Here is a 121896-nt window from a genome sequence, read left to right on the forward strand (position 1 = left end):
TATATATATATATATATATATATATATATATGAAATCTGAAGTTTTCACGGATAGGAATATGCTGAACTGGTTTTTCCGGGTATTTGATCCGTGTATGTGATATTATCTCTAATTTCACCGACGTTTCGACAAAATCTCATTTGTCATTATCAAGGTGTGCTGTTACGTGTTCAGAAATTTGTTGACCTTGCTCAACTCACTTCTTACTATAATGGTAAAATGGTATTCGTTATGTGTTCAAAAATAGATTAGTCCATAAACCCTCTACTACCTACTATTTAAACGTTGTTGAGTTTTACCTGCGTTCTTCTTCTTCTTAGTTGACCTCATCTCCCCGTTAAGGTATTGAATATGAAATCTGAAGTTTTCACGGATAGGAATATGCTGAACACGTAACAGCACACCTTGATAATGACAAATGAGATTTTGTCGAAACGTCGGTGAAATTAGAGATAATATCACATACACGGATCAAATACCCGGAAAAACCAGTTCAGCATATATATATATATATATATATATATATATATATATATATATATATATATATATATATATATATATATATATATATATATATATATATATATATATTACAATGTAGGTTTTCACGGATGATATAATATGATGTGTTGTTCTTCCGGGTGTTCATCCGGAAGAACATCATGATCAAGACAAGTTACTGCTTCGCTTCGAGAAGTTACACCTCTCGAAGCGAAGCAGTAACTCGTCTTGATAATGCCATCTGAGATGATGGCGAAACGTCGACTATCGAATAGTACACAACGGATGAACACCCGGAAGAACAACACATCATATATATATATATATATATATATATATATATATATATATATATATATATATATATATATATATATATATTTCTCCCTTTATTGGTTTTTCTGTTTCTAACAGCTGTAGGATAAGATCTTAAGACCTCTGGTGTTATGGGAAGATAAGAACTCGGTACTGATTGTGTCTCGGCGGCAGATGTGGAAGATTTATCAGTTCCGGTAACAATGTCTTGAGGATTATACGACAACCTTCCTTGTATTACATCATCAATTGCTAGATTCATGGACTTTTCATCCACTTCTTGAATACGCGTACCTTTTTTTTATATTTTCGCACCATGATTCTGCAATAAAATATTAATTATAACGTTGACTCATCAAAAATATTTCATTTTTATTTAGAAGTAGAATACTTCATGAAAGAAAACATATGTTATTGTGTTATCTGCACGATAATTTTAAAAGCTGATACTATATTTCATTTCATAAAAATTAAGTTTTATATACTAGTGGTTGATACAATCTAAAGGGGAGCATTCGTACGCGTACGAATGTGCCCCCTGTCTGGCTGTCTGAATGCACCCCATGCCTTTGCACCAAATTAAAATACAACTTCATACAAATTCTAATTCGGTTTAAGAAATATAACAATTGAAGCTCAAACTAAACAATGTTAACATTGATCATTCATCACCATTTTGTCGAAAACATAACAATTCTACTTACAATTACGAACTGAACTTAGGTAAAAAATTTACTCACCACCCTCAAAAACACGTTATGTCTTATCAGCTCTAACTCCGTGGTGCCACTGGCGCGACACTCCGCTAGCAACATGGTGGTCGATATGTCTATGCACATAAGCAAAGATGTGTTTGTGTGCCGTTTAGTTTTTCTGTTATACCAAGTGTACGAATGTGCCCCGCGTACGAATGGTGACCACTTTCCCCTATCAGAAGAAATGACACTCAGGTTAGTTGAAACTCTTGTTTACCCTCATATTGAGTATTGTTGTTCGGTATTTTACAATTTTTGCCGCAATATAACAAGCAGACCGTACACAAAATGCTTGCATGCGATTTGTATGCTGTATACCATATGGTGAACATGTCACATCATTTTTGTTCAAAATGAAGGAGCTGAATGTGAGGTACAGAATCCAATATTTGATAAAAATTTGTTTATTAAAGTTACTTCAAACTAAAACACCTAGTTATTTATATAGTTTATTGAGCAGGCATTCTGACATATATATGGTTAATTTGAGAATTAACTCATTCAACGATGTTTTTTTATATAGCCTCTTCTTATCTGAATGAAAATTTACCCCTTTTGATTCATAATATTCATCAATTTAAGAAAGAAATAACAGCTCTTCACTGCTCGGTGCTAATTAAAAATTCAATGTATGGTAGTGCAATGAAATTGTTAAATTGACCAAAATAATGTTAAGAATATTAAGAGATATTGGGAATTATATGCTCTGTTTTATTTCTCTGTATCATTGTTATGATAGTAAATAAGTATTTTTATAATTATTTTCTTACACTCGCTGTATAATTTTTGGGAGGGGTGGAAGATAGCCTTAGGCTAATCTTCTTCCTTTTATGTATAAATGTATTTTTTATGCATAATAAACGATATTATTATTATTTCATTTCACCGTAGTGTGCGCTGGTGAGGCCCTATCCCCCGAAGCCCCGATACATTCGGGAGGGTGCACCAGCTTTATCAACTAATAACCACTACCCACACCGTGGGGTAAATGATCATTGGGTCCGAGAATCATATGCCCTGAGCAAGCGCAGTCACTCAAGAATGACAGCCTTCTGCATTTCCGGCTAAGATTTCTGCCTTAGTGCGGCAAGCCGGTATGATTTTAAGATTCGAGAGTAGAGAGGGCATCATTCCATCAAGGACATCTTGACAGAGTAGTCTGGATAGAGTCTGTGGAGGTCAAAGAGAAAATCTCGATATTTCGGACGATATTCGTCTCGCCAGCAGCTGAAAACTCCATGACAAATATCGTCTTGCTCTGGTGGTCGAGAGGGACTACATCAGGCTTGGTAGCTTTATCAGCTTGTATGACCCTGAGGGTGGGTAACGAATATCTCCAATAAATTCGGCCCTTCTCATTCCACACAACGGATTTAATATTCCCCGGAGCCTAGGGCAACACCGGTGTCTTGTCAATATCGTAAGAGTGCCGTAGATGGTATAGCACTCTTAGGGCCGCGTTATGTCGATGGATATAGGCCGAGATCACATATTCTGGACATGCTGATAGCAAGTGCATTAGGATCTCGGGCGCCTTGCGGCAGGCCCTGCCTTGTGACAGGAACCTCTATACCCATCACGCGATTATTATAATTTTTATCATCATTATTATTATTAAATATTGTCCACCCAGAAAGATTGCACTGGAAACATTTGCGTGATTCGCAGTTTTCTGATTGTTTCTGTTCCATTTTAATCAGAACAATGACTTTTGTAATGTTCAACTTGTTTACAACGCATTTCTTTTTTGATAATCGACATGATTGACGACTGACCGTGACATTTGTCACCACTGTTACCAATCTTGGAATATTTGTGAGCATTTTGGTTACCATCAAACTTTCTGCTTTTCGTAGCTTCGCCGATAGAAGCGAACCTGCATAATAATACAACATCTTAGCAACTTATATTTTATTCATCGGTAATTTATATACCGCTGTGTTCTATATCCATTATCATGGGTGAAAATCTTTTTGGTAGTCCTGCAAAGAGTAAAGATCCTACCCATTCTACATCTATTTTGAATCCGGTGCCCCTCAGCCTTTGTGCCGTGTCGACAATATGATTTACATACGACGCCATGTTGTCTTTGTTTTCTAGGCTAGCCGAAATCAGGAATCATAACAACGTGGTTTTACTGGTGAAACCGGCATCATCTTACACGTTTTTAATTTCAGTCCAGTTATTCTGCTGTCTTGGTATCTTCGATATGAATATACAACGAAGAATCAACCGTGAGGAATAACCTTGCTCTCGCTTGAGTGTTCTTCTCTTAATCTGTTTTAGTTCCCTCGATGCACTTTTTCAATTGATCGAGCATAAGGAAATTCTCTGCTGCAAACGCCCATTCTGTATAGCTCTCGCAAACTTTTAGTTTAGGCACACTCGCGATATAACTATTTGCCATTGTTGAAAAAACTCAACATTCTGGGCCCATAACCTGTTACGCAGAGTGGAAATAAAACTACGTGCGATCTATTCAGCATTCAGCCTATGAATAATTTATTTCAGATGAAACACTTAACATGTATTACAAGTATCAAACCATAAAATGCGTTGGGTGTACATAATTTAATTTGCTGACACAACTTAATATCAACATATAGGAATCTCAACATACAGGACAGTTTCCAAGTCAGAATTTTCTTCTTTTTCTTTCGGAGGAACGATTTAAACATCGGAAATTATATTGATTTCTTGTGAATTTTTGGGAGTTCAAAAATTTGGAGAACGGTTTCGTCCAATTTGGGGATTTTTTAGGGGTTTGTCAATGTGTCCCTGATTATTTCGTCGACGTCACCTAGATTATTTTGAATGGATAAAATGTCTTTTGAAAATACTCCCCACCGTATATTCCTGTATGTTGATCGAATCACCTGTTACAAATGCAGAAAAAAAGGTCATGTCGCAGCTTCCTGCCCAGAAACTACTGAAGTGCAACCAACCTCAAGTATACCACTTAGAGAAGAAGGAATTACCCCTAAGAGTGAATAACCACCACTTGTACTGAACACAACCGCCCAGAAACGACCCTTGTCTGAGGCATCTAGCCCTACAATAGAAAATATCACATTGAAAAACATTTCTCCTACCGAATTTCCTAAACCTTCGGCACAAATATCCAAGAAACATATAAAACAACAACTTGAAAATTCCGTAGAAAATCTCATTTATCCAGGGAAAGAGCTTTTTCGAATCCTCAAGGAACATCCCTTAGTGTTACACTGTTTCTTGTAGCTATAAACAACGTTCTCAAAAACATCAAAATACCAGTGAAAGCTAACCTTTATACTTTATGCTAGTGGAAAAAATACCAAAACAATATGCGACCTTCTACAGCAAGCAATAAACAGGTTACAAACATGGTCTCGACACTCAGGACTCTGCTTTTCTTCGAGCAAATCTAAAGGTATGATCGTTTCAAAACAAACTGATGACAGCATTCCAGTCCTCACTCTGAACGAGGAGCAGTTGACCTTCACTGATAGGATTAAATTTCATGGCCTGATTTTTGATAACAAAATGAAGTGGCATCATCATCATCCTCAGAAGGCCTTGCACGAATGGTTTCAACTTAATTAGATTATCAGTGAAATCCATATCAATTTGAGAGATTCAATATATGTACTCTTTCTTCGGAAATCGATGTTTTCAAAGTAGTCATAGCTTTAAATAGATCATCTGATTCAAAACCATATTTTTATGAACGGCTGATCTAAAATGCCGGCCCAAGTGTCCCAAAGAGGCGAACTCTCTCTTACAAATAACACAAAAACCAGGTTCATCTTTCTTCGATTTATATTCGCAAATAGCTTGTTGCGATGTCATTTCTGCTGTTGATGAAGTTTGATTGTTGGAAGCATATACGGCTACTGAACCAGGTATTCGTAATGGCGGTTGCATCATATGGAAACCAACACTTGGAAGTTTGTTCACACTAGTCACTTCCTGATTCACACTTGTGAACATTTCCCTTTGTGCAGATGTTTTTGGAATCACTGCCGTGTAACCACCAGACCGTTGTGCTCTGAAAATATTCACTTGAAGGTCTTCAGACTTCAAATGCTGTCTTGGTTCCTCTTCCGAAATATCATCATCTACTGGTTCTAAATACAAATCTTGATTTGTTTGATTTGAGCCATTAAAATCCAAAGGGTCAAAAAAATGAATATCGTTCAAATATGATACTGCTTCCGAACTCGTTGCAAATTCGTTTTCAACAAAGCCGAGTTGTTCCAAGTAATTTGTAATGTTAACATTATGGTTCTCCATTGGACACCTTCTTCAGAATGAAAAATATACCGTAGAGTAGAAACTAGTTCACTTGCAATCTGGAAACTAAACTGTTACTCAAACTAATTTCAGTGGATTCATAAAGTCGTTTACGGAAACAGTTGTCCGTCCGCATATTATGAGTACCTGATTTACCTAATTTAACACAGGTACCCATGTCCGTAAGAAATTCCAGTAGTTTAGGTAGAGATGTCACAAAATTCCTATTACTTAATTCAGGTACCCGTGTCAGTAGTTCAGGTAGCGATGAATATGACGACTGACAATTGTGATTGATGATCGTATCGGCTAGTTTATTAGATATTCTTGTATGTCATAAGTCACCTCACTCAAAATTATTGTACCCCAACCTCTACATTTTCGTAGTGAACAATTGATGATTTCTTCTATTCTGTTTCAACAGTATTCTGTTTGAACAATCTATGTTGTTACAACAGAAAAGTACCGAGAACAACTTGCAACTTTCGTGACTTTGGAATTCGGCAGTTCGTTATCAATTGGACAACTACTGGATAGATTTTCAATAAAGTTCATAAGGAATTGATTTAATTATCAATTTTATTATTCACCTACCACTTGTAGTGGAATTTACTATTTCCCATTTTCTTAGGAGAATACTGGCTTTTCTAGTTTCATTTTTTCTTATTTTATTTTGTTTCAATTTTTCATTAACCTTCACTTGGTTTCGAAAGTAAAATTTTGTTGAGAAAAAATCAGAATATACCCTAAGGTTCTAAGGATATCCTTCGTTTCCTGAAATATTGTTTTAATCAATTCTGATTCATTACGTTTGTTTCGCATAACATTATGGAAGCCAAATACTGGGTAGAGGATTGGTATTACCAGGAGGTCCCATCGCTGACGAATTCTGATCGAAGAGGCTCAATTTCACTAGTTCGGACTTCCATTGTCTACTATATAAAATGATTTGAAATCCCTGAAACAAGTAAAAAAGAATAATTAAAAAAGAATAGTTGAAAATAACAATTGTATTAAGCAACAATAAACCTGAAATGAAATGATAGTGAAATAACCTACAAGTAAAAATATAATAATTGAATAAATAAATATTAAAGGAATGAAAAAATAAAATAATAAAAAAATAAAAAAGTGTAGAGATTCCAAGTCACGTTAGTTCACGACGTTTCGATTGTTGGTATCTACAATCGTCTTCGGGTGATGACTGGACTGATTCCTCCGAGAGATGACTATTTTATAGGTCGTTGAAATACTTTCACTTTCTCTACTTTCCATTTTCCGCTTCACTGATTCCGTCAGAGATGACCGTTTTGGCGGAAGTTGGTCATTTTTCGTTTGATGATGGGTTTCCATATGTTTCGTATATCTACGCTGGCCTGGCTGAATACGTATTCAGCCAGTATTCAGGTTATTTCACTATCATTTCATTTCAGGTTTATTGTTGCTTAATATAATTGTTATTTTCAACTATTCTTTTTTAATTATTCTTTTTTACTTGTTTCAGGGATTTCAAATCATTTTATATAGTAGACAATGGAAGTCCGAACTAGTGAAATTCATCACGAAACATTGTCAATCACCTTCAAACGAAGAGGCTCAGTTAACCACTACAAACAATCGTCCTGCTTCATAGAGACCATTGAGTCGTCATCGTTGTCAAGTTAGGAACGATAACAAGTAACTGTTAGCCCAGTAGATTCCATCCCAACAGCACTTCGCTAGAACCAGCTTCGTTCAAACCACCCACCCAGGTATTATCCAACCAGGACCATCTTCGTTTGAATCAGATTGACAGATTTGTAAATGTCCTGAATTTTAGAAACCTTCAGCTGATATTTTTTTGTTGTTTACATAATTTTGTTAGTTAATATAGCCTTCAGCTTTTGATCATTGATGAATATAGCCTTCAGCTTGAAATTTGTTATAGCCTTAAGCTTATTGTTAATTTTTTATTAATTAAAGTTGTTAATTGTTCCTGCTGGTTTATTCTGTCTCCTCCCCCAAGATAGAAAATTTCTTTGGTAGTAATTATCTGTTATTCAATTTTCATTTGCTACCTGGCGCCCACTTACTGAGCCAGTCAAGTCAATTTTGTTAAATTGATAGTAGTCAGTTTCAATTTGCCTTCGACTGTTACCAATCATTTGTTGAATTACTCACACTCTCACCGTAACAATCTGAGCAGCCTATAAGCACATAACTTCCATATTTTGAACTTTGAGTTTTCACCTTTGCACGTTAAAAATTAGGAGGGTTACAGAGTTACTTATTTTCAAATTACTTCCTTCCTTTCTTTGGAAGATTCCACATTTCTTTGTATCAGGATGGAGTAGTAGAAAGCCAAAAACTTTCTCCTCCCAAAAAAAATTAAATGAAATGTGTTTAATAAACCTCAATATCTACAAAAATAGATTTTCATATCATTTTTGTAATTTTAGATATTCAGAAAAATTTCATGTCGCCAACATCATCACTAGTTGTTTGTAATTTAAGATTATTCAGACGTCAAAATTTTAATGATATGTTATACTCTTTGTAATATTGACACATTTCAACTGTTCAATTTTTCAATTCATTTGGCTTATTTTCATTTTATTGTTATTTCATTTCAAGTTTTATTGCTGAATATGATTGTTAATTTCAGCTATTTGTTTTTTTTAATTTTCATTTGTTTCCTTCAGAAATTTCTAATCATAATATATTATAGACAATGGAAGTCCGAACTAGTAAAATTCACCATGAAATATTATAAACCACTTTCAAAAAAAACGAAAAAGCAATATAATAAAACACGCTTCAAAAGCTTCATGAACTGAACGTTTCTATCCTTCACAAATAGGGTTGAAACAATGTCAACCACCTTCATACAAACGTTAAAAAAATTGTCTATTCACTGAAGATTCACGATAAGAATTTTGAATTAGAATTTTATTTAAATTACACATACTTTTGTTTTGTTAACTGGAATAAGTAATTCTGATAATTCTATTTTTGAATGATTTCATTAAATTGATATTCATTTTTTTGGATTGATAAGAATTAATATTGACAAATCTTTTACTAGACATAAGTTTTCTAAAGATGAAAATATTTTTATTAAAATGTAAGCAGAAGAATTTGTTTCCCAAATATATATCTAATGGAATTCATAACGTCACTAATCTTATGAATCATTAAGTACGAACGGGACATCAAATCAATAATTTCAATTCAAAATTGAGAAAGACATTTCTGAGTCGAGATATTCAAATAACGCTCAACTCACCCGAGAACAAATACAACTAGAAAATAAATTATCGTCAGTGCAAAAAGAACATCCAGGGGGGGAGGGAATTCAAATTTTCCCAACCACACCAGCAAGATTTACCAACTTTTGAAAAAATTAAAGCCGATGGATTAGTTACTACTATAATATAATAATTTTCTTACTTAGCTATCCAAAGATTGACTGAATGCTTATGCCCGTTAGGGTATGCACAAACAAAAATTAATTTTGGTAATTGTAAAAATAATAATAGGATTTATTCCACTTTGGACCAAGACCCTTTGTCTTCCACCATGTCCACCATGTATAGGAATATTCAATACAAATGAAAGAAAACAACACTCAAATGATATTGTGCTTATTGTTTTGTACTATTATTTCTTTCTATCTTCACGGCCCGAAATTTCCTAATAAGTCGAAAAAACAAAAGTTGGGAATTTTGTAAAATTGTCACTTCAAAATTTGTGGACTGTTCAGGACTGTTCTCTTGAGAGAAATTTAACTTTTTTGAAGTTTTCAAACCTAGAAGTTTAAAGTATGGGATCTCCAAGTTATGCATGTCGGGAAATTCCAACCTTCTTCTGGTTTTTTCCCTATCCTTATTACGTCTCCCTTTTTTTCTCTCATTTTTATTTTTTCATCTTCATTCATTTTTTTACTGTTATTTTTTTTCTATCTTTCACAACTTTTTCCCAAGTAGAAAAAGCAGGGGGGGTGGCTCCCCCTCATGGCGACGGCCCTGATTATCGTCCATAATACATAATCATATCTTGCTTTAATTTTAACGTTGATGGTCATTATGATCGTCACCTAACTGATGTCAATTTTTCCAGTGATATCTAAAATTTCTTATGACTTGGTCTAAAATTCAGTGTTTCTCCGAATGAACGTAACATCGACTTATCGTGTCTGTTAGCAGGTCTTGTCATGAGTTCTCTCTAAGGTCTCAATCTGCCTTCTGCTTAGATTGAATTGAAGTATCGATGGGTGTTCGGTGACCGTCATCAAGTTTGTTCAGAGGTCGCTTTTCGATTTCGATGGCTGGCGAATCATCCGAGCTTGTATTGTTTTCGCTGTGGCGATGGTCTTAGTGTTTGATAAGTCTATGTTGTGTCCTGTCTCTTGATGATATTTGGACAGGGCTGAGGATGGGTCTGACTTTCGGACAGCAAGTTGATGTTCGTATACTCTACTTGTCACACGTCTGTTGGTCTAGCCTACATATGTTATATCGCAACCGGAGCATGGAATTTCACATATACCTTGGGATTCATTTATTTTGTCCTTGAGGGAATGAAGGAATGTGGGGCACTTGTTTATAGAAGGTACCTTAAGAGGAAATATGTGCTGGACATACAGTGACTGATGAGGCTGAAGGTGTCTTCGAAAATATTGTGTTTCTTTTCGAGAATGTTCAACGTGTCTGATACGGGGATATTTGTGAATGGATACACTACGTCAAAACTCACAAGAATGCCAGTCTGTTGAATATTGAGGTTTTTGAGGATTTCAATGAAGTGAAATGAATTCATTTCACTCCATTATTTATAATTTTTATTTATCGCGAAAAACACCTGTGTCTCGTCAATATTATTATTATCATTATTATTTTTCAACTTAAGTTTGCGCTGGTCAGGCCTTATCCCCCGATACATTCAGGAGGCCGTGCCAGCATTATCAACCAACGATAACTCCCTACACCGTGGGGTAAATGATCATGGAGTTCGAAAATCATGCGCTCTGAGTAAGCGGAGTGAGCCAAGAATAATAGCTTTTCACATTTGTCTGGCTAAGATTTCTGCGGTAACCTGATATTTTAACAGTTTTTCTTCCTCTTTTCGGGTGATATTCATATTGACAGGAGCTGAAAACTCCACGACAAATATCGTCTTGCTTTGGTGGTCAGAAAAGGCTACATCAGGCTTATTAGCTTGTACGAGCCTCAGGTTGGGAAACGAATAGTTCCAAAATATTCAGCATTTCTCGTTTGCCACAAGGGATTCAATATCCCCCCGAGCGTAGGGCAACACCGGTGTCTCGTCAATAACGTTATGACGATGGATACAGGCTGAGGCCGAATATGCTGATAGCAAGTGCATTAGGGTCTCAGTCGCCTCGCCGCAGGCCCTACAACTTGTGTCGGGAACTTCTATACCCATTACGCAACTGCGATAGACTTATCTGTTCAAAATCTGTCGCACCCCTATGAGTGACAACCCTCAGAAGTCGAAACGTGTGCGAGCTAATAATTAATGAGGTCTTACCTTGTAACGTGTGATTCCTAACACGGGTTGGACGATAGCAAGTGAAAATCGATCGTTCAGACTGAGGCTTGAACTACCGACCAACACGGCAGTCAATTCGACTGTTGAATACATCATCCTAACAGGCCATGATGAACACTTCAGTTTCCGACTTCAGCCTACTGAACTTGGCGAAGATCAGATCCTTTAATAAGTCAAGATTTTCAATGTTGTTGAAGAAAACTCCTGACGACTTTATAGGCTACATTCAATACCATTCTGTCAGATAGACACTCCAAACCCAAAAGTCCACGGCTTTCCTGTTGCTCGATATGAACCTCAAGCATATTCGTAGCAGAAACTTCGTTGTTCCTCGATATCATTCATTAATTTTTTTCTACCGAAGTTTGTGCCGGTCAGGCCCCGTCCTCCTAAAAATAAAATCTGTTTAAAACATGTTTTTCCGTTAACCAGCTGTCGCACCGGATAACTTCACCCACGGGATTAGTGTCTATAGTTTCATCGGCGGGGTTCGTAACACAGAGCTGCATCAGTCATTGAGAATGACACGTCATAAAAAATTGAATGAAGCCATCATTTATCCCCTAGAATCCTAGAATATGAAGCTGCTACAAATGCTTCACGACAACAACGAAAAGTTCTAGTGAGAAGGAAGACGAAGGAGCAGATCGACTCATGGTAGGTCTCGAAGAACTCTCAAAGAAATATTTAATGAATGGAACTGCATCCAAGGCAAAATGACGGCCTTAAAGTTATAACTGCCACAGAGAAGAACATTAAAGGCGGGATTGTTGATCTCGATCAACATCCAACGATAGAAGAGACTGGCGTTCGGGATCACTCGAAATGGATCGTCGGAGTTCGTAAAACTAAATCCAGCCAGTGTAAGGGGGATAGGAGGGGACATTGGGACGCTACAAATATAATTAGCTATGTAGAGCTTGGCTTTCGATATATTGATCAAATAACAAGTCGTTGAGATATTTATATCTCATACGAACTTCAGTTTGTTACGTTTCAATTTAGCACTAGATCAAACTGCTCTTATGTGACCTTTCAAAACACTACCTTACCTTTTAAGATCTTTATTCAAAGGATATTAACAATGCAATTAAGTTACAAGTAGATTTTATTCATTCAACATCATAGTAATGGGAATCTTCCGTTCCATAGAAAACCATACCTGAAATGTATAAGAATAAATGTATGCTCCCTGACTAACTGCTTTGACCAGTACTTACACATTCTCCTATTGCCAATCGACGTTGGAGATTCGAAATTCCTCGCTAGGTTGAAATAGTTGTTATTGTTTGTTTCTCAGTTTACTTCGCCTATCATTTTTCAGCCGTTGCCTGCCTTATTCTCTATACCTTTCCGAGAATATTTCTTGCATAGATTGTTATTCATCACTTCCAGAAGGATTACTACATATCAGAGCCATATCGCCTGAAAAACAATATTAGTTAGCTCTGGTTTCTGAATACTGTTTGATATTTTCGGTAAATAATCTGAATAATACGAATGCTCTAATATTTGTACTGAAAGGGAAGGATGTGGCGACTTACCTTGTATGTTTCTATTCCATCGCATGAATAAGGATTGGTAAATAGTTGAAAATAGGTTGGAACAATATATTTTGTAAATATTCGTAAACAAGGTTAAGAGACAGCTGTTGGTTGACATCTGCCGAACTTTCGTAGTGTCGTTCCGTCGATTTACACCGAACTAGTTCTACAGTTGTTCACGGGTGAGGGATTGATCGGTTACTCAAGTTGTCAAGGGTTGTTTAAGGGTTGCATTGCTTTGAGAAGGAGTTTTGATGGGTCATGGACTTGTTGATGATGTATCAAGTGGCTGTGGAGGAATTGATAGATGTATGATGTTGTGCACAGCGCCCCCTTGGTGCTTGTAGTGTAGATTGGATGCACTGTGGCAACAACTGGTTAGCTGTCAGATGTGGCAGTCGCTTAGTATTTGGAAGTTAGCCTTCGGTGAGCTTGGTTCGGAGTTCAAAGGGTACCATCAGACTGATTGTAGGATATATTTGGTTGTATTTGTGCCATCCTTCACGGGGATTATTTCTACAAGTCAGTTTTGTATAGTGGAAGACTGATTGGTCATTTTGGCGTGGATATTTGCAGTCTGAAACTTAAGCTCTTTTGAGGATTTGTGGTGGTTACCGAACTCGTGCCAGGTGGAAGGATTTCCGAAATTAGGTATGTCTGAATCACTGTCGCATCTTTCATGTGATCTTAGCTATGATATCACTTCTTCAATTCTACAACCTTCGTTTCTCGTCTCTAGATTCATAAGAAACAGAAGGCCCTCAGTCACTCATCAAGTCCCAGCAGGACTTCCGTGCAGAACACCGCACACGAAGAATCGTATAGAAAACCCCTTGGCCAGGGTAAGAATTTTACCATTAAATGTGTTTTAAATGATTTTAGTAATTTCTAATTCCATCGTTATATCTCAAACGAGTATTAGTATTGAAGAGAGGTTTCAACACTCATTCAATTGTCTTGATTTTTACGGGTCATATGGTTATACAGGGCACCCAAAAATATACTCTTGTTATCTTGCTACTTTGCTTAATGAAAATATACCAGGGGTATTGATTAGTCAAATAGTCCTATTGAATGGGGGTTGAATCTCACCTTGTTTTTATCTGATTCTGATTGAGAATTTTCTTCCGTAGGGTTTTTCTTCCTGCTTTTTCTTCCTGCTTTTCTTCCTGCTTTTTTTTGTCTTCGTCAAGGGTTCCTGTTTTCCTTTATTTTCTTTCTGGATCTTATTTGGTGATCCATTACTGGTCCAGCTTGTCGTGCCCCACAGGGTGATCTATCTTGGTGGTGCTACAGGGTGATCCATCTCCGGTGCTACAGGGTGATCCATCTCCGCCATACTACAGGGTAGCCTAACACCATATACCGGGTGGCCCAAAAGGAGCACGCAAGTTATAATTGATTTATTTGAAAATTTGTGCTATACTGAGATATTTAAATAATTGTTTGCCCTTCTGTTTATTGATACCTGTTTGATATAGTGTTTGTTTATCGTTTATTGATTAAGAGTTTGTTTATTGATACCTGATTGACATAGATATTTGTGAAACGGAAATTGAGGTATATTCTTCCTTTCACGATTGCTGATTGACACCGATGCGCCTACGCCTGAGCTCACGCGACGCAAACGAGTTTGTCTTACCATCCGATACTAGTATTTACGATTTCACCTACTCAATTTTCGTGGTAGTTTTACTCGACGTATTGTAGTTTTTTTTGAGCGTCGTTACTACCGTAATTTATGGCTGATTGAATTCGTGGTTAGATACACCGCGCTCTTGTATGGACATTTGAACATCGCGTAGTAGTGTGAATATTGCATTGTTGTCTTAGAAGCGTTGTTGGTTAATCCATGTAAGTTAGGATTACTGAATAAATCATATTGGGGATCTTTATCTTTTATTTCCAATATTAATTGGTAAGTTATTGATATTGTGAGTTACTTAGGGTATCTGGAGGATTAAATTTACCTGGCGCCCATTAAGATCTATTTGAAATTTGCTAAGTTGTTTAACTCACTCCCGTCTCCACTGTTTAGCTTAGCCGCGGATACCCATCTGTCTTATTTGTTACCGACAGATGATTTAGTCTCCTCTTGTGGTTTGTGAGGTGACAAGTTATGAACATGATCTTGCGTGTGTCATGACCTTGTGTTATCAAATGTCATATACCCTCTGACATGGAGTTTTGACTCTGACGATTGACTTTGTGTTCGACACATAACTTTTGAATGTAATGAATGTTAATCTCATTCTTTTCTTTGAAAAATATCCATTGATTGGACTTCATTTGAGTCGTCAATCTCAATATAGGATTTGGAATTTTTTGAACTGTGCCATTGACGGCATTTAATAATCAATGCTTCAATTATTTTATTTTTCAGAGATTGAAAATAAATACCTAATTGTTACTTTCATTTTTTAGTTATGACTAAAAAATAACATACATAACTCTATTTTGTTTTTTGAAATAAAAAATGATTACTTGTTACTTTTCTCATTTATTTTTCAAATACAAATATATATTTTTACATATAGGGGAGAGGGGGGGACATTGGGACGCTACAAATATAATTAGCTATGTAGAGCTTGGCTTTCGATATATTGATCAAATAATTTTATGTTGTTTACATTTATAAGTGTACTATCTATCACCATAGGCTTAGAGCTTATCCACTAATAGATAAATCAGATTTTGAGATTTTACCAAGTATTCAAAATGTCCCGATGTGCCCCTTGGCTGGGGTAGATTTGGACAGTGTAGGGGCAGATGTGGACAAAAACAAATTTCTTTATTAAAAAAGTTTTGAGTCATACTCACTTGGTGAATAAAGGTGGTACGATCTAACATAAATCGTATAAACAGTAAAATAAGAATAAAAAAATACATTAAACAACATTTTCATTTGATTTAGTTGACATTATAGGCGCGGAAGTCAACTTGAAACCGTTTTATTGAACTAGACCTTGCAGTTGTTTCAGACGTTCTTGGCTTAGGTAGTTTTAGTTCCACTTGTTCCAATTCTATTAGGTCCTTATCAGGTACTTGGGGTAAGGTAAATCCAGTTCCTGTCTTCCTGAGAAAATTCATGAAATATTTTCCGTCGACAATTTCTTTCACTTCTCCTACATAATATTTTTGGGTTTTCTTCGTGCAATACTTAACCAGCAAAAAGTCACCGACTTTGATATTTGGCATCCCAGATTCAGGATCTATGATAGCTTCTACATCTTGCATGAATTCTTCGTCAGAATTTTCACGGTCCATTTCACTCAAACAGTCAGATTCATCATCAGCATAGCTCACTTTCTCTCCGGAATCATCTGAATCATTCGCTTGTTGCTCAACATTATCAAATAGGTTATGTTTAACTTGCTTCTTCTTTTGCTTAGCTATTTTTTTTTTCTTCCAGTCTATCTTTTTCTGGCGTCTCTGTTAGAATTCGTGATTTTCCGGGCTGTCTTTCTTTTGAATTTGATATCTTTCTCTCTGCTTTGGGATAGGGCCGTATTATGTCTGGAGATATGACATCCGACTGTAATGAAGTTGATGAAGTGCTACTGACCAACACAGATGTTGATGGTGCGTCTGTTGCTACTGGATCCCGTGTATCTGTTACAGATGCAGCAACGAAATCATCTTCCTTAAAAATACCTCTATCAAATGGCACAATCCCGGTTTTTCTAAACCCGGAACATATGTTGGCCAGAGTGAAAGCTTTCTGATACGGCTTTTTCTGTCAATTCTGCGATTTCATATATAGATACCCTTTTGCCAGGATGGTTTACTAACCAATCATTGAAAGCTTGCTTCAAATATGTTTTAAATGGGCCATATAACGCAACGTCAAGAGGCTGAAGGCAATGTGGGGGAAACGTAACGAAAATGATTCCGTTCTCCCTACAATATAAAATAGTTTCAAGACTGGTGTGAGACTCATGGTTGTCCAAAACAATCAATATTGGTTCATTTTTCGTACATTTTGTATGCTTTTGTATGTGATTAATCAGATCCAAGAATAATATAGACGTCATCCATCCTGACCCTGACTTGTTAGCTATTCCAAGACTTCCTGTAGGCGCTGCTTTCATAAAAACATCCTTGAATTTGGCTCTTGGGAACACATAAACAGGAGGAATTGTATTTCCAACTCCACTTATTATAGCGCAAAATGTAACAAGCTCTCCCCATTCGGCGGATACTGCCTGACCAACTTGTTTTGTGCCAGTTTTGGTAATAACTTTTGGTGCATCTAAAACAGTGGCAACACCTGTTTCATCCAAATTGTAGATTCGTTCTGGTGTAATCTTATACTTTTCTAAAGCTCTCTGTAAATTATCGAAAAATTCCTTCACATTTGTTTCATTAAATGCCGAGACTCTTGCCATACTGGTATTTTCTGCCTTCCTCAATTGCCGGGTTTACACGCACGCTCTTTACCGCGTGATTAGGAGTGCGCGGGATTGAACGCGGAAAAGCGGGCGCGCAATCGCGAGGGATTGTTTTGTCACGTTTTTTTATGCACTTATTCTTTCGCGCGCGATTATTCGTGCGTTTTTAAGGGAAGAGGAAAGATTGTGCGTGTAAACGATAATCGCGCGCGATTGAACGAAGGAAAGCGTGGCGCGTTGGAGTGTGTGAAAATTACGGAGGATTGTAGTCGCGCCGTAGTGAAGTCGTACCTCGCTTGCGAAATGGACGATCGTAGAAGAAAATTTAATCAAGCTATTATGTTCGCCGGTCTTTGTATGATAAATAATACAAGAAAAAGAAGATCGGTATGGGTAAAAAAATACAGAGAACGATTAAGTCATTTGCCGCTGATGAGAGAGTTACGAGACAATTATCCTGATGATTTTAAAAATTATTTACGAATGGACAACGAAGTGTTTAATATATTATTAAATAAAATAAAAGACAAGATAACCAAACAAGATACAATTATGAGACAAAGTATAACTGCAGAGGCAAGATTGGCAGCCACTCTGCGATATCTGGCTACAGGACGCTCATTAAAAGATTTACAATACAGTACTGGTATATCAGCACCATCGCTTTCTAAAATAATACCCGAGACGTGTCGAGCTATTTATACAAGCCTTCAACCTGAATATTTCAAGGTATGTAAGTTCATCTTTTATTCCAAGTGAAAGGGTTGCTTGCTGGGAGGAAAAAAATATCACACGAACTTTATGTCAGTTTAATTAAAAAATTAGAGTTTTCATTCTAAATTAAGGTTAAATCCGATTGCTTCTCATAATAAGAACGGAGAGAGCTAGTGTTATCTGAATTTTGATACTGTGTTTCTAACAAACTTTGACTAATGTCTTCCAATTGTTGTTCTGAATTTAGATCCTGTGTTTCTAAGTTTGATCGCTGTGTTTCTAAGTTTAATCGCTCTGTTCCTGAGAAACTTTGATATGTATTTGGCATATTGGTATTATAATAATTTGACATATATGAATGAACAAAAGATGGAGTCGCATGCCTATCACATCCGTAGCACATTATTTATCAGCGATTCTGTGTAAATTGCTTGAATCCGATCCATTTTGGCCAACTTTTTGGCCACATTAATTCCGGCGGCGTCGAATTCTGTCAGTTCTTTAGAATTAGCCTTCATTGTGTCAGCACAAACTTTGACGAATTCCGCATGAGAACTAGCTAACGGTGCCGCTTTTCTTTTCCGTGGTGTAGGACCAGTCTGAAAAGAAAGAAAATTAATGAGTAATTAATGTATTAAATTTTCAGATGCCATCTACAAAAAAAGACTGGAAAAAAGTGGCCGAAGGATTTCAAACAAAATGGCAATTTATCAACTGTGGAGGAGCGTTCGACGGCAAGCACATTCGCATCGTACCACCACCTGATTCCGGGGCTACCTTCTATAACTATAAACATTTTTATACTATTATTTTAATGGCTTTAGTTGGCCCTAACTACGAATTCCTTTATGTCGACGTCGGAAATAATGGAAGGATATCAGACGGAGGTGTATTTGAATATACTGGATTTAGTCGTAAGCTAAAAATGAAACAAGTGAATTTGCCTGAGAATGATGAAACCGTTAATAATTATAATTTTGTGTTCTTGGGTGATGAGGCCTTTGCGCTGGCAGAAAATTTTCTAAAACCATACGCACAAAGAGAATTAGATTATGAAAAGAGAATATATAACTATAGATTATCAAGGGCTAGAAATGTTGTCGAAAATGCATTCGGAATAATTTCTGTAAGGTTTAGAATATTGCAGACTACTATAAACAGTAAACACGAAAACATTTGTTACATGGTACTGGCAATCTGTGCATTGCACAATTTCTTATGTGCTCAAAATATATCGTACTTTAGTAGTAACATAGATAAAGAAGATGTGAGTACAGGAAATGTTCAATTTGGTGATTGGCGAGAAAATCCTCTACAATTAACTAATCTACAAAGGCGTCATCACGTTCATATAACATCTGAAGCTAAACAAAAAAGAGAAAATTACAAAAACTATTTTAACGCAGAAGGAAAAGTGGAGTGGCAAGATCGTATGATTGCGAATGGACGAGCATAGTTATAATCTTTTCAACAATTATTTCTATAATTATGTAAACATGTGCACTTTAATTAAATTGACTTTAATAAAAAAACTTACTTCTTTCTTTTGTATCTCAACCCGGGCTTCTTCAACAACTGTCGGTGTATTTTGCTCAACTTGCTTTTCTTGCTCTTCTACAACTGTGGACGTATTTTGCTGATATCAGTTGTGGAAGTGCTTGGACCCTCTTCTTCGATTGAGTCTTCAGTTCATTCGTCTTCATTATGATAACTTTCTGTAGGTGTTTCTTGATCTTTAGTAAATAGTAATAGGTCGTAATACCACAAGTTGGGCTTGTATATATCATCAGTGCCACTTCCACTGCGATGACTATTCATCACCTTTTTCAACTCTTTTCTAAATGAACCTTTAAGACTTTGAATTTTTTTAACAACAGTAGTATAGCTAACGTGGTTCTAGATACAATGGTAACCATGCCATCGAGCTGTCCATCGAGAGCGTAAGGGGTGCGGTTGTTTGGGGTGAAGAAGCGTGTCAAAAAGACTTTGTTGGCGAAGAACAATGGTTTGACAAAGAGTTCTTGAGCAACCCTTGTGTAGATCGTCAATGACCAGAGGGTTGTGATGGTCAATGACCAGAGGGTGTTGTAAGAAGAGGCCTCGGTTAGCCGTGTCGTAGAGCCGTTTTGGCTCAGTGAATGCTCTTCGGCCAACCCTTTTCGGCCAACCGTTTTCGGGCAACCCCTGTTCGGACTCCCTCAACAGGCGACACCTTTTCGTGAAACCAGGCGTACGCCAATGTGTTCGATGAGTTTGTCGGCGCGCCAGTTGACCTTGAGACAACTTTGTTGCAGTTAATTAGGATATTTTCGTTGCATTTCATTGGAATACTTGTTGTTTGCCTGATAAATAAAGCAGATTAGCTGACCTTAAGGTCATATGTACAAGTAAACATGAATACTTTGTTGCACTTAATTAGGATATTTTCGTTGCATTTTGTTGAAATATTTGTTATTTTACTGATAGAAAAGCAGATTAACTGACATTAAGGTCACATGTATAATTAAACGTGAATACTTTGTTGCATTTCGTTGGAATATTTGGTGTTTCACTGATAATAAACCAGATTAGTTGACCTTAAGGGTCATATGTATGATTGAACATGAATATTGTGAAAAAGGAAATACGTAATTTATTAACGTTTATTAATTAGTAGGTATTCACAATGTATGAGTTATTTTCAAAAATTCATCTTTTTTAGATGACAATAAGTATACATAACAAATTTCTGGTAAAGCTAAATATTTTTTGAGATTAATATTTGCATATTCATAAAAATCTTCTACAGTTGTCCACCAGAAACCTCTGTAAGTTATGAATGGTTTATGGAATTGTTCAATGCTGTGATGTCCGCACATTAATCGGCTTTTGAATGGAACAATGGGATGAAAGTTTTCGTGTGATCCAATAACGTATCCGCACCTATACTTTTTTCCTTTGTCCTTACATGTTACCGTAGAATCTGAAAAAATGAAAGAATAATTACAAAAATGTTTGAGGAATATTGTTGGTTTATCTTACATAACGGTATTGATTTTCCAGAGTAGAAAGCTGGATATTCATTCAAAATAATCATATCTGGATGTACCTCCATTAATAAAAAGTTACCATTTTCCAACTTGTATGGTGTATTGATATAAATAACTTTTGAAGTTAGGATATTGCAAATTTGTGAAAGTAGAAGAATAATGTACAATAAATACATATTTTTATGGTTGTGTGTGTGTTTCTTTGAAAGCAACTCGATTACTACTACACGTAACAGTTGTATTAGGGATGTGAAGTTAGGATATTGCAAATTTGTGAAAGTAGAAGAATAATGTACAATAAATACATATTTTTATGGTTGTGTGTGTGTTTCTTTGAAAGCAACTCGATTACTACTACACGTAACAGTTGTATTAGGGATGTTTTATACCATATACGTCACGTGAAATCTGTTCAACTATACATTCTAAACATGATATATATGGATAATTTGTTTCTCTTCCACATTTAGTACACTTATATTTCACTGGTACAGGCATAATGATGTGAATGATGCTATTGGTTACTTACGAATGACTCCACGATTGTCTGCATAACGTTTATCAATTCTCAGATGCTTCGGTGATTATAATTCAAAAACGGTTTTCTTTTTGCAATTTTTACAATACTGTCTTGTACTTCTTTTTGATACTTCCTTATTGTCTTTTGGAGTATTACACAGTTTGCAAAATAATACGTTTTTTATGGATTCTTTCGTTTTAAGGTTTATATTTTTTTCTTTTTTCTCTTTACAGAGTTGTAGTAAAGTTTTTTCCATATCTTCACATGCTTTCAATAAAGTGTCCTCGAATAAATCGCTAAAATCCATTTTTTGATTTTCACTGAAACAGAAAGTGTGTTGGAGGTCGAAAAATTAAATTCCTCATGTGGTTGTTGAATGAATAATGAACAGTTGAAGCGGTTATGATGGTTATGCTGTCAGTTGTTATCTCCTCAACTGACTTCTTGAATCCCTCTCGTTCCTTATTCTTTGTCTATAGGACCCAGAATCCCGACGTTGATGACAGGGTGGACAAAAGTTATATTCTGTTGAAAAACTTTCATAAACTCTCAAACATCTCCTGCCATTACACCGATACTTTGAAGGACCATTGACTTGAGGGAGTTCGTTTTCATTAGTGCTACTAATAATATTTTCCTGGATTGCTTTGTTCATATTGCTCTGTAAAATCACAAATCAGTCGGAAAAAGAATTCAAGATAGAAACGTTTTTTCCATTGTGTTAAAATATAAGTTGTAAGTTAATTAATTGTAAAAATGAATATTACAAGTGTGGATTAAATTTTGAAACCCCAAGGCAATGTATCACTTGATAAATAATTTACAATTCGTTTGTCATCGAAAGGAGTAAATGCAACTTTTCTTTTATTTATTGTATATACCTCATGTTTTTTACTACGAATCAGATTTTCCGTTACTTCAAAATGTTCATTTCCGAATAGACAATCGTAGTAATTTTGAAAATTTATTGTTTTGAGAGAGGCTCTGGTGACACCTTTATCTTTTTTAATTATCAAATTTTCCCCGTCATTCTCTCCATGTTCTACTTTTATCGCATACATTTTCGACTTTAAGCCAATGAACTCTTTCATAATTCTTCCATTGTTTTCGTCTTTCATCAAACCTAAAACTTTTTTATTTACCAATGGAATTCCGAATTGGTTATCTACAGCATAGTCTGATGTATCAAATTTATATATGTCCTCTTTGATATGTGCATAAATGTCATCGGTGAAAAAGTGGTATATCAATGAATCAGTATCTGTATACAACAATTTCGCATTTTCATTGAATTTAGGTTTGATATAATTATAATGAAAGTCATATAAAATAGTTTTTGAAATTTCCAAAACACTGAAACCCACATAAAGGGGTTTATTCAGTTTTATATTGACTCTTTTCATCTCAATGATTACCATATCATCATCAAAAATGGTCAAACTATGAAAATTCGGTTTAGATATGTAACTTTTTGCTCCGTATCTACCCTCCCACTTAGTACATAATTTAATATCTTTATATTTATGACAGTTTTCTATTGTTTTCCCAAAGACACTATTGTTCTTAGCTTATAAAAATTTTTCTCAAATTCATTTTCACTGTTTTGTCTTAACATCGTATTCAAATCAATATAAGTTTTTAACCATGGTATTTGTTTAAATTTCAAAATTTTATGAACTCTGCTGATTTTGAGACCTAAACTGACTGCCTGTTTCAAATTTCTATAATGGATAACATATTTTTTTTATCGAAAAGTGTTGTTAACAATTTTGGATTTTTTGATGATGATATGGGTGGAATCATTTTTTGAGGACATAATGGAAGATCTTTATGAACATTTTGAAGTTCTACAGGATAATCTAAGTCAACTTCTAATATGTAACCATATTCAGAATCATTAGGTGTATTAAATATATCTTCAGAATAGAAATCAGTATTATTTTTCCATTCAAAATCACCTACAGGTAAATATTCTGATAATGCTGTACCATACAAGTTATTAACATCGTAGTACATGAGATATGATGAGGGTTGATCAGGGTTATACTCGTTTTTCATGTAAATATTATTAGCTTTACCATATCTATTGCTACTTTGAGATATTCCTCCTCTTATACCCCTTTCAATAAACATTAGCTTATCTACATCATCTAATAATTCCAAAGTAACCTTTGAAATTTTTAAACAACTTGCATAAGCTAGAACTGGTGCACTGTAATATTTCAAACATTCCAAATCGTATGTTTTCATACATACTTTTCGAAAGTATTCGAAAACGTTAGCCAAAAGTAATACATCTATTTTCAAATATAACTCCATATATTGTTGTAAATTTTGAATTTCAAAAGTATCCCATACTTTAACAGCGTGTGAATACTCATCTTCTGTTACACCACACTTTCTCAATTTATTGAAAAAGCATTCGATCGGTGGTAATTTGTCAATGTTCATTTTATCCCAACTATCAAAATAATCATATGGAAATATACCTTTCTTAGATAAAAGTTTAAATTCCTCTTGATTTTTACAGAAACTTTTTGTGATTAACTTTTCTGAATGATTTAAATATGAACTCAATTTATCTAGACTACTTGCCATGAAACGAAAAGAGTCTAGGAATCGGTATGTTATACTTGTATTGTCAATTTGTTTACTAAATGATATATATTTTTCTTTATTTACTGGTAACAATCTGACAGCACCAGAAATCTCTTTCGCTAAAGCTCTAATAATGAAATGGCTATCGTAACCAGATAAATTATGAAAAACAACAGGTATCATATTATCATTCTGATAGGTAGTGTTGCAAGGCGTGGAATGGGCTGCACCACGAAATTTTCCAGATATATGACAGTGGTCCTTAACCTTGATCTGATCCTCTGTGAATGGTTTTAGACAAATATGACAGTTAGTGGCTGAATCGAAATCGTGTTTTTGTTGAGGTGATAGCGGAATCATTGGAACCACATTGGAAAATACTGGATTTAATTCGAAAGCTAGCTGTTGTAAACGTTTAACGAACCAGCTGATACAATCGTTACCAGAATATAATTCGAATTTTGATTTTGAATTGTCGAAAGTACACAATAAGTAAAATGCTACACTACATGGAATATGTTTTTGAAATTTAGTAGCTATACTACTAACAACAAAGTCTCTGTTTGCATGAGGCATCCCATTGTTGTGGCAAAATTTAATCAATTTATTATAAGATATGTCTTTCAAATTTTTATTTTTATATTCATCGGACTTTACCTTCCATAAGCTAGGATTGGCTTTATAAATATCCAGAAACTCTGAGGTTAGATCTTTACTCCATAAGCGTATATTAGCCATCACCAGCAAGTTTTCGAACACGGACTTGAACGCATGAAAGAATGAGCGTGTAAAACACGTACAACGCGCGCAGACTTGAACGAGAGACTGAGAGGCGCGTTCGCGCGGAGTGGACGCGCAATCTCGTTCTCTTTGTCATCGTTTACATGCTCGCTCTTTCCCGCGTGAAAGCCGAATCGTGCGCGAAAGAGCGTGCGTGTAAACACGGCTAATGTCTATGATCCACTTCGTTCGAAATAAAATCAAAGTTCAACTCCTACCTTGTATTTCCTCAGTCTGTCACCGTTTTCTTTCCTCTCTCACCTTGCTGATCGTTTGTCCTTGATCTGGTTTATTTAACCCAGACAGCCGACTTTGCCTTCTGGAGATCTGTTATCTTCCTCACTCATGTGTCTTTGGTCTCACTCCCTGCGCCGTTCCGGCGTTGACTTCTGCTACGCTCCTTAAACTCAACCAACCTCACTTTGTCGTATTGGCGGGATCCAGGAATATTTTCCCAAATAGTTTCCTTGCTTCACAAAAATTTTTTTCAATATTTGTCTAACATCAAATTCCACCTTTTACCGCCTCTATGCTGCCTTACGTTAGGGTGCCAAATGCAACGTTCACTCTTATCTCGTGATTCGGTGGGCCAGCACATTGATGAAAGAATGAAACACTTGAATATGGAGGTTTCTATTGAAACATAAATGCAATACATACACCACTGATACGACTTTATAAAAATGATAGATTTCACAATAATAAAACTACTAGCAACAAACACATCAATCGCGGTCGCAGACTAGCGAACAACTGCCACTTTCAGTGCTGCCGCAACGTCAATTCAAAAAGTACCGAAATTTGTAAGAAAATAGTACCCAAAATGTACCGCGCAAGGGTGGGAATGGCACATGCGCATAATTCATTTCAGATCAAATGCCAGTATTGCCAAACGTGTATTAATGTTGAATTAATAAATTCGAATAATATATGGAGTAAAAAATTCGCTGGAAACTAGGAAATGTGCCTTAAGAGAAAGATCATAAAAAGAACTTTTGATGAAAAGTGACCTTTTTTCTTCTTTCACGATTGCAAATGTGTTTTTTTAATTAGGTTTCTGTCACAATAGAATGAACAATACTAGAAACGTTTTTAAGTAGCTAGATTCGAGAATTCCTATGGATATTATGGTTTTCAAATTGGAAGAAATATATTTGATAATTTTCCTCTTCTGAATATTTGAAATTTCTGACACAGGACACTATAGGGTTCAACAAAGTTCTGTGTGATATTGAATATGAAAGGCATAAAAAAATATTCTGGAACTAAAAATCTTTTATTTGTACCTACATTACAAAAATAAATAAAAAACAATCATAAAATCTTCCAAATGAACAATAGCAAATAATATCATATTGGTGTCTCATCTGCTCATATGTATATTTTTCTCATTAACTTTGTCATGTATGTCGTATAAATGTAAACATTCAGCACCAACGCTTCCACAACACAGGTGTGTGTCTAGGTTTTTTATGTATTCTAAGAAATCGAAAATTAAGCAGTCTTCTCGCAATTGTGGTATTATTAACATCGAAACAAACTTATTTCATCACAATGAAAATGTCAACATAATATGTTACATAATCATTGAAATATTTTTGTAGATATTTTAGTGGATTTTGTCTGGTTGTATCTGAATAGCAATAAACTAAATAAATAAATAATTTTCAAAGTTCCCAGGAGGTTCCAATTATATATTGAATGGTGTAGATGGTGAAAATAAAAATATTTCCCACAATTTTTCATTATAATTTGAAAATAGCACATGTCCATATGTGGTTGTCTAGTTGGAATCGAATAAATGAATAAAATAAGACCTCCTTTATATATTCAATTGTTAGACTGAAAAGGAAGAAATCTCACAAAAACTTCCAGTTCGATTTTAATTCATCCATTTCATGCTTATTTGTTTTATTGTTGCAATCATTAGTTGTTGCATATCCTGGAACTCTGGAGGGCACATTCCAAATATTAAAAATTGCATTTTTTCACCAAACTTTTATTAAAAAACTCTTGCAAAAAATAAAATGAAACTTTCTTTCAAAACAAATTACAATTCAATTGGAACAGAGTATCAGGAAGTATCAGGTGAGCCTGTAGAAAATTCTCAGCTTGAAAAAGATATTTTTTTTTGTTTTTTTTCAGTTGGTTGTGGATCCAAGTTTTAATTTGTGGGGAAGTTCGTTTTTGAAGGGCTGACGTTTCTTTGATAACAAACTGGATAGTTTTCAGTGACGGTAACACCTCATTTTGTAAGTTTTCGCCAAATATCCGGAAAATTGCTTCCTTTTTCTCTTCCGTCCACCTTACTTTTTTGTGAATCCATATCTTTCTGTAGCTGAAATGATAAAAATATAATCAAATCACTCGTTACTAGTTTTTCCAATAACTCACACATTTGAAGGGCTTCCAATATCTGAATTTCATTTCTTTCCAATTGGGTGGCTACGGAAGATACGGAAGTAATTATCTACCGAATATCTCAGTTGCACCGCGTTATGCATGACTCGACCAAGCGACAAAACGCTTTTTTCCAGGAGAGTAAAATAACTTTACTGGTCCACCAAAAATCAGTGCGTCAGTGTTTAGATCTGCATTTTTTTGTGTTAACAGAAACGAATGCTACATATTCATGGCCACAATTATTTTTTTAAAAGCACCTATAGCCGAGCGCTGAAAAAATATAATGGCGCTTAGTCAAGTTATGCTTTAAGGGATAATCTCCTTTTTACTTCTACCCAAATGACCATATGACAGAAATGTTATTTGGTGGTGTTATGCAAAATTTCGAAATACATGAAAAATAACGGTTTAGGTTTTGGAAATTTACCTCGTATTCACCCACTAAAAATAAAAAATATAGCCGGTTTACAAATTATATTTGAAAACAACTTTGGTCATTTACTACAAATAAAGAGAAAATAAATTTTTCTATGCATCATCCTCTAGATCAAAATCAGGGTTACTATTGTACCCGTCAATGTCTTCCTCAATACTGGGGTCACCCACCAAGTTCTTGTAGAACTTCTTGGCATCTTTTGGTATGAAGCTCAGTAAGAATTTTAAATCTTCAATTTTTTTTTCTGCAATAGGTTTTCCATTGGGCCAGAGACTTTCAAGGAGTTTATTGAATTTCAGGTTGGAATTATTTGAAGGCCTACCTCGTTTTTTTTCGATGTTTATTTCTCGGGCAACAGTTTCAAAATGAGTTTTAATAAAAATGCTAAAAGGCTTTTCCTTCAGAACCTCAATCTCTCTAAATTTCAGCCAGTTCACCTTATTATTTTCTACGTCAACTTTTCTGTTCACTATAGATTTTTCTATGGCAGTAGTACCATAAAAGTTTTCACTTTTCATTCTGTGAACAATAAGGGGATTCTTTCGTCTGCAAGATCTCATAACATTTATATAGTCGTCCGGAGAGTACATTCGTTGTTGCAGCTTTAAGGCACATTCTATGTCGCCAAAATCAGTGTCGTTAGGGAGGAAGCTATGCCCAGATATCAGAAAGCGGAGAGTAATTTTTTGAATAGTTGGATGAACCTCTAGTATCGCTTTCAACATCAAAACTATTTTGATGTTTCGGTTTTGACCCCCACAGCTGTCAGACCAAAGTATCAGATGTTTACATGATATCATGGTATCGTCTTCCATTATATGTTTATACAGGCAAGATCCGACTTCCTGTGCACCACGACCAGCTTCACCTTCTAACCATAAGTAACAATGACCTTTGTTTTTTTTTGCTGTATGAATTCCTGCATTGTACAGCCACAGTTGACGCTTATAGAAGACCACATTGGTAGGTATACGTGGAAGAGGAAGAGTCTTTTCCAAATCAAAACAAAGAACTTCCAAATCTTTGTTATCTACTGCGTTTTTCCTGTCGTCTTTCAGTAAATTTCTTGCATCCTCTGCTGATTTTAAATGTGTTGCCTTCTGTTCCGCATACATATTTTGTTCCTCAAGTGTTCCAGAACATTTCAGTATCTCTAATTTATCACATGTGTTGCACGTATCTTTTTTCAATGACTTCCTTCTCAAGTTGAAATGAGTAAGGAAAATTTGCTTATATTTTGAGAATGATACGGGCATTCTCGATTCTGTTTTGTATATCTGATACATAACAGGCAAGGTGGTGTCAGTACGCAAATAATAGGCATTTGTTTGTTCTCGAGCATAATGGGATTTATATTTCGGAAACAAATCAATATGATTTAACACTTCTTTTTCACGTTCATCTGAAATCTTGTTTTTTCCTCCTCCGATTCCCCTACAGTCTTTTATTCCTTCTGGTCTCTTTCTAGATTTTAGTGCCAAGTCGACTTTGCCACTAGGTATCCGAAAAGTTTGCAAAAAAAATTGTTTGCATACTATAATATCATTCACTTTGTAATGTCTAGAGAACGTTCTTTTTTGCGAATTGTTATTTCTTTTCCTCTTAATAGGCACTTCATGTACCATTGCGCAAATTAAAGCTCTTTGGGCATCATGCGAACTTACTGTGTAAAACTTATCGAATTCTTCTTTTACTTTTTGTTCTCCAATTTTCGAAAAACATTGGCATTTGCACAAAAACTGGTGAAGTTCTCTTGGTAATTTCATTTTTCCTTTTTGAGTGAAGTACTTTTTATTCTGGACACAATTTAGCTTTCTCATATTTCTATTTTGAGATGGAAATTTTCTCTTCCTTCCTTTGTTCGGGCGACCTTTATGATTATTTTCTTCCAAAACTGCATCCTCATCCTCAACTTCAACAGATATTGTTGCTTCAGGTTCCAGTTCAAAACTGTTAGGTTCTACTGAGACGATATTCTTTTTCAATTCATTCAGCTCCGTATCAGTGTTTGCATTTTCATCATTTTCTAGAGTCACTGGTGTCAAGTCTGTATATACCTTTTCCTGTAAAGAAACTCAACTTTAAAAAGCATATTAATATATTGTGTGTACCATTATTTAGTTTGGTGAATTGGGATGTTATAGATTTATGGTTTTCACTTTTTTTGAAATGTATTAAAAATTCTAAACTCGAAAGTTTTAAATACTCAAAAGTAAATATGGATTTTAGGAAATCATTTGATTCCGCAACCTTCATACATGATAAAAAATGGGACCACTGTATAGCAAGAAATATTTTCTGGAGATCTCAATTATGTTGAAAGTTTTTACTTACCGAAATTGGTTCGCCACCAGAAATCAAATAATTATCATCTTCCAAAAGACCTGGAACAGTTACTAATATTTTTTGACTATTAAATGCCGTTTCCTGAATAACATGTTCTTGTTCCTAAAGTTTTAAAGAAAATTATTGTCATGCTTTATATCTACTATAATACAAGGAATCCGTACCTCAAATATCAATTCACGAGCACGTTGCAATATTAAAAAGTTCTTTTCATCATTTTAAAGCTGTTTTATTTTTGTCGAAACAGCGGTTACTCTGCACTTAACCACACTATATTATTTTTTCTTCTTCACACTTTTCCTGGAGATATGGACATTTTGCATTAGGTGACCAACGATCAACTTTTTGGTGGTTGGTCACATTATGCAAATCAGTCAAGGCACGTTTCTGAACTTCAATGAAAATGTATCGTTTGGTCAAGTGTTGCCAAATAAGAAAGTGCAGATTCAATCTTTGGCGCTTAGCTCTGTACGTTATAACTTCAAAATTGCAGGTTCCTGTATCTGCTTAAATTTGTTATAGGTAAATTACACTATTGTGCTTTAGATGGCACCAAAATCTCGAAATTTACGAAATGGCGCTTGGTCGAGTTATGCATAACGCGGTCCAGTTAATGTATGAGGTAGGCTTGTGAAATTTGTAGCATCGATTGAATGACATAAGAGCTAGTATTTAAGCATATTGACACGGCAAAGTTTACTTCCGGTCTGACCGAAAGTAACATCAACTTTCTTATTTTAAACGTGGTAGAAAATCATTAAGAAAAAATAATCATTGAATTTCACTGAGCGGGCCGTGGAAGCAAAATGAACACCAAAAATTGATTAGTTGGCCACGGAAACCGTACATCACTTAAAAACACTTGCTTCTACTGTTATATTTAATTTGAAGCCGTCAAAAATGAAGATTGGAAGAATTGGAAAAAAATTCGATACTCTGTAAGTCCAAAACTGAAATAGGAACATACTACTACTCTTTCTTGCATGTACTATTCAGTAAAATCATTCTAATGATATAATAAAAAGTAATTTTTTGAAATGGAATATCAAAAACTCCAATTATTATTCTTCGAATAACAAGAAACAGATTCATCGCCATACGTAAAATAAGATTAAAAATAATGTGGAATAATAAATAAGACGTACTTGTTATGCACTGTTTGGAATCTTTCGTGTAGTAATGAATATTATACTGGAGTCCTATCCCAACACCAAACCGTTATTTTTAACACTCAACACCTGGACACGTGTTTCAATCACCAAGTGATCATCTTTTAGAGGAATATTAAACTAAGCTTAATCTTCCTCTTGAAGATGGTCACTTGGTGATTGAAACACGTGTCGAGGTGTTAAAAACAACGGTTTGGTGTTGAGAGAGAACTCCAGTTATATTCAAATAACACGTAGGTCAGTCAATATGCTTCAATTCTCATGTCATTATATAGATGTTCCAAATTTCGGAAGCCTACCTCATACATTAACTGAGATATTCAGTAGCCAATACTTCCGAAGCCGGGTGTATATTTTCATAGTTCTCCAATCACAAGATCCGTCAACTATCCAGAACTCATTCGTGTAGAGCTTTTAGTAATTCGAAAACAAGTTTTAATTATTTTTTCCGTCAGAAACTTTTTGTATAAAATACTTCAAACCAGAATGGGACAGGCTCATGAAACGTTATCTAGGAAATTAAAATTCTTACTGAATAATAAGGAATTTTTAAAGAATTAACGGAAAATTTTCGTTAAGTAAAATTTATATCAGTTCAACCGTTTTTTTCCTAAAAAAATCAGCTATTCAAAACATCATAACCACGCACTTCTAATTAGTACAATTTGCCGCTAAAGTGCCTGCATTGAAAAACATAACAAAACCACGGGTCTTGCCGCGAGGTGCCTGAGGCATTATGCATTTGCTCTCACCACAAATACGCCCAACTGATACGATATCCTGATAAAAAAATTCAAAATGAAGGTCGGAATTAGATGAAAGACCTGAGCAGAACAAACGTACTTATTTTGTTTTTGGTGCTAGTCAAATAATCAGATGGATCTTGAGGCGTTCTACTGAAACTGCATTTTGCGGGCTTTTTATATTCGTACTCCTCTCTACATTCTTCTTCATCACTGGAATTACTGTCATCGCTATCATCTGCTGCTTCAATTCCCTGAGTTCCCTGAGCTACCTCCAATAGTTTTGAAATGCCTAAAATTTATCAGCTAACAATCGGCTGCCTATAAATTATTTTATGGATATTTTGTGAGTGTCTCATAAAGTTAGACAGGTCAGAGATATCTTGAGCTTCTAAATTTGGTAGTGGCAATATGTTTCCGTAAATGAATTCCTCGTAGCCTTTCTGGATATTCAGCCCCACAACATTCGGAAAATTTGCGCATTAAATGGCAAGCTTGAAGATAAGGGTATTGTTTTTTATCACCTCCTGGTTTCACAAAAATGTAAGGATTATATTTCGAAACTCCAATTTCAGTTCTATGTTTAATCACTAATTCCACACATTCCAACAAATTTATGTCCAAAAGTAGTGGAACCGTACGATTTAACTTCCCTCTTATTGTAAATTTTATACATTTTCTAGCTATTTGCTTAGATATGTTTGATAGCGACTCAAATATATCAGAGTTACTTTTTTCAATTGTTTGATATGTTCCAAAATCTTGAATTGTTATCCTTTCAACTTCGCCCGCTCTACGCCTGTTGAATAATTGGATGGGTGTTGGTGTAAGTTCTGCCAGTTTCAACCAGGTTGCTGGAGAGATTATCTGTTTGACACGATCCATTGCGAGATTCTTTTCAGTGGTCAAATAATCTCGCAACTTTCTGATATCTTCCATGGAATGCAGAATTATATTTTTCCTTCTCTGCATCTGCAGTTACGTTTCTGCAACGGTTCTATTAACGTTTATATTCACCTCCTGGGAGAATACTGTCAAGAAGTCTTCAGCATTCTTCTTAGCGGAATCATTATGATCCTTTATGCTCTGAGTAATCAAAATATTTCCAATTTGTTTCAATAATGTGCCCAAACTGAAGGCTACTGACGATGCCTGATAACTATTCTCACTTTCGGTGTATTTAGCATCCACATATTTCGGATCATAAATAGACGTGAGATCTCATTATTCGTCTCTTTTATCGTGATTAACAATTTACCAAGTAATCGTAACCTCTGACGAATCATCTGAAAATGTCTTGATTCTCGATACTTCTGAACCATTTTGTTCGCATAAATAATCATGAGTTCGTCATATCTGATAGCCCTTGATAAATCATTATCACGCAGTTGAGGAAATAAATAATTTTTAACAACTTTGGAAGCTTTCGGGTGAATTCTATCAGCGACATTTCTGCTCAGTAAAGTGGCCATCCTATGGTGTTGGCTATTTATTCCTGTACAAGATTTGAAATGAACTCTCAATATTAGTTTTGAAAAAAACCTCTACAATTTGCGCATGCCCTATGATCTTTAGCAGTTTTATTTTCAGCATTTTTTTGGCGTCGTGAAACGATTAATTCTCCGTCGCTCGAGTAACTTTAATTTAAATAGAATGCAATATGTGTATCGGTGCAATTCAAGAAGCATATTTCTAATCCTCTATTATAATTAACTATCTCCCAAGCACTTGAAAGCAACATTTGTTGTTGAAATGATGCCACCAGTTGAATTTATGACTGGTTTCGGCTCTTCAAACTATACAGCTATGTAAAATGTCTTTATTGAACGCTTCAACTGCTAGAACTTTTCAGCTACTACATTTTTTCTGAATAATAATTCAATTTACGGGACTTTCTGTGTTTGGAGTCCACATAAAGTATTCAAGCAATCTTAGATGACCCTTTTTCACTTTGAATAAATGACCAAAACTCTGAGGGATCAGATTTGACAGCTTTCTCGGATTTGTCTATATATTGTGCGTAGGATTTTTTGCGTACGCTCAGTTAGTTGGTTTTTCAGATCTTTATACTGCTTCATTTGAAGGGACGTTTCATCAGTTGTCACAACAATGTCATTGAAACTGGCCTGTTGCTTTAATATTTTCGTGTTTCGGATAATTTGGTTGGCTTCTTCCTGTGTATTGAATATTATCTTTATCGGTCTGAGTCTCCGAGACCCTTCTGTGAGACGCCTGGTTCGATAAAGTCTAAAATTATTTTGAGTGACATTTTGGTATATTGTTTTCATGATTTTTGGTGAATGTTTATTATCCTCATTTTCATTTCCTTCAGATTCTGTGTTACGTTTCAATTTAGCACTAGATCAAAACTGCTCCTATGTGACCTTTCAAAACACTACCTTACCCTTTCAAGATCTTAATTCAGAGGATGTCAATGTAATTCAGTTACAAGTGGATTTTATTCATTCAACATCACAGTGATGGGAATCTTCCGTTTCATAGAAAACCATACCTGAAATGTACAAAAATATATGTATGCTCCCTGACTAACTGCCGTGACCAGTACTTACCATTAAAGGCTGATTCTCACTACACGTGCCAGGCACGATCCAGTCACGGTCAAGTCACGATCGCAATTTTTATAATGCATTCACACTGTCCGGTCAATAGTACGGTCGAAATCTCCAGACAGTCATGTTTTCGCGAAATACATTAATGAAAATAGCCATTGTTTTGGATGAGGAAGAACAAATCTCACTTCCCAAAGCTCGACGATATTGGGTGCATCCTATCCTAAGGCAGCGCAAGAGAAAAGGAGAGTTTTCTACTCTATATAAAGAGTTGATTGATGATGAAACAAAATTCCACAGATATTTTAGGATGTCCCCTAACGAATTTCACCAATTACATGAAATTTTAAAAAGTGATTTGACCAAGCAGAACACCACGTTTCGGGAGTCTATTTCCTCTTTGGAGAAACTTGCTGTTTGTCTAAGAAAATTTTCGTTCACTTTATTACCGGAGTATTTTTAAATTAAATAAATTCGGGGTTGTGTCAATTGAATAATGAAGTATTAAAAGTGGTTGTGTAATTGAAAATAAATTTATTTTGGTATATTAATGTTCAACACCAGAAAACATATAGTGTTTGTCAAACTCAACACTCATCTTAACTTAAAAGTAATACCTAATACATGGAAATATGAAATATAATATTAAGGGGAAAAAGTTTCCAATAATGAGGCGGCAGACGAAGCAACACTATCTGGTGGCGTTTCTTGTACTGATGATGCAGTAGAAGATGGTCGGGTTGAAATACTGGGGGATGTTGCAAAATATGATTGGTGTTGAATGGATGTAGTAGGTGGAATTGCAATACTATGTGTGAATTGTTGTTGAGTGAGCTGATTGTAGTTAGGTACTGATGACACCACAGAAGATGGTCGGGTTGTACTGTGGGAAATACCATCTGTAAATTGTTGTTGTGGAGTGATCTGGTAGTTTGTAGGTTGATTCCAATATTGATCCATGTATTTGGCTTCAATTTCCGTGATACTTTGGAAAATTTTTTGTTTGACCAAAAATTTATCATAGGGATTGAATTTATTCACAGTCATTCTGATGGAATCAAAAAACACGTCCATTTCAGATTTGGGTTCTTCCTTTTTCAATTTCTTCTCCTCCTCTAGGATGTGCTTCATTAGAGTACTGGAAGCAGTTTCTGTAGCAGCAACAGGGATTTTCCTTTTTCGTAACACCGAACTGGATGCTTTTGCTATTTGTGGCGTAGGTGGCTCTGAGATTTGTCTAAGCGTATCATTCTCATCTTCTTCATCCGCAATAAATGAAGGATCTTCATTTTCGCCCGTTACTGAGGTTATTCTCACTTTGTCTTTCATGTAAGCTCTGAGAAACTCCATATGATCTTCGTATTTCCACTTCGTTTGGAAAGAGGCGGCCTGTCCGGTCTTTGTTTTTTGACCTCTGATGTGTTTTCGAAATTGCGCACGAAGCGATTCCCATCTTTGTTTGCATTTTCGGGGATCTAAAAAAAAATGTACATTGTTGAGACAAATCTTATGCATGTCGTACCTATGAGATAATAGCAAATGCAAAATCGTACAATAATAACCTAAATATGGAGAAATAGTAATGAGTAGTACAAAATTTTTATTGTTCAGCTACTATTCGATTGCAACTTTTAATAGTATATGTCAGGTTGTTCTATTCACTCTTTTCTCTTTTTTTTTTTACTTAAACATAAGTGTTTGTACTGATTCATTATTGATATATGGTAAAATTATATTTGTTTTAGATTTCTTGCAACCGGTGATTCATTCCAGACCATCTCATTTATTTACCGCCTTGGTCATTCCACTGTTCATGCAATTGTACAAGAAGTGTGCAATGCAGTAATCCGTAAATTATTGGCTGTATGCATACCAACACCGCGTAGAAAAGACTGGGAGAAGATTGCTGAACAGTTTTGGACTACATGGAATTTCCCCAATTGTCTTGGGGCACTGAATGGCAAACATATAGAAATAACAGCTCCTTCTAACAGCGGATCGAACTATTTCAATTATAAGAAAACCTTTTCGGTAGTACTACTAGCATTGGTCGATGCCGATTATAAATAGATATTGGCTCTTATGGGAAAAACAGTGATGGTGGTATTTTTTCTACATCGAGATTGGGGAAATCATTGAATAATGGCACTTTGGACATTCCGGACTGTAAAAACTTACCTGGAACGAATATTGAAGCACCGTACGTTATTGTAGGCGATTCAGCATTTCCCTTGAAAGCAAATTTATTGAGACCGTATCCAGAGTTACAAGTTCAAGGAGATGTGGAAAAACGAATTTTCAATTACCGTCTTTGTCGTGCTAGGCGTGTTGTAGAAAATGCCTTTGGTATTTTAGCACAAAGATTTAGACTGTATTTTAGAAAAATTAACTCGAAACCCAATTATATAGAAAATATTATCCTAACCACATGTATTTTGCATAATTTTTTGCGCAACGGTACTTCAGTTTTGTCAGAAAGCTCTTCTTCAAGTGAACAGAATCAACCTATTTTTATGGCATTGCCTGGTATTGGTAACAATGCCCGACTAGAGGCATTTCAAGACAGAGAAAAATTTACTGCCTTCTTCAACTCTGAAGTGGGTTCGGTGTCATGGCAAAATGATAAAATATAACATATAATGTGTAATATTGTACGTAGCTATTTAATAATAAATTCAAAAATTTGTTTATATGCTTACCTGTTTTTAATGTTTGCCCTATTTCATCCCACAATTTGTTTTTGTGGGGTGTATCCATATATTTTCTGTGGGACATATCGTATAATTCCTCATGTTCTCGAACCAATTCAATCATTTGTTCGTCCATTTTGCATGCGACTTGACCGGCGATCGCCGTTTCGTCATTCACACTGAACAGGCATGGTCAAGTCCGCCACGTGCGCGACGGTCTTTGATCGCCCCAGAAATGATCGTCACGATACTAGACCGCGGCTTGTCTTGACCGTCCCGTCCAATGTGAATTAAAGCATTGTTTTACATTGAATGTGATTCCAACGGTTTTGACTTAACCGTGACTGGATCGTGCCTGGCACGTGTAGTGAGAATCAGCCTTAACTTTGCATTCGACGTTGGAAATCCGAAATTCCTCGCTAGGTTGAAATATGTAGTTGTTATTGCTTGTTTCTCAGTTTACTTCGCCTATCATTTTTCAGCCGTTGTCTGCCTTATTCTCTATACCTTTCCAAGAATATTTTATTGCATAGATTGTTATTCATCACTTCCAGAAGGTTTACTTACATATTAGAGCCATATCGCCTGAATAACAATATTAATTAGCGCTGGGTTTCTGAATACTGTTGTTTATGTGAAGTTATCCACGCTTTTCTAGTCACGCTTTTTGACGTGTAGACCATCGATATCGGGATAGAGGAGAATATCCGTCCACTGTAGCCAAGTTTCACATAATTCCTAGCCACGCTTTTGTATGCCCGAAATTGTAATATATTATGAAAATAATAGTTTGAGGAGATTTTAAGGATGCCCTGAATGTATTAGAAACGAAAGATTCCTAATTTATCAATGTCTTATCTTTTAATTTCTTGAAAAAAATTTGCAGAGTATAGTGGATGATCGTTGATGAATTTTTCACTGTAATATAGCACATTATACATAGATATCACGTACAAGATCAAATCAATTTGCATTGCCGTCGAGAGGGTGTAAAAAATTTAAACTTACATTTTTTGACATATTTTTGCTTTTATCTCCGTTACTAGTAGATGATCGTTAATGAATTTCTCACTATAATGTAGCACATCATTCATAGATACCACGTACAGTATCAAATTAATTTTCAGTGTCGTCGGAGAGGGTGTAAAAAATTAAAACTTACATTTTTTGACATATTTTTGCTTATATCTCCGTTAATAGTGGATGATTGTTGATGAATTTTCCACTGTAATGTAGCACATTATTCATAGATGTCATGTAAAAATTTAAATCAATTTGCAGTGCCGTCGGAGGGGGTGTAAAAAATCAAAAATTATTTTTTTTACATATTTTTGCTTATATCTCCGTTAATAGTGGATGATCGTTAATGAATTTCTCACAGTAATGTAGCACATTATTCATTGATGTCATGTACAAGATCAAATGAATTCGCAGTGCCGTCGGAGAGGATGTAAAAATAATTTTTTTTACATATTTTTGCTTATATCTTCGTTAATAGTGGATGATCGTTAATGAATTTCTCACTGTAATGTAGCACATTATTCATAGATATCACGTACAAGATCAAATCAATTTGCAGTGCCGTCGGAGGAGGTGTAAAAAATTAAAAATGAGTTTTTTTTTACATATTTTTGCTTATATCTCCGTTAATAGTGGATGATCGTTGATGAATTTCTCACTGTAATGTAGCACATTATTCATAGATATCACGTACAAGATCAAATCAATTTGCAGTGCCGTCGGAGGGGGTGTAAAAAATTAAAAATGAATTTTTTTTGACATATTTTTGCTTATATCTCCGTTAATAGTGGATGATCGTTGATGAATTTCTCACTGTAATGTAGCACATTATTCATAGATATCACGTACAAGATCAAATCAATTTGCAGTGCTGTCGGAGAGGGTGTAAAAAATAAAAACTTACAGTTTTTGACATATTTTTGCTTATATCTCCGTTAATAGTGGATGAATGTTAATGAATTTTTCACTGTAATGTAGTACATTATTCCTAGATCTCATGTACAAGATCAAATCAATTTGCAGTGCCGTCGGAGAGGGTGTAAAAAATTGAAAATGAAATTTTTTGACATATTTTTGCTATTATAATAACGATAAAAATAAAATAAAAACAACAATAAAAATCAATTGGCGCTGCGGGGAGACTTCATCGATTCCAGTGGCGCATTTGCTTTTTCAGCAACAGGAAAACCCGGAAAAACCTGCAGCACCACATCATCTGAAGATCTTGATCTTATATGAAAATTTTCGACATATTTTTGCTTATACAGGATCCTGCAACAGTGGCGCGGTGTTCCATATCTCTATATAGGAAGCAGATAGGAATCTAATTTTCTATAATATTACCTTATTGCTCGAGCTCGACAAAATAAAAATATTGGCGGTCACATAGGGTGTTCGATTTTTTCTGGGCGGATCCCAACTGTGTCTTTTTAAATGGCAACCTATATTTTTTATCGCTTTTTCGGTTTCTTCATAGAAAATAAAATAAACTTTATGTATATCTGCACTTCGAAAATATTGACGGTTTTCGAGATATCTACCATGATAGGTTTTTTTTTCCAATATTCGTCACTCAGAATATTTGAAATTATAAAGTGGTGCCAAGTCCAGTTGAAATTTTTTTTTGGTCGAATATTCTACATTGGTAACTCTCTCAAACGATATATCTGAAATCGACCTGTGATATACAGGGTATGAAAAACCGCTTGCCGAATATTGTAAATGAAAATTTGCAAAATCTTTCTTATATTAAATGGAACACCCTGTATATTATTGATACATAAGAAGCGCCAACGAAACCTCTACAAATTTCATTAAGTATTCCCTATGGCTAAGTTCAATAGTTTTTCTTAAATGAGCATTTCTTTCGAAAAATGGTCATTTTTTCAAAGCGAAATCCATTTGACGACTGATAAAAATATACGAAAGATATCTTGTTTCAATTTTGTACATTAGAAGGTGTCCAAACAAATATTTTTTAACGAAATAAATGTATGTACCTATCACTTTTTGCTAAATGGAAAATTATTTTTTCATTGGATGCAGAATTTCACTCATAAATCGTGCAATATCAAACCAAACAAGTTAAAAGAAAGAAACATTATAAATAACTATTTTTTTCATGTTATTATATTCATTCAGAGCTTGAGTTCTAGATATTCAAATTTGTCAACTGGCAAATTACAAAACTACAAAAGGGAGAGTTTAATTAAGGTTGATAATGAAACTTTTATAAAATATGTTCAACATGTCTTCCATTTTCTTGAATGCAGAGCTGAAGTCAATGTTTGAAAGACTGTTCTACCCTGCGCAAGACAGCTGGTGTAATGCTGCGAAAAGCATTCGTTATTCTAAGTCGCATATTTTCGGGAAAAGTTGGTGGCTCAACGTAAACCATATTTTTCATGTATCCCCATAAGAAAAAATCTAGTTTCGTCAAATCTGGTGATCTAGCGGGCCACCGTACAGGCCCATTCCGTCCTATCCATTTATTGGGAAATACTTCATTTAGATGATCTCTCACTTCTGCCGAATAGTGAGCAGGTGCACCATCATGTTGTAACCACATTCTATTGCGGAGGTCAAGAGGAATATCATCTAACAAACCTGGTAAATCATTTCGTAAGAAATTGAGATACATTGCACCATTCATATGTCCCTCAAAAAAGTATGGACCAATTACATATTCTCCAATGATGCCTCCCCAGACATTTATCGACCACCTATGTTGATAATCCACCTGTCTCAATAAGTGAGGATTTTCTGTCGCATAATAATGGTAATTATGTCGATTTACAAATCCATTTTTATGGAATGTCGATTCATCCGACCATAAAATATTATTGAAAAAATATTCGTTTCGACGAATTTTGTTCATGGCCCAATTGCAAAATCTCACTCTTTTCTCGAAATCAGCATACAGTAGTTCTTGATGTAACTGAACGTGGTATGGATGCAAGCGATGTTTCTTCAATACTCGTTGCACTGATCTCTCACTTATATCCACTATTTCCCCAATTTGTCGTTGACTCCTACTAGGATCTTCTTCAACAGCAAGAAGAACTTGCAATTCATTATCTTCATTAGTAGCTGGCTTGATGCGCTCATGTTTGGAATAATTAATAGATCCAGTTTCAACGAATCGTCCCAAGACCTTTCGGAAAGATCTTTCATCTGGATGCCTTCTATCTGGATACCGTTGAGAATAAATTCTACTTGCCAATAAACAATTCCTGTCTGATTCACCTAATATGAAAATCATTTCAATCAAATCACTTTTTGATAACAACATTCTGATGAAATTATACCGACAGTTCAACTTCACGATTGACTAAAAATTTCAATATTCATTTGCAGCCAAATATTTTGTTCTGTCATTTGCCAGACTACTTGATTTCCAATAAATATTTCATTCGCTGAAAGGTTGTTTTAGACCGAAAGAATATGGCACAAATTCCGAGATTTTTTCAATTATTGTAACTATTCAAGAACGTCCATTTTGTGGTGTAATTCGCAACTTGTTTATCTAGCAACAGGTAATTTTAGGAATGGGCGATATTTTAAGGAAAGGGTATTTTTTGTATATTCTTATCAGTCGTTAAATGGATTTCGCTTTGAAAAAATGACCATTTTTCGAAAGAAATGCTCATTTAAGAAAAACTATTGAACTTAGCCATAGGGAATACTTGATGAAATTTGTAGAGGTTTCGTTGGCGCTTCTTATGGATCAATAATATACAGGGTGTTCCATTTAATATAAGGAAGATTTTGCAAATTTTCATTTACAATATTTGGCAAGCGGTTTTTCATACCCTGTATATCACAGGTCGATTTCAGATATATCGTTTGAGAGAGTTACCAATGTAGAATATTCGACCAAAAAAAAAATTTCAACTGGACTTGGCACCACTTTATAATTTCAAATATTCTGAGTGACGAATATTGGAAAAAAAAACCTATCATGGTAGATATCTCGAAAACCGTCAATATTTTCGAAGTGCAGATATACATAAAGTTTATTTTATTTTCTATGAAGAAACCGAAAAAGCGATAAAAAATATAGGTTGCCATTTAAAAAGACACAGTTGGGATCCGCCCAGAAAAAATCGAACACCCTGTGTGACCGCCAATATTTTTATTTTGTCGAGCTCGAGCAATAAGGTAATATTATAGAAAATTAGATTCCTATCTGCTTCCTATATAGAGATATGGAACACCGCGCCACTGTTGCAGGACCCTGCATCAAATCAATTCGCAGTGCCGTCGGAGAGGGTGTAAAAAATAAAAAATGATTTTTTTTTACATATTTTTGCTTATATCTCCGTTAATAGTGGATGATCGTTAATGAATTTCTCACAGTAATGTAGCACATTATTCATAGATGTCATGTAAAAATCTAAATCAATTTGCAGTGCCGTCGGAGGGGGTGTAAAAAATAAAAACTTACAGTTTTTGACATATTTTTGCTTATATCTCCGTTAATAGTGGATGATCGTTAATGAATTTCCCACAGTAATGTGGCACATTATTCATAGATGTCACGTACAAGATCAAATCAATTTGCAGTGCCGTCGGAGAGGGTGTAAAAAATTAAAAATTAAATTTTTTTGACATATTTTTGCTTATATCTCAGTTAATAGTGGATGATCATTGATGAATTTTCCACTGTGATGTAGCACATTATTCATAAATGTCATGTACAAGATCGAATCAATTTGCAGTGCCGTCGGATGGGGTGTAAAAAATTAAAAATGAAATTTTTGGACATATTTTTGCTATTAAAACAACGATAAAAATAAAATAAAAACAACAATATTAATTAATTGGCGCTCCGGGGCGACTTCATTGATTCCAGTGGCGCATTTGCTTTTTCAGCTGCAGGAAAACCCGGAAAACCTGCAGCACCACATCATCTGAAGATCTTGATCTTATATGAAAATTTTTGACATATTTTTGCTTATATCTCCGTTGATAGTGGATGATCGTTAATGGATTTTTCACTGTAATATAACACATTATACATAGATATCACGTACAAGATCAAATCAATTTGCAGTGCTGTCGGAGAGGGTGTAAAAAATTTAAACTTACATTTTTTGACATATTTTTGCTTTTATCTCCGTTACTAGTGAATGATCGTTGATGAATTTTCCACTGTGATGTAGCACATTATTCATAGATGTCATGTAAAAATTTAAATCAATTTGCAGTGCCGTCGGAGGGGGTGTAAAAAATCAAAAATTATTTTTTTTTACATATTTTTGCTTATATCTCCGTTAATAGTGGATGATCATTAATGAATTTCTCACAATAATGTAGCACATTATTCATAGATGTCATGTACAAGATCAAATGAATTCGCAGTGCCGTTGGAGAGGATGTAAAAATGAAATTTTTTACATATTTTTGCTTATATCTTCGTTAATAGTGGATGCTCGTTAATGAATTTCTCACTGTAATGTAGCACATTATTCATAGATATCACGTACAAGATCACATCAATTTGCAGTGCCGTCGGAGGGGGTGTAAAAAATTAAAATTGAAATTTTTTTTACATATTTTTGCTCATATCTCCGTTAATAGTGGATGATCGTTGATGAATTTCTCACTGTAATGTGGCACATTATTCATAGATATCACGTACAAGATCAAATCAATTTGCAGTGCCGTCGGAGGGGATGTAAAAAATTAAAAATGAATTTTTTTTGACATATTTTTGCTTATATCTCCGTTAATAGTGGATGATCGTTGATGAATTTCTCACTGTAATGTAGCACATTATTCATAGATATCACGTACAAGATCAAATCAATTTGCAGTGCTGTCGGAGAGGGTGTAAAAAATAAAAACTTACAGTTTTTGACATATTTTTGCTTATATCTCCGTTAATAGTGGATGATCGTTAATGAATTTTTCACTGTAATGTAGCACATTATTCCTAGATCTCATGTACAAGATCAAATCAATTTGCAGTGCCGTCGGAGAGGGTGTAAAAAATTGAAAATAAAATTTTTTGACATATTTTTGCTATTAAAACAACGATAAAAATAAAATAAAAACAACGATAAAAATCAATTGGCGCTGCGGGGAGACTTCATCGATTCCAGTGGCGCATTTGCTTTTTCAGCAGCAGGAAAACCCGGAAAAACCTGCAGCACCACATCATCTGAAGATCTTGATCTTATATGAAATTTTTCGACATATTTTCGCTTATATCTCCGTTAATAGTTGATGATCGTCAATGAATTTCTCACTGTAATGCAGCACATTATTCATAGATATCACGTACAAGATCAAATCAATTTGCAGTGCTGTCGGAGAGGGTGTAAAAAATTTAAACTTACATTTTTTGACATATTTTTGCTTTTATCTCCGTTACTAGTGAATGATCGTTGATGAATTTTCCACTGTGATGTAGCACATTATTCATAGATGTCATGTAAAAATTTAAATCAATTTGCAGTGCCGTCGGAGGGGGTGTAAAAAATCAAAAATTATTTTTTTTACATATTTTTGCTTATATCTCCGTTAATAGTGGATGATCATTAATGAATTTCTCACAATAATGTAGCACATTATTCATAGATGTCATGTACAAGATCAAATGAATTTGCAGTGCCGTCGGAGAGGATGTAAAAATGAATTTTTTTACATATTTTTGCTTATATCTTCGTTAATAGTGGATGCTCGTTAATGAATTTCTCACTGTAATGTAGCACATTATTCATAGATATCACGTACAAGATCACATCAATTTGCAGTGCCGTCGGAGGGGGTGTAAAAAATTAAAATTGAAATTTTTTTTACATATTTTTGCTCATATCTCCGTTAATAGTGGATGATCGTTGATGAATTTCTCACTGTAATGTGGCACATTATTCATAGATATCACGTACAAGATCAAATCAATTTGCAGTGCCGTCGGAGGGGATGTAAAAAATTAAAAATGAATTTTTTTTGACATATTTTTGCTTATATCTCCGTTAATAGTGGATGATCGTTGATGAATTTCTCACTGTAATGTAGCACATTATTCATAGATATCACGTACAAGATCAAATCAATTTGCAGTGCTGTCGGAGAGGGTGTAAAAAATAAAAACTTACAGTTTTTGACATATTTTTGCTTATATCTCCGTTAATAGTGGATGAATGTTAATGAATTTTTCACTGTAATGTAGCACATTATTCCTAGATCTCATGTACAAGATCAAATCAATTTGCAGTGCCGTCGGAGAGGGTGTAAAAAATTGAAAATAAAATTTTTTGACATATTTTTGATATTAAAACAACGATAAAAATAAAATAAAAACAACGATAAAAATCAATTGGCGCTGCGGGGAGACTTCATCGATTCCAGTGGCGCATTTGCTTTTTCAGCAGCAGGAAAACCCGGAAAAACCTGCAGCACCACATCATCTGAAGATCTTGATCTTATATGAAATTTTTCGACATATTTTCGCTTATATCTCCGTTAATAGTTGATGATCGTCAATGAATTTCTCACTGTAATGTAGCACATTATTCATAGATATCACGTACAAGATCAAATCAATTTGCAGTGCTGTCGGAGAGGGTGTAAAAAATTTAAACTTACATTTTTTGACATATTTTTGCTTTTATCTCCGTTACTAGTGAATGATCGTTGATGAATTTTCCACTGTGATGTAGCACATTATTCATAGATGTCATGTAAAAATTTAAATCAATTTGCAGTGCCGTCGGAGGGGGTGTAAAAAATCAAAAATGATTTTTTTTTACATATTTTTGCTTATATCTCCGTTAATAGTGGATGATCATTAATGAATTTCTCACAATAATGTAGCACATTATTCATAGATGTCATGTACAAGATCAAATGAATTTGCAGTGCCGTCGGAGAGGATGTAAAAATGAATTTTTTTACATATTTTTGCTTATATCTTCGTTAATAGTGGATGCTCGTTAATGAATTTCTCACTGTAATGTAGCACATTATTCATAGATATCACGTACAAGATCACATCAATTTGCAGTGCCGTCGGAGGGGGTGTAAAAAATTAAAATTGAAATTTTTTTTACATATTTTTGCTCATATCTCCGTTAATAGTGGATGATCGTTGATGAATTTCTCACTGTAATGTGGCACATTATTCATAGATATCACGTACAAGATCAAATCAATTTGCAGTGCCGTCGGAGGGGATGTAAAAAATTAAAAATGAATTTTTTTTGACATATTTTTGCTTATATCTCCTTTAATAGTGGATGATCGTTGATGAATTTCTCACTGTAATGTAGCACATTATTCATAGATATCACGTACAAGATCAAATCAATTTGCAGTGCTGTCGGAGAGGGTGTAAAAAATAAAAACTTACAGTTTTTGACATATTTTTGCTTATATCTCCGTTAATAGTGGATGAATGTTAATGAATTTTTCACTGTAATGTAGCACATTATTCCTAGATCTCATGTACAAGATCAAATCAATTTGCAGTGCCGTCGGAGAGGGTGTAAAAAATTGAAAATAAAATTTTTTGACATATTTTTGATATTAAAACAACGATAAAAATAAAATAAAAACAACGATAAAAATCAATTGGCGCTGCGGGGAGACTTCATCGATTCCAGCACCACATCATCTGAAGATCTTGATCTTATATGAAATTTTTCGACATATTTTCGCTTATATCTCCGTTAATAGTTGATGATCGTCAATGAATTTCTCACTGTAATGTAGCACATTATTCATAGATATCACGTACAAGATCAAATCAATTTGCAGTGCTGTCGGAGAGGGTGTAAAAAATTAAAAATGAAATTTTTTGACATATTTTTGCTTATATCTCCGTTAATAGTGGATGATTGTTGATGAATTTTCCACTGTAATGTAGCACATTATTCATAGATGTCATGTAAAAATTTTAATCAATTTGCAGTGCCGTCGGAGAGGGTGTGAAAAATAAAAAATTCAATTTCTATATTAAAAAGTAACAGCTTATTTATGTAGCTTATTTAGTTCTCTGAGAGAGAGAGAGATATGAAAAAATGGAGGTGTCGGTTCAAAGGATGACAATAAAATTTGCAGAGGCCTAGTTCCATGGCCCTAAAAAAAATTAAAATACATGTTGAAAAATCACCCATAATAACAATCATGACACAGGAATTATGCTAGAGCAGTGGTTCCTAACCTTTTCAATGTCACTACCCCTGTGAACAAGTATGGGAATTGAGTTTACCCCTAGCCAATTTAAAATAATTAAAACCACACAAATTCGAACGAAAATATGTTTATTATCTAACTAAATTCTAAGAAATTGCACGTTTAGGTAACTAGTAAAGTAAAGTAATATGTAAATCTTGGAGTGAACTAGTGTGAAGGTTGAAATTGCTTTGCATTCGCAAGTTTGACAATATTAGGTTCGGTTTCACTCAACGCGCATCTCATGTCATGCTCAACATTCAGACGGTTTCTGGCTTTTGTTTTTAATGTAACAAGAGTTGAGAAACCAGTTTCACATCTGTAAGTTGTAGCAAATGGAATCAACATTTTTAAAGCTCTGTCAGCTATAATGGGATATTCTGCAGCTGCTTTTCGCCAAAATGTGCTTAATTTATCATTTTGAAAATCAACTTTCAATGAGTTATTCTCACGCAGCCCGAGAAACTCTACTTTCGCTGACACATCTTCGTCCTTGAAAATATCGACGCAAGTAGAAAATGGTCTTAAAATCCAGGAGTAGGACTCACGACTGTCCATGTTCGGAAAATATTGCTGCAGTGAGTCTATCACGGCAGTTAAATGTTGAACCACGGAATTTTCAAACGTGATTTTCTCTTGTTTATTATTTACTAATTGCTCACTTAGTTGTGTAAACATTGACACATCACCAGCTTGAACTCTGTGTTGGTAAAGTTCCAATTTGCGCAAAAAACTTGCGATTTTATCCTGCAACGTCAAAATATTCGTTTCATTTCCTTGCAGTGAAATATTCAGACTATTAATTTCAGTGAAAAAATCAGCAAGGTACGCCATTTTTAGAATAAATGTTTGGTCTTTAATTTTTGCATAATATTCTTTTTTTTTTTTGTGTTCTCTGATTTTCAAAAAACAATCCAATTTCTTCTCGTAATTCGTAAACCCTACTTAGAACTTTGCCTCTTGATAACCAACGTACCTCTGTATGGTACAAAAGAGCATTAAATGTAGCACCAACTTCATCGCACAAAACTTTGAATAATCTTGAGTTAGTAGCGCTGCCTCGAATATGATTAACAATTTTTACTATGTCACTCAACGTGTTTAGCAAATCTGGTGGAAGCGTTTTCACAGCCAAAGCGTAACGGTGTATCAAGCAATGATAGCCGAAAACTTGAGGAGCAACTTGTTTCACGAGTGCCTGAAAACCAGAACGGATGCCCATCATGGAAGGCGCCCCGTCTGTACAAGTACCAATCAGCTTTAACCAGTCTAGGCCATTTTCCTCAATAAACTCTTTTAGCGTTTGAAATACGTCTTCGCCGCGAGTAGTAGTGGGCAAAGACTTGCAGAACAAATATTCCTCTTTACATCATCATCTTTAATGTATCGTGTAAACACCAATAATTGTGAACACGAAGCAACATCTGTGGACTCGTCCAACTGCAGCGCAAACATAGGACTTTCCTTTATTTCAGAAATAACGGTTGCTAGAATATCGGCACTCATTTCACATATGCGACTTTGAATAGTAGTGTTTGAGAGTGAGATTTGTTTAATCTTAGCTACATGTTGCTCACCAATAACAAGTGCTACTGCATCTAACAAGCAAGGTTTGATGAGGTCCTCTCCTATAGTGTGTGGTTTTTTATTACGTGCGATGCGATAAGCAATTTTGTATGAAGCTTGAAGGCATGATTCATTTGCTTTCTGTATATTGCCTGTAGAATCCATGCGGGAAGACTTCAGAATCCTCTCCTTTTTCTTAAAAAAATCTATATTTTTATCTGCGAACTCCTTGTGAACTTTAGCAAAATGTTCTTTTAATTTGCTCGGTTTCATGCTTTCTGGATTAAGCACTTTATTACATAAAACACACTGAGGCTTTTCTATATTTTTGTCTACGATGCTTGTGAAACCCCATTGTAGAAATGCTTCTTTATAAGTGCGCTTTTTGCCAGATGAAGTAGAAGCCATGTCAAAAACACCTGTAGGTACCTAAAACAAAAATCAACTAATACATACCTACGTAAACAAATCACTCGTGACAATATTAACGTGACGATATTAACAAACACTGCTTACCTTTGAATTTAAACAATTCAAAAATACGATTTCTGCAATGCGCGGCGGAACAAATAAAATGCGTGTTCTTCCTAAGCGTAGGTAAACAAAATGAACATCGCCGCCTGTCCGGCCCGCCGCTAGTCATGCTTCACCCCTCTCACACCGCAGCTCACCCGCCGCCGTCGCCGTCAGCCGCGAGCATGAGAGCGCCGTGCTACCGTTTACCGTACTATTATTTTGTTTATTGCTATTTTAATACTATTTCGTGCCATCCCGTGTTACCCCCTTAGAATCTCCGTTTTACCCCTGCGGGGGTAATTACCCCCAGGTTAGGAACCACTGTGCTAGAGTATATGGAATTCAAGATTTTGGTTAATGTAAATTTCAATGTGAAGCATTATAATGACAATTTTGATAGATCATATAAAATAATTATTGAATGTCAGTTTTTGATAAATTTGATAAATCGTCTGCAAATCTTTAGCACAATTCCTGTGTCAAGTGAAAAGTCAAGAAATAACTGAGATCTGGCATCACTTGTATTGTTTGAGCTTTAGGAAAAAATAACCTACAGCACTACCCAAAACTTCAAAAATAAACAAAATAAATATGAAAAACTCAACAAACATAAACTCTAATAAAAAATAAACGTATTTAAAAATGAATATAACTTAATATTCTCAAAATCTCAAATAAAATCAACATTCTTCGAAATGAACATATCTAAATAAGTTCAAACTCGATAATAAATAAAATAAACATTATAAATGAATATATCTCATTTTTCTTAAAATCTCAAATAATATCAACATTCTTCGAAATGAACATAGCTTAATATTTTCAAACTCGATAATAAATGAAATAAACATTTTTCAAAAATAAACATAATTCACAAAAAGAAAATAAATAATGACAACTCAATATGCTAAACATAAAGAACAAATACCAAGTTTGTATCGAAAACTGTCTTTCCTTGAATCATATTCAGAAATATCGATACATTTCGTATGACTTATCCTCTGACAACTACTGCATGTTACTTCAAAAGATAATTGTGACACTTCATTTCCGCAAAACAAACATTTGTCACTCATATCATGGGAAGACCTAATTATAATTTTTTTTAAACTATTCCTATAATGTGTTATATTAACATTATTATTTAAATTTTCCCCTTTCACAAACTTTTTGAAAAAATATATAATAAAAACCCCACCGTTATATGAATCTACTTGTTTATCGTGTTCTTCAATTTCGATCAGTATCCAAATATGTAAAGTTACAGAACTGTAACTTTACGAAGAGAAAGCAGAGCTGATTGTTCAGTACTATATATAAAAACATGAAACGGAATACCTGTAGACTGAATATAATTGGGGTGATCTCTTTGCATTTCAAACATATCAATGAGATAATCATCATGCCTCTCATTTTTGGCAGAAGCTTCACAACGTGCTTTCCTATAAGGGCATCTGATTTGACTTCATCCAAGTTACATTTTTTTAAAGATTTATAATTTAAACTAAATACATCATTTTGACGCTGTTCCAAAGCCTTAACATACAACAAGTCTCTTTTTATTAATTTTCGGTTGATTCCTCTTAATTGAGTTGATAAATTTGTTAAATGGTTGAAATCTCTATCTGAACTGAATATCTCAACCCTATGTGTTGGATAGTTCATTTTTGAAACGTTTCTGATATATAAATAATTTTTTTACAGAAATTATGTGCACAATATGCATATATTTTAATTGAATCAATTTATTTTAAATACCGGTTGTGTTTGAAATACCATTTACAAGTGTTATTAACTGAAACAATATGTTTATTGATAACTAATGGATATTTTTCCTGAATTAATTTTTTATCTTTACATATTACAGAAAATTCTGTCTGGGTTAAAATAAAAACACCCTCTTTGAAAGTACAGTTTTTGTAAGTTAAAGTTTTATAATTAATATTTTTCACATTTTCAGAACCTTTTGGCATTAATCCATAAGTTTTAATCACCTTTTCGCGGATACTTTTAATAAGGGGAGATACTTCACAGAAATCAGAACTAATTTCCTGTTTATTTTCGAAAAAAGTACTTATTGAAGTTTCACATGGACGAGAAACAGAATAAGATTCGTTATTTGATTTTGTTGAATTTTGAAATGAAATATTTGTATTCAATGGTTGAGGAGAAGAAATGTTTTCTTTGATATTATCCGACGTGGAATGCAATTTATTTTTAGATAAAGTATTACAGAAAGTTTCATTATCACTAAAAGATTTTCTATAGGAATCCCGTTCTTCAGAAGTATACTGTTGAAAATAGATAATTTTATTCTTTTATTACTCTTAGTAAATTTTCTTCCAATATGCTTATCATCCTCATCAAGTTTTTCTTATTTTAGATGCCCTTTTAACAGTTCACTGATTTTACCTGTATCGCGACGAGAAACATTATAAATATCTGTACGACTTTTCGCAGTGTCGACAGAAAAAACGAGCAAAGATGAATTTCTGATGATTAAGTCGTTACTTTTAACCCTTAATTACTCGCGCTAATTTATTCGAACTTTTTCCCGCGTGGTGTATTTTGTACACCACCATTAATTTGACTTGTTTTTAGGTGAATTGAAAACGCAATTTTTTTGTTGGCGGTAATTTAGATTAAACAATGCAAATAAAGTATTTACGAACATTTCAATCATGTTGAAAACCTGACAAAAAAAACAAAATCTATTTCAAAAAGCCTTTAATCTTCTTCTGCTTTCTCATCGTGGCCTAAATTATGACAAGTTTGACATTTTATTACAGCTGTAGTATGTTCTTTGCATACAAAATTTCGACACAATGTACACCTCATTGTAGTCACTCTGTTTTTAGAGCGTCCGCATAATACACAACGGCTCCTTATTTTTTGAGGTGGTTCTGCAGGAGTTACGTCTTCATTGGCTTGGTTATACTTGGACAATAAAAGTTTGATCCTCACCGGTAAGTTTTTCAATGTTGATCTTTCGGCAAGATGTTTTTCCATTAGAAGCAAAGCCATTGATTTCAAAAACGTTCTTCGATTTTTTGCCGGGTTATCAGGATGTGTTCCATTATATAGAATCTGTGCGTTCACTCCAGCTATGTTCAGCAAATGAAAGAAAATGCACAACGGCCATCTATTGGTTCTACGCGAAACTGAGTAATTTCCACAAAGCTGATCAACTGTGTCAACACCGCCTTTGGTGTCATTGTAGAAATGGATAACTTCTGGCTTATGTGTATTTGGGTTCACCGCATCATCATCGTGCATGGTTGAAATCAATATAACTGCCTTATTTTTCTTAGGAGCAAAAGAAACCATCATCAAATTTTTTTGAAAGCCAAAAAGAGCTGATTTTATAGCTCTATTTTTATGCGGCTGGAATTCAGATGGAATATCAGCCTTGTTTTTCCGGAGAGTGCCCACAAGTGTGATTTTTTTTTTGCAACAGTTCCATTGCAAGTGGACAACTGGTGTACCAGTTATCACAAGTCAAATTACGGTTCTTTCCTCCTACATGCTCTAGAAGTCTCATTACAATATCTCGTGGGGAATTGGATACTTTGTATTGTCCATCTGGTTGCTGCCCACAATATATTTCTAGGTTGGAAGTATAATACGTTTTGGCATCGCATAGTGCGAACAGTTTCAATCCATACTTTGCCGGTTTACTGGGTGTGTATTGTATGAAATTGCAGCGGCCCCGAAATGGAACTAGCATTTCATCAATAGTCAAGTACTCGCTATGACAATAATTTTGTTTGCAATTTGTTAAAAATTCAGTAAATATATTCCGAACAGCTGCCAATTTATCTGATTTTTTTCTTTCATCTCTCGTTTTTTTATCATCAAATCTAATTTTAGATAAAATAAAGAGAAAACGATTGTAGCTCATGCACGCTGCAAAGAGATCAAGGCCTGTCCCATCTTGCATCCAGAGTTCGTGAAAATTCGTATGATTGACTTTTTTCAATCCGGATAAGAACAATAGACCAAAAAAAGCCAACAGTTCATTGTTTGTAATCAATTTGGCATCTCGTTCTCTGGAATAATTTGTGTGTTGGCTCTCAACAAATTTATTCGTATTCAATACAATATCATCAATCATTTCATTTGTGAATAATTTTTGGAACGCGTCAAGTTCATTTGTTATATTTATTGCACAACGGTTAGGACGTGGCAATATTTTTACAATGTTTTTGTGAGAGGTTTTGGCAAACTTGCGCACAACAGGTGTCTTTTGCCATTTTATAGCTCTATTTTTCCCAAAGAAAAAGTCCCCATCGGCACTTTCATCTCCATCAGTCTCACTAGAAATCTCATCTTCACGGTCACTACCTTCTAGTTCTGACGTACTGTCATGGTCACTTTGAGTAAACACCATCTCTTCATCTTCGTCATCTTCCTCATAGCCCAGAAATTCTTCATCTGAATTTCCAGCCTCTAAGTAGGCCCTCATTTCCTTCTCCGTTAGGCATTTGGGATTTTTTATGGGAATAGAAGACCTGAAATCATGAAAAATGAATGAATGAATAAATCAACTTAGCGTAAAAATAAGCGAGAAAACTTTCAGATGTCGAAAAATACCCATACATAACACCATCGCACAATAAAACTAACGTGTTTGTAAACATTATTGAATACTTACATAATTTATCCTATTTCCCGCGCGGTTTATTCTAGGCACCAACGTGACAACGCGTCAAAATTTACGTATAAACACACAGCTCAGTCGGGCGTTCGGCGTATAACTGATCGATCACATTCCAGACATGTTAGACATAGGTTAGATGGGGGTCTAGAGCCACAAAAAAAATTCTACGTTCGATGGTAGCAAGAAATTTGGCGCTGGTGTACAAAATACACCAGCGCGAGTAATTAAGGGATATATATGGAGGATGAGACAGATATGAAGACGATACATTTATACTTTTTTATTCTCCAATACCTATCTACCTAGGTGGGTACCTATTGGTATCTAAATTTTTAGCTCTGTAGAAAGTTGAAAATCCAATACAAAAAACAAACATTGACAAATATTGTGTTAGAACTGATACCTACAGCGCTAGCCGTAGGTATCAGTTCTAACTGATGTAGTCGGAGCCTCTGATGCGAATAGTTTTTCTGCTTCTTCCTGATTTTTCGAAGTCTTAATACACCATCAACCAGTACTTGATGTGCTCTAAACTCAAGTACTACTGTTTTTCTGTCAGTGTCACAAAATTCATTGAATCATATTTTTTAATTCGAACACAGAGAGTAGTGATCGATGGGAGTGTATCAACCTCCAGAAATATTATGTACGGTGTACCGCAACGGTCTATCTTAGAGTCATTTCTCTTCATAATGTACGCTGTCGATTTACTGAATAGAATAGAACATGCTTCTGTATGAATCTTTGCTGATGATACTCAACTGATGCATTGTTTTCCACCATACGAATACAAGATTGATTCATATCTGAAAACAATATGATCATTGTCTGACAAAAAGAATCTGGTGTTGAATGCTACGAAGTCTATATTTACACTTCTTCGTTATAAAAAGTCTAGACAACTTCACGGTCAATTCTTGTACATTCTTTCTTCATTTACATCTATATTTAGAAAGGGTTTTTCGTTTCGCGTGGTAGATTTATATGGTTCTTCATAAGCTAAACATTTATTGAATTTCACTAGTTCGGACTTCCATTGTCTACCATATAAAATGATTTGAAATCCCTGAAACAACTAAAAAAGAAGAATTGAAAATGATTAGCTGAAAATAACAATTATATTAACCAAAATAAACCTGAAATGAAATAATAGTGGAAAAAAATACAAGTAAAAATGGAACAATTGAATAAATAAAAATAAAGAAATAAAAAAAGAAAATAAAAATAAAAAGTGGAGAGATTCCAAGTCACGTTAGTTCACGACGTTTCGATTGTTAGTATCTACAATCGTATCGAGTCATCACCCGAAGACGATTGTAGATACTAACAATCGAAACGTCGTGAACTAACGTGACTTGGAATCTCTCCACTTTTTATTTTTATTTTCTTTTTTCATTTCTTTATTTTTATTTGTTCAATTGTTCTATTTTTACTTGTATTTTGTTTCACTATTATTTCATTTCAGGTTTATTTTGGTTAATATAATTGTTATTTTCAGCTAATCATTTTCAATTCTTCTTTTTTAGTTGTTTCAGGGATTTCAAATCATTTTATATAGTAGACAATGGAAGTCCGAACTAGTGAAATTCATCATGAAACATTGTCAATCACCTTCAAACAAACTAAACATTTATTGATTGAACTAGGGTATGATCGTGATGCACTCTTCGGTCAACAGCAGCCAAGAATGCTCAGGGCTTTCTTTACCCGGGAGTTCAAGGAGTGCAGCAGTACCCGGGCGTGGTGTCCTAGGGGGCGCGGCGTCGAGAACGAGAAATTGGAAATTTTATTCAGGTACCTTTAATCTCATTCAATGCCAACGTCATTGCATGCACATAAACAAAATGTGTTCCATCAATCTTTCTCTTGAAAATGATCACTTGGTGATCGTTGGGATAAAACTCTAGTAATATTCATTACTACACCAAAGGCTCCAAACAATGCATCACAAATAGCAAATATGCTGAACTTCACCTCCATCTACTTATATTCGTCATATCATTTCATATAGATGCATAAAGACGAATATTATTATAAATTCAATGTGCCTGAGGTGAAGTAGTTATTTTCTAACCGATATTTGACTCATTGAACAAAAAAATGCTTATCTCTGAATAACAAATATTTTCAAACTATCATTCAATTTCAATAAACACCTACAGTTTTGTTGTCGAAAGGACGTCTTGGTATTCAATTAATACATCGAGAAAGTAAGCTGGCAACAGCGCTCAAAACTCTTCATAGTTTCGGTAGCGATGGTGAAACGGTTTATATTATTGCAGGGGGGGAGGTGGAGGGCATTGTTAGGTTTTGTCGTGAAGAGTGAAGATGTTCATTTGACTTCGAAAGACGGTTGGAGTGTTACTTTTGTGAGTCTGTTATATGTAGTAGATTTTCCGATTTAGTTTTTGAGGTGTGCGTTGTAATCCAATTAGAAAACGATATCACATCAAGTGCTTGTTTGGGAATAGGTAAGATTTGTTATATCTCCATGTTGAGAAATCATTGATCAAACGAAAACCGTATCATTCAAAATAGCAACCTACAATAAGATGGGAATTTATTTCTAATGTTTAAATAATGATGCATTATCAATTTTCAAAATAGCTGGAATATTTTACTGCATTGGTCATGGATTTATCAAATAATTTCTATCGATGAATCGATTGTGAGTGAATCGTTACACAAATTGGCGGTGCCATCCTACATAACCTCATTCATTGTCACAGCAAAACAAGTTGTTAAATTCGGTAGTGTGTTCATAACAAATATTGAAAAGATGAAATATGATTTGAGTATTCAAAAAATTCAGTAGTATATTTTGAATAATTCAAATATCGATTATTATCTTGTATACTAAATAGAATCACCAATGTTAAATTGTCTGCCAAAATTTTCGACATTCCTGATCAACAAGTGGCGTGGATGTTTCTCCCCCTTTTTGGGTTATTGGATTGAAGGAAGCAGTCAGCTGCCACGGCGACGCGATACGCAATGATATTATATCATGAAGACGAAATATTCGACAAAAATTTTCCTCGAATCCTGGAAAAACAATATTTTTCCCTCTATTAGGATCGAATGGATATCTTTCGTTGATATGATGATTTCTTCTGCTATCGCGTAGCCGTGGCTACTTGCCACGCTTACTTCAATCCAATAACCCGAAAAGGAGGAAACATGCCCGCCAATGGTCAGGAATGTTCAAAAATTTTGGCAGCCAGCTCTGGACGGCCAGCAATCTTGTGTTTTTTTGTGAAGATTCGATCTTTTTTTTAGAACACAACATTGAAAGTATGGCAAGGTCAGATGATAATAAAGGCGAGATTTGGAAAGAAGGAGACCTCGATGCTGAAGATTGGTATTGTACAGCATAATGCAAAAAATTGCAATGTTTTGATTTAATTTTCTTTAACCCTAATGCTCAATTTTCTGAATTTATATGAAAAAAATAGGGGATTGCTCAGAAAATTCTCAAGAATTCCCTAAAAATACTCAAAAAAAAAATACCTATATACAGTGTGGTACCTTTAACCGGAATAAATTCAGTAGAATTGTAGCAGAATGTTTCTTGCAAAATTTCTGAGACAGGTCGATTTTGTTTTCAAGAGAGATACATTTCTACATTCTAATGAACCAAATTACATGCATCCTTTACATAGGGTAGCTACCCCCTAAATTTTTTCAAATAGCAATAAGGGTTGATTTGTATTAAATTTTAAAGACATATTATTCCTCTAAACAGCAGTGCTCGATTTTAAAAATTTCGTCGATTAGTTTCCGAGATAGGGTGATTTCGCTGGTTTTCGGCCACTTAACGATTTTTCATCATAGATATATTCATAACATGAATGGTTTTGTGCACATCATATTCAGCCTACGTTATTGCTGAATCATAGATTATCACTGACTAGTTTCATGAGGTATTATAAATATATTTTTAACCAATATTTCACAAAATGATAAAAAATGTCAAAATTTACAATATACCCCGTTTTGTGTAATCTACGCTCTCGGGATTGAGAGGAAAAAGGAACCGTTTATAATATGACTAATCATATTAACATTCGCTAGACATTCCTGGAAAATCTGACAGAAATTTGTTTTCGTGACGGAGCAGTTGACGTTTTCTGGGCGGTTTTGCCAATTCCTCACAGTGCTTTTCCATTGAGTTTTGAGTGGTTTGAATACACTGACATCTGCAGGTTGGAGTATGTGAGTTGTGTTGGGAGAAAGGGCATAGAGACTTATACCGTTTTCTTCACAAAACTCACTCAGTGGCAGAGTCATATGTGACTTATGGCCGTCGATAAAGAGAAGAACTGGCTTTTTGATCTCATTTTCTAGTAACCATTTGTGAAAATCATTGGCAATGTATTCGTAGAAAATATTTGATTTCATCCAGCCCGATTCTGATTTTCCGAGTACCCAATTTGCTGGCATATTTTCTACAATCGCTCTAGGTGGCCTTACGTACGGAAAAACCACCAATGGTGGACATATTTTTCCGCTGGCAGTAAAAACTATCAAGACGGTGATCAAGGATTTTTCTTGACCAACTTTAATTTGGTAAAGATTTTTTCACCCTTTGGGAGCTAGAACTCTTCCCGTTTTGGGGCACATGGAAAATCCCGACTCGTCCCCATTTAGCATGCGGTTGGGGTCTTCCAAAATATCCATCCATCCATTGTTGGTGAGGAAAGTTTTCAGTTCTCTGAACCATGACCTAATACTTTCCTCGGTAACTATGGCTCTCGCTTTATTTATACCCTCTGCTTCACGGAGCGATATCTCAGGATGGCGTTTCAAAAAATTTCCATACCACCTTTGCCCTGGTTTACCATTTTTGAATAAATGTTGTTTATTTGTTGCTTTGACTATTCCTTCAACAGTGGCAATCAGGTCGCATTTTTTAATCGGAAAACCACATTTCGCCAAATTTATGGTCCAATTACAAATTTTTTCCTCGCCTTCAATTGTCAACAATGGCTCCGGTCCAGTTTTTCTGATTTTCCTGGATATTTTTGGTATTTTTCCCAACAGGTAGTCCTGAATGGTGGTTTTAGGTACTCCAAATTCCCTGCTCGCTTGGCGAATTTTCATTTTATGTTCTCTTATTTCATACAGTGCCTGTTTCAATTGATCTTCTCTCGTTTTTGTTTAGCCTTCTGCATATTTTTTCCTTTTTTTGTTTGATTGTCCATCTGCAACAATAAGGATAATGTTTAAGGTGACCGAGAAGTCTTTCCTCTTCATCTCATGGAAAACATATGTAGTTATCAATTTGTGCTGGTTTTCGGCCACTTAGGTTGTCTTCAAATTAGTGTTGATATTCCATACGAAAACAATGGCCGAAAACTGGATACTGAATTCATATCAATCTTTGAAGTAAAGTGCTGAATGCAGAACGATGAAGGTAGGTGCGTGTGAATGAGAAAGAGAAAGAAATTTTTCTGAGATATGACCAGTTTTCGACCGGCATGGCCGAAAACTGGATAGACTGAAATTTCATTGTCCGGTTTTCGACCACCATGCCTTTTACAGAAATGAGATTGAATATTAACTTTTATCTAATTTAAAATATGAACTCAATTATATGTTATGATGGAATGATATTTAACTCATTCAAAAGATACGAAATTTCATTAATACTCACTTTTTACTGGCAGCACTTCCACTACACAATCCACAGAACTTTAACGGATCATACGGCGAACAAAAACCCGGCCATCTTGAATTATCTAATACCTAGTTCGAAAAATTACCTGAAGGCGGCTGAAGCTGATAATAGAGCAAAAATAGGTGGCCGAAAATGGGAATGCCCATAATACGAAGCAGGGTCAGGATTGCATACTATTTTCTGTGTTTTAATGTTGATGTGGTCGAAAACTGGCACTGGCCGGCTAATCCACCCTACATAGATAATTTTGGGGTGAAGTTCATTTGTCCCTACTGAATGACATCAAACATTACCTCTCCTGTTCCACCTCCAAACTATGTATAAATACAGAAATTTTGGTGGTTATAGCAAAACTAAATCTTATACTTACTAAATTCCACAAATAACAGCGTTTTCTTTAGTCAAACAACGGTAAAACATAGATTTGTTATATAAAAGCAACTTCACGACACGTCCTTCGCCTGAGTCAGCTGATTTATGTCGACCGGCAATTATTCCAACAATCTCCATAGGAGTGCGGCAGCTTTTAATCGCTAAACAAAGGTAGTCCCTTACACAGGACAATATGCATTCAGCACTAAAAGAGCAAACTCCTATCATTTAGACCTGCAGAAAAAAATGTTCCTGGTGAGGGACAGATATACTACGGGTGACCTTTTTTTTCTTGATAGTGGAACTGAAAGGATTAATATTGATTCTAGTTGATTTATTCTAAATTCTAAAAACAACAAAGAAAAATGTATAATTATTTGAATTCAATCGTCACTTTCGTTGCAATTGTTATCTTCACATTTATAACAAGTGAAAGTTGTTCTGGTGGTGTGTTCTTCACAGATTGGAGTTTGGTATTGGTGGCATTTATGTTGGGTAAATCTATTCTTCCTAACTGCGCAGAAACCACATCTTGGTTTACTTTCAGAATTTTGAGATGTTGAAGGTTTCGGGTTATTATGTGGTTCTATATTTGCAATAGATTTAATTCTTTGGCGAAGATTGAATGATAAAGTTGTAATTGAAGCTCGCCGAACAAGAAGAGGTCGTGTAAGTTGCTTTGATAATAAGTTGATGAATTGTCTTCGTGTTGATATGACACCAGTGTTACTTTTGTAAATAATTTGTGAATTGATAGTGGCAATATTCAACAAGCTGCAGAATAGGGTCAATGGCCAACGCTTGCTAACTCGGGTTACAGAATATTCGGCTTTCATTCTGTCAACGACGTCAACTCCCCCTTTCATCAGGTTGTAAAATGTAATTACTTCTGGTTTATTTTCCGCGGATTCGGCGTCAATTGAGTCATCATAATGTAGAGTGAAAATCATTAGCACATTTTTGTTTTTCTTCGGAATAAATGAAGCTAGCTTACAACGGTTGGGAGAAACTCCAAAAGCAAACATACTACTCTGTATAGGACGATATTTTACTTCAATAAGCCGGGGTGGAATTTGTCTCTTGTTTATCCGTAATGTGCCCACAAGTGTTAACTTGTGATCAGTAAATAGATCATTAGCAAGTTGAACAGATGTGAAATAGTTATCTGCTGTAACGTTTCGTCCCGATTTGTCAATGGTTTTGATGAGACGTTTGACTACACTTGCAGCATCATTAGGTACTTGGTAAGCACCGACTGGTTGTTTCCCAGCATAAATTTCCATGTTATTGACATAGAAAGTTCTGGAGTCGACAAGGGCGTATATTTTGATCCCATATTTTGCGGGCTTGTTGGCAATATACTGTCGGAAACAGCAACGTCCCCTAAAACCCTCTAGCATTTCGTCAATGGTGACATTCTCCCCTACCGTGTAATAGGAAGAACAAAGTTGAACAAATTGGTCAAACACTGATCTTATTGGTGCCAGATTATCTGTCTTTGATCTTTCATACCTTGTATCCATATTATCGAATCTTACAGCTTGCACCAACAAGTGAAAACGTCTTTTAGACATTACAGCGGCAAAGAAATCCGGTGCTGTTCCATCTTTGGACCATAGCTCATCTGTGTTCAAGTGCTGAGCCTTTTTTATGCCGGCCATGTACAACAATCCAATAAACGCAGATATTTCTTCAAAATCTGTTGATAAACAATCCCTTGGCCGTTTATAAGATGATAGTATTTTATCTAATTTTTTGTTGGTATGGATTACAATTTCTGCATCAAGGCCATCGGGGAAAAATAGTTTCCAACAATCCACAACTTCTTGAGCGTTTTTTCCTGCAGCCTTCACACCGGGAAGTTTAGATATGATGTTTTGTGCACGTATTTTTGTGGGAGGAATCTCTGGTTTATGGTTTAGCCATGTAGTGCCATCTTTCCCTATCCACTAAGGTGAAATTATCACTTGCTTATCTCTGGGGGATAATGTCGTTTCTTCATCATCGTCAGATTGCTCAATGTTAGTTGCATGAACGCTATCCTCAGAAGAGGCCTCTTCAATGTCAGATTGCTCAGTGTCAGTTGCATGAACACTATGCTCAAAAGGGGCATCTTCAATGTCAGAATCTGAATCAATAGCTCCTTCACATTCATGATCTAAAATCTCTTCAAACCATTTTAACAACTGCTGTTCAGTTTTAGAATCCATTTTTTTTCTGTAGAAAAGCTCAAATAAATAAAAGAAAAAGCAAAAAAAAATTGAAAAAGGTACCTGCTAATTTGATGAAATAAAAAATTACCAACAATTTGGAGAAAAGCACATATGTAATCACTCGCGTCGTTAGATTCTTCCTAACACAAGCCACCGACTTGATCGCTCGCGCGTTAGATTATTACTAACTTTAATTTATTTGTAGCCAACACAATCCCCCACTCACGCCCCAACAAGCATGAACTGGTAAAGGAATTCTACAGAAGGCATTCCTAAAATATGAAATCAATTTGACGAGAGATAAAAAAAAAGTCTGTAGTGCAACTGAAAATGTTAGATTTTATCTAACAGTGCGAGTCCTGCCGGGTTAAATATATCCTAAAACTAACATGCACTATATAATATTTATTTCCTAATGGGTAAATGCGCAATCATATCACTCCATCGCCGCACCCGAGGCTCGAACTTGGCAATATAAGCAACTCGCTCGCTATGAAGCTCATCTGCCTTCCTATGATCTGCTTCAACGCGAGCCAATTGCTCAGCTAATTCCCGCTTCTGAGCAATCAGATCTCTGCGGTGGAAACTATACTCACGTTCGAGTTGCTGTTTATGGTTTAAATCATCCATCACAGAATGCATGTAGGACAAAGAATCCCTAACATTCTTGTCCTCACATGTATTCTGTGAAAGAGGAACTTCCACAACAACCTCTCGAGTGGGTGATGGAATGGCTGGTGGGCTCGACATCCTGTCCTGAAGTGTTGTGGGTTTATCTTCTCGATGAACATCTACCCGCATCACCTGGTGTACCGGTGCTGCAGAGGAGGATGATCCGGCAATCACATGAGGATGGGATGCTTCCGGTCAGGCTCTGATGTCTGTGTTCTTTTCGCATTTTTTCCGGAACACATTGAGCTTACCCACTTTCCTTCTGGATGATGACTTCGACGACTTTCGGGAACGTTTCTCTACCTTTTTGTCCGCTCGTACCCTTTTCTTCGAATTATCGAACACGTCCTCTGAGTCGATCTGAGACAGCACCACAGGAAGATCTGTCAACATCACCTCCTCCAAATCCGATAATCCAAGCAGTGAGTGATTGGACAATGAAGGATTTGGCAGCGGCTCCTCTGAGTCCGGATTCCATGTCTCCAACAGCCCTTCCAAACTCTGAGACGTCGGCACCGCCTCGGTGGAGAGGTCCAGCACTGCTTCCGCCTTGAAGTCACGGAAGAGAGACGTGATGTTGGGAGCCATCGTCAAAGTCATAGCTGGCTGGATCACAACGTCCTAATGGACAACCACCTTCCTGCGCATGGCTTCCTCTAGATGGGTTTCAGTTAGCGGGGTTCCAGCCATAAACCTCTTCTTGCGCATGACCTCCCTCTCTTGGGATTCAGTAAGAAGGGTTCCATCCATCAGAGCAGCTCGTAATGAAGACATGATTCTGAAAAAAATAAATATTATTCAAACTCATTAGTCTTACCATACAAAGTTTATTTCTCCTAGATAAAATCACCTTTATTATTATTTTTTTATTGTTTTGACATTTTGATCTTATTTTGAACTAACTCATATTGCAATTAAATACTTACATAGATTGTACTATTTTTGTGATTAATTTCTACATGCTAAATATGGCTAGAACATGACTAGAATAAAGAAATAAGTACTGCCCCAACCTCGCAGTATTCTGTGTGCAACAACCAAAGTATGTACGCACTCCTTTCAATTCCTTGTTCATTTTTTATTTAATTTTATCAAGCCGGTAATCATGTCCTTCCATCGCCGCACCCGAGGCTCGTACTTCTCAATGTAAGCCACTAGCTCACCTTCAAGTTGATCTAGTTTGCGAAGATCCGCTTCAATGCGAGAAAGCTGCTTATCTAATTCCCGCTTCTGAGCCTGAATGCCTTCAATTTTTGCACTCATGGTTCTGCGGCGGGAATCGCACTCACCTCGGCGCCGTCGCTTCTTGCTCAATTCATCCATCACAGATCGCATGTATGAGAAAGAATCAACAACTTTCCGGTCCTCACATGTGCTCTGTGACAGAGGAACTTCCGCAGCGACCTCTCGAGTGGGCGAAGGAATGTTTTCCTCAGGAAGGGCTGGTGAGGTTGATCTCCCATCCTGATGTGGTAAAGGAGACGGACTAGCTTTCCGGTGGACATCTACAACCACTTGCACCTGGTGGACGGGTACTGCAGGGGAGGATGGTCCAGCTTTTGATACTTCCGAAGAACGGGTTCCTTCCGGCCAAGCTCTAATGGCCGTGTTCCTTTCACATCTTTTTCTGAAGACGCTCAGTTTATCGTCCTTCCTCCTGATTAATGACTTCGACTTCGCGGATGGTGGTTTCGTCTTCTTGGAACTCCGCTTTTCAGACTTGGCCCGTATCCGCTTCTTCGGGTTTTCAAACTCATCCGAGGATGAGTTTGATTGATTGGGATAACACACCAGGTAGCTGTGCCAACATTACACATCCGATAATTCCAGAAGATCTGGCAGTGGTTTCTCCAAGTTTGGATTCAACGTCTCCAACAACCCTTTCAAACACTGAGACGTCGGCACCGCCTCGGTGGAGAGGTCCAGCACTGCTTCCGCCTCCTGGTCGGGGTTGAAGTCACGGAAGAGAGATGTGACGTTGGGAGCCGTCGTCGAAGTCATAGCTGGCTGGATCACAACGTCCTAATGGACAACCACCCTTCTGCGCATGGCTTCCTCTAGATGGGTTTCAGTTAGCGGGGTTCCAGCCATTAACCCCTTCCTGCGCATGACCTCCTTCTGTTGGGTTTCAGTAAGAGGGGTTCCATTCATCAGGGCAGCTCGTAAGAAAGACATGATTCTGAAAAAAATTAAATATAAGTCAATACAATGTATATATATATATATATATATATATATATATATATATATATATATATATATATATAACAGAATAATTAGTGACTGGATTACCTATAAATCGATTTAATTCGTGAGGTTGCAGTCAATAGCTGGGCTGTTACAAAGAAAACTCTTTGTAACAGTTTGAAATATACCGAAAGCTTGACATATAACAAAGAGTTTTCTTTGTAACAGCCCAGCTATTGACTGCAACCTCACGAATTAAATCGTGAGGTTGTTATATATATATATATATATATATATATATATATATATATATATACATTGTGTGTATACATTAGTGTGTATTTCAGATTTTTTCAGTCAATATCGATGAGGTAGAGTTCTGCTTTGAATTTTATGCAGGATCTCATCTGAAGAATTTTTCTGCAATTTTATACACCAGCAGTTCTCGACTGTTGAGGGTAGGGGGCGCTTACGAGCGGAGTATGTAAGTGGAGATATTTTAACTAAAGCGAGATCCGAGAATCCGGCAACGTCGTGGAGCTCATGATATCTGAATTTATCATATTGTATACTCTACCATAGCATAGAAAAAGATACATTTTGTTTCACTATCCCTTTGATGATTTTTTTTTCTGATTTATCTACACTATGGAAATATGAAGGTGGGATCTCGTGGAGAACACAATATTGAATATATTTGATTCTATTGAAAATTTGAGATCGGTGGTATTGATTTTTTAATCAAAATTTAAGATTTCGAAGTGACGGCTGCAAAATATCAGACGATTTTCGTTATAATTGGCATAACAGACATTTTGAGGTAGATGATTATGAATTTTACGTCAAAATATTTATTCTAAATTGGTATCAGGGTTTTTTGGATATGATTTTTGCCAAAATTTAAGAATTCAAGATGGTAAACGAATTTTGTGATTTATGGTAAGATTTTATACTAACTTTGTATATGGGGTTATTGGTGTCTTGAGAATATGATTTTTTGTCATAATTACGGAATTCACGATGGCGGACAAATTTGTGATTATTAGATTCTTGAATAAATTGTATTAAGTGATTTTTGGGGAGGGAGATATTTTAAAGAATAGAGTTAAACTTCACTATATGAAACTTAGGGTCAACTGGACCACGACACGTGTTTCGCTTCATCAGGTGGAGTTAAACAATTATGGACTTTCATCAAGTATCAGCAGTCTATTTTTCAAAAAAATATTTTTTGTCAAAATTCAGGAATCTTAAGGGGATTTTATGATTTTTGTTCTTGAAGGTGCTGACTGAATGACTAAAAAGAATCGAATAGATATGAAAAATAAGGACAAACTTTTATTCAAAGAAATAAAATAAAATTTCTTCAGATGTGCGATTACGTGTTTTATTCTTTTTAGTGCAATTGAATAAAAGCTAAGAGTCCTTAATTTATATTTCATAATCGAAAGTTCCCAAAACCTTTTCTGAAACATAAGAGAGATAAAAAAAATATATTTTTGGATTTTCGGTAGGTATTCAAATGATCTTTTTCGAAAGTTGGCTGATAAAAAATATGTTTTGCTCGTTCGTAAGGATATGTAATCTGAACTAGTTCATAGAATCACTCACACATCCGTCTGTGACATCTCGCTTCTTTCAAAGAACGTCCGAAGTAAATAGTTGCAATTTGATCCATCAATGGTTAAATATTGAGAATTCCAGACTTAAAAAGGCTTGAAGAGGGAAAGTTTGGTAACCGATTTTCTTTTCTCATAGTAGTCGTGTGATGTGAGGTGAAACATTTTCTCAAGAATTTTCTGGGGGAGTTCTAGAGAAATTATAGACAATCATAAAATACCAAACCTCAAACCATGTGTATTGAGTTATTATATTTTTGTTGGTAAATCAGAAATTACACAAAATCTGGGTACCACAAGATGACAAGAAGAAGACACGTGAATACTTATTGACAATTTATTAATAGGAACTCATTTTTTTTCCTTTCTGAAGGTGTTATAAATGAAAACTTTTATTTGCACCCAAGTTTTGTCTTCGAACATATCTGTGTATTCATTTCTTAACTGTAGGCACTCTTCCTTCTTAGGAGTAATCTTTTCACAAATATGTTTTTTGAAAAACTTCTCCATTAAAGATTTTTGTTTGCTGCTCCACGATCCACGTAGCTTTGTTTTTTTACCCATTATCTTCCTCTTAAAATCATTTCCTATAAAAAAAATAATCAATCTGAAACTTTTAAGTAAATGTGTAATCTACCTTCGTTAGATTTAGAGCTGAAATGGTGATCCTCATCTACAGGTGTTTGAGTTTTCTCTGCTTCATTATCAGAATCTAAAAAAAATTTGAAGAAAAAAAATTAAGTTATTAAGTTCAGAATTTAGTTCAGTGAAAAACATATACCAGATATGCCATTCAAAACGCAACACCCTTGATAACTTCGATCTTTAAGTTATTCAAGGTGTTGTCGGGTTAGCTGTTTGAAAAACAATGGAGTACTTTGATGAAACAACCTGCAGCCTTAACCAGATTTGGAACACTATTCAAATGAAGGATGACTTTACTGAAAATTTCATTTTAAAGTATTGTGTTATGGGCCCTGGAGTGCACAGAAGTAGAAGAAAATCGGTTTTTTAAATTGAAACATGCCTCCTAATAATAGAAATCGACTTTTCTGTTTGTACCCTTCAAGACTTAGTAATTGGAATATACTTGGGATGATTTACCTATATCGCTCTCTATTTTTGGACAGTTCTCTTCCTCTAAATTGTCCAGATGAATATCGATTTCTTCAAGAGTTTTTCCTTTGAAATCTGCCCCCTCTCCTTTATCCATCATCAATAACAATTTGGCTATTTTCGCTGTTTGGAATACATCTTGTGGAAGCCTATACATGCATAATTATATAAATATGCAGTTAATTAGTTAATTGTATGGTTTTTGGGAATGGGAGTCAATTTGGAAATGGAAGTGTAATGGCACAGTACTGTCAAACAACTTTCAAACTACGAGATTTACTTGTAATGAATTTTCCTTATAGTTTTAGAGAAAGTTCTTTGACACTTAACTTCTCATTTTCAAATTCAATATAGTATATGGAATATGGTTGAATTGGTAAAACCACTTATCACATGAGGAAGCAATGAAATATGAAACATCAAACATATAAGTAACTTCACCTGTATAACTCTTCATGGGTCTTTTTTGTGTGTCCCATGAAAGACGCCACCTGCTCTTTCTCCGTTTCATTCAAATTTATGACTTGTAGAACTGTAGCTATTTGTTTCTTTAGACGTGAGGACGTTAATGTTTTTGGATTTTCAGCGCCACATAATGCTGCATATTCACGAAGAACTGATGATCCATCCATCCATTTGTCTTTACTTCCGATCAAAGCGAATATAAATGGATTTTCATTTGGGACCAATTGATTTTTCTCTCTGCTAGATAGAAGAATTCCAATATATGTCTGAATATTTTTGGGGAAGAGAATTGGAATAGATTTGCTGCCCTTTCCAATGGAAACAATTCTTTTAAAATGCACAGATAACTGCTTTTCTGACTCAGATAATACATTAATGCATTCTTCTTGATTTCTGCTGGTTGTACTCTCCTTATAAGAATCGAGTTGCTAACAATAGGATTGTTCTTAGGTGCATTGCTAAAGAAGGTCATTGAAATGTTTTCGACGTGACATCATAACCAGAAATTATTTGGGCTGCATGAACAACTTTATCATAGTGTTTCGTGTTCATTGCCTCCAGCAATGTATTGAAACCATAGATATCCCGAAGGGGAATAAGAAGTCCACCGAGTTCTCGTATTTCATTAGAAACTGCGTTTCTAATATGAGGTCTTTTGTGTTTACGTAAATAGTCTTCAGCATACTGACAAATAACGGGGTCATTTTTACCATTGAACGAAGCTCTGTCTGCATGCATCTTCGGAAATACCTCATTCTTCAATCTCAGTTTATCCAAAAAGGATTTTCGAGAAGCTTTGAAAACCAAGAGATTTTGTCCTAGACTAGCAACGTTACATTTTTCGCCATTACGCGGATTGCATGAACATATTTTCGAGTGCTTTCGCAGAGTTCTCAAACGATATATACCCTTGCAATAAGGACATGGCATAAACTCAATAGCTTCTTTAGTGTTTTCTTGGCCTCCCTCCATATTTTCGTGTTGCTCTTTGAACGGGTCCGATTTCCCAGACAGCACTAGATATTCCCTGAATATTCCCAGGACATTCTTTTAGAGATATTGCAATAGCCCATGAATATGCCGGCAATATATACGTCTTTTGTGGAATATTTCACGAATGTGCAAAGGGGGAAAAACGTAGAAAAACTCAGAATATTCCTCAGAAATATTCCAGGAATATTCATTGAATATTCTATATATTCCACGGATATACTTGGATTATGAAAGGGGAAATATTCATAGAATATTTTAATGTAATATTTCAGGAATATTCATAGAATAATCAAAATATTCCAGGGATATTCTTGAAATGTGAATGAATAATTATCTTAGCAAATATTCATGGAATATTCACAGAATATTCCAGAAACGTACTGGGGATATGAATGGAGAATATTCAATGAATATTCTTCCAAGTATATTTTTTGAATGATCCCCGTATAATCTCTATTCTGGTATCTTCATACCTACTTTACCTGTTTGTTTAACTGATACTGATAATAATACAGATTCAATGATTATTGTGTTTTCATAAATGTGTTGATGAAGAGCTAATAAACATTAAAAATGTCAAAAATATCATAGCCATCATTCTCATCAATTCAGTAAATAGTTCTATTTGATGTTTTCTCTTCAACTCTTAGGCCCATTTTGCTCATTTCTAACTATATGAACTGACGATGACTTATCACTGTCGAATATAGTTGAAATAGCCTAAAGCTTTTGAATATTTACTTGGATAATATAAAAATTTTAATTAACTACCACCTCTCTCGACCATAAATCAATACACAAATTGCATTCAAATGTATATATTTAAAAAAAAAACAACTGTGAACTTTATCAACTAAAACACAATAGAATTTCTCATTCTACCGGGATATCTTCACTCACAGGGGCAGCCCTAGAAAGAAAAAATATGTTTGAAGATAATTGTTCAAATAATGAAGGGGAGTAAAATCTACTTAAAACAATGTACTGATTGTATTGTCAATCAACAACTGAGTCATCGACTTGAAACTGGTTGTGAAAAAACAAAAGTGAAACTTGATAATTTTCAAATCAAACATTTATCTTGAAATTTAACAATGACTGGTACTGAAAGTTCAAAAAAATAAATGTAATCATTTGGTAAAACATTGCGGTTGAGAAATTTTATATAAAAGAAGTATTTTAATTCTCTATCTAACAAAGGTTCACTTTTGCTAATTGTTTTCTACAAATGGTGATTAGTAGATGTGAATTATCTTTTTAGTTTTCAAGATATTTTCAGTTACTTTTGTCAATAATTATTACTAAAAATAACTCACTGTTGCCTTTTCAGTCTTTCTGTGGATTTTGCCAAGAACGCAGAAACAACCACCTCAATGTCCTTTAAAGTTGTATTTTTATGGCACCTTTGTATAGCAACTACAAATGTAAAGAATATATTACTTTATTTACTGATAAATGTTTTTATAGACACCAATGAATCATATATAAATTATATATCTTTAATCGTAATAATAAGTGATAAAAATTGTGAAATGTTTATATTGCAATTGTCAATTTCATAGAAAATCAACTGAGGAGTTAATTTACTTGACTTCGTTAAAAGTACACTTGAGCTTATTGTTTACTATTATAGCGATAAATCTTACCCAAAACGCAAGCACAAATTGTGTTTTTGAAAAAATTTTTATGTTTGTGTCCATGTAAACTATACTCTGCGGCAAATTTATCATCCAATATTTTTTTGAGAAATCGACGCGAACATTCTTTAAAATCTTTGCCCCCGATTCGACAGAGAATATTAACCTGAAAAATGATAATGAAGTTATTCAGAAATGATTCATGAAAAACAAACTTTCCTTAAAAGACATTTTAGATAATATATTGTTAACAATTTCAGCTGATATACTTACTAGATTTTTATATGCTGCCTCACTTATCAATATCTTTTCTATGTGGTTTAACATATTTTCATTTTTAATCGGGAAATCTGTAAAGATATCTATAATTTCATTTTCCTCTTGATTTTTCTCCAATGATTGTGATTTTTCTTTAATATATATTGAAATATTATCCACTTTTCTGGATATTTCTTCTAATTTTGCCTCTAAATCTCGCAACATTTTATTTGTTTTCACCAACATTCCTATGCAAGTTTTCTTAAATTTATTGTCATCTAGAAAAGAATGATGAGAGAATAGTGATATGTGAATAGTAGAATATGAAATAAAGGTACCTGTTGAAATTGTACTTTCTCCAAGATCATTGTCTGAATCTGAAAAAAAAATTAATTTTATATTTTGCAATATTGAGACATTTAAATCATACTGAGCAGGAAAGATATGATTAAAAACGAATATATACAACTAACTCACTTTTACTAAAGTCATCATTTCCAAGTTGTTCAGGTAAACAAGTTGACGATTCATAATTTTTCACCGGCATCACATTTGAGACTGAAAAAAAATTAGTTTGTGAAAACTCGATGGTACCTAGTCCCGAAGACTGCATCTAAGAAACACATTGCATGTCTTGCAATATTTGATGAGTTTGTTTATAAATTTCTATAAAATTTATCTATTGAGGTTATTCTAATTGGTATTCTTGACATCACAAATATGTATGAAACAAGAGATATCGTTAAAATTGCTCACTTACCTGATTCAACCTGGCTTTCTCGGCAAGCATTTTTTTCAGACTGATTGGTGCCTGAAAAAAAATGTGTTGTCTATATACATAAAGCACTCTCTGAGAAAATTATTATGTATAGAAAATTTTAGGAAAAGTACCTAACATATTCAAATGGATAATATGCTGTAATATTTTAAAACAAAATTTATAGAAATCACAACTCACCCTTTCTGATAGGTCTACGTATTTGTGGAATCTCTAAATCTGATTCTGTTTCACTGTCAGAGGAGTAGCTTTTCTTCTTTGGTTGTCTTTTCTCTGATACCACATCGACCTCAGATAGTTCTGAGATGACACAACATTTGGAGGCTTTCGCACAAGCGATTCGGAAAGTGTCATACTTCTTTTCTCTCATTAGTACCACACTGTACTCCCGCCAATCGTCTCCAGGCTCTGTTTCATGTCTAATTGCCTTTTCCATTCGACTTATTGGAAATGGAGGGTAAAAAAAATGTTTTTTTAGTTTTATTGTACCAACATTCAGGTACAGCCTCAATTTCATCTGATTCTGTGAATTTCACTATCAGCCAAGGCATCCTAGAAACATGAAATTCAAGAAAAATTATATAATAAATGAACATTGAATTATGAATGACACAATTATTTGTGTGTGATCTTCAGTCACACACACACACACACACACACACACACACACACACACACACACACACACACACACACACACACACACACACACACACACACACACACACACACACACACACACACACACACACACACACACACACACACACACACACACACACACACACACACACACACACACCACACACACACACACACACACACACACACACACACACACACACACACACACACACACACACACACACACACACACACACACACACACACACACACACACACACACACACACACACACAACACACACACACACACACACACACACACACACACACACACACACACACACACACACACACACACACACACACACACACACACACACACACACACACCACACACACACACACACACACACACACACACACACACACACACACACACACACACACACACACACACACACACACACACACACACACACAACACACACACACACACACACACACACACACACACACACACACACACACACACACACACACACACACACACACACACACACACACACACACACACACACACACACACACACACACACACACACACACACACACACACACACACACACACACACACACACACACACACACACACACACACACACACACACACACACACACACACACACACACACACACACACACACACACACACACACACACACACACACACACACACACACACACACACACACACACACACACACATATTCTGTCTTGATCAACTCACAGATTTTGATGATTTGATAGTAATACCCCCATTCACTAACCATTTCAAGTTAAAAATGAATAACTTATCATGTAAGTCTTAGTTTCTAAATAGCAAAACCATTTATTTTGGCCAATGCTCAACAAATAAAGTTAGAAAGCTTTAACAAGTACTAATAGAACTCTTGGTGTGTAAAATTTTGTTTATTTATATCATTAGATAAATACTGAAAGTACAAATGGACAATTTAACTGCTAGTAAAACACAAAAATTTAAAAAAACCTAATGTCCACCGTCAGTTCCCCCCAAACTATGAACAGTAATTAAGGTCCAAATTCACCGCCAATGGGAACTAAGATCAACATCTCCCCGCTTTCCTTCTTTGGGTAGTCAGGAAAATTAACTGTATTCTATGACGTTGATCTTAGTTTGTGTTTTTGATGAATTCGGGTCTTGTTCTGCTATTACAACCGAAATTGTTAAAGCAACCAAACCCCTCAGAAGCATCTTCACTCTTGTCGGGCATGAATTAAAGGAAAAACTACAAAAATATCATCATAAGGTACACGTACAAGTTTATGGGATATATCATTTATCAACCAATATTTCATTTCACTTAAACTGTGAACCCTAAAATGTTTAGTAATGACGAGGCTAGTGGTAAATCAAAGAAATCTGATTTATTTATGTATGCTTGGCCAATCATAACATAATTATTCAATACTGTGGAGAAGGCAAAATTTTTTATTTCTATCACTGTCCCATCTTTCAAAGCACAGCACGAATCTCTGAGAGTGCAAGAAAGCCTAAAATCTGAAAAAGCAACTGATTTGAATTCTGGGGCAGAACATCCTTCTATCAATGGACCATCACAATGAGATTTTATCAAATTGAAACCTGATATTTTCTGAGAGATATTTATTTTTCTCCCACAGTTAAATGATTCAAAGTAACGACGAATCACCTGCTGTAAAGGTTTATCATGCTTTCTAATCAATGTTCCCAAATACTGAAGAAAGTTTTCACTTTCAAAGTTACTAAAATTATCGAGTATTCCAAATTTTCTAGCATCATCTACTAAATGTAATAAGTTATGGAAATTGTGAGTTAATAAATGGGCTCCATAAATTTGTTTAATACTCTTTACAAAACATACAAGTAATTTCTCTGCATAATCGATATACATTGTTAAGTATTTTTCACTCAAAAGAATTCTAATTGACACTGATAATATCAGGAAAGTCTGATATTTCTTTTTTGATAGTATATTTTTCAAAGCAACTGGCCCTGTATATAGTAAAAATTGGGGGAACTCTGTAGCTTTCCACCTCTTTACCTCCCTCAAAGATCTAGGCTTTCTAGCAAAATCAGAAGGTACAAAAGGAATCATATTAATTAAAAATTCTGAAACTCTAGTGAACTCATTACTTGAAAATTTATGAGGAGGTGATCCATAGCACCAGACTGCACAAAGTAGTTTTTTCATCACTCCTAAGAGAACTAAATGCATATAATCCAGAGGAACATCTTCTATTATATTGATATTTGGAATATCTAATAAAATGGATCGACCTGAATGATGGTCAGAATCTGACTGTAGCATAATACTTTCATGTGTTCTTTTCTCAAAAGATAGAAGAGGAAAACATATACGGTTTTGAATACTTTCTCCGTGTTGATAACATTTAGTACAAGAACTATATCCTGAATGCCCTTTTATTGCTAATATTGGTGCCTTTGCTACGGCATCAAACAAAAATTTTGTAATTTTGAATTTGTATTTTTTACCAAATAAAACTAAACCATTATTAGTCAGCCTTATAGCGTCTTCAACTAAATCTGAAAGGAAGTCATTGAAATTTTTGGGTTTTTCATAACCATGATATAATCCAATCAAAAAAATATGTTTTGATTCTAAGCCCAATATTGGATAAAATTGACTATTCGAACTCTTTGCTATGGGTAAACCATCTATATTGATACCAATCTCAATAGCATTTGGTGGATCCCTATCAATCCTTTTATAAAGATCTTCAATGGCCTGTTGCAATCCAAAGTGATAATATTCCCCTGGATCTATTTTTCGAGTGATGGTTTTTTTGGGAGTGACTAAAAATGTTCTTGCATCTTTGGGCAATCCCTGGAAATCATTAGGTACGGCATTTGATAAAATGCCCAAAAGTTCATTCAAAGCTTTAAGAGTTATTTTATTATTGACTGACCAGTTCTGAAGCTTTTCTACAGTATTTAACGAATTATAAAATGTATTAAAAGTACTAGCTTCTGAAAAATCCTCATGTTTATTAACACCAACCGATTCTCTATATGTAAAATTATCATCCGACAAACTTTGGTCATCCATATCACTATCAATATCGCAAATGCCTTCACCACTACTACATTCACTACTACTTTTACTAGTACTTGCTAGAATCATATTTTTTTCTACAGTAAAACTGATACTCTCGTTATCACAATGTTGATCCTCTGTCTCAACCAAATTATCATTATTCGCCGTCATCATTGGTTCACATAATCCACTAAAGATATTTTCCGTCTCTTTGCAGACATTTCTGTACCAAGCACCATTTCTTTTCCTTTTTGGCATTTTGAAAAATAATGTCTTGAAAACAAATAAAAATTGGGTTACTATAAATCTACAAAAATACAATCTTATCATTATTAACTTATCCACTTACATGAAAGCATATTTTTTTATAATCAAAATGTTTGATATACACCTGAACCTGAACCAAATTCACTTCCTCTTTCGAAGCAATCTCAAACATCATTATTCAAGGGGCACAGCTGTGTGAAATAATTTTAAACATGGAATGTATGTGTCTGCACACCTCTAAGACAAAGTGAAATTGGCCAAGCTGTGAAGCTATATAATTATCGAGTTTTTGGAAGGTAGGTGTATAGTAGGTATTTATGACTCATCCATTTATGTAAAAGTTAGATATATCTACAGAACCTTTTTAAAAACTGTTTACTTTAAAACTAATGTACTGTTGATGCAAAAAACACGAATTTAATTTGGCATTTGTCTGAAATAAGTTATGGACCCTCCCTTAAAGATCGAAAAAGGGGCTTATTTGGGCCTTATCTTTTGCATAGCACGATCTGTATACATACTTATATTTTAAGTACTTGTCAGGTACCTTCAAAATCGAATTCACGCTTTTGCAATTCAGTAAAACTGACTATTTTCTGGAAAAAACTCAAATAACCTAAATTTCCTAACCTTACTTAATAATAGCTCGGGATTTCGAGTTATTTCATAGAAATAGATATAATTTTATAAATTATTCAAATAATGTTTCAAAAGGTTCAGGTATAAAAATGATCTGGTTTTATTTCTATTCTAGTCATACATACAGTCATATTATGTCATATTGGTAAAAACCGGTTGGAAATTAAAACATGTATAATCATGAATTTTTACTTACGCGTGTCTATGTATATGTGGAAACTACACAGTAGTTTACACTCAGAGACAACCAACGAGACGAGTAACTTAATGATAAAATTTTGATCGGTGAAAACTGCACTGGCGAACTGTAAAGAAAGCCATTTGTAGAGGGCGTGCAGTATAGAACTAACAACCCCAGACTTTAGTTCTATGACACGCAGTCAAGTTGCATAGCTTCGGCATTATTCGTGTCCTCTTCGGAAAGTTGAAAGTGTGGCGGGAAAATTCAAATATTATGCCAGGTATTCTAGACCCCCGTTTAAACTTCAGTTAGTTGTTACTTGTTAGCAAAACTCAACAATTCCACAATTAACAGGAATTGAGTGAGAACTCAGTTCTAGTATCAATAATAGAATAACATTGATTGGATATAAGTATTTTAACTTATATCCATTCGATGTTATTCTATTTGCAATATTAGAATAGAGTCCCAACTCAATTTCAGATAATTGAGATTTGTTGTGTTTCGCAGACAAGCTACTGATTTATGTTTCCCATTATAATGAAATATCTTTAGTTATGTGTAGAATTATATCCGTTACTAAGAAATTGAGTATAAATGTTGCTGCTATTTGATACATTTATCTTGATTTTTAGGACTATAATTAATGTTTATTATTTGAATAAAACATACTTTTTTGGTTAAACATAATAAATAATATATAAAAAAGACAACAAATTAGAAGACAACAAAATATTTTATTTACAAAAAATTTATTCATGGTAATATAATAATGTAAATACATGTTCTTTCATTTTATTGTTTTACGAGTGCTCGAACTTTTGTAATTTTTTAGCATGTGCATACTGTTTTTGTTCTCTATGTTCACGCATTTTTCTCTTGCACCACCATGGAATGCCTATTTTCCAAATTCCTTTAATGATAGAATTTATTTTTGATTAAATTTGCATGCTCAACACAGCTAATCCAACTAAAATTAACATTTAAGTTGAGGTGGTTCTCAATTGCCTGGCTTAAATTGGAATTTGTGCAGTTTTTTTCTAAAAATTCTTCCAACAAAGTGATTCCACACCCAACAGCTACTACTGGATGTTCAGCTGGATATATGAGTTTTTCTGTTGCATCAGACCACTCTTTAAAACCTATGAATAAATTGTGAGGTGCATCTGATGAACCTAACAAATGTTTTGAACATTCTGCACAATTAGTTTGTTCTAAAATTTTTTTAATGATGAATCCCCCAACATATGCAACAGAGAGTGTCTGTGTTTGTCCTATATTGACAGCATCTGCAATCTGTTGAGAAATGTCCTGGTTCTCTAACTGATTACCGGTTATTCTTTCCATGTTATCTCTATCTGCAGTGTCACCTGCAATAAAAAAATTTATTAAATAATTTATTTTATCAATCATTACTGAAAATCTTTATACATACTTCAAACAAATCATAAACATTTATATACTTAACACATATAGTCAAAATGTATGGAAGTGTCAATAAATTACCTTCAGGAACTTTCTTCACATTTAAGAAAGTGTGTAAATTTGAAAGAAGGATGCTTTCATCTTTTTCACAATTACCTCCCACGCCTAAATGCATCAATTCATTTAAAATTTGGGTTTTTAGACTGCCAATAAATTGTGTTGTTGTAGGATTATCATTTCATCCTAGCCCTCCTCTAATAGACCCAAATAAATTTTCCAGGCAATCTTGATTTAAATTTCTAGACTTCAGGGAGACAAAATGTTTATCTGATGATAAAAAATTCCATAACATCTCAATAGATTTTAAAGTGGTCATCCACGCAATTTGGGATGGTGGTTTGCTTGTTCTAAGAGCTCCAGTTTTTGTCCTTCTCAAGTATTTCCAGGTTTTAACCATTTGATAGGCTTTTTTCCAATATATTGTATGGCCTGATTCACTTGTAATGGCACATTTCAAAGCTTTACCATCAGGAGCGGACTTTGCAGTGCCATTAAAGCTATCAAATAGCTCATCAACTTGATGGACAAAAGTTGCTGTTGCTATTGCCCTCTGATCCAGTTCACCTGAAAATATATTTTTTAGAAAGAAATTAGTAAAATTATAATTTTTTAATGTTTTTACCCTTCATATCCATATTACATAAAAATGGAACATAAAGTAAGAGAAAAATTCCAAAATAACAAATATTAACAGTTAAAAATTACAAACATCTAAAATTGTCCCATAACATAGATTGCATTGCTTTGTTATGAAACTATAATTGTAGACATTTATAAACTGCTAATTGTTTATATTTAAAAGTTTTCTGTTACCATTAGGTTTCATTTTTACAAAAAAAAAACATATGAGTAACAATTAATATATACAAGTACAAATATTAATTTTTGAAAAAATCTTAAAGATTCAAAAATAAGTATAAATACTTGTTCTTACTTCAATCTTTTTAATGCATTTTGAATCATTTATTAGCATATATTGTAATGGAAACATTATTAAGGTGGTTTCCTTGGAAATAACAATTATTCATACACTCTATAAAAACTATTCCTGCAACAGTAGGAAAATCAAGTGTGAAATTTCTATTAAATATTTTTATTATTATTGTGGCACAAGTTCACACAGTAAGGGCGAAAGCAATAAATAGTTTTAATTAAAAATTGATTTTAACTTACCTCTACTGAGTAGTGTGTATAAAAAGGATGATACAGTCCTGCTCATTATTTGTGCAGCCAAGTTAACTTTCATAGCAAATTAAGTTTTTACTTTCTACGCAATAACTATAAATATTTATTTTTTTACACAGTTGAATGATGGCATTGGCATTTGTAGAGATAAATAGTGAACTTCGTCAACGTTGCTACACTCCATGTCGCGATAGTAGCGCCATCACCCTGTGGCTTTTAATTATTGAAGGGAAATAGTTTAATTACAAATCTAATGAACAAGAGAAAGAAGAAATATATATTTAAAGAGAGCTACTCTCCTTAAGAGATAACGTGCCAGAAAAGGATCGATGAATAGTTGACCTGATTGAAGCGATCGCTTCACAACAGAACCATTTTTCCTATTAACTTAACAGTCTCGTTGGTTGTCTCTGTTACACTTCACCACAATATTAACGTAAATTCAAAATGATGCTGATATCTCAAAAAGTAACACAAACAAAAGAACAAGACAGCTCAAAACAGAAGTACACTGTTTTACCGACTGAATTTGATAAGCAAAGATGCCAAGCCAATAAAGTTATTTTGCACGAGGTTGCTATTAATAATTCGCAAAATACGATCTAAAAGCGCAAAACTTAAATTTTTGTTCCAAAAATAGACCTACACTTGAATTTGAAGATTTCTGTGTACTCGAAATTTCAGGAAAAATTGTTTGATTTTACCATAAAAACTGTTTTTTGTCCCGCTTGAAAGACTTTCGATTTTGGGACAACAAGCTTACTTGTACCTATTTGTCATATGCATGCATGCATATTTATTAAATGAAAATTAAATCAGAATATTTGAAAAAAATACATAAAATTAATTATACAAAAATGAAATATGTATGATCGAATTGTCTAACTAATATGACTGGTACACCCATCCCGGTTAATCTGTTTCAACCATATTTTTATACCAAAAGTTCAACATAATGATAACGGAAAAACTACTTATTCACTAAGAAATTTAACCGGTGTGTTAAAGGAAAAAGCGTATATTTCGCGTATTTTGTGTTTTATTGACAACACTGTTGGTAATGGACCTGCTTCTCTCACTTCCCGAAACTTAAGGTACTCTTGCGCAGGAGGGTCGGTGGGTATAAAAACACAGAGTTTTTTTTAAGCCCAAGAAGTCTGAGACGTATCTTATTTTACTTACTGAAAATTGAAATGATTTATTTCTTTACTCTATCTGAGCATTTGAGGAATATCCTGTGGATATTGCATGAATATGCTGTAACAAATATACAGTCGAGAATATTCCACGAATATTAATATGGGAATATTCATTGAATAATATCCTTAGCATATTCTTTTCGTAATATTCTGAGAATATTCTCATTTGAATATTCTGTGTATATGCTCCAGGCATGTATATATTCATGGAATATTAGAGGAATATTCGGAATATATATGTCCTTTTTCGCATATTTAGGGAATATTCTGGATATATCCAGTGCTGTCTGGGTATGTGTTTAAAGTATATTAGTGGGAGATAAATATATGTATTTTTTTACCTTTAAAAATGCCAACCAGGTCATGTAATCCTAAATCATTCAGAAATTCCTCCATTTCTAAAAATAAAAGAGATTATACTGAATGTTTTGAGTTCGTGCAGTTTTGTTATCATTTCTGTAAATATGTTACAAATAACTTTCCTTTTTCGGTCCTACCGATTTTAATAAAGTATTACGAGTGAAAACTAATAATTTCACAATATTCTTTAAAAGAAAAATCTTCATATTTTCAAAATAAACTATTATACGGGATGAAAATGAAATCATTGTTTATGGCGCCATTCAATTATTTATTGAGTAAGAAATTTGCAATTGGAAATTGCATTGTATAGGTTACCTACACCTATTTCTGTGGCAAACACCCTAATTGTATTTGCTCTGAAAATCTCCAATCCCTCCGTATCCAAAGATCGAAGGCCAACTAGGTACCCAGTGTATTCATACCTGCTTAACCTACCTCTCAATGATAATCATTTCACTCACCAACTTCCACTTTCTTAGGCCCAGTTGTACAATCGTGGTTCAAAGGAAGTTCAAGTCTAAACCAAGTTTATATAATTTTATTTGTTGTACAATTGCAGTTCAAGTTTGAACCTAGTTCCGGATTACCAAAATATGTAGGTTCACTTGAGCTATCATATTTCTAGGCTTAAACTCGGTTCTAGCATTTTATAACCTCACAATTTTCATTGAATAAAATATTTTGTGCACTGTACTGAAAATACTATTGATTAATGGCAGGAATTGATCATTTTCTTAACTTGGAAGAGTTAACAGATGACGAGGATTTTGTGGATGTGGTGGAAATGTTAGGAAATGTGAGAAGGAAACATCCTCACTTCCAGGAGAGAAAAAACTACTTTGATATTCTAACTGATGATGAATTTATTCAAAGGTTTAGGTTATCGAAACAAGTATCAAGATTCGTGATTGAAAGAATTCGAGAACAAATTATGTCACCAACTGATAGGTATAGTTAACTTTTTTTTACTATTATTGGTTTGTTATTTCATACCAATACACATATTTAAGCTTAGCAATATATATTGAAATTTTCTTTTTTCTTTTTCAGAAACCTTGCTGTAACACCAGAGCAAATGGTATTAGTTACACTGAGATATTTTGCTACAGGTAACTTCTTGCAAACAGTTGGGGACTTTATTGGTTTGGATAAAGGAACTGCAAGTAGAATAGTTTCGAAAGTTTCCAGATCTATTGCACATATGTATGGAGAATATATAAAAATGCCAGTTACTGAGGCAGAATGTAGAAATATTTCCCAAAAATTCTACAATATAGCCAAATTTCCTAAATGTATTGGTGCAGTAGATTGCACTCACATAAAAATATTATCTCCAGGTGGTGATAACGCGGAAGTCTATAGAAATAGAAAAGGATTTTTTTCTTTCAATGTCCAGGCAATATGTGATGCAGACTGCAAGTTCCAAGATGTAATATGTCGTTGGCCAGGTTCCAGTCATGACTCTCATATATTTGCCAGCTCAAATATTAGGGCAAAGTTTGAAAACAATGAGTTTCATGATTATGTTCTGGTTGGAGATAGTGGGTATGGAATAAAACAGTATATGATAACACCTCTTGGAAATCCACAAATCAGAGCCGAAGAACTTTTCAATGAATCTCAAATCAGAACCAGAAATTGCATAGAAAGGAAATTTGGGCAGTGGAAAAGGAGGTTTCCGATACTAGCTTTTGGTATACGATTGTCATTGAGAAAGGTTGAAGCAGTTGTTATTGCTACAGCAGTTGTTATTGCTACAGCAGTTTTGGAAAACATTTGCAAGCTTTTTGATGAACCTGTACCACCTATTAATGAGGAAGAAGAAGCTGCCATAGATTTTGTCAATGATTTGGATAACTATATCAATATCAATGATATGAATAATCTTAACAATGTAGTGAGGCATCAATTGATTAATGACTATTTCAGTAATTTGTAAAATAAATCCAAATATAAGGCCTATATCGTTTTCTATTTCCTCCTTCTTAGTACATTGTTAAGCAACAAATAAAACACTGGATAGGATTAATTCACAAACATTTATTTTACCATTTTTCCAAATAAATACAAAGAATGAACATAGAAAACTATCCTGTTGCTTTGAAAAATTATAATTTTTTAGGCATCTCATAATTTTGCGACTTTTTCAAAAGAAGAAAATGTTTTTCTAATAACAAAATCTCCTTTTTTAAATTGTTTTGCTTCCTAATACCCTCCAGAGTTACCTCCAGTTCTTTTCTGGAGTTGTCAATCCTGGCTTCTGTCTCCTTTCTCATCATTTCAATTTCAGCTTCTGATTTTTCTTTCATTATTTTCAATTTCAAATTGTGTTCTTTCTCCATCTGAGAAATTTGATTTCTGGATAAACTGGATTTGGCTTCTGCCCAGTGACTTACTTTACTACAAAGTGTTTCATGCTCATTCCTTTTTCGCTTATTCCCAGACTCGCCTGAAAGTAAAATTGAAACGTTATTTTTCGGTCAGTAGGTTTTATTTTACTAAATATTATCTAACCAAAATGTTAAAGTAGTCGACAAAAATTGATTATTGCAAGAATCGAATAATCATTTTCCATTCGAATTATCCCGTCACTAAATTCTATATGTACCATTGTACAAAACATTGATGGTAGTTCAAAACAATACCATCGAGATATACCAACAACATGGAACATTTGGATGGCAAAAAAACATCGACATCGTACTTGAAACATCGGCTATTGATGCTCATCTCAAAAAAGTACATGTTTACCTACCTGAAATAAGAACCTTAGATTTTGGGGTCCTTAAGTTGTCGGGAGTAGATTTGGACCAGTCCATTTTAGCCTTTGTTTCTTCTTTCATCTGATCCATTCTCTTTGTTTCATGTTGTGTATTCTCCAATTGTCCTTGAAAAAAAGTAATTTTCTGGTAAACGATATTTCTAAATGTGGCATTAAGTAAACCTTATTCATTTCATTAAAATAATTGTGTAGTATCTTACCTTGAATGGCATATTCTTCTTCCGTAAAATCATTATTTGGTATCACCTCAGGTATTCCAAAAGAGATATCATTATCCTCACATTCAATTGTTATAAATTCTAAAAACAAAGGAAATCAAAGTTATCCTAGCGACATATTGCTATTTCAGTAAGAAAGTCTTGAATGAAATTTGAATGAATGAATAAAACACAATTCTCTGTTAAAGATGGTAATAACTAACCTGTTCCTGAAATAGATGCATCACCTCCAAACTCAGATTGCAGTCCTTCAACTCTACTGCCCAAAATATCCCTTACAAGTATGTCAACATCATTGACTTCAATTGTTTATTCGGTGGGCCTCCTCCAGTAGACATTACATGACATTTTGCATCTGCTATTTTTCTTTTACTCCTTTTTTTAATGTTTTCATATTTTTTCCTTAACGTGTTCCAATCTCTGAAGACCTCACCACTGTGACTGTTGAACTGTACTTCAATTTTTTCCCAACATTCACGCTTTTGTTTATTATTGTTACTGTCTGTTTTTTTATTTTCAATAATTCCCTTATATTTTGTAACAATACTAAGCGAAACTGCTTCTTCTTTTGAATTGAAGTTTGTTGCTCTTTGGTGTTTGCTTTCTGAAGATGTTTCCATTGTCTACTATAAAAATTCATATAAGTAAGAATATGACCCAAGAAAATATAAAATATTTTTCATCTGACACTGATTGCTTACCTCGGAAGTCAGGAGTCTAACAATATTGTAAAATTTCTGATAAGAAATTCTTCCAAATAGTTTATCACCGTTCACTCCACAGAATAATGAAAAACTTGTTATTTGCTAAAAGTATTAGTCAAAAATTACACAACTGTTTTGTGTCAAAAACGTGGTTATGAGAAAATTTCAACGCATGAATTGAAAATACGCATGCGCCAATAATACCAACCTATGGTTTTATTCCGTGAACTTGGTTTCGAAGAACTTAGCTCAAATATTGTATGAACAACAAAATACGTTTTTGAGCCGAGTTCATTTTTGAACCTGGTTCATGTGAACCTCGGCTTAAACCACGATTGTACAACTGGGCCTGAACAGTTTTTATACTGTACGCATGTCTCCGATCGATTTTGAAGAACTCATGACGTTAATTGGACCAAGTGTACATAAAAAGGATACCAATTATAGAAAAGCAATCAGTGTCACGGAACGATTAGCACTAACACTTCGTTTTTATGCAACAGGAGATTCCTACACTAGTATGCAATATCTTTTCAAGATATCAAAGCAACGAATAGGATTTATAGTAAAAGAGGTCAGCGAAGCCCTTATTGGAGCATTAAAAGGATATGTAAAGGTATGTACTGTTTTAATTAAATCAGAAAAAGTAGTCAGTACATATCAAATTATTTAATAAATTAAATCACCAAATTCTGATACAAATTGTTCACTCGTATCTGGGGACCCACAGTCATTTTGATGGGACGTACAGTGTTGCCAACCCTAATTTTAGAAAATTAGTAGAATATGTGCCGAAAATCGGTAGAAGTTGGTAGAATCCAAGATTAAAAATAGGTAGATCTACCACCTTAATTTAATAGGTTTTTTTAATTAAAAATACATAAATAATAATAAATTTATTTATTGTTTGTGTTTATACATATTCTTATTAAAAAGTTTTAAATGATTACTACTAGGCTGCCCGTTATTCTTTGTGATAAACCTTTTAGTATGTAACAAACCCTCCAGAGTGTCTGTGCAAAGTTTATTTCTTTGGCAGGTTTTCATATTATTAATAGAGGAAAACAGTCTCTCAACATTGGCACTACTATGAGGAAGTGCCAGTAATTTTCTTATGAATTGACATAGCAGAGGGAACATTGGAGACTGGTCTCCTTTTTTGATTAATAAAACATGCTTCCAGAACTCTTCAGGTGTAGGATCCGCATTTTTTCCTGTAAAGGGGAGTGCCATGTTTCTCAATAATCTCCACTCTCTGTCTAATTCGGTCAGGTTATCTGTCTCTGGGAATAGTCCTGAAAAAAGAAGTTATATTTACATAAATAATTAAATTAAAATGAAAAAAAAAACTTAAGTAGATAAAATTAATAACTAAAACTTGCCTGGAAACAGAACTCCTATATGAGCAATAGATGGGACTGCATGTTTTTCAATTAAATGCTGAGGGTTCATAAATGCAAGAGATTTTAATCTTTGCTTCTCTTCAAAACAAAAACGTTGCTTTATTTGTCTTAAACTTTCCATATAAAAGAGAATGCATTTTTCTTTAAACTGTATTATTTCCATTTCATGGATTCTGGCCATAAAACCTGGTTTCAGTAATAGGAATTGAACTTTACCACCAAGGTACACTTCTTCAATCGGTAGATGATTTATTTTATTTTCATAATCTAAACTCAAAATTTTGTTCTCTAAGTCCAGGCTTTTATCCCTGCTACTGTTTTTTTCACCTTCAGTCAACTGCAGTATATCAGGTTTAATAAAACATTCCATGATAGTTTTGTATATTGTGAAAATCCTCTCATACAATAAATAAAGTTTGGGACTTTCTGATTGCATTTCTTTGTTAATATCATGGAAATAGGGCGAAACAAAATCCAAAAAATTTAAGTATAGCTCTGTTGAAGGATCCATAGATTTTATATGTATTGTTTGAGCTGCAAGTAGCCTGTCATTCAAAACAGCATTCTGAAAGTATAACTGTAAGGCTGGAAGCTGTTCTAAAAGTCTTTTTACTACAGGAAGTAGAGAAAGCCATCTTGTTTGAGCTGGGTGTAGTAGTTTATGGGGTTTCACAGCCACAAAACACTGAAATTCTTCATAGTCACCCATACGTTTTGGGCTATTCTGGATGTAATTATAAACATCTCTTGCAAAATCCTCTACACCTCTAGGAAGAGTTTTGCAGGCATATGAAGCACATAGGTGGAAGGAATGGCAAATGCACTTCATTAGGAATAAATGTGGAATTTCTGTTGCAAACAGGGTAGATAATGAATGGTGTTGACCAAACATGGTGTTAGCTCCGTCAGCTGCGAATCCAATCATGTTTTATTTGTAGGGAATATTTTGATTATCAAAATATTGTTTGCATTTTTCATGTAATGCAGAAGCACTACCATCCACAATTGGTATTAAGCACAAAAAAATTGTCTTCCACTTTAAAATCTACTGCTGTCCTGGCAATGAGCGCCAAGTGTTTTGTGGTTGATTTGTCAGTGCTCTCATCAACAATTAAAAAAAATCGTTCAGTTTTCAAAGTCTCAACTAACTCACTATGAGACAATTTTCCAGTTACATTTGTAATAATAGCTTGTGCCTTTGTTTTTTCGAAAGTTATCTGTTTTGCTATTTCGGAATCTGTGCACACATCTTGGATAAGTATCTTTAGGTCACCTGAAAAATAATAATTATGATTTGAATACATATAGTAAAAAAATAGTTGTGGAGAAAATATGATACAATATAACCTATAGATTATTAAATTACTAATCCTAGCTAGTCACCATATATGAACTTACCAGCAATGTTAAAAGGTAGATTATTTTTTGCCAAAAAACATGCCATTCTTATTTCACCGGTTTTGATTTTATCCTCAAATGCCTTTTTTGACTGACCTTGACCAAATTGGGTTATAGTTTGTTGGTTTGCTGAGCCTAAAAATAAGTGTTATAATGTGTATAACGTATAACTTACTTCAGTAATTACTGACTTTTATTTAAAAAATAATAATACCCAAAGATCAAAGATTATATCACATAATAATTATAAAAGTAAAACAATAAGCATGAAACTTCACCTTTCACATTAGAAACATGCTTCAATCTATTCGCATGTTTATTTAGAATAAATCTTCCACCAGAGCATTTAAGATCACACGTGCATGCTTTACAATAAAAATATTCATCCCCCTTCGTACTACCTTGTAGCCAACCTGCATATTCCTTTTCTTTTTCCCATGACTTGATATATTTCTGATCATAGTGCCTTTTTCTGACCTTTCGTGGCGGAGTATTTGACCTTTGACTCCGTGCACCTTCTCCGCCACTATCATGGGCATCGCTGCTATCAGAATCCATTACTCTTTAAGATAGACTCTAGGTTGCTAGAGGCAGAAGTAGGTCATAACAACTCACTCACAACTCTGTAGTAACTAACAAAATTAGACAAAAACAAATAATATCACAATTATTACATCAAATTCAACTCAATATTTTGATGTAATGCTAACAAACAGCTCGAATGCTTCAAACTCGATTTACGCGGTACTGAAGTGTCAATGTCAACTGTCAATCGTAAGTGTTTTTATTCGCCGTTGAGCTAAGTCACAAAGCCATACCACCTCATCCTTCAGTAAGAAAGAAAATGTTTTCTATAATGGCGTTGAAACTTTTTTTTTACTTGTAATTCATTTATTCATAAATACAATTATTTACATTTACGTGTCATAAAATTATGAAAATAAGAAAATAAAAAAACACATTAGAAAATTTTGAAAAATAGGTAGATTTGAGGCTTAGGTTGGTAGACAGATAGACTGAGGGCAAAGTTGGTAGATCTACCTAAAAGTTGGTAGATGTGGCAACACTGCGCTACCGTCTCCCTTCCCGCTGACACCTAACCCTCAGTATCGTAACCAAGACAAGTCAGGGTCGGCGCGCGCCTGTCTCGATCAGCATTTGTAAGTGAAACAATTATCAAACTATTGAATCCTGCATATATATATAGGTATGTATATGTATATATATATTTAGGTATATACTTTTCGGAATACTCTTCAGTGATATGATTTTATTAATAGGCCCATCAGAGGGGTAGATTTTTTCTGAAAATAAAAATTTTACATATCCTTTAAACCTTTGTCAGCCCCATGCTGTTGGTCAGCCCATAGTTATACAAATCGCTCTATGAAGAGCATCTTGGTCAGCCCGACAATGCTGCCACATCGAAGGGCTGACCAGGATCGCGATCCATTTCAGTGTATCATTGGATTTCATCGTGAGGGTATCAAGTGTTTTTAAATTCCTGGCAAATCCAGTTTTTCAAAGGTAAACAATGTGTTAGTTTACCGGAAAAATATATTATGAAAAGAAAAAGATGCCGTTACTATTGACTATTTATGTTTCATATAGTTTCTGTATTATGTATGATTGATTACTTGTTTATTTTGTGGTAATTCATGATCACTTTAATGAAATGAATGAAAACACTTTTGTCTAAGTACCACTAGTTGATTTTATTTATACGACCAGTTTCGGGTTTGACCCAGTATTTTTTCAATACTTCAAATCAAATCAAAAATCTTTATTTCCGTAGACCTAGGGACGGCATGGAAAAAGTCACATAACTCAGTACAATTACAATGAGGTCACAATCATAAAACAACATAATTATATTATATTACATAACATTCAGACCATAAAAGGGGTACAAAAATTAAAATTTAAAATTCCAAATCAGACTGAAAAAATTTATCAAGCGAATAAAATACCTTTTCACATAATACTTTTCGAACTTTTTGTTTAGAGAGCTTTACACTAGTTATTTTTTAATGGATATTGGGAGCTTGTTGTACAGTTTTTTTGACATGATATGAGGTCCATTAGTCACCTTGGCTAACTTATGACTAGGAATTAAAATGTTATAGTTTTTTCTCAGGGTGAAGCCCGAAAGAAGACATGTACCATCTCTGTTCTGAAACTTGGTGCAATTTGATTTAACGTAGATTACGCAATTAAAAATATTCATGCAAGTAACAGTTAATATATTCAACTTTGCAAATAGTGGTTTACAGGAATCGAGTTTTTTTTAAAACAAATTGTTCTAATTTTTTTTTTCTGGAAAATTAATGAGTCACTGATTCTATTGCAGTTGCCAAAACAAATAATACAGTAATTGAGGGCAGAGTAAATATATGCATAATAGTAACTTTTAAGAATTTCAATAGACACAAAATTACGCAGATTCCATATAACGAAATAATGTGTCGCTAATTTCTTCAGTATGAAATCAACATGATGATTCCAATTGAGTTGGGAATCAGTAAAAACTTCTAAAAATTTTTTATAGTTTACCTGTTCAATACTTTCAATCTCAGACCTAACCAATACACTACAATCAGTTTCCTGAATTGTAAAGAAAATGGTGTTGGTTTTAAGATTATTTAGAATCAAGCCATTCTTAGAACAATAATTTTGCATGTTGGATACAGCATCATTTGCTCTCACTGACAATGTTTCACATTCCGAACCACTGACAGTAAAATATGTGTCATCAGCAAATTGTATAGAGCACTGTGGATGATTAATTTTTGAAAGGTCATTTACAAATAAAATAAATAGTGTAGGCCCCAAAACAGTACCTACCTTGGGGCATACCTGTAACAACGTTTCGAAATTCAGAGAAAAATGACCCAGTCTGAAGCCTAACTTTAACAACCTGTGTACGACCAGTTGAATAGGTTTCAATCCATTTCAGACTTGGACCACGAACGTCCATGTCAAAAAGTTTATCAAGAAGAAGACCATGATGACTGGTATCAAAAGCTCGTGTCAAGTCGAAAAGAACACTAAGTGATTTTTCATCGTTGTCGAAGTTTGATAATACATGATTATGTAGAGAAAGGATGGCATCCTGGGTTGACAAGCCCACTTGAAACCCATATTGGTTGTCAGATACGATATTGTATTTATTTAAAAAGGACACAAGTTTTGATATGATTCTTCAAATATTTTCGAAAATGGAGATAGTAAAGCAATACCTTTGTAGTTCGACATTACATGCTTATCGCTTTTTTTATAGACTGGGACGACCATTGCTTGCTTAAGTCGGAAAAGAAAAATACCTTCAGAGAAAGATAAATTGATTAGATAAATCAGAGGTTCCATTATTTTCAAAGCAGCCTTCAATAAAACATTGCCTGGCAATTCATCAACCCCACTGGAATTTTTCGAACATGCGAATTTAATTATTTCCACGAGTTCAGTTTCATCTATTGGATAGAGGAAAATACTCTCAGTTTTTACACAACGATTTTCAATGCCACCAGGTGCAGTATTTTTTACTAATGACTCCACTGAATCGACAAAATAACTACTAAATGCTTGAGATATACCGGGACCATCGTCAACAAGTACACCATCGCCAATGTCTTAGATGAATCGTTTATAATAGTATCATCATAAAAATGGGAAAATTTAGTATCGAAGTCAAATTCAGTGAAGTATAGAAAATTCCACTTTTCATCCGATAATGAATTTATGAAATGGAGGATATTATGATCATCGAAATTTCTCTTCAAAAAATAATGATATATATATCAGCGGCGACGAAATTTATAGGTAAGGTAATACTTGATAATGGGGTCAAACCCGAAAACGGTCATATAAATAAAATCAAATATAGGTAATTAGACAAAAATGTTTTTATTCATTTCGTTAAAGTTTCAGTATTCCTACGAAATCTGCAATTGTTTGACACGCGTTAAGTATTTTGGCGCGAAACTCTTTGAGAACCGTTACGATCTTTGCAATGGTCCTAATGCTATTTTGTTAATTGGCTTGCCAATATTTTGGTATACTTAGAGAATAATTAGAGAATATATGGGTATATGACGATTACAAATAAATATCATAGAATCTACTTAATTTTAAGTAATTCACTGTTATCCAATTCCTAACTCAAATGAAATATTATTTTCCTGAGTTTTTATTTTTATTTCGAATGGATGTTCCAAATTTGGTATATCGATTTGATGTGAATGTGTGTAGAAAGTAGCAAGTATTAGAATAAATATGATACTTCACGGAAGCTCATCAAATTTTTTTTATTCAAATAGACGTTACAGTTTGTTCAGGACTGTTGTATCAAATATTCATTATGCATGTATTTCTTCAAGCATTACGATATCCATTTATCACTAGTGAAATCATTACAGAAAAGCAAGTAGGCAAGTTCGTTGAATATGTCAATTCCATCCACCCGTCAATAAAATTTACCACTGAGAGGAAGGTGAATAATTCATTGAATTACCTTGACTCAACCATTACAAAAAAAAACAATGAACATGAATTTGCAATTTTCCACAAACCATCTTACACAGACATTATCATACATAATTCCTCTACACACTCTTACCAGCATAAAGTTGCTGCATTCAATAATATTCTTCATAGACTATTGAATAATTTCCAGAGAGAGCTGAGTTTGATCAAACAAATCAAACAAAAACTACAAAAGCAAGCCATGGACCACATCTACCCAAATTTAAGATGCGATAACGTCAGTTATAAGACATTGTCATTTTTGGCTGAACCAACCAATAATATTTTTTTGAAGAAAGACTGTGTAAACTTAGCTCACAGAAATAGTAATAGTCCGAATAATAGTGTAAGTGCATTTATTGAAAACAATAAAGACAAAACTTCGGTATCGGATAGATCAGGAGTATATCAGCTGACTTGTGGCTCTTGCCCAAAACTGTATAATGGCCAAACAGGGAGATTATTTTCCTAAGAATTAAAAGCTTAGATGTAATCTTGTGAATAGAAAGACCAATTTCACATTTGCAAACCACCTTTTAGCAGAAGTACATGAGTTCAGTCATGAATATGACATGTTATATTTAGAAGAGAAGAGTTTGAAATTCAATCTTCTAAAATGTCAAGCAATCAATAGATTCAAGAATTCCGGTAACTAACTAAATGATCAATTAGAATTGAATAACCGTTACTGAATATTTTTCAAATGTGGGGACTGGGACATAAGTTCAGGTCATTTAATCCATTACAAACACAGGTACTTGAAATGTAGGTACTTTAAATTTTAAAATTAGGTATACCAAGCATTAAATTTGTGAAATATTATAGATAAAGATACGCCCGAAGAAACCATTGTATGGCGAAACACGTGTCGTGTTTTTATAAAACTGTTTAGTGGAAAATTTTTGGCTGTGAGTTTTAGAAAGTATTTTGAAGTGTTTTGTGTGAGAAACTTTGCCAAAAATCCAACAGATATAATTCAACGCGACAAAAGTTGTTTTCTGTTAGAAACTTGACAATAGAAATAATTGTTGTATACGTTTTTGTGAGAGATTGTATCAATTAATCTAAAAAGTCGTTCACTTATACTTCAAGGTCTTTCTTTACAGTAAATTAGAAATCAACCCTGAAAAATCATCGTTGAATTCCTGATAAAATCACTTATCCAATAGATGGCATATATGGGGTTATTTTGTTTGATATTTTGAAGGGAGTGTGTACGCATCTTAGCGATACCTTATATTATTTCACAAAAATTAAGTGTTTCGGGAAATTTACATTACTGTCTTATTTATGGAGATATTGAACGTGGCTCCTTTCGAAAAATATTCCCTATATGCAATCAATTATGTATATTTTGAGCTGTTTTGGAATCATCCGTATCTCTGAGTATAGGTTGGAAATGAGTCCATTCTTCTGAATTTTCCTGAATCCTTCTTCTTCCATTTTTTATTTTTATCATTCATTTTTGGATCCATTTTCAACCCGTTTGATATCTTGATAGAGTTTTTCAACACACTGATCTCATTTCAGATCATCAGACACGAGTTACAGTTCGATAACCTCTTACATCAGCAGGATATTGTTCGATGACCCGAAGACGACATCAATTATTTTGCTGATATCTGCAAAGTCGGCAATAATTTATGTATAAATAGGTTCAATTGATTTGTAATAGTCAGTACTTATATTTTATAGTTATTAGTTGTTACTCTGTTCAAATAAAAAGTTTTTAAAAACCCTTTTGTGTGAACGAGAAATATAATTGGCGCAGTCAGTAGGATAGTGGAAGAGTCCTTAGAAGATCCTCGTCGTTCTCAAACGTTTATCCACTATTCTCCCGAACCAAGTTCCACCGAGAAGCAAGTACTCCAGGAAGAATTCCGGCCGTAGACAAGAATACCTCTTCACTATCGTCCGTCAAGGAATATCTACATAGAAATAAGTTTTTGGTGACAGAATATGCAACGAGCCATCATCGTCATCCTGTAAGCATAAATGAACTCAACTTCATCAATTGCAAATACTATTTTACGTCCCCCTACCTTAGTTTTACCAAATTCACCTTCAAGTATCAATTCTCGCCCATCCATTATTCCTCAAACAATTGACCAACCTTTAAATCCCATCAACATGGCAAAACAATTCGACCTGAAGAATTTTTGGATTGTACCCGAATACGATGGAAGCCCAAATGAATTATACCAGTTCATCAACGTATCAACAATGATTCTGAACGAATATTGGAATACTGAAGACCCCGGTTGTTTTCAGAACCATATATTGATACAAGGACTACTCAACAAGCTACGAGCAGAGCCAAAGACGTCATCTCAGTTTATGGATGTAGTGACTGGAACAGCATCAAAGGAATTCTAATCCAAAACTTCGCCGACCAACGGAATGAAAATTCCTTAACAAGAGATTTGGTAAACCTGCGACAAGACCAGAACGAAACACCACAACGTTTCTACGAAAAAGTCATGGGGCTTTTAAACACAGTATCAAACTATATCGAATTACACACCGCCGATGAAACAATAAAGATCAGCAAGAAAAGCTTTTTCCAACAACAAGCTCTAACAACATTCCTAGCCGGACTACGAGAGCCCATGGGATCCACCATAAGAGCAATGAAACCAATAGACTTGGCAACAGCAATGCAGTACATCCAAGAAGAAAACAATATCCGTTATCTACAAAGGACGTTTGGACCCCCACAAGTCCCCAAGAAACCACTCCAGACCCAGCAAAAAACTGCAAATCACCAATATGCCCAACAATCAATACCACAGCGGATGTACCAACCCATGCAACACTTTCAACGACCCGGACAACAACAACCTCATCAGGCAATGGGACTCCAACCACAATTTCAACAACCGACCTTCAGACCACATTGGCAACCAAATACTCAACAGAAACAGATGTGGCCTTCAGTCCAACCACAACGTTTTGGACAGAATCAACCAAACAGGCAGAACGGACAAGAACCAACACCAATGAGCATCAGTACCAGAAATACTTATGGAGCACCAACGAGGAGCATGAGAACCCAACCTCAGGCAAGACCAAATTTCAATCCAGCTCCCATGTTCAACATTGAGCAACATGACGAAGACTTTGGATACGAAGCAAACCCCTATTACATTGAAGAAACCTGCTCTTATCCCAATCAAGAACCGACTGAAGAATTCCAGGTTCAAGAAGACCAACAGGAACCAGATGTAAATTTTCCATTGGATCCAGGACAAAACCAAGAAACATAGTGGAACTGCATACATTCGACGATAAGAGAGAACTTCCTTATATAACCATTGCAAATCCTCCCCTCAAACTCCTCATTGACACCGGATCAACAAAATCCTTTCTCAATCCTGAATTAGCTTTCCAATATTACAAGGATTGCATCAAAAAAGATCCCTTCGTCGTCACTTCCATTTTCCAAAACTATTCTCAAGATTACAGTGCAGAAATTCCCATATTTCCTGAGTTTAACTCAACCGGCATTCTGAAATTCTACCTCTTCAAATTCCACAAAACTTTTGATGGCCTCATTGGACTCGACAACCTGAAATTTCTCAAAGCTGAACTGAATTTTCCTGAATCCTCCCTTTTAACCGAATACTCCTCTCTCCCAATCCAGTACTACGAAACCAATAAGACCCAGTTCTACTCTATTCAATTGGAGCCAGACAGCGTGACCCAAGTACGACTACCGGTGAAGGAGAAGAATGGAACTATCATGATACCAAGACAGAAACTGCAAGGCGCTTACATCCGTGAAGCTCTCACTGATGCCCGTGATCATCTAGCCTGGACGGAAATTGTCAACTTCAGTCCAGATAAACTCCAAATCGTTCTAGCCGAACCAGTATGCAGCAGCCCAATAAATCTTCAAGAGCATCATATCTATTCTGCTGACATAATCCCATCAGGAAACAGAGACCCAATCAACAACATAGATGATCTAATCAGAACAGACCACCTGAATCCAGAAGAGGAGATGCATATCAGAAAATTATGCAGAAGATATGCTGATATTTTTCACCATCCAGATTCCTCACTCACATTCACCAATCAGGTCAAACACCATATAAAAACCAGAGACGAAATCCCAGTCTACACAAAATCATACCGATATCCGTATGTACACAAGGAAGAAGTCAAGAAGCAAATAACTTCGTTATTGGACCAAGGAATCATCAGACCTAGCCAATCTCCCTGGTCCTCACCAATTTGGGTCGTTCCAAAAAAACTGGACGCCTCTGGAAAAGCAAAATGGCGTATCGTTGTGGATTTCCGCAAAGTCAACGAGAAGACAATCGACGACCGCTACCCTATTCCGAACATTTCTGACATCCTCGACAAACTGGGAAGGTGTCAATATTTCACTACCCTGGATTTGGCAAGCGGATTTCACCAAATAGAGATGGCAGAGGAGGACATCCCTAAGACCGCATTCAACGTCGAAAACGGAGACTATGAGTACCTGCGTATGCCGTTTGGACTGAAAAATGCTCCAGCGACCTTTCAAAGGGTTATGGACAATGTCCTAAAGGGTCTACAAGGGTTTATATGGATTTATATGGATGACATAATCATCTTCTCTACATCTCTGCAGGAGCATATGGTCAACCTCACAAAAGTTTTCTAACGTTTACGAGAAACTGGTTTCAAAATACAAGTAGACAAGTGCGAATTCCTGAAAAAAGAAGTCAGCTTTCTAGGATACATCGTCACTCCAAATGGGATAAAACCAAACCCAGCAAAAGTCAAAGCAATCATGGATTATCCTGTACCTCGAACTGTCAAAGAAATCAGAGGATTCCTAGGACTTCTAGGGTACTACAGGAAGTTCATCAAGGACTTCGCCAAGACTACCAAACCGTTAACCTCCTGTCTCAAGAAAGATGCCCATATAGAGCATACGCCAGAATTCCTAAAATGTGTTCAAACTTGTAAAAACCTGCTTACCAATGAACCACTACTACAGTATCCGGACTTCACAAAGCCCTTTAATCTGACCACAGATGCCAGCAATTTCGCCATAGGAGCCGTTCTGTCCCAAGGACCCATAGGAAAAGACAAGCCAATAGCTTATGCATCCAGGACCCTGAACGAAACTGAAATGAAGTACTCTACCATCGAAAAGGAAATGCTAGCAATAGTTTGGGCCACCAAATATTTCCGACCATATCTTTTCGGCAGAAAATTCAAAATTCTGTCAGATCACCGTCCCCTCCAGTGGCTCTTCTCCTTGAAGGATCCAAACTCAAAACTGGTCCGATGGCGCCTGAAGCTAGAAGAGTATGACTACGAAGTGGTCTACAAAAAAGGCACAAGCAATACCAACGCCGATGCGCTCTCCAGAATAGAGATACATACAAAGGAGCTCCATGAAGCAAACTACGACGACGACAAGGCATTCAACCATCCTCCATCAGAAGTTCCTGAGTCTGCAGATGACATCATCAACGATCTGTTTAAAGATTGCTTTCATCAACATTTTCCTGAAGATAAGGACCCCATACCGCAAGAACAAGAAATTCAGAATGAACCCCCAACCGAAGGAGACAAGGAATGCGTGAACCTGAACCCGGAAATTACCCCAGACGAAGATACTAGTGGCATCACCAACCATACATCCAGAGAAAGTCCAATATTAGAAATACCAATATCAGAGAAACCTCTCAATATCTTCAATAACCAAGTCATCTTCAAACAAGTAAGCTATAACCCAGCAAGAACGGTGATAGAAGAAATATTCCCGAATAAAAGAAGATACCATGCTCAATTGGGAAACGACAATATGGACGAAAATGTTTTTAACTTTTTCAAAGAATATATCAGCCCGGGAAAGAAATACGCTTTGATGTTCGAAGATGAAGAACTCTACCCCAGCATGTGCAGAATCTTGAGAGAGACATTCAAGAATTCCTCTTTCGATCTCATAAAATGCAACCGCCTTTTGGAAGATGTCAGTTGCTCAGCTAGTCAAAAAGAAATAATCAAGCAGCATCATGAAGGAAAAACAAACCATAGAGGAATCACCGAAACGGAAACTCGGATCAAAAGATTGTATTATTGGCCCAATATAAAAAAGGATATCGAAGAAGCTATCAACTTATGCGAAACTTGTCAAATCAACAAGTATGATCGAAGACCAGAGAAGCCAAAGTTCATGCTGACACCTACCCCAACGAAGCCTCTTGAAATAATTCACATGGATACCTTTCAGGCTGCTGGACAAAAATTCCTGACGATTGTGGATGCATTTTCAAAATATGGCCAGGCGTATCCAATAGAGGGATGTAATGCTATCAACACTCTCAATGCTCTCTTAGTATTCATCAACCATCATGGAATACCACATATGATCGTCACTGATAATGGAACGGAATTCAAAAATGGACTGATCCAAGAATTTGTTGATACACATAAAGTCAATATTCACTATACCACTCCAGAAAACCCTCAGTCAAACGGGATAGTGGAAAGATTCCATTCCACATTGATCGAGCACCTGAGAATATTGAGAGATACGCATAAGAAAAGAGACATCAAAGAACAGATGCTCTATGCCATCTTAGGATACAACAACTCTATCCATTCAGCAACAAGACAGAAACCTATGGATATTCTGAACGGACATCTCAATAGTCAAGACCCATTCGATATCGACATAAGACGAGCCTTGATTAACAACTACGTCCAACAACACAGGGAAAAAACGAAGGAAATATATAGGAAAATCAACGAAGATTTACAGAAACAGAAAACAAATATCATAGAGAAGAGAAACAAGAAAAGAGAAACTCCTATTACCTACAAACCCTGCACCAAGGTGTACACAAGAAAAACAGTGAAAAGAAACAAACTGACCAAACAAAAAGACCAAACAGTAACTGTCGAGACAGAAAATGCAAACGTCCATAAGAAAAATATAAGACATTTGCCTAATAAGATTACTAAATTCTTCGTCCCTTTACAGTCTTCATCTGACGAGAGGACACGAGATCGAAATCCAGAACCTCAAGACAAATCCAGGACTACTTCCCCTCAAGATGGGACAAGCAAAGATCAAGACTAGTACCCACGACTTCATCCACTACTATGATCTTCAACCCATCCACGAAGAGATATTCGCTATAGAATCCCAATATGATGCCGTCTCCACAGCAATTCGTAACGGACTAAGTGACCCTTATTTCTTCAACTTGCAAAATTTCGATCAAGGACTGAAGTACCAACTGAAAACTGCCAAGGAAAAGCTACAGACTCTTTATCCTCTCAGTAGACCCAAAAGAGGACTCATAGATGGCTTAGGAAGTGTGATCAAAGCAATTTCTGGAAACTTGGACCAAGAAGATGCAAGGAAATATGAGAATGCTATTGCTTCCCTAGAAAACAACCAAAGGAACATAATAAGTCATGTGAACCAACACATCAGTTTAAACACAAGAATAATGGAAAGCTACAATGAAACCATCTCTCTATTAACACATAATCAAGATACCATCTCAATAGACTCGTTTTTGACTTCAATCACTATCTGGAAACCAGAAACGTATTGGATCAAATCAACCTGATACTTCAAGTTATTTTACAAACACTGAATGACTTAGAAATGGCAGTATCCCTGGCAAGGATCAATACAGTCCATAACAGCGTCCTCAAAAGCGAAGATTTAAGTTGGATCGTAAGGACACTGCTCACCTACCACTCAGAAAACCAGTTACTCTATAACCAGGAGGACGATATCCATAAATACTACGACGTCATCAAAATAGACGCCTACCACACGGATCATAAAATCGTATTCATCCTTCATGTTCCCTTAATATTCCCTGATACATTCACCTACTTCCACTTATTTCCCATTCCTACACAAAATTCGACAATAATTATTCCACCAACTCCTTACCTAACAGTCAGTCCCTACCTCTACCAATACCTAAATTCACCTTGTGAACGAATTGGCCTGGATTACCTTTGCGAAGAAAATTTCCTCCAAGATACTGGCAGATCCCCTGACTGTGTTACCCAGATGTTGGAAATAACAGATGAAGAAGCAAAATGTGAACACGTTCCAGTTTCGATGAATGCAACACTGATTCTGGAAATGTCAGAAGCCCATTACATAGGAATATTTCCACAGGCCATGAAGATATCTACACATTGTTCCAGTACGAAAGTTATGGTTCTGGAAGGAGTGCATCTGATAAAACTTCCACCAGGTTGTGAATTCAAAACCAACAATGAAGCCTTCATAAACTCCAAAAGTGTCATATTAGACGAGCCCCTCACTTTACCAAATATCAAGACAGCTCACATCAATTCCTCGCTGAAATTCAAACCATTGAAATTAGATAAGATTCCCCTGGATAAACTACAACATCTGACCCTAGAAGAAGAGAAGTTACAACTCATCCCAGAAGAAACCAGACAATCTGATAATAGCCATTTCTGGATGACTCCCATTTACATTTCAATCACCATCTTCATTCTATACGTAATTTACAGATTGAAAAGGCAAACGAAGAAAGAACCATCCAATGATGATCCACCAGTTCCCGAACACGAAGCATCATCTTCAGTCTTGTTCGTCCCTTACAAGACTTCCCCAGGGGATGGAGAAGTTACAGTTCGATAACCTCTTACATCAGCAGGATATTGTTCGATGACCCGAAGACGACATCAATTATTTTGCTGATATCTGCGAAGTCGGCAATAATTTATGTATAAATAGGTTCAATTGATTTGTAATAGTCAGTACTTATATTTTATAGTTATTAGTTGTTACTCTGTTCAAATAAAAAGTTTTTAAAAACCCTTTTGTGTGAACGAGAAATATAATTCACGCACAGTTTTGAAAACAATAAAACCTTCTCAAAAACAAACTTGGTCTAAGGAGCAAAACGAAATATATTCAAATTGTAGACATTCTGGATAGTCACTATTCATTTCTCAATAAATTCATTACCAGATCATTCATCACATTTTAGATTTTTCGTTTGTGAAAAAAATGTCATTTCTCATCTACTCATTTCTACTCAGTCACACTTCGATTATTTTTGTGCAGTCAGGTTTTCAAATCTACAATTTCAAAGTCAAATCCGAAGTTTCCTGCTTAATGTCTAAAATTGATTTACACAACGCGATTTCTGTTGAGGCGTCCATGTCAAATAATTAGAATTTGAAAATCTACATTTGAAAATACAAACAGGAAACGGTTTAAAATATGTCTGTCGCACCCCTACGAACAACAACCCTCAGAAGTAGAAACTTGTACTAGCTATAGATTAACGAGGTCTTACATTTTAACGTGTGATTCCGAACACTATATTGATATTTTCAACTTATAACATATTCAAATTTTTGTATCTAAGATAGAGCAGAAGTTGAAATTGCTTCGACAAGCTAAATGGAATAACGCACTGTTAGTAATTATATTATTATTATCCTAACTAGAACGGAAACAGTACATTTCCGTACTCGACACCGTTATCCGAAAAAGCTGATTTCAGGTAAGTAGTCGAATGTGGGAAAGTATGAGTTCAGATCGAGCATTTTTCTACAAGTGAATATGTTACGAAGCTCTGATAAAACTTTTATATGCGAAACAATTCCTGATCTAAATTGCTTGTAGATATAGGGTGATGCACGCACACGCACGCTTGTACAAAAAACATACAAAACAGGAACTTTTTCATAAAATTCTACATCTCTCAAAAAATTTTTCATCTCTATTAGCGAATTTCTGCACCGCGACAATCTAGTTAGAATCATGAAATGCAAGTGCAGCGTTGCCCGATTGTGGGCTGACCAACATGCTATCCATTGAAAGTGTTCGTATAAACCTGGGCTCACGAAGACACTATTCACATCAGGTGTATACAATTACACAGCCACGCCTCCTGGCGAAGTTTTGTGAAAGTAGGTGGTGTATCAGCTATGTGTATATGGTGTAATGGTCGGCCCAACCGAAAATTTGCTAAACGTCATTTCACATGATAACATGTCCTAAAAACACTATATACAGTGGGAAACGTTGGTGAGCCCGAAACCGGGACGACCGACGTTTCCAAGGGCTGACCAGAGTTCACATCGTATATTCTACGGGCTGACAAATGACCGTTTACATATATATATATATATATATATATATATATATATATATATATATATATGATGTTGTTTTTTTCCGGGTGTTCATCCGTTGTGTACTATTCGATAGTCGATGTTTCGACATCATCTCAGATGGCATTATCAAGACGAGTTACTGCTTCGCTTCGAGAGGTGTAAAAACCTACATTGTATAATTATATAAAGTGAAATATCTATGTAATAGAACGATTATTCTTCAAATGTATTATTACCTTGCCATGCATCAATATACTATCCAGTACCTCCGCAGATGAAAACTTTCAATGTTCCTTTGTCTTCAACAATGCTCTATCTTTAGGAGGCACCAGAACTGGAAGCAAACTTAACTGCAGTGCAACTTTGGTATCTGCAACAAAAGTTAAATAGAAAAATGGATGGGATACTTTTGATTGGGAAAAACGCATTTTCATCCATACCCTGCAATTTTTTGCAGGGTATGGGTAATACAAATTAAATTTTTTGAAGGAAGAATTTAGGGACGATACATATATAAACCACAAATTGGCCTACCATCTGAAATGTCTTCTTTCTTATGAGTTCTATTAAATGAAGGCTCTCTTGTTCCTAATGGAACCACCCTTCAAAGTTAATATTTTTTTCATGAATTGGAACCAATTGATTTGTAAATCTACCGTAGGAGCATCTGGAAATATCAGGTCGTAATTTATGTTTATCTGAAAAAAAAAACAGAAATCAGGATTGAATCAATGAATAAAATCGTTTTTTTTTAAACTAGAATATGTTTGGAAATTATGACAGACATACCAACAATACTGCTCGAGGGTCTCTCAAAATCGGCCACTGAGAAAAAAAATCATCTACAGTGCCAGCCACTGCTATTCTCCTCATATTAAAAGTGCATTTCCATTTTTCTATCACTTCCTACCAGGGTTCAATCCTAGTGTCGAGCCAAGATTTATATTCTTTAATATCTTCACCTATATTAATTTGACTAACCTTGGGTATTGAAACACTTTTTTCTTTCTGAATGTCTCTACTCAACCTCAGAAGGTTTCGGATTTTTTATCAACCAAACGTCCTTTGGCTACCTGTGGCTTATTTGTGATAGAGTTCCTTTTTGAGACGGTTGGTACGTAGTATGTACCAGCATCTGTTGGAAAAAGTGTTATAATTTTTGCTGTAAGAACATTATAATCACTATATATGAGTCTGTGTTTTACAACATAATTATAAATTTTTTTGCACACAATATCTAACAAGAGTGTCCTCTTTGAATTATCAATATATGAGTCTGTGTTTTACAACATAATTATAAATTTTTTTGCACACAATATCTAACAAGAGTGTCCTCTTTGAATTATCAAGAAAGTTGTGTTTCTCATGATAGTTTATGACTAGTAATCTTAAAGGAGAGGACTCCAATAATGTTTTGAGATCAAAGTATGGAAATAATATGGGTTTGAAGGCATTTTCAAATCCACAAAAAGTGGTTTTCAACAATAGCTTCTTGGTATTCAATCGATTTGGTGGAAGTTCCTGATGTTGAAGGCGAGTTCGATACAAGAAGTGAAAACTTGTTATTATTATCACTATTGGTGACATCTACCAAAAAACAATTGGAGTTGATTTCGAAACCTGAATTAATGTTCTAAAATGAAAGAGAACAGAAATTAGTAATTGTCTACATTTCCGCAATAATACTTTTGGATCAATTTCTACTAACTAGCTTGAATATTATCTCATAGAAATAGAAAAATATAATTATTATTTTTGTGTACAAATCCAATTCAACAAACCGAGGTATCCTTATTTTTTGATAATAGGAAAAAAACAATGACGTATTTCATCACATAATAATTTGAGTAAAAATATGACTGTGATGACAAAATTCACTAAGCTCTCCAACCATAACTTTCAGGCTTTCAAATCTAGTAAATTTGAGAATTCTAGCATTTAATTACTTAGATACAGATCTGAATAATAATAAGTATCTACAGCAAATCAGAAAAATAGGTATATAGTTATTTGAGAAAACTGAATGTTTTTAATTGTAATGGTATACATATTCATAATTAAAGTTACGAATGAAAGACATACCTCTGTTATATACGATTCTTTATTTATTTTATGAATTGCTTCCTTAAATATTTTTCGTTTGCCAATTGAGGCAATCATGTCTTTCATTTCTTCATCAGTCAGTCTTTTGGCAATGTCTAAGGTTACATCATTTTCTGTTTGGAAAGTAGGGTAAATGCGCCGGTAGTCGGCCAGTTAAGCCAAATATTTGAAACGTCGCACAATTAACACACTCGCTGCCGGGTGTATTACTTATGATACACCATGTAGTGCTTTCCACAGGCCGGGGGTATCCTAAATGATACACGCACTATTATTCTGTCTGAACAGCGGTGTATTCCCTAGAGTACATCGGCAATAAGAAATACATTAGCTTATGGTCTCTGCGGCCTGGCAGCATAAAGAGAAAGTTAAAGTTTTGGCCTGGGGGGTTTTGGTGGGGACTATTGTGTGGGTATAAAACAAATATTAATGGCAGTAAAGTAATTTGATTTATTCATGTGAATACAAAGAAAAAGTAATTATATCAACGTAAAAATAAGTTTGAAGGCGTTAAAAAAATACATTTAAAAATAATAATCAATGACAATGGTTGAAACATTCTCTGCAAAAAAATGGATTTCCCTCACACTGAATCGCAGACAGTTTTCACCTGTGCAGCCATCTTTTTTTTGCCATCTACCACTTTACCATGCTTACCAAATGTTTTATAGCATTCGTTGCACCGACCCCTTTTATTTTGATGATGTTGAACCAAATGATGGATTCTTCTCTTGGCTTCTACGCTTTGTTGTTGTTCAGAAGAAAGAAGCGATTGTATAACACTCTCCCTAAATTGCGTGATTGTCAATTTTGTAGAGTGTACCGAATTTTCGCAATACAAAAAGTAAGCATTCACGAGACTGGTTCCCCACAAAATTTCGATGATTACTTTTTGATACCATTTTACCGACCTACGTGTTATATGATGATAATTGGTCGCTTACATCCACCGACGATTTTCCGGCATCATAGTCTAAAACGCATACAGGTTTCACAGTTTCTCTCCCAATATTTGAAGTAACAGTATGTGTATCTGTACCCTTGTGAGTGGTGGTCAGCGTCATGACGTCCCTTTTATTCCTTTTTCCATTTCAGTATGGTTATTCCATCAGCGGATTCTTTAGCGATGATTTCACCTTTTTGCAATCGTGCAGATTTTATTTCTCAGGGAATGTATTTTCGGTTCTTGCGTGCCCACAACGTGGGTATTATGAGAAAGCAATTTACAAGCCAAAGGTACACTGGTATAAAAATTGTCGATGAACAATATTCTACCATTATTTAGAAGATCTTCAATTAATTTCATCACCACGTGTTGAGAAGCAGACACATGTGGGTCTTCCGCTTTATCATTGCCAACATAAACCGACAAGTTCCAAGTGTAGTGTATCGGTACATAACTTGTAAATTTTCACCCCATAACGATGTCTTTTAGAGGGTATGTATTGGCGAAAACTCAACCCCTCTCCAAGGTATCATAGTTTCATCAATACATATTTTTTGCGCTGGTGTGTATGTACTTTTGAAACTGTTTATAAACATCTGAAGAATATCATCTATTTTACTTAGACGATTGGTCCGTTCAGCCTCCTCATTATTGGCGAAGTGCCAGAATCTGAGCAATACCTCAAATCTATTTCGCGACATGGTCTTTTTTGGAAGTGAGAATGCATATAACTCGCTTCGGCGCCAATAATCAACCAATTTGGGCACTTTGACCAGACCCATCCATCCTAATAAACCGATGAATTTGATCATTTCCTTTCTATCTGTAGGAGTCCAGTCATGTAAACGGGAACTGGGAGTAGCGTCACTTTTTTCTAAAACCTGTGTTGCACCATTTTATCTGAAACTTGCGAAGAAAGAAAGAGCTCAAAGTAGTCTATTGGGTCTGCCAACGCCATAATACCACTAATGTTGGGATCCATTCCACTGGATCCAGAAAACTGAAATACCTCTGGTTTCCTACTGGATCGGTTCATACAATATTGTCGCATACATTATTATCTGATTGAGACTGACTGGTTATATTTGTATTTTGTTGGGGTGATGGAGACCTGTTGGAACCTCTCGATTGGGGTGATGGAGATCGATTTATTCCTCTACTTGTACTTGGTTGGGGCGATGGAGATCGGCTAGTTATCCTATTTCTCTCCGGCTGGGGTTTTGAAATCGAAGCACTAGCTCGTAGCATTAAAATCATCACTGTCACTATTATATGATTCCGATTCTGCCTGGTAATTGGGATCAGCATCGGAATCATCCAAATCTTCGTCACTCATGTCCGTGTCAGGGTATTCCCCTGTTTCATGCATTTTTTCAATTTCACTGTCTGAATAAAACCTTTTTGCCATTTTTATGTTTGTCACTGTAGTCTCTATAGTCACTTTTTCACCAACACTTGGAAGCTTCTATCTCTGTAACAAAAGTACATCGATTTAGGTGCACTTTTGCGTAATAAAATAGAGCAAAAGCTATTTTTTTTTTTTTGAAAAGATAGATTAGGCTCTAAGCCAGTGCAAGAGTGCACGTAAATCGTGAAGTGAAGTGAAGTAGAAGACATTGTGTCGCTCGTCAATCTGAAACAATAAAAAAGCATAAAATACTGGTGTATCATAAATGACACACTCGGCCTAGAGCAACAAAATTGTTATTGTTTGGCGAGTGTATCAAATATGATACACTATAAAAATAATCAAAATCAAAAATATATCAAAAATCATGAAGTATTGAATAAAACCAAATATGGGGAATGCTTGCAAAATGTAATACTAATTTGTGAAAATTAACTTGGCCCCTGGTGTCCGATTTTAAAATTTTATCTCGGCTGCGAACGTGTTAAAAATCATGTTTGAAATGATACGACCTCACATTTTTTATGTAGCAATCCTAGGTTATTGTATTTTCGATTTCTATAATTATCACTCATTTCTGAATGCAGAGAATAATAAAAAAAAAATCAAATCAATTCGATTTCCCAGTAGTCGACCACCAGAAATCTATTGTCGGCCGAGTTCAAACCAGTAGTCGTCCGGATGACGATTTCTCATATTTGAATACTTAATGGCAGTTCAACTCTATTTTTCCTTGTAGCTCATTGGCGTTGAATAAATAACTATCGAATCAATACATTTCTGAAATTTAAAACCTTTCAGGACTAGAACGTTTATTTCAAATTAAAGTATATCTTTGGTACGAAGAACACAAAATGAGTAAAATAAAGGTAAAAAAAATAAATAAAATAACATAAAAACATTTTCATTTTCAAGAGCAGAAGGAGCAAGTGAAATCTCTCTCAGCCACTTCATTATACGGCAAACCAACGAACTCGGTGCACATAAGGTGAAACCATCTAATGCATCGATCACAGCCCACATTTTTCAAGTCGTCATCTTCGATGTCGCTGATGAGTTCTTCCTCACAGGCAGAACATAAAATTCTAGACATATCGTCATTTTCTTTCTCATCCTCTTCTTCCTCACAGGCAGAACATAAAATTCTAGACATATCGTCATTTTCTTTCTCATCCTCTTCTTCTTCTTCATCATTTTCCCTTCCATCGTCGATTTTCTGTTGTTCGCCTTTATTCTTACTCTTTTCAATTTTTTTGTTATTTTCCCTCGGATTCTTCTTCTTACTTTGTTTTTTAACTAGAGTTTTCTCTTCAATTTTTTGTTTCCTAATCAATTTTCGTTTCTCCTTTCTTTCCTGTTCGATTTCCTTTAGGTTTTCCTTGTCTTATAAAAATTTCCTGTAGAGAGCTGAAGATATAGCAGAGGGCAATTTTTCTTTGGCCATTTTCCTCTGAGTTTCTAAAGGACCAGGCCACCATAAATGATCACCAAAAGACTTTTGTCCACCGATGCCGCTGCTGTTAGGAGTACATCTTTCATTCGTCGAGAGACGATCATCATTATTATCAAGATTTTCTTTTCTTTCCGAAGTATTTTCCGTATTTTTTTGCTGTTTTTCGATGGGAATATTTTGAGTTACATCGGGGTGAATAACATCTGTTGATTCTTCTATTTCTTTAGCATTCCTGCCTTCATTTTTATTTTCTTCTATATTTCTTAATGGAGATATTCCATGGTCTGCATCAGAAACTTCATGGTCTATGTTGATGCTTTCTTTCCCATTTTCACTTTGCTTTTCGATCTTTGATGTTTCGTAAGTTTCACTATCTAAAATATCGATACTCAAATTCTCAATGTCGAATTCTAATTCTATCCCTATACCAAACTCGGTTAACTCGTAATCAGTTTCATTTGCAGGTAGAATATTATTATTTGATTCAATGAGGATAACATTTTCATTGCCTTCAATTTCATATATACGGGCTGATTCACGGTGGATGGCACATTAGACGTTTCTGGTGAACCAGACAACGGATCACTTTGAAAATTTAATGGAGGGCATATTCGGACATTCTCTAGCCAACTAAAATATTTTCGACAATGCGGTGTTGCCGCTTCTATTAGAAAGCAGTAGCAACTTTGATTTTTCAAATGGAACACTCTGTATATAATATTATTTTTGGAATCTCCAACAATTGCCCGACAACTTTTCTTGATATTTCCCTATACCTATCTGTTACCGTTTTCAAAATAAAAATTAATTTCAATTTTTTTCTTCGAAAATCATGACTTCTAAAAATGCCGATATCTTTCAGTTAAGAAGTACTATGATATCGAAATTTGGTTTGGAGTTAGGTGATACTTGGACACTTCCCACTAGTGTCCGACCGAAACTGGTTTTTACGACCGAAACCGAAACCGAATTTCGGCAACGGTCTCAGTTTCGGCCGAAACCGAAACCGAAACTTTCTTACAAGGATTATGTTTTGAGGGAAAATAAAGGAAATGTCATTATAATCAGTTAGTCTTTATATATTTTATCTTCAAATCACAACGTTATGCCGTCTTCGACATTTTCACCTATTGATCATCAACAAATCACTCAAATCAGTATAACAACCCCTTATTTGAGAAAAAAATTAATTGCACCTCAAAAAATCAAAAATACTTAAAATAGGTGAAGTGTTTATTTGAGTAGGTGTAGATTCTTCTTTTGGATGTAATATCACAAGTACTTAAAATGTATGTAATAAAAATAAACGAAATAAAATAAATCACTTTTATCTTAAGAACAAATTAACTTCTTTTAAACTTAATTCGTCATTTTGTATGACACTTCAGTAATAAAAAAACAAAAATGTAAAAAAAAACAAAAGTTGAACGACTGAATTCGACGACTAGATGCCTATAATTTCAAGTAGGTATCTCTAATCGCTATTTCTTATTAGTACTCATAATTGAACAATCTTATATTATAGGTAAGAAACAATAGTTTATCAACATTTTCGCCTCGCAGATTGCTACTTCTGTCTGAATAAATTTGTCCAGCAGCACTAAATAATTGTTCACTGGAAACACTCGTCGGAGGAGCTGATAAAAATTTCAGTGCCACCTTTCTCAAAGACAGAAATGGACTTGAATCCCAGTAAGAATAAATATCTGCACTTCTCTGTAGCCTAGACTCTGACAAGTATGCTTGAATAGTTTGCTTAATTTCAATTTCCGATAAACTATCACTGTTCTTCACACCAGTTAAGTGACAAGTAGATTTATCATGGGCGTCCCAAAGCCCTTCTCCTTCTTCTGAAGGTGCTATTCTAGATGAACAAGATGACTGTGGATCTTCAGAATGACAGTTTTCACTTAATGTATCGCTAGCGTCGTGCGTGCACATCTTTAAATGGTTTTCTATTTCCATAGTGGCAATGTCAACTTCATCAGAATTCAGATATGTACTTTTAAATCTAGGATCCAGTAATGTTGAAGTTACTAGAGCAGGATGTCCTTTGACGTATGCAAATCGCCGATTCATTGATTCATACAACCGTGCTTTTATGTTTCTCATCATTTCGCTTTCATTTTCGTTTCTAGTTCGCAGCTTTCTATTCAACAGTGATACCAAAGGAATTGTAAGGGATATGCATGCGTTATCATATGACAGATCAAGTGTAGCTTCATGAAAAAACTTCAGTACCTCAGTAAGATTCTTTATAATTTCCCAATCCGAAGGCGAAAGAATGTCAATACGCCCATGTTCCAAGCTATATAAATTTATGGCAGTTTTTTGTTCAAACAATCTTGCTAACATATTGTAAGTACTGTTCCATCTAATTTCAATATCCTGAATTAAAGAATGTACTGGTAATCCGCATTGATATTGGCATTCAGTCAATTTTCGAGAAGCCTGCTCGCTTCGTTTGAAGTGCCCTACTATATGTCTGCAAGTTTTAATGACTTGTTCATGTTCTTGCTCCGAAAACAACCCAGATAGCACATGGATGTCCCGTGGACGTTAACAGGACGGCCGTCACTGGATATTTAGACGTTCGCAGGACGTTCATTTTAAATCCGTCGACATCCACAGGACGTCCGTGGGACGCCCATGCGTTACAAAAAACTGCATCCCCAAGACGTCCCAATTATATATGCAAGGGACATCCTCAGGACGTAAAAAAGAACATATATTGTACTTAAAATGGACATATATATATAGGATTTAAATAGGATATTTATAGGACTTAAAAAGGACATGTCACACCTCGGCGACAATAGCGTCAAAAAACTGCTTTTTGGTAAAGCAAAAATAAAGTTTACTTGTATTGATAAATCAAAGTAAGAATACTTTGGAAACGGCTATGGTTTTAATAAAAGAGTATATATGTTGTACTTTCAAACTTATATTTCTCAATATAAGCAAACTTTATTTTTGCTTTATCAAAATGCAGTTTTTTGAGCTGTAATGCTATATTAAATTAAGAAGATGCAAATTATGTTGTTCTATCATCAACCATCTTAACAGCAATAACCCTCCAAAGTTTAAAAAAAACTAGTTTGAAGTAGAGCCAGATGATGACGGAACTACTAGCCGTCGAAAGCGCTCGCATATAAATAAATAGAAGTTGTAAAACTTCAAATCCTTTTTGTAACCTTTATTCATATTAAAATATATATATATTATATATATATATATATATATAAACCGCACATTTGTGGTTTCAGATGATAGATCTTGTGTTTACAAGAAAACTATCAAAATCACCACTCAATAACTTTCCTATTTGTATATATATATATGTTATATTGATTTGTTCATCCTTTTATTAGTTTGCTTTTATTTATTGAAAATACGACCCTGTAGATAAAAAACAAAATGTTTTATATAGTTACTGATAATTTGTCAAAGGAAAAGTCATTAAAAGTTTATCCCGACTAAAAGTAGGATTTATTGGGCATTTCCGAGTTTGATAGTTATCAAGGAAACAACATTTGGTGACCCCGACGTCACGACGTCACGATATGGAGAAACGTACGTCCAAGCGAGAAGGTGCAGGTCTGAATCAAAGTCTGTCATCGGACTACGTATGGCCAAACGGATTTGGAAGTCGTGAGAAACCAGAATCCAGTCTAGACAAACTACCTGAAAAAGTCGTTGAAGATAAATCCGGTGAGTCAACTTCCTTGATACATGAGGTTCACTCAAAGCAGTCTGTTCATTCGAGAGCCTCAAGGGATACCGGATTATCTCGACGAAGTAGTTTGGATTTGAAAAAGAAAAGAATAGCTCTTAAAATAGAAAGACAAAGACGGGAGCTACAAAGAAAATCCAGAGAGCTAGAACTGGAAGAACAACAACTAGAAGAAAAGAACCGTAGAGAGTTGAAGAAGAAGGAAATAGCTGATAGTTTACACCTTCTTCAACTCGAAGAAGAATTGCATGAAGCCGAGATAGATGCCCAAGAAGAAGGCAGCAGTTACGTTCAATCAGAAGCAAGAAGCGAAAATATCAGGAGAGAATTAGTTGAAGAACAAGAACAAAGAAACAGAGTGTCTCAATGGGTAGATTACACATCTGAACAATTTCATTATGATAGACAAGAAAATCTATCACGTATTCCTGAAAAAACTGAGAAACCCAATGATGACATACCCAAGGTCGAAGGACAATTTTCCGAAGAGAAACCAGGAAATATCACATCACAAGACATACAACAGCTTTGCGGAACTGTTGCAAACGTTCTCAGAACGTTTTCTCTCCCAGCTTCAACAACTCAAAACCCAACGTCACTTGAAGTAATGAATCCAGATAAATTTCACATGCGAAAAATGTTAGAGAAGGATTTTCCACAGTTTGATGGCAGTCCCCAAGATTGGCCCCTGTTCCATAAGTCTTTCAAGAATCTTCGCAAGTTTTGTGACTACAGCAATGAAGAGATCATGCTAAAGCTGCAGAGATTTCTAAAAGGGGAAGCAAAGACAACAGTTGCAGGAATGATGTTAACTGCCGATAACGTAGATCTTGTGATTGAAACTTTAGAGAAACGATTCGGAAGACCCGAATACATCATAGATATTTTGATGAACAGAATCAGCATCCTTCCTTCCATAAGAGAAAATAACTTTGAAAAGCTGATTCATTATTCTGCAGAGGTGAGCAACATGGTTTCGATCATGAAGAGTCTAGGAAGTAAACGTTATCTCGAAAATCCTCAATTTATTCGTGAATTACTGACGAAAATTCCGGATTCAATGAAATTATCCTGGGGTGGAAAGTTGGAAATGAAAAAGGGTGATATCAATTTGGAAGATTTCTCTTTGTGGTTGAACGAGAAAGCAAGCTTTGCGTGTAATGTTAGTACCCCACGCAATGAAACATTCTCACAGAAATTCACAAATCAAATGAAGAGAAATGAAAGAGTATACAATATTCACACCCAAAACACTCACAAGACATGTGGTTACTGTGACAAAATACATCAAGAAAGCATTTGTCCGCAGATGAATCACGATGACCTGAATAAGAGATGGGAAATGGTAACCGGAAAAAAACTATGTTTCAGTTGCCTTCAAAAGAATCATCAAAAATTCAAATGTAAAAAGAGGAAGATTTGTGGAACAAACGGCTGTAAACTTCATCATCATCCTCTATTACACAAAGAATTAGAAGTCAATAGCAATCAGGCAGCGATAGGAAGAGATACTAATGATGATAATCGAGGAAGAGTATGCTCTGTCAACAAACCTTTCACTACGATTCTTCTGAGAGTGATTCGTATAAAATTATACGGTCCACGAGGTGTTGTCCCTATTCTTGCTCTTTGTGATGAGGCGTCTACGGTGACATTATTAGATGCAGAAGTAGCAGAGACACTTGGGCTAACTGGAACGAAGGAATCACTTTGTCTACAATGGACAAACGAAAATGTCATGGTTGAGGAAAATTCCGTTCGTTTAGACGTGACTGTTTCCAAAATTGATGACAGCAGAATGTTCACTATGAAAAGAGTCCGAACTGTCACTCATATGTCGTTACCAGAACAACACATCAACATATCCGATTGGAAAAAGTTTTCACATCTAAAAGGTGTTCCAATAAAAGATATCGATCACGAAAAACCTTCACTGCTTATTGGACAAGATAACATACATCTGATACTTGCGAGACAGATAAGAACCGGCCCAGAAAATCTTCCTGTAGCCAGTAAATGTAAGTTAGGTTGGGCTGTACACGGACCAAGTCCAAATAGCGGGGAAAACTCTTTCAAAGTCCATACTTTACACATTTGTGAAAAAGAGACGACTGATGAAGAACTGAAGAAGATGGTAGAGAAATCTTATCTGACCGAAACATTTGGTACTTTGATCGCAGCCGACCAACCATCTTGTGAAAGTTCACGAGCATTAGAACTGATGAGAGACACCTTAAAGTATACCGGAGAAAACTACGAAATCGGTTTATTGTGAAAAACCGATAACATACAGCTACCTGAAAGTAAATTCATGGCACTCCAAAGACTAAAATGTGTCGAAAGAAAATGTCGTCTGAACGAAAAATTTGGAAAGGATTATTGCAAGAAAATTATGAAATATGAAGAGAAAGGATATATAAAGAAGTTGTCCTTAGAGGAAGAGAAAATTGACAATCCTCATCTTTGGTATCTCCCTCATTTCGCTGTAGAAAATCCCAACAAACCGAGTAAAATCAGGCTAGTCTTTGATGCTGCAGCAAAATCAAGAGGTATGAGCTTGAATGATGCTCTACTCTCTGGTCCAGATTTGTTGCAGTCATTGGTTGCAATTTTATGGAAATTTCGACAAAGGCGATTCGGTTTTTGTGGAGATATTCGAGAGATGTTCCATAGAGTAGGAATACAAGAACGAGATAGATGTGCTCAACGATTCCTTTGGCGAAATTTGGAAAGCGACAGACCTCCTGATATTTATGAAATGTTGGTCATGACTTTTGGAGCAACCTGTTCGCCCGTATGTGCTCAATTCGTAAAAAACTCGAATGTTGAAGAATTTTCTACGAATCCAGACATCGGAACAGCTATTATCAAAAAATCCTATGTAGATGACTATTTGGATTCAAAAGACACTGAAGAAGAAGCGCTAGAAACGATAATAGAAGTATGCAAAGTCCAGAAGGTTGCGGGATTTGAAGTAGTCAACTGGATGACAAACTCCCAACTGATTCGAGATAAGCTATCTGATGATATGTTACTGGCGGCTACAAAAAATATCGATGACACTTCCTTACATCGAATATTAGGCTTATGGTGGGATCCCAGAAACGACGAGTTTTCCTTCAGACTGACTTCAGAAAACTTAGTGGCGGAACAACCTACGAAGAGGAAGGTTTTGCAAGCTTTGATGTCGGTATACGACCCGCTAGGTTTGATCTCTACTTTCACGGTGAGAGGTAAAATACTGATGCAAGATATTTGGCGAGTAGGAATCGATTGGGATGATTTGTTACCTGAAGAACTTCTCATCGCTTGGAAAGATTGGTTGAGTGACATGGAGAAAATTGTACTAATCAAAATTCCAAGATGCTATAGTCTATTGATTCCATCAGCATTACGAATCGAAATTCACACATTTTGTGATAGTAGTGAGAAAGCATTCTCAGCAGTTAGCTTTCTTCGCGTCATTGGAGAAAACAGAACTGATGTTTGTCTTATCTCAGCGAAAACGAGAGTTTCTCCTCTGAAACCTCTTTCCATCCCTAGGCTTGAACTCCAGGCGGCAGTGATGGCCAGTCGGCTGGCTCAAGTGATAAGGAATGAACTCGAGTTCCCCATAGATGAAATGTTTTATTGGTCCGACTCATCATGTGTCTTGAATTGGATACGAGGAGACGGAAGAAACTACAAACCGTTCGTATCATATCGAATCGGTGAAATTCAAGAATTGACACGTATAGCGAAATGGCGATGGGTCCCAACTGAACTTAATATCGCGGATGAAGCTACACGCAGGAAAAAAATCAACGGAGTAATTTCAAATGAATGGTTTTCTGGTCCTTATTTTCTCAAAAAATCAGAAGAATCATGGCCAATCGAAAATAAAAGACCTTCCTATTTGAATGAAATGAAATCAGAAAATTAAAACATGTTTTGTCATTTTTCAAAAATATAAAGAATGCCTCCCAGACATACGACGATTTTCGAAGTGGAATAGACTGATCAGGACTACCGGATGGTGTTTGAGATTTTTTGAAATTGTAAGGAACAAAGAAAAATTTCCTCCAAACCTAACAGTAGAGGAAATCCTGAAAGTGAGAAGATATGGCTGAAACATGTTCAACAGGAGTGTTTTCCAGAAGAAATACAAAAACTCAAAACTGGGAAATCTCTGAGTGGTCAACGCAAACTAGCCTGTTTATTCCCAGAAATGAAAGATGGAATTATGGTACCGAGTGGACGAACGAATTTTACAGAATTTATGGCGGAGAGTACACGACAACCCATCATTCTGAGTCCAAAACATGAATTCACCAAATTGTTGATACAAAATTATCATGAAAAATTTCATCATAGAGGAGTAGAATTAGTCATAAATGAAATCAGACAGAAATACTGGATGATAAACTGTCGAGCTGCAGTCAAATCAGCATTCTCAAGCTGTTTGAAATGTAGGATTGAGAAAAGCAAACCTTCACCACCTCTAATGGGTCAACTACCTGAAGCACGATTAAAGAGAGGTGTTAGAGCTTTTATTAACACTGGAATGGACTATTTCGGCCCAATTATGGTGAAGATTGGTAGGAGATGCGAAAAAAGATGGGGTGTGCTATTCACATGCTTGGCAGTTAGAGCTATCCATCTAGAAATTGCACATAGTCTGAGTAGCGATTCCACGATTCAAGCCATACTGAGAATGTCGGCTAGAAGAGGACAACCTCAGGTCATATTTTGCGACAATGGAACAAATCTGAGAGGTGCTGCACACGAAATTCGCCAAGCCATGGAAGAAATAGATCGAACAGCGATTATTGATTCTTTGTCGTCAAGAGGTATTAGCTTCCAATTCATTCCACCGTCTGCTCCCCACATGGGAGGAATATGGGAGAGGTTAATAGGTTCAGTGAAAAGTGTCATCGGCAAAGTACTCTACGACTCATCCCTGAAAGAAGAAACTTTACAAACCTTTTTTGCGGAAGCGGAGAAAATCGTTAATTCTCGACCATTGACAAACGTTTCAATGGATTCAGCTGACGCAGAAGCACTCACTCCTAATCATTTTTTGATTGGCTCTTCCAACGGAGAAGGTGATTTGGTACCAATCAATCCAGATGCGAATACTCTGAGAAGAGATTGGAAAATTTCTCGAATGCTAATTAATTCGTTTTGGACTCGCTGGACAAGAGAATATCTGCCAACTTTGTCGAATCGAAGTAAATGGACTAATGACTGCAAACCCATAGCAATGACATGGTCATTCTGGTCGACGATCAAGCACCACGTTATAAGTGGAAATTAGGTAAAATAACGGCTGTTCATCCAGGAGTTGATGGCAGAATTCGAGTCGTCGACGTAAAAACCTCAACTTCGGAATATAGGCGCCCAGTCACGAAAATTTGCAGATTGGAGCTAAAGGAAAAGTAATTCCTCCAGCGGGGGGATATTGATTTGTTCATCCTTTTATTAATTTGCTTTTATTTATTGAAAATACGACCCTGTAGATAAAAAAGAAAATGTTTTATATAGTTACTGATAATTTGTCAAAGGAAAAGTCATTAAAAGTTTATCCCGACTAAAAGTAGGATTTATTGGGCATATATATATATATATATATATATATATATATATATATATATATATATATATATATATATATATATATTGAATGATGCAACTAATTTTCCTTTATTTTCAGTATTTTAATATTGAAAAAATATTTTTACAATAAGGAATTTGAAGCTTTTACACTTCTGTTTAATTAAATGCGAGCGCTTTTGATAGCTGTCAATTAAATTGAAACTCTATAACAAATTAGCCTATATAAAATTAACAAGTGTAAATCAAAAACACATTTTAATTGGAAAAAAACACTACATTATATTGTATTGTTGAGGCTTTTTGCACATTTTTCTGGACAACGTCGTAACCAACTTTGGATACATTTTTCTGTTTCACATGATGAACCACCTAAGGCTGCTTGTTCTGCGGCATCTACAAAAAATTTATAATGTATATTTACTTATACGTAACATCATATATATGTTCATATTAACATTGTAAATTTAAACAAAAAGTAACAAGATTAATAACTTACCGATTAATACTTCTGTAATCTTTAAAGTATGAAATGGCTTTTTCCCTCTTCTTCCATAAAAACTGAACCCTTGCGCAAATTCAACTGTCAAAAGAATTGAGCAAACCCTTCTTATGAAATGAGAAGTGTCTTTTCCTCCCAGTTTGGACAGTTCATTCACCTAAAATTCATTATTTGTCAAAAATTAAAATGAGACAACTAGTGGAATGCATAGTATGTCAGTAATTTTGATATTTATTTTTTTATCCTTTTTCAATTCTACATTTTTGAAAAAACCTTATTATTTATAAAAATTTGAAATTTCAGTTTTAGTAGTTTAGAATTAATCAAAGGCAATGTTTTAGTCCACAAATAATTCTTCAATAACTTTAAATTTGGAAAGGAACCCTTATTTCAAAATAAGTAAATAAATAATAAATGAAATAAAAATTTAGTTATGAAGTACTAGTTTACTCCTTATTATAAGATAAAAGATTCTAATGAAAACAGAAAGGAAGCTAGGACAAACAGCATGACACCACTGCTTCAGAAAAACTATTTCGAAATGAAAAAGTACTTACGAAATACTAACTTAATTGAATACTTATAAGATTATCTACATTTGAGTAACTGTAAAATTTTAAATATTGGTCACAGTAGAAATACTTACAGCAAGTGTGTACACTGATGATGAATTTAAGTGGTTATTAAACCTGTCCAAGGTTTCTTGATCATTAATAGGAAATTTAACATCCACCAGTTTGTCATACAAAGATTCAGATTGCTCTGGAACAGCACGAAAGTTTCTTTTTAATTGTTGCATCTCCAACAGCACATCACTGGTCATGTGTTTAATAACATTTGTTTGTGTTAATATTGTTTGTAGTATAGGCCTGTCATCTGAAAGGGTTTTTAAATTTTATTTAAGATACTGATTACCCAATGAATTTTATATTATTACTTGAATTTTGAATACCACACCAAAACATTTGATTATACTGGTCTTTATTTAGCCCACTAATCTTCATAATGATATAATACATATGCATTACCTTTCCTCGTACAACATTTATTGCAGGTTTGGTTACACACTGCTTCAGCTCTGCTTTGGCTTCCACCAACACTTGAAATTGGTGTTGTGAATACCACTGTTTCTAAAAAAGAATATAAGGTACTTTAAGTGATATATATCTCTTTATATTAGTTTAAAATAGTTCTATAAAAAAATTTATAAAATAAAAACAGATACCTACAAAAAAAAAATTAAAAATATATTTTAAGTGACATAATAATATTTTAAGGGCAATTTAAATTTGCAACAAGTTCTACTACATAGTAGCTTACTTGTATTATAAAATTTTGTCGATGTGATATTATAGCAATTTTTAAAAATATTTATGAATGAGATTATGATTAAAAGTTAGTACATATACCTGCTCTTTTCTTAGGCGTCTTCAAAATCTTTTTGTAGGATGGAGCAGGGCTTACATTGAATAGAGTTTGCGAATGTTGTGGTTCATCATCCGAAGACTTTTGCTGATAAAGAGGTGTCTTCGACATCTTTTTCTTTTTATAGCGTGGTGGTGGACTCAGATTTATCCTAGTTTCTGATAACTGGGGGGTTTCGTCATCATCTGAAGATGAACATATTTTATTGATACGCTTTCTCTTGTTTTCTTTTTCTGACTGAAGGTCACTAGTTTCTTCGGCTAATTTGGTTTTGGCCCGTGCACTTAAGTAGTTGTCTGCAAAAAACCCAAAAATGTACACTTATATAAATTTATATTTTTGTTTTCAATATGACTCAATCTATACAATCTACATCATCACATACAATCTATATTAAAAATCTATACCCACCACATGTTGCATTTCGAAATACTTTTATTTTGTGTAGTGGCTAACATGTGTTAACATTTTCGTTATTAATAATCATATTCTTCACTGAAGAATATTTTTGTGTTGGCCAGTAGCACTGGTCACCAATAATCCAGGAAGTGGGTACGGCTTCCACCGACTCATCTTCAAAGCCCACTACTGTCCACGTTTTTTCCATAACTATATATGCACTCAAAAGAAAGACAAAACATTAGAAATATTTTTTGATTATACAGATATGCTATTATTTGAACAAGATACCTTCCAATTTTCAAAAAACAAGTAAGTATCAAACTATCTGTAAATTATATATAGTGTGCTGTTACAAAATTAACTGTATAATTAGCCAGTAGAACAATGCAAAAATATGTTAAATAAAATTATACTTATAGCAGAATTTAAGACACTTGAGTTTTGTTTAGTCGAAAAATATGTCTTATAACCACAAAGAACTATTGATTATAACATTAGCAAAATAAATATTTCTTGCTTATTGTCCATCTATTAAATTATTTGATTTACACCGATACAAAAAAAGGCTAGTTTAATGTTTAATGAGTTAAAAACTAAGTTTTACATGTTTATTTTAAAAAAAAACATTGAAAAAATATATAAGGGCTTCTGATGCTGTATTAATTTTTAGAATGTAATAAAGGAAAGATAATGAATATATCTTCAAATTTCAATTTCAAACATTTGCAGGTAACATCATTAATGCTGTATGAATCGAGAGTACCAAACTCTTTACTCACAGAATAAATACTTATATTAGAAGAAGGAAATGGCTCTTCATAAAAATTTGTTACATTAAGAAATTTATTACCAATAATTACAGTGCCACTTTCAGTTAATAATATATTTTTGATAATTATTATAGTTCCATTCGTCAGTTGACAACAATTATTTGGTTCAGAAATTTGTAAAGAAAAGTTTTCAAATAAAATTTTTTTAAATTGCTTTTGATACTTCAGATTCAATGTAGTTCCATCTTCATGACTATTTTCCAAGGAAGGGTAATTTGTTTTAATATTTTGTTTCAATACCAGTCTTTTTTCACTATGTCTTTTAACTATTTGCGACAATGGCTTATCGTTTTTTCTTAGTGACCTTAAAATTGACTGTAAGTAATTTTCAAACGGAAATGCAGAAAATGTGTCAAGAGGTCCATGATTTTTGACATCAGTTGGAAGATGGAGTAAATTGTGTATATTATGTGAAACATGTTGTGGTCCATATATCTGTTTGAAACTTTTGATAAAGTATGTTAGCAAATTATATGCATAATCAAGGTACTCAAAATATTTGGTGTGTGACAATATAGTTGAGGCTATGTGTAAAACTAAAAAATTTATATAGAAATTTTCATTTAATTTTCCTCTTAAAACTATTGGACCAGTATAAAATAAAAATTGACGGAACTCTGTTGCCTTCCATCGTTTCAATTCATTTAAACTTCGAGGCTTTCTATTAAATTCTTGTGGAACAGATTTCTGCATACTAAGCAGTGACATAGAAATATTTGCAATTTGTTGTTTTGAAAACCGAGTAGATTTTTTACCACAACACCATAATAAAAGTAATTTTTTCATTACCCCCAAACACAACAAATGCATATAATCAAGAGGAAAATTATCTACTAAATTTACATTAGGTATAAATTTTAATATTGATAAACCATTATAACTAGTTTTTAAAGAAAAGTTATTTATATCTGGGAAACACACTCTTTTATCTCTATATTCTCCTTTTATTGTACATTTACTGCATGATTCATAACCAGCATGACCTTTACTGTAAGTAATATAGGCTT

The 121896-nt window shown here is 34.8% G+C and overlaps 4 protein-coding genes and 4 long non-coding RNA genes across 13 annotated transcripts; 1 reads left to right on the plus strand and 7 right to left on the minus strand.

Moving 5' to 3' along the window:
• The first annotated feature begins 12389 nt into the window (after positions 1–12389).
• On the plus strand, positions 12390–14437 carry LOC141483596 (uncharacterized). Of its 2 annotated transcripts, XR_012466183.1 has the most exons (3): positions 12390–13592; positions 13681–13783; positions 14075–14437. It is a non-coding gene; the product is annotated as an uncharacterized lncRNA (long non-coding RNA). The 2 variants fall into 2 exon arrangements; XR_012466181.1 differs by having other exon boundaries at positions 12390–13783.
• Positions 14438–58856: 44419 nt separating this feature from the next.
• Positions 58857–59378, minus strand: LOC141482519 (uncharacterized). Its single transcript, XM_074175964.1, has one exon. The coding sequence runs from the start codon at positions 59376–59378 to the stop codon at positions 58857–58859; it is 522 nt and encodes a 173-aa protein (XP_074032065.1).
• A 7750-nt stretch (positions 59379–67128) lies between these two features.
• On the minus strand, positions 67129–69018 carry LOC111517932 (uncharacterized). 2 transcript variants are annotated; one of them, XM_074178359.1, is made up of 4 exons: positions 68576–69012; positions 68123–68283; positions 67656–67730; positions 67129–67605 (listed from the first exon to the last, which is right to left on the minus strand). In XM_074178359.1, the coding sequence occupies exons 1-4, from the start codon at positions 68764–68766 to the stop codon at positions 67370–67372; spliced, it is 663 nt and encodes a 220-aa protein (XP_074034460.1). In that variant the 5' UTR covers positions 68767–69012; the 3' UTR covers positions 67129–67369. The 2 variants fall into 2 exon arrangements, with proteins under 2 accessions (XP_074034460.1, XP_074034465.1); XM_074178364.1 differs by lacking the exon at positions 67656–67730 and having other exon boundaries at positions 68576–69018.
• A 1376-nt stretch (positions 69019–70394) lies between these two features.
• On the minus strand, positions 70395–72043 carry LOC141483602 (uncharacterized). Its single transcript, XM_074178355.1, has 6 exons — positions 71965–72043; positions 71826–71864; positions 71503–71765; positions 71239–71395; positions 70909–71008; positions 70395–70502 (listed from the first exon to the last, which is right to left on the minus strand). Exons 1-6 carry the CDS (start codon positions 72032–72034, stop codon positions 70466–70468), a joined length of 666 nt encoding a protein of 221 aa, XP_074034456.1. The 5' UTR covers positions 72035–72043; the 3' UTR covers positions 70395–70465.
• Positions 72044–74860: 2817 nt separating this feature from the next.
• Positions 74861–77151, minus strand: LOC141483609 (uncharacterized). Its single transcript, XR_012466188.1, has 2 exons — positions 77110–77151; positions 74861–76280 (listed from the first exon to the last, which is right to left on the minus strand). It is a non-coding gene; the product is annotated as an uncharacterized lncRNA (long non-coding RNA).
• Positions 77152–77858: 707 nt separating this feature from the next.
• On the minus strand, positions 77859–81222 carry LOC141483607 (uncharacterized). The gene is made up of 3 exons (XR_012466187.1): positions 79753–81222; positions 78601–79143; positions 77859–78464 (listed from the first exon to the last, which is right to left on the minus strand). It is a non-coding gene; the product is annotated as an uncharacterized lncRNA (long non-coding RNA).
• A 2519-nt stretch (positions 81223–83741) lies between these two features.
• LOC141483610 (uncharacterized) lies at positions 83742–85378 on the minus strand. Of its 2 annotated transcripts, XR_012466190.1 has the most exons (4): positions 84530–85378; positions 84309–84407; positions 84082–84213; positions 83742–83775 (listed from the first exon to the last, which is right to left on the minus strand). It is a non-coding gene; the product is annotated as an uncharacterized lncRNA (long non-coding RNA). The 2 variants fall into 2 exon arrangements; XR_012466189.1 differs by lacking the exon at positions 83742–83775 and having other exon boundaries at positions 83782–84213.
• Positions 85379–117813: 32435 nt separating this feature from the next.
• Positions 117814–120608, minus strand: LOC141483629 (uncharacterized). 3 transcript variants are annotated; one of them, XM_074178398.1, is made up of 6 exons: positions 120069–120608; positions 119642–119953; positions 119261–119362; positions 118879–119108; positions 118230–118389; positions 117814–118126 (listed from the first exon to the last, which is right to left on the minus strand). In XM_074178398.1, the coding sequence occupies exons 2-6, from the start codon at positions 119766–119768 to the stop codon at positions 118011–118013; spliced, it is 735 nt and encodes a 244-aa protein (XP_074034499.1). In that variant the 5' UTR covers positions 119769–119953; positions 120069–120608; the 3' UTR covers positions 117814–118010. The 3 variants fall into 3 exon arrangements, with proteins under 3 accessions (XP_074034499.1, XP_074034508.1, XP_074034503.1); XM_074178407.1 differs by lacking the exon at positions 118230–118389; XM_074178402.1 differs by lacking the exon at positions 120069–120608 and having other exon boundaries at positions 119642–120062.
• Between the last annotated feature and the right edge of the window lie 1288 nt (positions 120609–121896).

This window comes from Leptinotarsa decemlineata, unplaced genomic scaffold (assembly GCF_025532065.1).
Source record: "Leptinotarsa decemlineata unplaced genomic scaffold, Ldec_3_MD MMD2_P_RNA_scaffold_14, whole genome shotgun sequence".
NCBI classification, from domain to species: Eukaryota; Metazoa; Arthropoda; class Insecta; order Coleoptera; family Chrysomelidae; genus Leptinotarsa; species Leptinotarsa decemlineata.

What these genes read in the sequence shown, in the direction of transcription:
- LOC141482519 (XM_074175964.1), bottom strand. Translation starts at nt 59,378, where the DNA reads ATGAAAATTCGCCAAGCGAGCAGGGAATTTGGAGTACCTAAAACCACC.
- LOC111517932 (XM_074178359.1), bottom strand. Translation starts at nt 68,766, where the DNA reads ATGGATGGATCATCAGTTCTTCGTGAATATGCAGCATTATGTGGCGCT. An exon ending in ACCCATGAAGAGTTATACAG is followed by an intron (nt 68,284 to 68,575) that starts GTGAAGTTACTT and finishes ATGCATGTATAG; the next exon opens with GCTTCCACAAGATGTATTCC. An exon ending in AAAAATAGAGAGCGATATAG is followed by an intron (nt 67,731 to 68,122) that starts GTAAATCATCCC and finishes AATTTTTTTTAG; the next exon opens with ATTCTGATAATGAAGCAGAG.
- LOC141483602 (XM_074178355.1), bottom strand. Translation starts at nt 72,034, where the DNA reads ATGCCGGTGAAAAATTATGAATCGTCAACTTGTTTACCTGAACAACTT. An exon ending in AAATGATGACTTTAGTAAAA is followed by an intron (nt 71,865 to 71,964) that starts GTGAGTTAGTTG and finishes TTTTTTTTTCAG; the next exon opens with ATTCAGACAATGATCTTGGA. An exon ending in AGGCAGCATATAAAAATCTA is followed by an intron (nt 71,396 to 71,502) that starts GTAAGTATATCA and finishes ATCATTTTTCAG; the next exon opens with GTTAATATTCTCTGTCGAAT.
- LOC141483629 (XM_074178398.1), bottom strand. Translation starts at nt 119,768, where the DNA reads ATGTCGAAGACACCTCTTTATCAGCAAAAGTCTTCGGATGATGAACCA. An exon ending in GACGCCTAAGAAAAGAGCAG is followed by an intron (nt 119,363 to 119,641) that starts GTATATGTACTA and finishes ATTCTTTTTTAG; the next exon opens with AAACAGTGGTATTCACAACA. An exon ending in CATCAGTGTACACACTTGCT is followed by an intron (nt 118,390 to 118,878) that starts GTAAGTATTTCT and finishes AATGAATTTTAG; the next exon opens with GTGAATGAACTGTCCAAACT.